At 40.3% G+C, this 132,095-nt stretch overlaps 4 protein-coding genes across 4 annotated transcripts; 3 read left to right on the top strand and 1 right to left on the bottom strand.

Annotated features, from left to right (window-relative positions):
• Nucleotides 1-14,089: 14,089 nt before the first annotated feature.
• On the top strand, nucleotides 14,090-27,636 carry CHGB (chromogranin B). The gene is made up of 5 exons (XM_021689095.1): nucleotides 14,090-14,153; nucleotides 19,218-19,264; nucleotides 19,780-19,873; nucleotides 24,960-26,701; nucleotides 27,553-27,636. The coding sequence occupies exons 1-5, from the start codon at nucleotides 14,105-14,107 to the stop codon at nucleotides 27,634-27,636; spliced, it is 2,016 nt and encodes a 671-aa protein (XP_021544770.1). The 5' UTR covers nucleotides 14,090-14,104.
• Nucleotides 27,637-37,919: 10,283 nt separating this feature from the next.
• Nucleotides 37,920-50,417, bottom strand: TRMT6 (tRNA methyltransferase 6 non-catalytic subunit). The gene is made up of 11 exons (XM_021689072.1): nucleotides 50,142-50,417; nucleotides 45,949-46,076; nucleotides 44,634-44,743; nucleotides 43,995-44,086; nucleotides 43,783-43,866; nucleotides 43,399-43,523; nucleotides 42,306-42,664; nucleotides 41,835-41,920; nucleotides 40,913-41,015; nucleotides 40,723-40,809; nucleotides 37,920-39,384 (listed from the first exon to the last, which is right to left on the bottom strand). The coding sequence occupies exons 1-11, from the start codon at nucleotides 50,267-50,269 to the stop codon at nucleotides 39,193-39,195; spliced, it is 1,494 nt and encodes a 497-aa protein (XP_021544747.1). The 5' UTR covers nucleotides 50,270-50,417; the 3' UTR covers nucleotides 37,920-39,192.
• Nucleotides 50,418-50,872: 455 nt separating this feature from the next.
• On the top strand, nucleotides 50,873-89,915 carry MCM8 (minichromosome maintenance 8 homologous recombination repair factor). Its single transcript, XM_021688926.1, has 19 exons — nucleotides 50,873-50,893; nucleotides 53,273-53,425; nucleotides 53,743-53,826; nucleotides 56,018-56,100; nucleotides 56,503-56,652; nucleotides 58,336-58,439; nucleotides 59,424-59,622; nucleotides 63,729-63,814; nucleotides 70,861-71,012; nucleotides 71,253-71,448; nucleotides 74,124-74,154; nucleotides 74,693-74,833; nucleotides 78,371-78,512; nucleotides 80,967-81,162; nucleotides 83,247-83,466; nucleotides 83,758-83,967; nucleotides 84,790-84,866; nucleotides 88,420-88,609; nucleotides 89,704-89,915. The coding sequence occupies exons 2-19, from the start codon at nucleotides 53,278-53,280 to the stop codon at nucleotides 89,794-89,796; spliced, it is 2,502 nt and encodes an 833-aa protein (XP_021544601.1). The 5' UTR covers nucleotides 50,873-50,893; nucleotides 53,273-53,277; the 3' UTR covers nucleotides 89,797-89,915.
• A 13,967-nt stretch (nucleotides 89,916-103,882) lies between these two features.
• CRLS1 (cardiolipin synthase 1) lies at nucleotides 103,883-128,569 on the top strand. The gene is made up of 7 exons (XM_021689024.1): nucleotides 103,883-104,353; nucleotides 106,994-107,131; nucleotides 112,242-112,371; nucleotides 123,182-123,267; nucleotides 124,155-124,223; nucleotides 125,759-125,850; nucleotides 127,587-128,569. The coding sequence occupies exons 1-7, from the start codon at nucleotides 104,048-104,050 to the stop codon at nucleotides 127,672-127,674; spliced, it is 909 nt and encodes a 302-aa protein (XP_021544699.1). The 5' UTR covers nucleotides 103,883-104,047; the 3' UTR covers nucleotides 127,675-128,569.
• Nucleotides 128,570-132,095: the final 3,526 nt, after the last annotated feature.

Here is a 132,095-nt window from a genome sequence, read left to right as displayed (position 1 = left end):
GAAACCTGTGCTTCCTGGAGACCATTAGTTTTCCTCCAGGAACAAGATGGGCCCTAGGCAAAATTTCAAAACAGACTCTCATTACCCTTTTAAATCCTCATTCATTGTAGTGTTTCTAAATTCTCAAGAACATATTAATCTTTGGGACTTGGAAGTAAAAAATCAGAAATTCTTTATTATGGAATTCTTTTTTTAAAGATTTATTTATTTATTTAATTTATTTATTTAAAGATTTTATTTATTTATTTGACAGAGAGAGACAGCAAGAGAGGGAACACAAGCAGGGGGATTGGGAGAGGGAGAAGCAGGCTTCCTGCTGAGCAGGGAGCCCGATGCGGGGCTCGATCCCAGGATCCCGGGATCATGACCTGAGCCGAAGGCAGATGCCTAACGACTGAGCCACCCAGGCGCCCCTTTATTTATTTATTTTAGAGAGAGAAAGAGAGAGAGAGCGCGCATGTGCACATGCACGAGTGGGGAAGGGGCAGAGGGAGAGGGAGAGAGAATCTCAAGCAGATTTCATGCTGAGCACAAAGCTCTTCCTGGTCTTTTAGTGGATCCCCTCAATGGATCCCTTCAGACCAGTGGTATCTCTCTGCTCATGGTTAAGCTTTAATTCTCACAGGAGAATTGTAATACCTTCTCCTATTTTCCCAATTTCTCAATTTGTCTCAGAATTTGATATCTGGAAAGTATATAAATTGTCTAAGAAACGCTGGGAAGGAATTCCCTCTTGGAAACAGTCCTCAGCAGCTCCTCAATAATAATTTTTTTAAAAACCAAGTAAGCAAAGGGCAGCTGGGTGGCTCAGTCAGTTAAGTGTCCGACTCTTGATTTTGGCTCAGGTCGTGATCTCAGGGTTGTGGGACTGAGCCTTGCATTGGACTCTGGGCTGAGTGTGGAGCCTGCTTAAGATTCTCTCTCTCCCTCTGCTCCCCCCCACCCTCCCACATGTGCTCTGTCTCTCTCTCTAAAAAATAAAAACCAAGTAGGCAAAATGACAGTATTTTTAATGTTAGACTTTTAATAAATTGAGTAATCATATGAGAAAATTATACCTCGTATGAAGACTGTGCTTTTGTACACAAGGTAACGTATAGAACTCATTATATTCCCCGCCACTCCATTATTGCACTTATGTTAGGAATGTTCTCTTTTATTAGATAATTGGTTGGGGGCGCCTGGGTGGCTCAGTCGGTTGAGCGTCTGCCTTCGGCTCGGGTCATGGTCCCGGGATCCTGGGATCGAGCCCCGTGTCGGGAAGCCTGCTTCTCCCTCTCCCACTCCCCCTGCTTGTGTTCCCTCTCGCTGTGTCTCTCTCTGTCAAATAAATAAATAAAATCTTAAAAAAAAAAAAAGATAATTGGTTGACTATCCTTATCAATATGCAAATTCAAACACAATCCTCATATTATATAACTCAGAACATTTTTACATGAATCTACTAGAGGTAGGGGGAGGGGGACTCATTGGCAGTATAACCACAGTTGTTCGATGTGATCTTCCCTTATAACTCTGGTGGATTTATTTTTATTTATTTTATTATTTTTTTAAAATTATTTTTATTTTTAAATGAAAGCTTCTCTAAAGTGTACAAATGTGTGGAATGTTGTGTGACTATTGCCTGCTATTCTAGTAGCTAGATCTTTATTCTTTCAACTTCAGACCAGGGTGCCAAATAAAAGGCATGATTTGGGGGGGAAAAAAAGAGATTCTAACCAACATAAATGTCAGCTGCTTGGATCTCTTTTGATTGTGATGGTGGTTTCCTCCCACATAAATGGTCTCAGTTCTCTTATAGCATTTTTCTTAGCATGTCTGTGGGTATTTAAAATTCTATTTTTTAATGACATCTGAATCTTTCTACCAGATTGAGGTGATCTTGGCAGGGCAAAAGGTGTTGAACTCTGCTTGGATCCTAATGTCTCCTAGCCCTGCTTCCTTGATGTTAAATATTGACTTTAACATCACTGTCTCTATCATTTGAGATGTTGAGATGGTTCTTTTTTTAAAATTTTTTTATTTTTACATTTTTAAAGATTTTATTTATTTATTTGATGGAGAGACACAGCAAGAGAGGGAACATAAGCAGGGGGAGTGGGAGAGGGAGAAGCAGGTTTCCCGCGGAGCAGGGAGCCCGAGAGATGGTTATTTTTTTTTTTAAAGATTTTATTTATTTGTCAGAGAGAGAGAGAGAGAGCACAAGCAGGGGGAGCGGCAGGCAGAGGGAGAAGCAGGCTCCTTGCTGAGCAAGGAGCCAGATGTGTGACTCGATCCCAGGATCATGGGATCTGGGATCATGACCCGAGACAAAGGCAGATGCTTAACCAACTGAGCCACCCCAGGGTCCTGAGATGTTGGGATGGTTCTTGCCCACTTGGAAGAGAACATCAAAGTGGTAGAGTGTCACAGGGGAAGGAAGGTGAGCGTTAAAAGCCAGACACACTTGTTTTTTAAGACATTAATAAGCTGTGTGTTCTTGAGCAAGTCACTTAACTTCTCTGAACTTTGATGTTCTTATTTTCAAAATGAGGTTAATGAACCAAAGGCAGGAGGAAGGATAGGGAAGGCTGCAACAGGGGACGGAGAAGGACAGAAATTATGCTGACTGCACAGTCAGCACACCACAGGAATGGAGGAGGTATAGAAAGGCCCTCAATAAATGAATGACAACAGTTCTTATTTTTCCACTCCTTCAGTCATCTCGTACACATCCCCGCTCATTCTCTTTGTTCATGTAGTTCTGCATTAATTTCCCAATATGGTAACCTGGTTCCTAATATGGTAACAAATTAGGTGGCTTAAAACCACAGACATTCATAGTCTCGCAGTTCTGGATCTAGAAGTTCAAAATCAAGAGGTCAGTTGGGCCATACTACCTCCGAATCCTACAGGGAAGAATCTTTCCTTGCCCCTTGCTACTTTCCAGTGGTTGACAGCAGTCCTTGTCATTCCTTGGCTTGTGTCTGCACCACTTCAGTTTCTGTGTCTCTTGTCCCATGCCTTCTTCCCGGATCTCCTCTGTCTCCGTATCCAAATCTCCCTCTCCTTCCTCTGATAAACCAGTCACGGGACTTAGGGCTCACCTTAATCCAGTCTGATCTCACCTCAACTCTACTAATGACACCTGCAAAAACCCTATTTCCAAAATAAGGTTACATTCTGAGGTTCCACGTGGAAATGAATTGGCGGGGGGACATTATTTCACCCAGTACATTCACTTTGGCAAATCCAAGTCTCACCCACTGGGAAGGCCTAGCTCATTTACTATCGCCTAAGTGTATTGTTTTTGACTGTGACATCTACTATGACCATCCATTCATGTGAACCATGGGATCGTGTCTGTTCTTTACCTGGTGGTGTGTTCATGAGTGTTTAGCAACCAGCTCTTTTGGGCAGGGGAAGACCTGCTATATAGGGAGAGGGAGAGAGAGACCATATATATACATATAGACCATATATACATATGGTTTCTGTGCTGTCATATTCCCACGATGGCTGAGTTCAAGCTGCCAATGTGATGTCAGCCAACTCTTCTTGAAATTCCTGCAAATGAAACAGTCAACTCTCATGAACTAGCACAAGCCAGCTCCAGCATGAGTGGCACACTGCCTTTAACTGCTGTTTTGTCTTTAATGTTATTCATCATCCTAGGAAATAACAAGCTTCTCTGGCATATGTTTACTTAAAAGCCAGCTCAAAATCAGCTCCAGTGGAAGGCTTGGGGCCTTCCTGACAACCTTTGGAATTCTTTACTGCATCTACTAAGGAAGCACTCAGAACCCTGGATTATAATTATTTATTTGCACCTCTGAACTCCTGATAGGCTCGTGGAACACAGTTATGATATGTACTAACAGTCCTTGAGTCCCAACAACTCACACAATGTCAGACTCAGCAGGTGCTCAGTTGTCAAATTGAGGGAAGAGGTCAGGACCTCTATCTTGTTTTGTCTTTCTCAGTGCCATGCTTACAGCAGGCACTCAGTATATTCTTCCTAAAATTAAACAATGTTGTAGTTTTAATATCCCCCAAAGCAGACCACCTACCTTTCTGTTGGTTGAACGTCTTCCCTAACAATGGTTCCCACATCTGGTTGTGCATCATTCATTCATTCAACAATATGCACTGAGCAGTCACTATGTGCCAGGACTGTTGTAGGCACTAGGAACAGAGTATAGAATGAAACGGGCAAAGAAGCCCTGCCCTCATGGAGCTTGCACTCTAGTAGAAGACGTAGGCGGCATACAAATAAGGAAAAATACGTATGTTGTTTTACTAGTGGCGATAAGTGCCTTGGAGAACAATAAGGCAGAAGGAAGGGTAGGGAATACCTGCAACAGGGGAGGGAGAAGATTTGGGAAGCCCTCACTGAAAAGGTGACATTGAAGCAAAGCTCTCAAGGAGGGAAGGAACATGTGGATCTCTGGCTCTGTATGTGGACACAGTAAATGCAAAGGACCTGAGGCAGAAGAATGCTTACCATGTTTTAGGAACTGTACAGAAACTAGCATGGCTGGAGCACAGTGCACAGGGGAGCATGGCAGGAGAAGTAAGAGAGGGCTGGCCAAATCATAAAGGGCTGGTGGTCAGTGTAAGGATTCTGGTTTTGTGCACGAGATGGGAAACACTGGAGCATTTTGAACCAAGCGATGGCATGAGTTGAATAGACATTTTAGTGTGCTCCATCTGGCTGCAGTATGGAGGATGGACTAATAAGAGACAAGGAGAGAAGCAGGGAGACCAGTGAGGAGGCCATTCGTTTATCTAGCTGAGGGAAGATGGTGACTTGCAGCAGTGGTGGCATGAGTTAGAGTTGGAAATCAGCAGTTAGATTCTGGACATATTTTAAAGTTTGAGTCTTCAGGATTTGTCAAAAGACCAACTATTGGATGTGAGAGAATAGAGGAGTTAAGGGTGACTCTAAGGTTTGTGGCTGAGCACCTGAAAGTATGGAGACATCCTTTACTAGGATGAGGTCCAAAACTCTTACCACGCATCATATAACCGTGGGCTGTAGTAGAGGTGGCTCAGGAAGATCAGCGATGAATCAGAAACAAGACCAGTCACAAGAAGTCAGATTCCAGATTGGGCCTGACCAATAAGAAATATGGCCTGATGTTGAACTCTGTGTATCTCTCTTAGCAGAGGCTAAGGGAGGTCCAAGGACTCAGGTAAGGCTGAGCCCACAGACACAGAGTAAAACATGTGAGTTACGCTCAAGGTTGAGCACAAGGTAAAGTATGTGAGTTGTGGACAGAAAACAACAGAGGCAGTCAAAAGGCATTTCAAGATCAACACCTCCTCACCCCTGGTAAGGTTGGGCTAGATGCTGTCAGGGTACAGAGATTTAAAAAAAAAAAGACTTGCACCCCCTTGGGAAGTTCTGGAAGGTCTTCCAAAGCACCACTCACTCTGCAATGTTCACATAAATGTCCACTTCAGCAGCAGCCCCCAATCCCAAGAATGTTATCATGGGAGTTACTGTTTTCATGTGCACCAAGAGCACAGTTGGTCTACTGAGTGGGCCATGGCTCACAGGTAATGTATGAACTGAGGGACCCTGAGAAGGTTCGTAACTGAAGTGGGTTTCTGGGGAAACTGCACTGTGCTGAAATTCCACTCATGGACTCCCTCCCCTCAGATATCTTTAGGGACAAGTTATTCTGAAATGGTTCCAGGAGTAATACCGGTTTGGAGTCTTCCAGCATTCATTAGCACTTTGTAATAGCATATTTTGTACAAATTACACTCTTCACTTTTAGATCTGGTATGGTGGGATGTTAATCATACTGGAAAGACAGGCAGGTGATGGAAGCTATCTGGATGCTTACTCTAGAGCAGAATGACAAGAAGACAGAGCATGGTGCCTTACCTCCCAAAGTTCTTTTGGATTCTCTTTCATCTGGAGAGACAAGGAGAAATGGAAAAGGGTATGGGAAGGAGAGGACTGGGGGCCGTTGACTGACTTGGCATTTTGATGCCTGCTCTGAGGCTTGCATTACCTCCTATGTGCCCTTTTCCTCCAAATCAAGAAGGAGCAGCATCCAAGAATACCACCGTGTGGGCTTACCTAGAGAGCAGAGTAGGACTTGTGTGTATGATACTCTGCCTCTTATATACTCTTCCTGGGTTGTTTTTTTTTTTTTCCCTCCACATCCCCACTTTCAAAACAGTGTCCCGAGTAGCATAATAAAACACTGAATTACTATGCAAACAAACCATTGCTCCAGATTTTGAAGAATGTTGTCTAACCATTTCATGGAGTCCTTGGGTAAATTCAGGAATTGAGGAATTCAGGTTCACTTTTCAGTGACTAAACCATCTCCCTTGAGACAACTCCTGTGCTGCTCTGACCTATCTTCAACATTTCCTTAGGCTATATAGATTCAGTGAGGTCTTCTGGATGCCCTTTTGCTTCCCCTGGACAAGAAACTGGCCTATGTTCCAGTAGATTGAGTCCCAATGAACCCTGAGCTTCTGCCTTTAGTCTGCAGGACCTAGGGTACCACTTTGTCCCTTGGGTCATATTCCAGCAAAGGTTCTTTCTCTCTTCCTAAGTTAGCTATGAAGTCTGCCTCCACTACACTTTTAGGGGGAAAGGACCAAATCCGGTAAGTGTTCCAATGTTTATTTTCATACCTGATAGGATCATATGCCTTCTGAAAGACAAAAAGGTTGAGTTGTGAGTGGCTCATCCATTGGTTACTGTATAGTTTCAGGGAGTACCATGTTTATATGGCAATATAATATTATTTGGTGATCTTTTCTCAGCCTTGTGAGTGAGTACAAAAGAGAGAAAAGGCAGCTAGGGGAGAGTGAGGAGAGGGAGAGCAATCCTTCAATAAAACTTATGAGAAGCGGCCCACCATACATATATATCTTTGTTACCCAGAACAAAAATATGGGCAATTACATCTTGGGAGGTTTGGGACTGTATATATTTACTTAATAGTAATGGCTCCTCAAGGACCATTATGAATGATTGGGAAATAGAATATTCATAGGTGTAAAACCGAAATTAGCCTACATGGAGTTTTCCCAGAGTTCACATCCACAGAATACATTTTTGTAGAGAAGAGGCCTGCCTAGGAGTTGATGTGCTCTAATAGTCACCATAAATAATTAAAAATTCAGCATCAGCAGAAGAATGCCTCCTCCTAGAGCAAAGAGGATTTTATTAAGTCTGCCAGTTCTCTCAGAATCACAGAGGCAGAACCAACTTACATTTCCTGACTCCTAAGGATGAGTGCGGAGAGAAGGGTCAGAGGAATTCAGCAGACAGCCCAAAAGGGAGACCTGAGAACACCCTGCACAGGACTGGTCCAGTAACAGCCATGCTGGCCTGAAGCTGGTGTGACTTCAAGGTTCTGAGCACCATTTCTGGCTTGGTGCTGGAAATACCACAAATTGAAATACATATTTGGGAATGAGACCAAATTTCAAAAATTCCTATGAAGAGTGCCATAAAGAGAAGGCTTTTTAATGGGAAGAGGACAAAGAGGCTGTGGGCATCAAGGAAATCAGAGGTATAGGGAAGTTGCTACAAGAGAAGGGAAGAACCCAACAGAACAGGATGCAGGTCCTACCATCTCTGCTACCAGGGGCTTGGCACAAGTGCTGGAGGAAGGGAGGGCCATACAACCCAAGTGCTTCTACCAGGTACCCATTCACACCCCTCAGCGGTGACCCACAGATTCCCTCCTGCTTCTGGTCTTGGAGGAACTCCAAAACTCATCTGATCTTTTGCCTTAGTTCTCTCTTAGGTGCTGTGATTTTCTCCTTCACTCTGAACCCATCTGCTTCTATCTTTTGGGGATTCCTCATGGTTTCTGGTCCAGTTGGAACATTCCCTCTTACAGCACTCATATCTGTAAACAATGTGGAAGCATTTTTCAATCTTATATTACATGTATATCATTTTGAACACGCTGAACTTGGAAGGTACACTCAGGAAACAGCTTCAACCTTCTTTCACAACTGCCTTCAAGCATGCTCTGTCAAATCTCCTTTCCTGATCCTTGAACACACTCTCAGGCAGGAACGACCGCTTTTCATTAACTCTGGACTGTTACAACAGTCCAGACTTCTATTTTTCACCAACTTCAAAGCTTCTCCGGCGTCCAGCTGCTGCCTGACTCAGAACCAATCATGGAAAAGAGGAAAAGGTGGCTCATTCTTTTGTTCTCCTTTTTCTTTCTTTCCTATCATAACCACCCCCTCTCCCCCCCCCCCTCCACCCAGCTCCTTCTGGTTTGGAACAAGGTGGAAGATCAAAGAAGACTGAGAAGGGGTCAGAGGTCACCAGTGTCCTCTGTGGTTCTCCAGGGTACCTCCGGATGCTCGCTGGTCCTTTCACAAGAGACCTTTCTCGATTCTTTAGAGTCCTCCACGGTAACCTCCTCACTCCACCAATCCCTGACAGACGTGATGCTCCCTGTCTGACCTTTCACAACATCCCTCAGCTACCATCATCAGTACATCCCTGGGTTCCTTTGCTCCATCAAGCAGGGGCTTTTTTTTTTTTTTTTTTTTTGGTAAATCTTTGCATTATTTTTCTTTTTTTTTATTATGTTATGTTAATCACCATACATTACATCATTAGTTTTTGATGTAGTGTTCCATGATCCATTATTTGTGTATAACACCCAGTGCTCCATGAAGAACATGCCCTCTTTAATACCCATCACCAGGCTAACCCATCCTCCCACCCCCCTCCCCTCTAGAACCCTCAGTTTGTTTTTCAGAGTCCATCGTCTCTCATGGTTCATCTCCTCCTCTGATTTCCCCCCCCCCTTCATTCTTCCCCTCCAAGCAGGGGCCTTTTTTTGGTGACTCAAGACCAGTAACACTCCATGCAGTCCACTTGGCCCAGGGCAGATCTCTAGATACACAGATGCTCCAGCCACTGTCCTTCTCCCCAGTTTGCAAGCTCCTTCAGCCGACTTCCCACTGCCTCAATCTTCATTTAACTCTTGAACTCTCAAATAAAATTGCCCTATGGTCTCCTTCCCACTCTCCTCTAGCAGCATTATAGGAAGTCTTTGGGTGTTTGCAGCTCAGCAAGCATCCAGCCAGGAAATGAGATGTCAGTCTCCCATCCTGCAAACAAACCCACTTTTTGTGAACTGTTCTCAAGGGGTCTCTCACTTGGCTGAGGTAGGAAGCACCATCATGAAACAGTGCAGGGCTCCCTATCAAATAGATTCTTTTTCCAACCAGTCCCCTTTACATTTCTAGTTCTGACAGCCCCTGTGCCAATTCACTGTGCCTGGGTTAGTGAGTCTTGGAGAGATGTGCCTGACTCCTCTCTTTGGAACGTGTGGGCACTTAAAACCCATGTTCTCTAGTTCTGAGGCTTCAGCCAAAAGTCGGACATATGAAAATTTCTACTTAACAGCCTGTAATAGGTTTGTGAATATATGTGTCATCATTCAATTTCCTCCAGAAGCCGACCCTGAGACAAAAAATCTGACTGGAAATAATTTATTTTGGAGATAATTGTAAGAAACAGAGACAAGGAGTGGAGAAGTAAAACAGGGAAGGAAAGGCAGCCCCAAAGAGCTTGCTATCAGGAACGTTCCATTGTGGATCACTAAAGCTTAGTCCCACTGGGAAACTCTCAGAGCCTCTGTGGAACACACACCTCAGAGGGATCTGGGAATCTGGGGGGGAAATCTCAGCATTCTGTAGATTTTGCAGGGCAGCAGTTTCCATGGTATTGCCATTTTCCTGACATGCCCTGTTTTCTCACCCTCCTCTGCAGACCTGGAGTCTACCCCACGCCACTCCCACCTTCCCTTCCTGGCTGGCTGATGAACTCTGCTAGAGTAGATGGAGTATATTTCCTTTCGCCATTGATGTTGGGATTGACCATGTAATCTGTTGTAGGCAAATATGCATGTACCACAGTGCTTGACACGTAGTAAGCATTTATATATGCAAATGAAATTAATTAATGAGTTTTGAGAGAAAACCTCAATTCAGTACCTGTATTGCTAGGTGGGTTAGTTTGACCTATATGCCATTTGTATGTTTGTTTGCTTTCTGGTTCTTTGCTCTGTTCTGTATCATTGGAGGGACTGTTCCTTGCAAACCATATTGCTCAGTCTTCCCTGTCAGTATACCCAGGTATGTTCAGCCAATAAGAGGCACAGGCACTGAAAGAAAAGAGAAGCCAAGGGGCGCCTGCGTGGCTCAGTCGTTGGGTGTCTGCCTTCGGCTCAGGTCATGATCCCAGAGTCCTGGGATCGAGCCCCGCATCGGGCTCCCTGCTTGGCGGGAAGCTGCTTCTCCCTCTCCCACTCCCCCTGCTTGTGTTCCCTCTCTCGCTGTGTCTCTCTCTGACAAATAAATAAAAAAATCTTTAAAAAAAAAAAAAGAGAAGCCAAGAGAGTTCTCCCCCTTTATCTCCTTGGGAAGAGGATGCTGCATTGGCAGCAGTGGCTGCTTCTCTTCTGTGTTTCCGGCTCTTACCAGACAACCCCTCCTCCATGGCCCCAAATTCCACCTTCCTAGCCTGCGGAATTTCCCACTCTTACCAAGTGGCTCAAGCTTCTGGGCTCCAGTGAGGACACAACATTTCTTTATCCTTCCATTCCCTTAGGGGTGTAGCAGCTGCCTGCATTTACTAATCTCTGCCCTTCCTCTTGTTCCCCTATTTGCTCTTTCAGGTTTTCTAATACCTGTGTATTATTTCCTTTATTAAATTCCTTATAGTGGTTTCATTTTCCTGGCTGGACCCTCATGGATAATCTATTTCAGGAGCCATGTACAAAACCATGCTTTTTTCTGGACCCTGCTTCCTAAAGGAGATTTGTTTTCCTCCTTAATTTTTCTTTGAGAGCATTCCTGACAAATGCTCTTCCCCATGGCTTCTTTTCCTAGGGTAATAGTATTTTATACTACTTGAGATAAGATTACATCCAAAACATTATCAGTAATTAAAAAGCTAAATCTGCCCAATATTGTAAAGATGTCAGCTGCTCCCAAATGGATCCATAGATTTAATGCAACTCTTCTCAAAATCCTAACAGATTTGTCACATGGCAATTGGCAACTGATTCTAAAATTTATATGAAAATGCAAAGGCCGGGATGCCTGGGTGGCTCAGTTGGTTGAGCGGCTGCCTTCGGCCCGGGTCATGATCCCAGGGTCCTGGGATCGAGTCCCGCATCGGACTCCTTGCTTGGCAGGGAGCCTGCTTCTCCCTCTCTCTCCTTCTGCCTGTGCTCTCTCTGTCAAATAAAATCTTAAAAAAAAAAAAAAAAAAAAAAAAAAAAAATTTTTTTAAAAAATATAAATAAAAAAAAAAGAAAATGCAAAGGCCAAGAATAACCAATGCCCTCCAGAAGAAAAACAGGATGGGAAGACCTTCTTCACCAGATATCAAGACTTATTAAAAAGCTGTGGTGTAGAGAAAGTGTGGTACTGCTCCAAGGATAAACAAATAGACCAATGAGACAGAATAGATCAGTATTCTGGAAGAGTCTAGAAACATACCTATGCACATATGAACTCTAGGGTTGTTGTTGTTTTTTTTTTTTTCAGTGACACTACACAGTAGGCGAGAAAGGATGGTCACTTCCATAAAAAATTCTCAGGACAACGAAGTGGCAATGTGGTAAAAAGTGTGACTGTACCCTTAACTCATGCCAGGTTTATTCTAAGCTCCGGTTCCTAAGGAAAATATTGGTTTTCCTCTGTCATCCTGCTTTGAAATAATTCCTTGGAAATGCTCCTTCCAAAAGCTTTTATTTTTTTCCCCCTGGTACATGGAGATCTAAATATGAGAGGCAAAATAATAAAAAGTTTGTAAAATAATGAGAACGAAGAAAGGTCAGTCTGAATATAGGAACTGGCTGTGGGTCAATTCACAATAATGAAAAGACTTTTCTTGATGAGTAATAAACTCAGCCCAAGTCCTATCTGAGAAGCCACAAGATGACATTAACATTTTTAACCCTGTGCTTTACAACAGAGCAAGACAAAAGGGAAATTGCTGAAACACTGGGATGTAGATGCTCTTGGAAGGTGCCAATTTCTAAGTACTATTGGCAATCAGTGTATTTTAAACAGCAGTTGGAACCCTTATATAATTTCAAAAATAGCTAAGGAATTTCCCCCAGATCAGCACCCAAGGAAGGGCCGGCCTTCCCTTAACATCTTCTTTGTCTGTACCCAGTTCTTTCCAGAGGTTTTATACAGACTCTCTTGTGCCAAGAACATTCTTTTCTGTTTGTTTTAAAATAATATCAGATTTCAGAAAAATCCAAAATGGTATTAAAAATTCCCATATACCTTTCACCCCAGTTTCCCAAATGTTGCCCTGTTTGCTTTAATATTCCCTCTTTTCCTCTCTCTAACTCTATCTCTGTTTTTTTCTAAAACATTTGGGGGTAAGTTGTACATATGACACCTTTTATCTCTAGCTACTTCAACATGCATTTCCTAAAAACAAAGATATTTTCTTACATAATCACAGTACAATTCTCAAGATTGGGAAATTAACATGGATACAATATTTATTATGTAATCTACAGATCTTGTTCAAATTTTACCAATTGTCCCACTGATATCCTTTTCAACACTATTCTTCTAAATATTCTGTGGCCATGGTCTTGGTGAAATAATTCCCAGCCTCTTTAAAAAGATGTAATGCATGCTTAAAGGATTTGAGCCTCATTGATTTTCAGGAAAAAGACACTGAAACTTCCGTTTAGCTGTGCATGAAGACATCTGCCTTTTTCCTAAAAAAGACCCCAAATGAAGTTTCACTCTATTCCCCAAAGCCTATGTTATCAGAGAAGATTCTGGATGGTTTCTCTTTGGTGTAGGGACTTGCATGCTTTTTTTTTCCTGATTCCTCATTAGACTGAGAGGACTCACGTTAAAAATATCCTGGAAGATGTTTTCACCTTCCTCTCACACATAACGAAATATCTTCCTATTTCAATTTTAAAGCAAGACAGGATGCACAGTGCTTATGGGATGTACTAGATTCTACAAGCAGGTTATTCCATTACCTGACACTAGGGCTCTGTTATAAAGGAGTAATTAAAGGCCAAAGGGTAACAACCTAAATAAATGCCTATCACAAAGCGGACTGGTTAAATAAATTCTAGTTAATACAGTCAATGTAATAATAGAGCAGCCATTCAAAAGAAGATGCAGCTATGTATGTTTCAAGATAAATTAAGCCTAAACAACAGAAAGTGGTTAAGTAGTATAGACTCTGCAGAGGGTAATTAGAGAACTTGAGGAAATAGAAGTAGAAGGCAGACATTTATAGTAAACCCTTTTGTACCATCTGACTTAAAAATTGTTTACCACATGTATATGTTGTGTTCAGAGAAAGAAAGAGAGAAAATCACGAATAGTACGTAGGTAGGTAGGTAGACGGATTTAAGACTAAAAATTTGAAGCAACAGCAGGCTCCATATTCTCCAGCTGCACCTTTTATTTTGAAAGCCATCACTCCTTTTTCCATGTCCCCCCACCGTTTAGTCCTCTTTAGTTAGCAGGAGTCTTATTCTCGGCTAGGTGGTGAAGACACAAACCAGCCTTAGTCCTAGATACACTTTCAACAAAACCGCACACCATACACAGCCTCAAACACACGTTTTCAGGTTTGGAGGTGGGGTGGAGTGAGATGAGGAACAAGCCTGGGCAATCTAAGAGGGGCCTCCGTCTCTCCCCTTGCATTAGATTTGCATTACCTCCCCTCACCCCTTCATTCCTACGTGCGCCTTACTGCCCACCCCCGCTCCAGACCCCAGGCACCCAGGAGACTGGACTCGCTTAAATTTCCTCCTACCTGCGCCGCGGCCCGGGGGTGGGGGTGGGGGTGGGGGGGTGAGGGGTGGGGGAGCTCGTGACGTCAGGGCTTAGCGAGGGGGCGCCGCCTCCTGGGTTCCCACCCCTCCTGGCCCTGCGGCCCGGCTTGCCCTTTAAAAGAGCGGGGCCTGCGCCAACCGTACCACACCGCGGGGACCTGGACACACAGCTGCTTTCCCGGAGCATCTTTATCTCGCCTTCTGCCCGCATCTCACTCACCGGTCCAGCCGCCATCCTCTTCTCCGTGCAGATTCGGCCGAGCGGAGCCATGCAGCCGGCGGTGTTTCTCGGCCTCCTGGGAGCCGCTGTGGTGGCCGGTGAGTGGGCTCGGCCGGCTGTTCAGCACCGCGGACAGCGCTAGCCTCGGTCTTCCGGCCGCTGGGGAACCAGCTTGTAGAGATACTGGGGGAAGAGGAAGGGTTGAGTGGAAGGTTTCTCCTTCTTGCTTGAGATTCTTAATTTCTGAAACTCCCTGCTTCATCGTCTGACTTGGAAAAAGCCAGAGGGCTTCCTAGCCCAACCAGAAGAGTCTCAGTCTTTTCATATCTGAGTTTTCCTGTAGATAGAGAAAAACGTGCCTGCGCCTCCAAGGAAACCCCACATTTTGTGCTCACTTCTAAAATGTCATGCTCTCTCTACCTGGCTAGAGAGATGCTGCTAAAATCTTAATATGTAACTGGAATTAAGTATTTGTTTGGTTTTTTAAAGCCAGAGAACTATGGAGACACAAGAGTACATGTACTATGATATTAGTTGGCACCTGCATAATTTCCTTTATTATCATTATTATTTAAACATGATGAGATGAAAATAAGTCTCATATGTATATAAGATATCATATCTTTTTCTTAACATGTTCCTCTATATGTGTGTCTTTATGTATATGTATGTACAAGTTTAACGTAATTTTTTTTTGTATTTTATAGTTCCATTTCTGGGGAGAGGTAATTTCATACCCAAATTCATCCATTTTTAAGTATGAATGGAATCTGCAGTAGATATTTTGACTTTGTACTCCAGGAAAATAACAATTATAAAACAACCACAAAGATATCCTTGAAGAAGTAAAAACAAAACTAAACAAACAAAAAAACCAAAACATCATTTTAGTCAATTCGGGAGGATGTAATTTTAAGTAGTAGATATTTGACAGTGTCTCTTTATGTGTGGAAGACTGTAGGGTTAATCTTTCAAACTACTATGCATCTTGAAGAAATGATCTCTGGAGATTTGGAAAAGTGTGTGTGCGTGTGCATGTGTGTGTGTGTGTGTGTTGAAGTAAAATCACTAGACCATTTACCAGGGAAGTAAATATGCTACCACCAGATTAAACTGGAGGTTTTCTGTTACTGTTTTAATAACCTCATAGGATATTGTTCTTATCTGAGATTGAGATTCCTAACTGGAATTGAGGTATTGCCAACCATGAATATGAAGTTTCCAATGACAGCAATTGCTGGATCCCAAATATAAAGACACAAAAAGAAAACCAGTGGTAATTTATTTTATTGCAAGCTACACACATTCAGAATTTTCTAACATTTTTTTTAAAGATGTATTTATTTATTTGACAGAGAGAGACACAGCGGGAGAGGGAACACAAGCAGAGGGAGTGGGAGAGGGAGAAGCAGGCCTCCCACTGAGCAGGGAGCCGGACGCCAGGCCTGATCCCAGGACCGTGGGATCATGACCTGAGCTGAAGGCAGACGCTTAACGACTGAGCCACCCAGGCGCTCCCAGAATTTTCTAACGTTCTTGTCACTCTTATAAATTGCCTATAAATGTTCTTAATTTAAAGAAAACTAAATGAATATTTAGAGTCTTTTCCAGTCAAAAATATTTTCAAAAAGAAACTGCTTAAAATGCTATAGCTATGCTATACATTGTGCTTTAGACTACAAAACAGTGTCATTTGTGAGACTTATTTTACTATAGTGGTAAAATATTTATAGCTCCTTTATGCAAGAGAATATTTTAAGAAGGGTTCATATTTTAATATTGGCTAAATTAGAGACATTATTTTTTGAGACATTATATTCTTTAAAAAAATTATCAAGCTATAATTCACACACCATAAAATGTACACTTTTAAAGTGCATAATTTAGTATAGTCACAGATTCTGTAATCATTATCAAATGTCAGAAGTTTTCCATTACCCCAGAAAGAAACCCCTATGCCCGTTAGCAGTCATTTCCCATTCCCACCTTCCACAAATGCCTGGAAATGAAACATGGTAACCTTCAAGCAAAGTTTGCTATTTAGCAAAATCACAGGGCTGAAGAAAACCTCAGGAGACCATCTGGTTCATTTCCTACCCTTAAGAGCTTCTGAAGGGAGATCCATACCTTTCTACAGTAGCTACTGGGCACTCTAAAAAATTAATATGAGTGAAGTAGCTCTGTGATATCCATATTTTACTAGGTAAAATAGTTTCTGCATTCAGATGAGGTTGCTTAACTTTTTAAACTATAGCTGCATTTTTATTCTGGAATCAAACCTTAGTTTGATAGTCTTGTGATATATAATACTCTGGAAGTTATTCTCAGGTTTATCATACACTATAATTTGAAGATTTTCTACCATCTGACTACTTCACTTTTATCATAATCTTTGGGTTTTCTTTGGTGCCTCCTGAATCTTAATTTATACAAAAATAAGTTAAGCTACTTTAGGGGAATCAACATGTCTTTGGTTATTACTTTGCTGTCACAGATTCTATTGGAAGAAATACAGTGGAACTTAGGTGTCTCACCAAGATGCATAATGCACTTTTATAAGGAGACCTCAGCTCCTTTCCATCAAAAACAGGCCTGAAGAGCCTCAGAGAAACAGGACTGTCCTGCAATAACAAACATGAGCTATAAATTGTTTAGAGTGATAAAGAAAATATATCTCGGAACACCTGGGTGGCTCAGTCGGTTAAGCATCTGCCTTCTGCTCAGGTCATGACCCCAGAATCCTGGGATGGAGTCCCACATCGGGCTCCTCGCTTGCGCCTCTGCCTGTTGCTTCCCCTGCTTGTGCTTGTGCGCGCTCTCTCTTTCTGACAAATAAATTTAAAAACCTTTAAAAATTAAAAAAAAAGAAAAATATTTATCTCCGCCCAAATCTGATGACTGTTAATAGTTAGGCAATGTCAGTAGTTAATAAAAGTACCTACTTTACATTTGTGGGGTGGGGGGAAGTTATTAGCAAGAAACTGCATTACAAAGAAGGTTTAGTAAAGCTAGATTTTAAAAAGGCACCTTCTAGCTTATTAGAGGAGTAATTCTCTCAGTTATTTCTTTCCACAGAATTTTACAGATTCAGGTGCAAAGAATAAGTGCCAGAGTGGGAATGTTCCCAAATAATAGCCATTTGGGGGATAAAATAATGGCCCAGCATACTGGACCCTGGGTGCCAAAGGCAGGCCATCTGGATCTTGTTTGAACTAAATTTCAGGAAGATCGTGGGGTCTTCTTACCTTGTTAACCACTTCTCAAACAGTTTACACCTGATTTTAACATGCTGGATAGCTTTGGGCTTCTTGAAACAATTGAAGTAGATCCCCGGCCATGCTTTAAAAAGGAAAATTCAGTAAGATGAGTACATGGAATAGGTGTTTTATTTCGAGATTGAGCTCTATGATCTGTAATTGATTAGAGGCAGGCAGTTAAGAAGGCTTGGAGAGCAAATATTTTGTGAGGAGAGGTCAGGCTGCTGGTTAAAAATAAATTGCATTTGAGTAGCTTTCATCTCTGATGTCTGAGAGTATTGCTCTTGCTCCAGCTAGTTCTTCTCTTGCTCAGGGATCTAGAAGAATTTTCTGCACTGAGCTTCTTCAGCTATAATAGCAATTGTCTACTCCAGGGAATGCCAGGAGAACTGTGGAGATGGGCCTACATGTAAATGCTTTAGCTTCTCCAATGGAAAGGGCTTAGACAGAACAAAGTCAGAGTGAAAGATGAAAGAATCAAAGCAGCTTTGAAAGAAAAAAATGGCTTTGGAAAATTAAAAGCACCTGAAACATCTCCTAAGAAGACAAAGGCATTTGAATCACTGGTTTAAAACAAGCAGAGTCTCAAAAAAATAAAATAAAATAAAATAAAAAATAAAACAAGCAGAGTCTCATGAAGTTTAATTTGAATAAATTAAAATTTATTCTTCTGTTTTTAAAGATTTTATTTATTTACTTGACAGAGAGAGAGAGAGTAGCAGAGGGAGAGGGAGCGGCAGACTCCCTGCCGAGCAGAGAGCCCGATGCGGGGCTCGATCCCAGGACCCTGAGATCATGACCTGAGCCGAAGGCAGACGCCTAACCGACTGAGCCACCCAGGCGCCCCTAAAACTTGTTCTTTTAAAATATCCTCATTAGCCAGCTGTTAAACACCTTATTTGTACATGATATTACAGAATTGATGCTGTACTAGAAGAATGAGATCACTCCCCTGCTCTTTACTCATGGCTGCAGACAACGTGGGGAAAGGGAAATGCAACACTGATAGAGATGCGTAAGCAACCTTGTTCAGACAAAGGACTGGGGGTAAAAATGAAGTAATTAGTGATATAAGATAATCACAATCACGTCTTCAAAAATAAAGTGAGTTTTGGGAGGGATATTTTCTTGGGGGCAGGAATAGGTAGAGGGAATCACAAATCTTTACCCATTTTGGGTAGGCAGAAGAGTTGAGGAGGGTACCCTGGTTTCATTTAAACTAGGTTTTAAACTTTTTATTTACATTTAGAAAACTGCACAGATCATAGTATACAGCTTAATGAATTTTTCACTCATTGAGCACATCTGTGTAATCAGTACCCTGATCAAGAAACAGATCGTTGCCAGGGCACCTGGGTGGATCAGTTGGTTGAGGGTCCAACTCTTGGTTTTGGCTCAGGTCATGATCTCAGGGTCGTAGGATCGAGCCACGCTTCGGGCTCCATGCTCAGCGGGGAGTCTGCTTGAGATTCTCTCCCTCTCCTTCTGCCCCTCCCCCACTTGTTCCCTCTCTCACTCTCAAATAAATGAATCTTAAAAAAAAAAAAGAAAGAAAGAAACCGAACATTGTCAGTATCTCAGAAGCTCTCTTTGTCTGTGATGTGGATTTGAATTATACTGCATATTAGACAGTATTCATTTCCAAATCATGTTTAAGACATTGCTAGGGAAAACAGCTGTGTGTGTGTGTGTGTGTGTGAGAGAGAGAGAGAGAGAGAGAGAGAGCGCACTGGGGCAATTATGGCTCCTGGACCGATCTTCTTCAACTATCTCCATTCTGCTCAGCTGTGACTCTGCCCCTCTCTCCATATAATGTGCAGAGGGTGGAGGTGATTTTGTGAGTTTGGGGTCACACAGCTTCCAAAAATCAACTAAAGTCTTCCCATTTATTTTTCTCCTTCAAAGCAGTCAGTTCTGTGCCAGTGGATAACAGGAACCACAATGAAGAAATGGTAAGTTGAATTGGAAGTCCAGAATCTAGACTTTTATCTAGACGCTAGATTCTCCCACTCCTTATCATATCAAACCAAACCAAACAAAAAAAAACAAAAACAAATGACAGCAACAGGAAACCCCCAACAGAGTCTTACAAAGCTAGGTTTTCATCCCTAAGGGGACGGGGGCAGAGAATGTCCCCCCTGCCCTGGGCTCTCATTTCCTTCCTGGATGTCTTTAGTGTCCCGGAGGATAGCTGTCATCACCATTTTCCTTCCAACCTGCAAGAAATGGGTGTTTATTTCTCATCTCTTATGTAATCTTGGCCCAATGCTGTTTTGCACTGTTCTGTGGAGAAGCTTCTGAGATTTCACTATGGTCCTGTAAATCTACATTTCTGCCCCAAGGATCCCACACCAGTACAGGCCACAGAGCCAGGCCTCTTGCCACAGCTGCTCTGGGTTGAGTTAGTCTCTCATCCCAGTGACACCAGCTTTTGCCAACGTGCTCTTGGGTTTCCCCCCACCCCCAGGTGACTCGCTGCATCATCGAGGTCCTCTCAAATGCCTTGTCGAAGTCCAGCGCTCCACCCATCACCCCAGAGTGTCGCCAAGTCCTGAGAAAGAGTAAGTGTCCTACGCTGCAGGAGATCTTTGTCCCTCAAGTGGTCCTTTCTCCCACTCCCTCCACTACACCTTCCACTTTACCTCCAAATGAAAGGGCGCAGGGGAGGGCATAATGAATTGGGAAGAGTGCGGATTAGACTAGGATCTGGGGAGATAGAAGATAATGGCTTCTAGTCCCACTCTGCCACTTCGTAGCTGTGTGGCCACGGGGAAGGACCTCTTGCCTTTCTGGGCTTATTTTCTCAAAGTAAAATGAGGGAGTTGAACTCAATGACAGCCTTTGAGATAGCTATCAGTTCTTAAATTCCTTAGTTCCAGAGTTTGGATTTTTAGAACAGGCTTTCACTTGGATGGAGGGAAGTGTGGGGAGTGCTCATTTGTGATTAGGTCGCAGGAGTTAAGTGTTCTGGGAATGCTGGAAGATGAAAGGATAGAAGGAGATCTTAAAATTATTCTTTGCCTTCTGCTCTTCTGACAGTGAGAAGTTAGAAGCTTGAAGGATGACTTGGAAACTTCTGGCCTCTTTACATGACAGATTGTTCAGGCCATTGTATTTATTTATTTATTAAAGATTTTATTTATTTACTTGACAGAGAGAGACAGAGAGAGAGCAGGAACACAAGCAGGGGGAGTGGGAGAGGGAGAAGCAGGCTTCCCGCCAAGCAGGGAGACCAATGCGGGGGCTCAATTCCCAGGACCCTGGGATCATGACCTGAGCCGAAGGCAGACGCTTAATGACGGAGCCACCCAGGCGCCCCTGTTCAGGCCATTTTAATTTAGAGCTGATTAGAATGGGAGGTACTGGGCGCCTGGGTGGCTCCGTCGTTAAGCGTCTGCCTTTGGCTCAGGTCATGATCCCGGGGTCCTGGGATGAGTCCCGCATCGGGCTCCCTGCTGGGCGGGGAGCCTGCTTCTCCCTCTGCCTCTGCCTCTCTCTCTCTCTCTCTCTCTCTGACTCTCATGAATAAATAAATAAAACATTTAAAAAAAAAAAAAGAATGGGAGGTACTACCAAATGGTGGAGAACTGGAAGGGGGAGGCTACAAGAGGAGCAGCCGGTGAGTCAGAGCAGTGACCTTCTGAATCTAGAGTGGGATGCATTCTCTATACAATCAACTTCTGTTGAAGATAAAATTTGAACAGAAATGCAAGCGGTATCTGGGAGTTGACAATGAAAGATCAGTTTTTCAAAAACTATGCCATCTATCCTATGCATGAAGTCAACCTGATTCAGTCAAATCCAAAACACTGTTCTCTTCAACACCTTCTCTGCTTTTAAATTTTTAGTTAGGCTGGGAATAGTGGATTTGTTTTTCCTGTCACCTCCAAAATCTCCCATTGCAAGATAATACTCTCTTGCTATTGCTGCACATGAGCCCTCATGCATAAAATGGTAAAAACAAGTATTGGCAATTGACCAAAAGAGTAACCTGGCAGGACTCAATCCACCATTGGGGGCTTCAGGGTAATCACAGATGTGGGGACCTGAGCCTCTATAGACCCCATGAATAGTGAGAGGAAGCTTCCCTACCAATCCCAGCATACATATCTTTCTGAATTTCTCCCCAAACTTCTTTTCCAGCCATTACAGGGAATAAATACAGACAGAATGAGTCTTCAGGCAGAGACTAAAGGCAGCTCCTCTGGGCAAACCTGTCTCACTATCTCCCTTCCCCTTCCCTCGTTTACCAGATGGATGCAGAAGTGTGGGGTCTGCCATAGTAGGTCATCAAAGAACTGTGATTGCTTAGGAAGAGCTGTTGAATGTAGGGCTCTGCTTGTCTGCCAAGATCAGACTCAGCCTTTAGGTTGTGGTCATAGTGATTCTAGCCTCTGCTTAACACAGACTGTACCTTGGGGTCTTTAGATGTCTGTTGAGAGAGACCCAGGGAAACTGATTAAAATCAAATGACTCATGTCTCTCAGAAAGGACCCTGGTGACACTCTACCCAGAGAACTATACAATGCTGAGATTGGGAGGGTTTAAGAGATCCTCCTGGTTGCAGACTCAGCAGCCAAGGCCAGACAGACAGCACAGGGTATAAGGCAGGATAAGAAGTGACTCACAAACTAGAGGATACACGTCCCTTTGCAGGGGGGCGGGGGGCAGATATTTCTCACTTCCAACCCTACTGGTGGAGAAATACAGCTTTGTTATCAGATTTGGATTTTTCAAAAGAAGTTAAAATTTGGATTTGTAAGCAATATCTCCTGGTATTTAAGTATTGCCTTTGAATTTGAAATGACTAAAAATGCTATTTAGGCCAACCAGAACTCACCTCTGAGTTACCACTTTGTGGCTTCTGCCCAATTCTAGTTTTTTCTCCTGCTGATGTGTCTTAAACTGATCAGAAGACTGGTGGAGCTTTTCAGCCAGCTGGATGGATGAAATCTCCCTCCTGCCCCTAGCCCCTCTCATCTCCACTCCCCATTCTGTCCAGAGTGTCTGTGGAGCAAGCACATACTTGTTGAGTGAATGAGCACTTAGGGGAATAGAGGAGAATCATTGTTTTACAGCTTGAAGAGACCTTAGGGAATACATAGCCCAATTTCTTAATAGGTAAAAGAATCTGTTTGTCCAGGTTAATCTGGTCATCCTTGCAACAGAGACTTAAGGATAGAAGGTACATTTCCCCCTTTTTTACCGGAAAGTAAGGATAAGCTTCACACCTTGGTTTATCAGATTGACAATGACTATGTGCTGCTAATTACAGTCCTCCTCTGATCTCACCTGCGGGGACTTAAAGCTAAATTTAGGAGGAAGTTCTAAGACTAAGGCACAAGCTGCTACAGGGAGCACAGATTTAACTGGGAAAAAATAAAAATACTCTGTTCCTGACCAGTAGGCAGTAGGAAAGGGGTGACACAGCCCCCACCCTGGAAAGCTGAGATCTTGTCTGATTAGGGCTATGTCAACTGACTCTCAGAATGATGTCAGTATCTGCCCAAAGCCTCCTTGCTCACCTGTGTCGACCTGGACGGCCCCACCTGCTTCAATGCTGCACTGGCTCTTAAAAGACAAAATCACTGGGGAGGGACCAGCTCTCAGGTGTCTGGGTATGAAAGGTCAGAGACATTTCAGTTGATTCACAAAACATGAGGATGTTATCATGCCAGGCTATGCTTTAAGGAGAGAGGTACTGACCATCCACTATTTTTTGGACATTTTTACAATGACCAATTTTTTCCATTTTGCAAATGTTCAGTTCAAAATGACTCATCAGTGCCATTCAGTAGAAATATATTGTGAACCACAAATATAACTTCAAATTTCTTAGTGGCTGCATTAAAAAAGTAAAAAGAGACAGGAGAAATTAATTTTAATAATATATTTTATTTTTATCCAGTGTATTTTATTCAATATATACTATTTACACATCCAATAGATTTATTTATGTATTTATTTATAAAGGTTATCTTTTTTTTTTTTTTAGTAATCTCTACACCCAATGTGGGGCTTGAACTCACAACCCCAAGATCAACAGTCGCATGCTTTTCTGACTGAGCCAGCCACGTGCCCCCACACCCAAAATATTTATAATATATATTATCCATTACATCCAAAATATTTCAATATATAATCAATATGAAAAATTGAGATATTTTGCATTTTTTTTTCACACAAAGTCTTCAAAATCTGGTGGGTATCTTAGACTTATAGCTCATCTCAGTTTGGACCAGCCACATTTCAAGTACTCAAAGGGCTGGCAGCTCCCACAACAGACAGTGCAGATCTGGACCCAGAGCTACGAGAGGCCTTGGCTTCAGGAATTCTATCTGAACTCAGTGATGTAAGTTGAAATCCAAGCACTTGGAGCTAACAATCAGACAATGCTAGCTGCATATCACCTTTCATGAAATGCCCTTGAATTAAGGAGGATTTAGTAAAGGAGCTATTGACTTTTGGAAAAGATAGGAGAGGACACATTCAATTAAAATATCAGTTATACCATTTACTGTTGACTAATGAAACACAAAGATAACTCAGTATACTGGTCTTCATCTTCAACATCTGAGAATATGTTGGGCAGATGGGACCTGAGTGATGGAAGAAATGGTTCTTTCTACTGCTGGGCAGTTTTCTCAGGGAAGAAATATACACCCTTCTTATCACCAGTTATGAAGTTATATTGTCACTTATTGCTACAGTGAGTCTACACAGTTGATTGGATTAAAAAGGCTGATAAACTAATTATTTAAAATTTTGAATCCTCCTTTGAATCCAGATACTTCCCATTTTGGCTATTTAACTTTATTTAGCTGGATTCTAGCTACAGCTATTTACATAATGCTAATTTTTTAACCCTTACTTAGAGCAAATACGGAAAGAAGGGTCCCTAATTGTACCTCTCTGAGTCTCAATGTCTTTGCAAAAAGGGGAGATTGAATTAGATGAATTCTAAGGTTTCTTCTGGTTCTAAATTCTAGCATTTCACAAATCACTATTTGGATTTTAATTTGATCATTAATAGTACCAATGAGAGGGGCATCTGGGTGGCTCAGTCGGTTAAGCATCTGCCTTCAGCTCAGGTCATGATCCCAGGGTCCTGGGATCGGGTCCCACATCAGGCTCCTTGATCAGCGGGGAGCCTGCTTCTCCCTCTGCCTGCATCTCTCCCTGCTTGTGCTCTGTCCCTCTCTCTGACAAATAAAATAAAAATAGAATCTTTAAAAAAAAAAAAAAGCATCTGCTTTTGGCTCAGCTCATGATCCCAGGGTCCTGATATCAAGCCCCACTTCAGGCTCCATGCTCAGCAGGGAGTCTGCTTCTCCCTCTCCCTTTGCCCCTCCCCCCTGCTTGTGCGCTCTCTCATATAAATAAAATCTTTAAAAGAAAATAGTACCCATGAGAAAGGCTGGCTGGGTGTTATGAAAAAAGTAAAAATAGAGTTTATTATTAAACACAGCCAAGGAGCTTTCATACCATTTTCTTTTAAAAGGAATCTGAGTATACTTTTTATTAACTTAAAAAATTATCCAAGTAATTTTTCAGGTCCTTTGGTTTTGTAGTATCATTGAGGCTGGTGCTTGTTGAACCACAAGCAATTATGGAAGTTACACTTACGCTTCTTTATTTTCATTATAGGTAGAAAAGAGGTCAAAGATGAAGAGAAAAGTGAAAATGAAAACACACAGTTTGAAGTAAGATTGTTAAGAGACGAAGCTGATGCCTCAGAAGCCCACAGGCCTTCTGGTAGGGAGGAAGTCCCAGGAGAGGAGGACACCCAAGGTCCGACAGTGGCAGACACAGAGGGAGGGGGGCACAGCCGAGGAGCAAGAGAACCCCAAGGAGACCTCTACTCCTCTGACAGCCAAGTCTCCAAAGAAGCAAAGACACGCCATTTTGAGAAAACCGAGGAAGAGGACAGGAAGGAAGAGGAGGGGGAGAAATATCAGAAAAGGGAGCATGGGAGAGACAGCAATGAAGAGAAAAACCTGGAAGAGCTAGAAGAGACACAAAATGCCTTTCTCAACAAAAGAAACCAGGCTACAGCTAAGAAAAAAGAGGAGTTTAAGGCCAGATATGGTCTACACTCTGCTGGGCCCCCTGAGGAGAAGACACACAGCCGGGAGAGAAGCAGCCAGGAGAGTGGAGAGGATATAAGAAGCCAGGAGAAACACCCTCAAGAGTCTAAAAGCCAAATTGGGAGTCAGGAAGAATCTGAGGAAAGTGAGGAAGATGCTGACCCTGAGGTGGACAAACGACATTGGAAGCCAAGACACCACCATGGGAGGACCAGGCCTGACAGGTCCTCTCAAGAAGGGAAACCTCCCTCCGAGGAAAGGGGACACCTCCGTGAGGAATCTGAGGAGTCAAACATGGGCATGGTTGGATTGGGGGACAAGAGGGACCACCACCCAGCCCACTATAGGGCTTCAGAGGAAGAACCCGAATATGGGGAAGAAATGAGGAGTTACCAGGCTGTCCAGGCTCCCAAGGACCTGGAGCAGGGACGATATGGGGGCAGAGGAAGTGAGGAGTACAGGGCTCCAAGACCTCCCAGTGAGGAGAGCTGGGAGGAGGACAAGAGAAATCGCCCCAGCTCAGAGCTTGACAACACAGCACAGGGATATAATGAAGAAAGTGAGGAAGAGAGGGGCCATGAGGGGGGATACCACCACAGAGCCAGGGGAGGGAAACGAGGTGCATATGCCATTCTAGACAACAAAGAAGAAAAACAGTTCTTGGGTGAAGGACACCACCGTGTCCAAGAAAGCCAGATGGACAAGGCAAGGAGGCACTCACAAAGTGAGTGGAAAGAGGAGGACAGAAATTACCTCAACTATGGCAAGGAAAGGGGTGAGGAAGAAGCCCAAGGGAAGTGGCAGCAGCAGGAGGACCTGGAAGATGCTACGGAGAGCAGGGAGGAAGCTAGGCTTCAAGGCAAACAGTATGCTCCCCATTACACCACTGACAAGAGGAAGAGATTAGGGGAGCTGCTCAACCCATACTATGACCCTTCCCAGTGGAAGAGCAGCCATTTTGAGAGAAAAGACAACATGGATGACAATTTTCTTGAGGGTGAAGAGGAAAATGGGCTGACCTTGAATGGGAAGAATTTCTTCCCAGAATATAACTATGACTTGTGGGAGAAAAAGCCCCTCGAAGAGGATGTGAACTGGGGATATGAGAAGAGAAATCTCTCCCCCAAACTGGATCTGAAAAGGCAGTATGACCGAGTGGCTGAACTAGACCAGCTCCTTCACTACAGGAAGAAGTCAGCCGAATTTCCAGACTTCTATGACTCTGAGGAGCAGATGAGCCCACGCCATGCAGCAGAGAATGAAAAGGACAGGGCTGGCCAGGGAGTTCTGACAGAGGAAGAGGTAGAGTGTGGGGCTTTTGTTTAAAATTATGATGGTTAATGTTAATATCTTCAAGACTATCTGAAAGTAATGTGGAGAAATTGGTGGGAATTAATTACCATGAGGATGTACCCCCAGTAAGAGCGTGGCGACAACCTCTGGGTTTAAGTTCTGTTGTCCATATCCTTGCCCACTTACCCTACTGCAGTGCTTCTCAACCTTGGCTGTATGTTGGAATCACCCGGAGGGCTTGAGTAATTACTGACGTTTGGGATCCACCCCCAGGGATTCTGTCTATTTGGTACTGGGTGCTACTTGGGCATCAGGATTTTTCCAAGCTTCCATGCGGTTTCAGTGTTCAGCCAAGGTTGACAACCCCTCTTTTGGCATCTTCTTGGTCATTTAACTTTTCATCACTATTTCCCAGGGTAAGAAGGAACAGATGATTTAGAAATTAGTTGCTTTAGTCTATCCTTATCAGCTACTGGACTATAAAAATTAGTTTACATCTCAGATAGTTAACATTATCAGAACCGTACCTGCCTAAACAATGATTTTTTCCCTAATATTGAATTATGCTGGTTGGCGTTTCTCAAACTGGAATGTGCATCAGAATCTCAAGAGATTCCTAGCCTTCAGAGTTTCTGATTGAGTACGTCCTGGGTGGGGCCCAAGAATCTGCATTTCGGGTAAGTTCCTTGGTGATGCTGATGCTGATGCTTCTGGTCAGGGGACCACTTTGAGAACCGCTGATGCAGGGTGTCTCATATGGCTCTAACATATCAAAAATTCCCTCCTGTTCATACTCCCTCAAACCACAATAAAATTAATCGATCTGGAACCTCATGCCTCCACTTTTCTGTATTTTCTAGGAAAAGGAACTTGAGAACCTAGCTGCGATGGATCTGGAACTACAGAAAATAGCTGAGAAGTTCAGTGGTAACCAAAGGGGCTGATGGCCGTTGGAGCAAAGGGCAGTTTTAAGGAGCAGCCCTCACATTATCTATTTTCCACCGCTTCACTGAAAGACACCATTTAGTTACCCAAAGCAGAAAGTAGAAGTTACTGTTCATTCAATGTTTGACACAATTGGAAATGCTTTAATTTTTGCCAGAATGCTATTGAAAATACGAATAGCATGACTTGTAGCATATCCTTTCTCGCAAAATAGACATATTAACATGCTTGTGACAATGACTGTGCTGTCATCCTTGAAAAAAAAATACATTTGTCTTAGTTTGAAATAATAAAAGATTCACCTGAGGCCAAAGTTTCTTGTTTTTAGCTTCCTTTGGGCTAACAGGGAGGAGTGTGATTTTCAAATCTATTCTTTAAAGTAAAATTTAAAAGATAGCACTAGGATTTGTTGGTCTTTGGATGCAGAAGAGGGAAAAAAAAGCAAAACTTGGAAGTAAAAGAACATCCACGATATAAAGTGAAAGAGTACGGGAAAAGACATCTGTTCCCTCAGGGTAAAGAAAGATTATTAAATAGGCTTGAAGAAAAGATTTCAAAAATGACCATAAGACATTTACTTTTTAAATCCTGTTATCTGGAAAGCTCTGGGAATAGCCAGCCATGGGTCATTTTTCAGGGCTTAAGGAGGAGAGAGCCTGGATAATGGGGAGAACTCTGGACTGGGAATCGGAACATGTGGGCTAGTCCAGACAGATTCTGAGCCCTCGGGGCCTGATTTCTACTGTGTAAGAAGACAGGGCTCTGACTCTCTTACTAAGTAGCTGTATGACTTTGGACAGGTTGTTTTCCCTCTCTGGACCTCAGGTTCATCAGTAAAATAAGGATACCTGCCTTACTAGGTTGTTACGAGGATGACTGGAGTATGCAAAACAGTTAGAATAGTGCCTGGCATATGGCATGGTGTAGGAAATTTTGGCTGCTACCATTATTAACCCCGCAGCTAGCTTCCTACGGCATGACCGGTGGAAAATGTCCTCTTCTCCTTTCTTTGGCCTGTCATCTCATTCCTCACCAATGGTGCCTCCGAAGGGATTGAGCCCCAGGTGCCACAGCAGTGAGCCGCTTGGTAATATACCCTTTCTAGGCTGTCTTTATCTCCCTGTCCCACTTCCTACTGGTAACCTCAACTGATGTTTCCTGGAATCACCTCCCAAATAAACTGCTTGTCCTCAACTTATTTCAGGGTCGGCTTCTGGGCGACCACAACCTAAGAAACCATCCAAAGCTAAGCTTGTATTATGGCAAATATATTTAAGGTACTGCCATTATAACCCTTTGTGTTACCGCATCTTGATACAAGTTACTAAGAAATGCTTAACACATTGCAGTAGACACATCTCTCCTTTTTCTCTATTGCAGCTCAGCAGAGAACAAAATCACCTCCTAATAAAGAGGATTCAAGGGCCCAAGACAAATAAGGATTTACTCACTGGATAAGGGAAGGCAAAACATGGCAATGCACCAAATGCTAGCCTGGCAGGTCACACACACACACACACACACACACACGGCACTGCTCATGAGAAGCTGCCGGCTGCTGGCAGGTGGAGCATAGCCTTGCATGGTCCTGGCTTCCTGTTGATGTCCTGTGCACTGGCCCATCCTTTCCGTTTAGTTTGCAAACACCTCAGGGCGGGGCAATGTGTAGGCACAGATGACCTATCAAGGATACAGGAGACATTCAAGAAATCCCACCTGATCCATGGTGCCAGCAGAGGGCAGTTAGGATCTCTGGGGATGCCATGCCACCTTTTCTTTAAGATGAACTCAAGGACTACCCAGGCCACTGTTTTCTCCTCTTTTGATCAAAGTAATATATGTTGATGGCAAGACATCAAGTAGTCCTGAAAAGCATATAGTGGGTTGAACTCTGTCCTCCAAAATGTTATGTTGAAGACTTAACCCCTGGCACCTGTGAGTGTGACCTTATTTGAAGATAGTCTCTGCAGATGCAATCAAGTTATGATGAAGTCATTAGAGTAGGCCCATATCCAGTATGACCAGTGTTCTTATAAGAGGAGGAAAATGTGGATAGACACAGAGGAGAATGTCATGTGAAGACATAAAGATGGTGGCAGAGACTGAAGCTGGGCTGCCACCAGCCAAGAAACATCTGGGGTCACCAGACGCTGGAAGAGCAAAGATTCTCCCTTAGAACTTTCAGGGGGAGGATGGCCCTGCAGACACCTTGATTTGGAACTTCTGTGAGACAACACATTTATGTTGTTTTAAGTCACTCAGTTTTTGATTCTTTGTTAGGGCGGCCCTAGGTATCTAATACTATCAGAAACAATGGCCTGTAACCCTCTCCTCCCAAATCCTTCCACAGATGTAACCATCTGTATTTTAGAGTTCTTCTCCTATTTGAATATTTTAACTGTCATGGTTTCTAATATTTTATCAAGGAGGAGTTAAGGCATAGTGATGGAACAGGAGGAGAGAAAGGGTTCTAGCATTACAAAATGAAAATACACAACATATCACTGTAAAATATAGTATAATTGGGAGATCTCAGGTGCTAAAATAATTGACTAACTACAATAATTACTACTCTGTAGCCCAGAAACCAGCCACTTGGGTACATAGCAGTCCTCACTGAGAAAGTAAAACACCTAAAGAAAGTGAGGGTGTAAGCCATGTGGACCCCTTGGGGAAGGACACTTCAGGCAGAGAGCAGTAAGTGCAAAGGCCCCGAGACAGTAACATGGTTGGTATGTTCGAAGATGAGCAGGGAGGCCCATGTGGAGGACATAGGAAGTGAAGTGGCATCGGCTAGATCACACAGGGCTCTGTAGGCCCTTGGTAAGGCCTTCTGTTTTCCCAATTGGAGAGATCTCAGTAGAGGACTGACAATATTTGCTTTACGTGATAACAACACTCCAGCTCCTGGGCACAAACACAAAAACCAGTAAGGAGACCACTGCAATAATCCTGGTGGGTCACCGTGATGTCTTGGACCAGGGTGTGGCACTGGGGGTAAAGAGAAGTCATCAAACTATGGATCTATTTTGGAGACAGAGGACAGGTAGGGCTGAAGGATTTGGTGTGGCATAAGTGAAAGAGAGGTGTCAAGGATGAAAGCTTTAGGCCTGAGCAACGGGGAACAGCAGAGGTAGGGAGAACTGTAGGAGGGACTGGCTTGGGAAGGAAGATACGGGGAATTCACGTTGGGTTATGTTAAGTCTAAGATGTGACCAGACACCCAAGTGGAGGTGTTGAGTCAGGTATATGGGCCTGGAGCTCAAGGGGCAGGGGGAGGATCTGTTCTAAAGACATCATGTGGGAGTCATCATCATAGAGATGGCATTTAAAACCGGAAAACCAATAAATGAAGCCCAAAGTTAGTAGAAGGAAGGAAATAACAAAGATCAGGGTGGAAATAAATGAAATAAAGACTAAAAAGATAATAGAAAAGTTCAGTGAAACAAAGAGCTACTTCTTTAAAAAGATCAACAAAATTGACATGCTTATAGCTAGACCTACCAAGAAAAAAAGAGACGGCTCAAATAAATAAAATCAGAAATGCAAGAGGAGCTGTTACAACAGACACCACAAAGGATCGTAAGATACTACTATGAATAATTATATGCCAACAAATTGCACAACCTAGAAGATATGGATACATTCCTAAAAACATACAACCTTCCAAGACTGAATCATGAAGAATTAGAAAGTCTGAACAGACCAATTACTAGTAAGTAGGTTGAATTAGTCATCAAAAACCTACCAACAAACAAAAGTCCAGGACCAGACGGCTTCACTGGTGAATTCTACCAAACATTCAAAGAGGAATTAATACCAATTCATCTGAAAATGTTCCAAAAAATTGAAGAGGAGGAAATCCTTCCAAATTCATTTTTATGAGGCCAGCATTACTCTAATACCAAAACCAGACAAGGACACAAGAAAATTACAGGCCAATATCCCTGATGAACATAGATACAAAAATCCTCAGCAAACTGAATTCAACAATACATTAAAAGGATCATACACCATGATCAAATGGGATTTATTCCAGAGATATAAGGATGGTTCAACATCTGTAAATCCATTAACATGACACACATTAACCAAATAAAAGACAAAAATCATCTGATTATCTCAATAGATGTAGAAAAAGCATTTGACAAAATTTAACATTTATTTATGATAAAAGCTGTCAACAAAGTAGGTATAGGTATATAGGTATAGGTATTACCTCAATGTAATAAAAACCATATATGACAAGCCCATAGCTAACATCCCACTTAATGGTGAAAAACTAAAAGCTTTTCCTCTAAGATCAGGAATAAAATAAGGATGCCCACTCTTGCCACTTTTATTCAACATAGCATTGGAAGTCCTAGGCACAGCAATTAGGTAAGAAAAGAATTGGAATCCAAATTGGATTGGCATCCAAATTGGAAAGAAAGAAGTAAAACTGTCAGGATTTGCAGATGACATGATTTTACATACAGAAAACCTTAAAAACTCCACCAGGAAAAACCCATTATAATAAATGAATTCAGTAAAGTTACAGGATACAAAATCAGTATACAAAAATCTGTTGTGTTTCTATACACTAACAATGAACTATCAGAAAGAAAAATTCAGAAAAAAATCCCATTTACAATTTCATCAAAAAGAATAAAATATCTAGAACTAAATTTTTTTTTCAAAGATTTTATTTATTTGAGAGAGAGAGCACGAGAGGGGGGAAAGGCAGAGAGAGGGAGAAGCAGACTCCCCAAGCAGGGCTTGATCCCAGTACCCCAGGATCATGACCTGAGCTGAAGGCAGACGCTTAACTGACTGAGCCACCCAGGCGCCCCTGTGCAGAAGCTTTGTAGTTTGATGTAGTTCCACTTGTTGATTTTTGCTTTTATTTCATTTGCTTTTGGTGTCAAATCCAAAAAATCGTGACCAAGCTTGATGTTAAGGAGCTTACCGTGTGTGTGTGTTTGTGTGTGTGTGTGTGTGTGTGTGTTTAGGAGTTTTATGGTTTTAGGTCTTACATTCACATCTTCTTTTAAATAGAGCCCAAATAAGCAAACTTTTAGACATTTAGGGTCCATCTGCTTTTCATACCTTCAGCATATACTCGGCATCTGCTGACCATTGATCGAAAGGGCCTAGTGGTTATCAGATGCCAAGCCTTTTAAGTTCTAAGACTCCTGTCCTTCAGAGCTATCAGACCCAGAGACTCCACCTAAACACGAAAGGGCCCTCTTTAATTCCCCATTCTCTGGGGGTTCCCTGCCCTCCTCTTCTTCTGAGAAGTAACCCCATGGTGTGGCTTCTAGACAGATTCCTGCAGTGAAAAACACCCCCTCCCTTGTTAACCTGTCGGAGCAGGGCCACCACTCAGTAAAGCATGTGGGTGCTACTGCCACCTCATGGTCATATCTTTTTCTTCGCTCAGACCCCAAATCCTTCCACCACCCTACACCTAGCAGTGTGTAGACAAAAAAGGGCAACTGTGCAACTGCTAAGCCCTGGGGCATGTCAACAGGGTTCTGAACATTCATTTCAGAGATGAAGAGGAACCAGAAACAGAGATGGAGGAAGAATAGCCAGAAAGGGAGGGGGGAAACCAAACGAGTTGTGTCCTAGAAGCCAGGTGAGAAAGCTGTTGCAAGGAAAGGGGTCGCCCATGTCAAATTCTGCCCGGAGGTCTAGAGGACCTTGAAGCTCTGGATTTCACTTTACATCTTTTGTCGCGGCTTGCTCCAAACCGGCTCCCTGATGTGGTTGCTCCAAAGTGCTGCTCTCCTGCTCTCTTCACCACACACTCCCTCTCACTTCACTTACATCCACCGTCAGCACATCTCTTAGTCGGCCACCTAGCACATATTTTAGGCTTTTTTTTATTATTATGTTAGTCATCATACATTACATCATTAGTTTCTGATGTAGTGTTCCATGATTCACTGTTTGCATACAACACCCAGTGCTCCATGCAATACGTGCCCTCCTTAATACCCATCACCGGGCTAACCCATCCCCCCACCCTCCCCCCCATATTTTTGGCTTTTAGGGCCACATGGTCTCTGCCACAAAAAATTAAACCCCGGGTTTTTAATGGAAAAATGTAAGAGGCCAAAAAAAAAAAAAAAAAAAGGGAGGAGGGGAGAATGGGAGGTGGGAAGAGAGTACATATTAATTTCCTATACTTCAAAGATTTGATTCTTCTCCATAAAGGATCAAAAAGCAGAGGGTGTCTAGTAAATGTTGATGGGAGTAGTTAATAGCTTATCAGTTACTCTTTCAGTAGCTATTCAGGGACTCACATTTCTTGCCATTTGACCTGTGCTACTTAAGTTCAAGAAAAACCTGTAATCTATTACAAAAATTAACACTAGCCTAGAGGCAACAATATATTTCAAATAAAGATATTAGATACACCACCTGGCTGCTAATCAGCCTGCTTCTAGGTGCTGACAATAATTCTCCCCTTTGGGGTATTTGCAGGTCTTGGCACACCCTCAATTACTGGGATCACTAAGAACAAAGATGGTGGTTTAGATGATCGCAAAGGTTTTTTCTTGGGGGGGGGAGGGGCAGAGGGAGAGAGAGAATCTTAAGTAGGCTCCATGCCCAGTGCAGAGCCCGATGCAAGGCTCTATCTTACAACCCTGAGATAATGACCTGAGCTGAAATCAAGAGTTGGATGCTTAACCAACTGAGCCACCCAAGCGCCCCAACAATCACAAAGGTTTGACAAACAGGAGCTCAAACTGAGCTGACTGGCGAGGCTTATCTCCTACACAAGACCAATTTGTCAAGATTGGAAGAGATTGCTGTCATATCTAATATGTAAGCACCAACATAGAGAGTAAAGAAAAAATAAAGAAACAGAGGAATGTGTTCCAAACAAAAGAACAAATGTCCAGAAACAGATCTTAAAGAAAGAGAGATAAGTGATTTATCTTACAGAGAATTCAAAATGATGGTCATAAAAATGCTCACCATGGTCAGGTCATGAACAAAGTGAGAATTTCAAAAGACAGAAAATATAAGTAAGTACCACAAAGAAATCATAGAGCTAAATAATACAATAAGTGAACTAAAATATTCAATATAGGGGTTTAACAGCAGATAGATCAAAGAGAAGAAAGGATCAATGAACTCAAAGACTGGGCAGTGGAATTCATCCAATCAGAGGTGCAAAACATTTAAAAAACGAAAAAGAGTGAAGATGAAGGGACTTATGAGACCATTAAGTGGACAAACATATGCATTATCTGGGTCCCAGAAGGAAAGAAAAAGTGGCAGAAAAGTTATTTAAAGAAATAATGGCTAAAAACTTCCTTAACCTGGAGAAAGAAACAGACATCCAGATCCAAGAAACCCAAAGAGTACCAAATAAGATGAAGCTACACCGAGACACATTATAATTAAATTGTTAAAAATTAAGGATAAGGAGACTCTTAAAAGGAGCCAGAGAAAAGCAACTTGTTACCTACAAAGGAACCCCTATAAGACTACTAGTGAATTTTTTAGCAGAAATTCTCCTTGTCAGAAGGAAATGGGATGATATATTCAAAGTGCTGAAAAAAGCCAAAAAAACTGCTAATCAAGAATACTCTACTCAAGAATACTCTATGTTGGGTATTATGCTAAACGAAGTAAGTCAATCAGAGAAAGACAATTATCATATGAACTCACTGATACATGGAATTTGAGAAACAAGACAGATGATCATAGGGGAAGGGAGGGGAAAATGAAACAAGATGAAACCAGAGAGGGAGACAAACCATAAGAGACTTTTTTTCTTTTAAAGATTTTATTTATTTATTTGAGAGAGAGAGAATGAGAGAGAGCACATGAGAGTGGGGAGGGTCAGAGGGAGAAGCAGACTCCCTGCCGAGCAGGGAGCCCGATGCGGGACTCGATCCAGGGACTCCAGGATCATGACCTGAGCCGAAGGCTGTCGCTTAACCAACTGAGCCACCCAGGCACCCCCATAAGAGACTCTTAATCTCAGGAAACAAACAGGGCTGCTGGAGTGGAGGGGGTGGGAGGGATGGGGTGGCTGGGTGATGGACACTGGGGAGGGTATGTGCTAGGGTGAGTGCTGTGAATTGTGTAAGACTGATGAATTACAGACCTGTACCCTGGAAACAAATATTATATGTTAATAAATAATAATAATAATAAATTAAAAAAAGAATACTCTAAGTTGTCCTTCAGAAATGGAGAGTTTTCCAGACAAAAAGCTGAAGTTCATCACCACTAGACTAGCTTGACTTGAAATGTTAAAGGGAGTTCATTAAGCTAAAATGGAAGCTACTAATCAGCTAATTGAAAACAGTATAAAACTCACTGATATATAAATTCAGAATATTGTAATGGTGGTGGGTTAATCACTTACAATTCCAGTACAAAAGTTAAAAGACAAAAAGATTAAAAATAACTGTAAATACAATAATTTGTTAATGGATACACAGTATGAAAAAATAAATTGTGCAATCAAAATCATAAAACACAAGAAGGGAGTGTAAGCATATAGACCTTTTGTATATGGATATATATCTGAAGGAAACAAAATCAGTATCTCGAAGAGGTATCTGTACGCCCATGTTCACTGTAGCATTATTCACAATCGGCAAGATAGGGAAACAACCTAATTGTCAATGAATGAATGGATAAAGATGTGGTATCTATACACAATGGAACATTATTCAGCCATGAGAAGGAAATCCTGCCATTTGTGACAACTTGGATACCTTGAGGGCATTGTGCTATGTGAAATAAGCCAGACAGAGAAAGACAAATAATATATGTTACTTGAATGTGGAATCTAAAAAACCAAACTCGTAAAAATAGAGTAAAATGGTGGTTGCCAGAGGCTGGGGGTGGGGGGTGGGGGGCTACTGAGGAGATTTGATCAAAGGGTATAAACTTCCAGTTATAAGATGAGTAAGTTCTGGAGATCTAATATACAGCATAGTGACTATAGTTAACAATAGTGCATTATATACTGAAAGTTGCTAGTACAGATCTTAAACATTCTCAGCACAAACAAATGGTAATTATGTGATGGGATGGAGGTGTTAGCTAAGGCTATGGTGGTAATCACTTTGCAATATTTAAGTGTATCAAATAAGTTATATGCCTTAAACTTACACAATATATATATTTTTAAGATTTATTTTAGAGAGGGAGAGAGAGAGAGAGCACACATGAGCGGGGGTGGGGACAGGGGCAGAGGGAGAAGGAGAGAATCTCAAGCAGACTCCCAGCTGAGCACAGAGCCTGACGTAGGGCTCGATCTCAGGACCTGAGCCAAAACCAAGAGTCAGATGCTCAACCAACTGAGCCACCCAGGTGCTCCAATTTACACAATGTTACATGTCAATTATAATTCAGTAAAGCTGGAGCGGGGGGATATGCTTCACACAATTTTAGTGTGCCTCTAAGCTAAAAAATCATCTAATTGGCACCACGGTGTATTTCCAAGTACCCTAATCCAGTGAAGAAATACGGTGGACATCACAAAATGACTTTTGTCTTTTTGATTACTACTCATTAAAGTGTTACTTCACATAACTCTCCTGGTGGCTAGATGTCCAGAAGTCATAGAATTGTCCACTTTACAAACAAGACAAAAGCATCATGTATTTTGCTGCGCTCTTGATGTGGGTGCACACACAGGAGTGTTTCTCAAGCAGTGGTCCCTGGGCCAGCAGTATCACCTGGAAACTTCCTAGAAATGCAAATCTTCTGTCTCACCCCAGACCCACTGAATCAGAAACTTTGAGGTGTTAAACAATCTGGGCTTAATAAGCCCTCCAGGGAATTCTGGCACACACTAAGTTCTCAAGTTATTGAATTAAACATCAGCCCTTAAAGATGAAGTAAATTATATGCAAGAGGAAAAATAGCACAGGTTAAGGTTAACTTCTGCTGCTGGTACATGAGATGAGGTCACAAGTCAAGTCCAGGGTCGGCTACATGGGCACACGATGCTTTGGTAGTGCAGACTTCCAGAATGAATGAAATGAGGTGGGCCTTGAAAACTGGATGAATCCCAAGGAGGAGAGTATTCAAACAATAGCAACCAGTGGAGACGAGCCACTACTGAATCCAGTCTGTGCAGTTCTCCTTGACAAAACGTGACTGGTTGTATGTGGGTGACGACTGTTTGCAAGGACATGTCCAGTGAGGTGTCAATTTGGGCCCATTGCCTTATACAGATCACGTGTCGCAATCAGCTGAAAGCCAGTGAATGTGGCGTCACTGACCCCATCATTAATGTAAATCAGACAAATAATAGGAAACACTTTTATTCTTTAAAAGCAACTGTTTTAAGAAAAAGGAATCAAAACTGTACTTGTTGGTAATCACACTGATCATTATCAGGATAGTACATGCTATTAGGAAAATGTAATTTCTTTTTTTCTGAGATGCTCCCTGCTGGATGATCAGCATCTACGCTATAACGATGTGAACAATACACACTATGAGCATGTTTACTGAGCAAGACAAGAGCCATGGCTTACTCTAAATACTTTCCTTGGCTGCAGTAGATGACCAAATTTGATTATATGTTTTCAGAGCTTAGGAAGGCTAACCACCTAATCATGCCAGAGCTCAACAAACAGCATTAATAATCACCAAAAAAGGCACTTTAAAATACATTTGACAAGGAGTGACACTAATGCAATGAGAACTGGTCTAAGCCCTGCACTAAACTTTGTCATAGATCATATAAATAGTGCATTCTCTTTGTTTCCATACGTATATATAAATATATATATGTGTGTATATACCAACAACCATAAACCTGTATGTGTGTTTATCTCCATAAGTCTCTGGGTAGGGGAAAAAAAAACCTTTGCTGTTTCCTTTAATTTAATAGAACACAAAAATTCTAGTCACTTCACACCTGCAACAAAGAATGAGGAGACGGGCAAATTAACGCAAAAAAGTACCCTACTACACCTTTGTGAATTGACCAAAAAAGCAGTACAATAAATACTCAGAACTTTCCTAAGTTGTCAACTATTGAAATAAAAAAATCTAGTGTTTTAACAAAGTTTATTAGACTAGAGGGAACAAGGAGGATATTTTTGGTACTGTAAATCTCATACCCTCACACATCCATATTGCTTAGGTTGAAGAGAGTGGAATGAACACAAGAAATTTCTTCCACAAATTCTTTCTTTCCGTACCCAAGTTTTAGGTAAGTTGCGTTATTCCACTTAGCTTAACATATAAACAAAGTCTTGTATAAATATATTTTCAGGATGTCTAAATTCTCAAGATATTTTCACAGAGTACTAAAAGTACTTAAAGGATTTTTGTGAAATAAACAGAATTGGCCATATATACCAGTCCACTGCATACACCCAGGCTTGGGTATTTTGGCTCGATGTTCTGAGAGACCAAATATATCCGTGCCAGAGGTGGACAAAAGGCTGACTCGTCCTTCCCAGGAACAAGTGTACAGACTTACTTTTAGATGAGAAAACAATTAGTAATGGCATTTAAAGTTTAATTACTAAACTGTGTAACGCCTGAGGACAAAAATCAGAGCAATTTTTGAAAGGTTAAGAGTCAGACTCTGGGCATTTCCGTTTTTTAGCTGCTGGTTCTTCAGTCGTGTGTGATTCTAAAGTGCCTGCGTTGGATTTGAGACTGGGGTCTGCTTTAAGGTTATCCATGGCAACAGTGAAGCCTGAGAGAAGGTACCCCCCACCTCCGCTCATCAGTAGTTTGGGATGACTTCGATCTGGCAAAACCTAATCAAGACAAAAAGACATTCATGTTTTCCTAAGCAGATAAAGCACATGATAACAATACACATGCCAGAAATGAGAATTTAAATGACAGAGATTCTCTTGAAGATTTAATCGGACCAATTCCTAAAAAGCTCCTTCCTTCATGTGATAGTGTAGATAAAAGTGTAGAATGGTTTAAATGATTTTGTGAAAAATAAAACTGAAGCTGCTGCTCTCAAACCTGAGGCAAGTTCCTGGTGGCAAACGAGCCAATGTCTGTGTAGTACTCTGGGCCTACGCATAGCTTCCTTCCTATTGGCTCCAGGAAGCTTCATGGCCAACAATGGAGCTTGGGTCCACGGAGAAGTAGCTACTAGACATATATCCAGAGCTTCCCTTCCCTGATACCTTGTTAACTGTGACACAATCTCTTCTCTGCTGTTACCATAGCTCAAGAAGATGACTGCCATGAAGGGCAGGGTCCATTCAGGGCTTTGAGTATCCTGGATTAAAGTAGTACGAGGTCCAAGCAGCAGGGGAGGGCCTGTGGCGGACAGGGAGGTGCTGCCTCAGATCTCCCTTCAAGAGGGAACTGGCTGTGAGGAGTTCAGGCAGCAGAAAGCCTGTAGCTGAGGCTCCTTTGGGATCCTCTGCAGCATTCACACCCAGGGAGGCCATGGGCTGCTCCAAGTCGATTACTGAGCATGGGTACCCAGGACCGCAACATTTCTGCCCAATACAGGGCTCCTTTAACAGGCAATCTTTGCTCTGGGGTTTCCCATCATCCTGGCTGAGACATTCTGAAGGCCTCGCTGCAGGCTCTTCCTCCCCATCTTCCTTTCTCTCCCTTCTTTTGCAGAAATCACACCTCCACCACCATCTGAGGGCTTTCCCATCTGATCCTGCTCCCTCTCTCCCTCATCTTTCAGAGGCATCTTCCCCCATAAATCCCTTTCACTTCTAATTCACAGGACCTGAACTGACATGGGGCCCACCAGTAAATCCTGAAAACCTGCTGCAAAGACATCCCAGCAGAGAGGGGAGAGTCACTTTCTTGTCGGCCTAGGGATTTTGCTATTAGCAGTTATTCCCTCCACAATGATCTCGAGGCCTTGGAGAAACATGAACCACAACTGTTTGCATTTTAAGTGTCTCTGGACTGGAATTACAGAGTAATAGACCCTGACGTGAAAGGAGGAAAAGGGTCCAGGAAAAGCCAGGGCACTTTTGAGTTACAGGCAGATTCTTTCATCCCTGTAGACGGAAATAGGGGCATCTATTTAACAACTTCTGGCACTACTGCAGAGAGCCAGTGACTAGGGAGAGCAGCTCCCTGGAAACGACTGGAAGAACACGTACCTGGTAATTCCTGAGCCAGGTTTCAGACAGCCTGAGGTTGATGACCCCTCCTCTTTCCCGCAGTTTTGTGTAGCATTCCAACAGAGGCTAAAGGTATAAACAGAATTTAGTTAAGAATGCCTTTGAGGGCTGCGATTTGAGTATTAACACGCAGATGCAAGAACTCCCGGCCCTTCCATTCCAGCATTACCTCTTTATACTGACAGTAGACCACAAACGGCCTTGAAGGGGCCACGAAGTCCAGCAAAGACAGCAGGAGTGGAGTGGGATGGAAACGACTAGCTACAATTAAACTACAAGGAAAACGTTAAGACAAATTCTCTACTCAGCAAAGCAGAGCATAAATTTTAAAATGCACTTAAAATGATCATCTACTGGGGCGCTTGGTTGGCTCAGCTGCTTCAGCGTCTGCCTTTGGCTCAGGTCATGATCCTCCGATCCTGGGACTAATTCCCACTTTGGGCTCCCTGCTCTGCAGGGAGTCTGCTTCTCCTCTCCCTCTGCCACTCCCCCTGCTTGTAATCTAATAAATAAATAAAATCTTAAAAAAAATGATCATCTATTCATTTGCCATGACTCACACGAGGAAGAGCTTTAAAGACAACATTCTACAAATTCCCAAAAAACCATAAAATCATGAGATATTACTTTCTAAGAAACACAAAATGAATTAAAAGCTCTCTTGGTGCTTGGCAACTCTAAGTAGCATTTAATGACATTCTTGATTAAAAAAAAATTGGAAATAAATCCAACACTGTAATTCTGGCTTTCCAGTTACCAGAATCTACATCTCCTGTCAGGTTTTCCTTAGCCTTTACCATTAGCCAGCATCACATCAATTTGAATGCCCTACCACCTGCATGTAGCAGGACCACACAGACTCATCTGATACACTGTCACTGGAGACATTTCAAATTTATTCTAAAACTCTGAAACCAGCACAATCAATTTCCCACCTCCACCAGATGCAGCCTTCTTTCTTTAAAAACCCAAGATAGAATCACCATCTCTGCTCCCACTATAATCAAAGCAGACACACAGACAGAGAATTCTAATCTGTTTGAAGCACAGCCCATGAGCACCCAGATATCTGCATTCCTTCATCAACGCACCCATCTGAGTTTCTTTCACTCAGCAGAGCAGCAGCCTCTAAATGTCTTTTCCTTTGCTCTTCTTGTCTCCTCTGCTTTTCCTGAATCTTCAAGAAGAAAAAGAAGAAACTAATGTACTGAGGTCGTTCAGTCAGGTTCATGGATATGCTGGTCAGAACATTTCCACAGTATTTATCAACTTGGACTAGAGCAACAGAAGGTCATTCATGAGGAAGTTGAAAACACACAAACCCGTTTGTTATAGAACAATCAGTAAGCTACCTATACAATGCTTCTGGATCCTGAAGCTCCATCCCAAAGAATACATCACACACGTGCGTACACCCACACACACATTTTCTCCATCTATTTTGGTATTTATTATCTTGGGCACTGATGTTCCAAAGCCAAACCAAATCTCAGTGCTTCGATGAAGTTAACTCAAACCCTGAGGGGAATATTATGAAGGTTAGGGGGACTCTTAACACTTACGTAATCCTTTTTGCTTCCTCTCTCTTTAGGCTCCTTATATTCTGGATCTTGAGAGACGATTTCCATTGTTTCCTGTTCTGGTGGATGATGGCTCTCTTGGGCTTCTGCCACGCTGTCTTCATTCTCCTGTTCCGAAGTCTGTTTTTCCTCCAGGGTGCCATTACTTTCTTCAACTGAAGCACTGTCTTTAGGCTCTGAAGATAACATCTCCGCAGAAAATGTTCCATTTAGGAGACTGTCCACTTTGTTGAGTGGGAAATCATAAAGACCACTGAGGAAAGATTTGGGAAATCCAAAACATGCTGTTGCTGCCCGAACAGGTCCACCTCCAGGGTACAGCTGAATAATGGAACCAAAACCTGAAGAGATTAAAAAATTAACAGCTGCTCGATGGAGGTGATTCTAGACTCAGCAAACCCTCAGGGTCCTCCACAGTATGAAGACTGAAGGCTCCACTCTTCAGGGGCTGCAGGATGATGCAGCTCCCTGGGTGGTCTGTTCAGCCACTCAATATTCCCAATGAAGGAAATATAATTCCAAAACACATGAACCTCCACGTGACACTATGGTAAAACCCTGTGATCGTGCAAATTTGGGTGTCACATGATTGGTAATTGGCTCTCAGCTTTCCCCCAGTCCAATCCTCAATCAGGGCAGTCAGAAGCTCTTATCCGCCACAGGATTAGAGAGAGGGTAGGCAAACCAGGCTGTGTTGTGTTCCTCCAGGACAAAATATACCCCTCGTAGTCTTCTCATCCAATCCCCTCAACTCAGGCCAATAAAATGAGAACCAGCTATTCAAGAATTTACTGAAATCACTGTCCTGGAGGTCCAAGCCAGCCAAAGGCTTCTTAAACATCCCCACTGATACTGAAGTTGGGGCAAGGGCAATTGCCATCCAGGGGCACCGACACAGCACTGGCTGGGAGATGTGGACTCTGCAGGAAGGTCCTAGGGACTGGGGTGGTGCGGGCCTACCCAAGCCATTTTGTGAATCTTGCAGTAATTCAGCCTTTCTGTGCACTTGAGTTTTCAGGCCCTTCCACTCACGTCAGGGTAGTGCTTTAATGAACCTAAAAATGCTAAATCTTACCTCCCATCCGTTCCATCATTGCACCCAGCACCAAGCCTGCACAGGTTTCCATTACGATCATTTTATTGCCAGCACGGACATTTCCCAACGTCAACATCTGGGCTAGTGTATCATATCTCATGTGGCTAAGGAAAAAAGAATGATTCGTTTATTTTAGCTAAGCAGGGCCAGCTATTTTAATCATTTTTTAAAGTTTTATTTCGTAAAAATTATGTTGGTAAGATTATAGACTGCTTTGGAGGCAACAGTAAAAAGAACTTACAATTCATGAGGTAGGAGGACACTTTATGCAGGTGAGCAAGTTTTTCATTTTACTTAAAATCATGACTTTTCTTAAAGATATATTTTCCCCCAATTATACTTTTGAAAGGAAACAAAGCGTACTTAATTTTTCCAGGTTCTCTTGCATAATACATAATTGAAAGAATGCGGGTGGATGGCTTCACAACAGTAACGATGGCTTCATACCTGGGGAAGAAAAAAGAGGACATCTGTTTTTAAAAACTGGCTGAAAAGTATTTTATTTTTAATAATACACATTTTATAAATCCTTAAAGATTTAATGCTTTCATCCTTTTTGAACAAAATCCACTTACTTCTTTTTCTTCTTTTTTATATATTTATCTTGAGCAAATTCTGTCTTGTCCCGGAATGTTGTACTATTTTCAATTAGCTGCTGAACTATTTCCTATAAGAAAAGGAGCAAGCAGATTTCCTGAAACTTTATTTCCACTGAAATGATAACTTCAAAGGTTTCTTACCCTGGAATGTATCCAAAGGTCTGATTTTCCAGTCCCTTTTCCACAGAAGTCCAAATGAATAAACTGCATTTTTTACTCTATCTAGAACTTGTATTAAAACACAAGTACCTTTAACTGCACTTAAAACAGGGTAAAAAAACTCAGAGCTACATAATAAAGGGAGAAAGGATGTAAAGGAAACTGTCCTTCCTGAAGACACTGGCTGAAAACATTACTGAAAATGAACCAAGTTAAGCTCTGATATGCACTAAGCTATTAAATTCTCTTTTGCTAATAATATCAGTAATTCACTCACTTACATTCCTGCATATAAGAAATGAAATCTTTGATCTACTGAATGGCATGTACATGTCAAGCTACTTCTAAGAGAAAAACAGTATTTTTACATTTCACCTTAAGTAAATCCTGCTTTAAAATCCAAGCAATTTCCTCAATACCAAACAAAAGCAAAACACAACATCCTTCGAATATTACCTCTCCTTTAATGCCTTTGTCCTTTAAAGCTTTTATGTCATCTTGAGTAAGTTTCTGAGATTTCCCATCATCAATTATATTTCGATTATCAGTGCCTGCTTCTTTGGTCTCTAAGGAAGGAAATTGCTTAATGACATTTATGATCTGAAGTTACGTAAAATCTTTCTTCTTCTAAGTTCATGTCCACATCCAGCCCATCCTGTATATGCTCTGGCCCCTGACGACCTTTTCTGACCTCATTTCTTAACCCCACTGCTTCAGCCACAATACCCTTCTATTCCTTAGACACACCAAGCCCAGGCTCACTACAGGGCTTTGGCACCCGCTGCTCCCTCCACTTGGGAGTGCCTTCATGACAGAGCTCTAGGTCCTTCCCATCCCTCTGGGCTGAGCTCATTGTCTCAGCCACGTCTCACCCAATCAGTCTCCAGTACACCTCCCTGCTTTACCATCTTCACAGCACACATCACCATCTGCAAGTGTGTTGTCTGCCTGTCTACTTATTCTTGGTGTTCCCCACTGCTTGGTACACTTTATGAGATGATTTAGACAGTGCCTAATCATGCCTGGCACATATTTGGTGCTCAATAAAACTATGGAGGTTAGTTTAAAAGTATTTAATTAACTGGTTTGAACCAAAACTTCAATAGTATTTTAGTTACTTGATTTTAAAAACGAACTATTTTTATTTTATTAAGAAAATATTTTACGTACATTTATTTAAACAAATATTGAAATATTTAATTTTAATTAACAATAACAACTAAAATTATGGGGCCTTTGCTACAGGTAAGGCACTGTTAAGAACTTCCTATGTGTTATGTGACTGAACACTGGCTACAGCCTAGGCATTACATGTATTTATGGCTCCATTTTACAGATGCAGACACAAGACCTAGAGAAACCAAGTAACCTGCCTAAGGTTACAAGGCAAGTGACGAAACTGGAACTTAAACCTAGTCAGTTAAATTTGAAGCCAGACTCTTAACTCTACCTGACATGCTAATAACTGCCTGCAGGTGTTATCTAACTTCGGGGCACTGAAAGGACTCTACCTGCTCTTACACTGAAGTAGCAAGGATTCTTCTAGGATTAAAAACTTGGCCCAAAAGTCAGAAAGCCAGTTAATCATGGGCTGGAGCCAGAATTCCAAAGCCAAAGGCAGACCTTGCTTCATTCTACCAAGCTACAGTTCTTAGATTATAGGTTTAAATTTCCTTGGGGATAGCCTGGGTTAGCATTTTAGAATTGGGATTGACAGGTTTCAGACTAGCCAGCTCAAGAGCACCTATTTCATATACCCAAAGTAGTGCACCTGAAGTAGGCTCTTCCTTCTTCTTCTTAGGCTGAAGACTTCCTCCATTGGTCACTTCAAATGTGGTCCCATAACTATGGCCAATGACGTTATCCAGATAGAACCACTGTTTTTCAAAAGTTACTTTTCTAGGGAAGAAAATGCAATTAGCTGAATCTCATTTGCATTCAGTATAGAAAAGATAGGCTCAATCAAGTTTATTTCAAAACTGGTCTCCATAAAGAATGATCAGCAGCATGATCTCTGAACATAAACTGACAAAGGAACCAGAGAGAACTGGGTTGGGGCAGAGACATAAAATTAGTAAGAACCTACAAAAACACTGAATTTGAAAGGAGAAAAAGGACAGAAGACCTTCCTCTTCTGAGGCCCTGGTCTGACTCCAATTTGCAGTGACAGGATGTCCAGACTCACAGCTTTGTGGATTTCCTGTATAGCATAAAGAGTCACCAAGACTGCCAGCCCACTGGACACACATTGTCATACCCCTTGCAACTTTTTTTTTTTTTTTTTTAAAGATTTTATTTATTTATTTGAGAGAGAATGAGAAAGAGAGAGCATGAGAGGGGGGAGGGTCAGAGGGAGAAGCAGACTCCCTGCTGAGCAGGGAGCCCGATGCTGGGACTCCAGGATCATGAACTGAGCCGAAGGCAGTTGCTTAACCAACTGAGCCACCCAGATGCCCCCACCCCTTGCAACTCTAACTAGAAACTCTCAAAATTGAACTATCATTGAGATGACAGGGATTTAACAAATTACCTGGTCTAACTGGCTATTTTCTTTCAAAATTATCTAGTAAAAACAGAGTTGCCTAGCTGGCTCAGTCAGTAGAGAATGAGACTCTTGATCTCAGGGTCGTGAGTTCAAGCCTCACACTGGGTGTGGAACCTACTTAATAAACAAACAAACAAAATTATCTAGTAAAGGCAAATTATATTTACAGATAAACATTATTGACAATCTATACATTTGGAAATGGTGCTTAACACTGACAGTGCTCTACTGAGGATCAGCTTTCCCCATTACCTGGATTTTTATCTTATTATCATTTAAAATGAAAATCCCACAAAAACAAAACAAAAAAAATTTTTTTTTTCCAAAAAAAGAAAACTAATATCCCCTGAGTATTGACCAGTGGCTAGGCAGTATGTGCCAGTGTTTAATATTTTATTTAATTCTCACAGTAATCCTAGGACACAGCTCCTTCCAGAAAAGCAACCTGAGGCTTAGGGAAAAAGTATTTTGTCCAAGATTCAGTTAAAAAGTGGAAGCTGGGATTAAAATCGAGGTCAGCCTGACCCCAAAGCCTGGTTCCTTCCATTATATCACACAGTCTGCTCCAGAAGAGACCAGTGGATCTCAGGAAGCCCCGCCTAGTTTTACGACATGGCCCATGTCCACAGAACTCCGAATCCTGGAAGACACGTACTGGTTAATTTTGTTTGTGCCCCACCCATACCTTCTTTTCCTTTCTCTGTGCCCCAGGAGTCTACGACAAATGCATAGACCACATCACCCAGACTCCCTCGCCAAAAGTTTCCCACTACTGCTAGACCCTGGGTGCATCACCATTCTCTGTTGGTTCTCTAAACCTTGCCACACCACTGTATGTGTATGTGTCACATCTTCATTAAATCTCCTCACTGAATCATCTGAGTGAACTCCCGTGAGATCCTAAGTGATCCAGATAGGGTCAATTTTTATTCTTTGCTAGGTGCCCAGTTTCTATAACATAACAGAACATAATAGACTCTCAAAATATTTGCTGACATAAATTCAGTCAATCCAGTTGAAACTCAGTTTAGCCCAGATGTGCACCCCATACTCTCATCCCTTGAACACCCTTGTGCTAATGAAACACTGAGTCTGAGCCGGGTTGGGTTTACCATCTGGCAGCTGGTCCGATATGCAAAGAAGGGTGGGTCGCTCAAACTGATGCATGACAAGAGGTCACAGCCCCAGTCAGGAAAGTGGGGCCCAGTCAGAAGAATGTGGTGCCATGTCTTCACTGAGAAGGAGTGGGATTTGCAGAGTCTCCTTCTCAATGAGTCATATTGCTTCTGCCCAACCAGATGTGTACAGACCCAAAGAAGAGTGAAGTGAGAGTCTGCCCTGGAATGTAGATGAGTTCAGAAGGTCATTTACTAAATAAAATGGAAATTAATGCACTGGCTTCTACCAAGAAAAGTAGTGGAAAGTATTTCCAAATAAATATGTCTAGCGTGCTTACAGACTACTTTTTAGAAATGAAGATGTTACTATCTGCCTTGTTGGTAATGAAAAAGCTCTTGTCTAAAAGAGCACATTAACAATCACACTCAAACAACCACATTTTAAAATTAAGTAACTTAGGGGTGCCTGGGTGGCTCAGTCGGTTAAGCGTCTGCCTTCGGGTCAGGTCATGATACCAGGGTCCTGGGATAGAGTCCCGCATCGGGCTCCCTGCTCAGCAGAGAGCCTGCTTCTCACTCTGCCTACTTGTACTCTCTATCTCTCTGCCAAATAAATAAACAAAACAAAACAAAACAAAACCCTTTAAAATTAAGCAACTTAAAAGTATGAGAAAGAAAAACCAAAATTTCACCTGTATGGTCATTATAAAGCTGTGTAAACTTTGGTATCATTCATCAAACTTACAAGGACTTTGCTGCACTGCTATACTTCAATTAAAAAGTTTAAATAACTAGTATTGGCTCTTTCCAACAATTATATACTTGAAGGCTGACCCATATTTCTAACCAGAATTTCTGATTAGAAGAGAAAATGATGCAGATATATTTCTGGACTAAAGGGAACACCCACCCCCCAACCCTGTATTTCCTTGCCTTTACTAAATTGATTCTTGTGCAATAAAACTTGGTTGTCACCAGCAAGGTGCTTTGGGGACTGTTAACCTATTTTCTAATGACACCTGTTTCACTTTTTTTTTAAGATTTTATTTATTTATTTGAGAGAGAGAGAGAGAAAGAGAGAGCAGGGGCAGAGAGAGAGGGACAAGCAGACTTTCCACTAAGCAGGGAGCATGACGCGAGGTTCAATCCCAGGACCCCAAGATCATGACCTGAGCCGAAAGCAGACACTTAAGGGACTGGGCCACCGTGGTGCCCCACACCTGTTTCACTTTAAATACCAGTCAACAGTTTGATTCACACAGGAGTAAAATAATTCATCTCATGTGCGCACTTAAAACTCCAAATCTACCACTTCCTAGCCTATGGTCTGCAGAAAGCTGTTCTCCTGACACTGAACTCAACTTATTTCATTGTCAAAAGTACTATAATAACCTAACTCAAAAGAAAGCTTGGTTGTATTTTTCAGATAATTAACTGAAACATCTCAATTCTTTTTCAGCATTAATGAGCTTTTGGGGTTTAACAACCTCACCACCCCTGCCAAGAAGCTACCAAAAATTCCCACTTCTCTACTATTAAAATAGAGTTGTAACTAATCAGCAGGTTCACAAATCAAGCCTAATTTCAAGTTTTGAGACCCTGAGCAAACTGTTTTTGGGGAATTTAACTTTCCTAGACCTGGCATCCCTTCCTGTAAAGTGAGGGAACCCTAGAGTGATCCTACGTGCTATGAGAAGTTGCTCTCCAACGTTATTACGCGTAAAGTTATTCCAGTTTGGATAGAGAGAAGAGCCCGAGGGACAGAAAAGATCGGAGAGGTTTCATTTTTTGTGGGATTGATCCTGCTGAGGGAATAGGGAGAAAGGATGGTCTATGGGGAAAAGGCAGGGGAGGGGAGGACCCTGAGAGGCAAGAATATCAGAGGATGATTGATGGGTTCTGTGAGATAACAGGAGTAGAACATATCACGGACCTAGAAGAACCGCAGGACAGAAGGAAAGGTAAGCGTGCGGAGGGGGGGAGGGTATCTGAGCATCCGAGGGGCAAGAATGGAAATGGGACCCTGTGGAAAGATCGAGAGGGATGTTGAAGGCAGAAAGTCAGGTTTGAAACCATGGAAGGAGCACTCTGCAGGAAGACAGGAGTGACAGGTGAGACCCCGAGGGCCGAGAATGGGACGTTGGGGGGAAAGGCCTCTGTAGGAAGACCAAAAGGAAATAACGAAAGAGGAGATTGGGGATCCACAGAATCAAGAACGGGACCCTGGTGGGAGGGGCTCTGGGGGGAAGGGGTAACGAGAAAATGGGGACGGAGACACCTAAGGCCAACAACCTGACTTACTTTCTCCGCTGGACTTGCACTGCTTTAAACACATCTTCCCGTTTCAGCACCACGAAGTCGCCGTCGCGGATGCGGTGGTCCCCAAGATGCGGTGGCTGTGGGCCCGGCAACTCTCCTGAGCCCTCCATGAAGCTCAGCCGGTCTCCCCGCTCTGCAGCGTCTCTCCTGCCCCCCGCACCCCGCCCCTCGTGCTCCGCTTTCGCCGCGGCCAGCTTCACTGCCACAAGCCGAGGGGACGCAGAACCCTCCGACCGGCACCGCCCCCACGTGCTGCGAGCCGCTTCCGCTTTCCGGTCGGAACCTCGGGACAGCTTCCGGCAACCTCACGGCTTCCGTCTGGCCGAATTCTTTGATTGGCTGCACTCTGTTCCGCCCCTCTTGTCTCGCGGTTCCTTGGACGGAAGTTGCGTCACAGACGCGCCAAAAAGGAATTTGGAATTTGACGAGTTCAGCTTGAGTGGGTAAAGGCTTTCCCGCGAGGCTGCGAGGTGTCCGGGAGGGGGAGGGGGGGTGGGGAAACTGAGGCACCCGGGCTGCTCCAACAGATGAGACTCGGCCCCCGCGCGAGGACGTCAGGAGGACTGCAACTGAAGGGACTTGGGCGGGAGTCACCTGAGGAGCTCAGACCTCAGTTTCTTCTTGGCCCCACCTCTCTCCGGGAGGAGGGGAGAGCCCGGCGGGGCGTACCTGCTGCCACTAGGAACCTGCCCAGCTGAGAACCGAGAGAGCTTTGGGACCTCTATTTTTTGCAAGTAAGAACAGCTTGAGGAGCCCTAAATGAAGTAGGGTATTTAACGAAGCACAGCAGACCCCCCCCCCCCCCGGGTGGCTCCTTTACTCAGTTCTGCAGTCCTATTTCTTGCGTTTGTGTTGGAATTTTTACTAGTTATTCTCACTCTGTTATCTCATTTGGGAAATATATGGCAGGTAGCGTTCTCGAAGGAGCGCTTCATCTTGGGAGTCTGAAGACGGAGTTTGGAGCTCAGTATTGCCACCAAACAACTTGAATCTTGATCAGTTTCTCAGGGCTTCATTTTCCTGACTTGCGATGTGGTCTGGACGATTATCAGTTTTGTCTTGTCCTAACATCGTGAACTTGTTTGGGTATTAACTTATTTATTAATTAAATCCCTTCAGACAGATTTGGATATGGTGTTTTGTGAAGAATTGCACTACAGTGTACGGATATATTCTTTATTTCTTTTTATCCTTAGGATATGAACTATTTTTAAAAATAGACTTTATTTTTTAGAACAGTTTTAGGTTTTAGAAAAATGGCACAGAAAGTGCAGAGAGTTCCCTTGTATTTTCTCTTCCCTCCCCTCAGACCGGTTCCCCTTGTTAACACCCTGCAGTAGTGTGCTACATTTGTTGCAATTAATGGACCAATATTGATGCGTTATTACTAGCTAAAGTCCAGAGTTTATGTTAGGGTTCACTTTTTCTGTAGTACAATTCCATGGGCTTTGACAAATGCATAATGTCATATATCCACCACTATAATATCATACAGAATCATTTCACTGCCCTAAAAATGTCCTGTGCTCCACCCATATGAGTTTTTTTAAAACCCATTTTAAGGGTCACTTATATTTTGAATCTTTGGTACTTAGCCAGAACTATCTTTGAGTTTAAAAAAAATGAGTATCTTGCTATGTACAAAACAAAAAATGTGAAGAGAGAACTAGCAAAAAAAAAAAGGATTATAATATATTAACAAATATATTAACAAATAACAAATATCAAAAAAAATGATTGCATTCCAATGAATTCATCTAAAAACTAAATTTATCTAATCAGTATTGACCTGGAAATGATCTTTCTTTTATTGTCTTTTTAAGAAGTTGTTAATTCCGGAAACTTAACTTCTTTCTCATTTAACCCTACAGAGAAGAAAGATTGAAACGTGTATGTACCATGTCCCACTCCTATGCTTCCCCAGAAAGGTCTACATTAGCTGCCTATGTAAGAATATCCTTGTATCTCTGATAAAAGTGGATATGACATGCAAGATTGACTGTATATAAGGGGCTATGATGATGTATTCCTAGTGTCACAGGTCAGGATTATGTTCAGCCAGTGCTGCTCTTTTATATGTGCATTTATAAGTCTAAAACACTACAAACAGGTCATCTCAGAGTTAATTACTTGTCTTATTTTCATTGCTATAGGAGGAGCTCCTTGCAAACAGGTGCAGTACTTTATTTTTATCCCATGAACATTCAGTATACTTGGTGAAACACCATGGGTATACCTTAAAAAGAGATGGGACCATTTGCAATGACATGGATAGAGCTAGAGAGTTTAATGCTAAGGAAAATAGGTCAGTCAGAGAAAGACAAATACATGATTTCACTCATGGAATTTAAGAAACAAATGAGCAGGGCGCCTGGGTGGCTCAGTCGTTAAGCGTCTGCCTTCGGCTCAGGTCATGATCCCAGGGTCCTGGGATCGAGTCCCACATCGGGCTCCCTGCTCAGCGGGAAGCCTGCTTCCCCCCCTCCCCCCCCCCCTTCTTGTTTCCCCCCTCCCTGTCTCTCTCTCTCTGTTTAAAAAAAAAAAAAAACTTTAAAAAAAAAAAAAAAAAAAGAAACAAATGAGCAAAAGGGGGATAAAGAAAGAGACAAACCCAGAAACAGACTCATACTAACTATAGAGAACAAACTGATGGTTACTAGAAGGAGGTGGGTGGGGTGGGTGGGTGAAATAGGTGATGATGGGGATTAAGGATGCACTTGTTGTGGTGAGCACCAGGGTTGTATGGAAATATTGGATCACTGTGTGGTACATCTGAAACATATTACACTGCATGTTAACTAACTGGAATTTAAATAAAAACTTAGAGAGAGAGATGGGAATTAGAAGGGTAACTGTGGAGTGTTTGAGGCTACATCTCCTATTACCATAGTGTACACTGTTGCAGGCCTGTTTGCTAATCTCAAACTAGAATACATTAATTTTCTCTTATTAACTATGTTAATACATTCTTTTTTTTCCCCACATATGTAACTTTTATTATTTTTTTCTTTTTAACAGCTTTATTGAGTTATAACTTGTTTTTTTAAAGATTATGTTAATACATTCTTATCACTATTTTCACTGTAATCTTGATGAAGATCTTGGTCTTTCAGAAAATATGAATGGAGACTATAGAGGCAGAGGATTTGGACGAGGAAGATTTCAAAGCTGGAAAAGAGGAAGAGGTGGTGGGAGCTTCACAGGAAAATGGAGAGAGAGAGAACGCAGACCTGACCTGAATAAAACCATGAGAAAACATACTTCTGGTAGGGGAGGACAAGGATTGTTCAATATTTTTTTCCTCCACAAAGGAAACTATGCCTGTCCTACAAAGCAGTTTAACTTAAATTTCAGTCTTATTTGATGTTACTCCTTAAAGTAATATTCAAACATTAAGATCCAAAATTTTTACTGAAACCTCTAACTTAACCTGTAACTACTAATATCATGTCAGCTTCTTAATCCTGGAAGGAGAAGCAAGTTGGAAAAAAAATGTTCTATTTCTCCTGACCTAGTGCTTGCTTTGATAGCACATATACTATTTCTGCTGACCTAGTATTCTGTTGTTTTGTTTTGTTTTCAGAACAAACCTCACAGACTTTGCTACTACAATCAACATTGGATCAGTTAATACCATATAAAGGCTGGAAGCTTTATTTCTCTGAAGGTAGAGTTGAAAGTACCATAAATTCTATTTTCTTAACTTGTCTTTGGATGTTACATCTCATATTACTATCATTTGGCTTACTGATAGATGCCACCTTCTTCAGTTTTAGTTCACCCAAACAATTAAATCATGTTTGTTTCAAGAATATTTTAGGTTTTATATCAGGAAAGGAGAAACCTCATTAGGTATTTCAAAAAGGGGATTTAATGCAGGGAATTAAAATATACAGATGGAAGTCTAAAGAGCAAAAGGGAAACATTGAGGTAAGCCCCCAGATAATAATAACTTCTGGAAGCAGCAACCATCCTTATGGCTGAGGGTACAAAAGGTAAGAAGTTCTGAAGTGGCCAAGACCTAGGAATTCAAAGGAAGGGCTGTTGCTTCAGCCACTGAGGGGTAACCTACAAAGCTGTGCTTGGACCTCTGAAGGGTGCCCTTCACACCTGTGCTCAGACCACTGCAGTGAATGAAGCTGCTTGTTGGTGATAACTCTGGTGGGACGATTACACAGTTGATGCTCAGAGCTGGAGGCTGGAACTATAGCTACTTTCTCTAGCTGAAGAGATGCTGAAAAGAATTAGAAACAAAAAATCTTCCTTTCTTGCCACCTTCCAGTCTTATTTGATGTTTGAAGTGCCTGCAATTGGCAGAACCTAGAGGGAGTCTGGGAAATGCACTGTGCAGATCTCGATCATAGCATCACAGAGCAGAAAATGGAGGGGTGGGCTTGGAACCGAGAGACCACCAACACAGGTTTGTGTAGAAACACACTTAAGGAATCTCCCCTTTTATAATCAAGAACATCAGCTAGCATCATATACTTGTCTTTATAGGTTTGGAGACTAGTCTTTTCGGCATTCTTTTTTTTTTTTTTAAGATTTTATTTATTTATTTGACAGAGAGAGACACAGCAAGAGAGGGAACACAAACAGGGGGAGTGGGAGAGGGAGAAGCAGGCTCCCCGCTGAGCCAGGAGCCGGATGCAGGGCTCGATCCCAGGACCCTGGGATCATGACCTGAGCTGAAGGCAGACGCTTAACGATTGAGCCACTCAGGTGCCCCTCTTTTCTGCATCTTAACAGTTTCTATGATATGTCTTTTATTAGTTATGGGTTATATGTGCATATATATCTGTGGGTTATTTTCCCACTAGATTGTGTACTTCTTTAAGAGGGCAAAGACCTTGCCCCATACAAGGCACTCAGTATTCATTTGGTGAATGAATAAAGTGCTTTACAAATGTTTTCTGTATTGCGAGTCTGTATTTTTCTATTATATACACAGATGTGTTTCATAACTGATGTGTCTTTTGCTGCTTTAGGATGCATTAGCTAGCTGTTAGCCCAGAACACTAGAAGTGATCTTTAGACTGGTCCTAAAGATGGAGTTCAGGAGATACCTTAGGTTTATATCATCTGTACTTCCAAACTACTTCACGGTATTTTTTCTCTGTGGGAGACCAATTTGAAAATGTTACAGAACTTCCAGTATAAAGGTTTTAGGACCAGAGTGAAGTAGTGGTCTGTCTCCTCTCATTTCAGGATGTGGCAATATGGACTAGTAGAATTTACTTTGCAAAGACTGATTGTCTTTAGCTCTGTTTCTGAATAATTTATTTAGTTCATATGTCTAGTTTTGGCTTTATTATAATTTTCATTTTAAACTTTATTATATAAGCTATTTGAACTACTAGGTCCTATTAAGTGTCAAAGGCTCAGTACTAAGATTCCCAGATATTGGTGCTTTTAGAGAGAGTCACTTCCTGGGGTGTCTGGGTGGCTCAGATGGTTAAGCATATGCCTTCGGCTCGGGTCATGATCCCAGGGTCCTGGGATCGAGCCCCACATCCGGCTCCTGGCTCAGTGGGGAGCCTGCTTCTCCCTCTGCCTCACCCCCTGCTTGTGCTCTCTCTGTGTCTGTCTCTCTCTCTCTCTCTCTCTGTGTCTCGAATGAATAAAATCTTTAAAAAAAAAAAAGTCACTTCCTATTTGCATTTAAGATTATGCAGACCTAAACTTGTCTTAGAATCTTAACTATTCACTCAGTACTTACCTATATACTTATGTAAATGTGATCAGAATGCAAAGTAATTGGAAAAAGTCATCTACCATGTATACAGTGTTTCTTCCGTCTCATGAAAATTATGTCTCTACACGTGATTATTAGTGCTAATGCCATTTTGTTGGATTAGTTTACAGCAATAGCTCTCCTTTCATTCAGAAGATTCAAGCATTTGAAAATTTTTTCACAAGGCGTATTGAGTTATATGATAAGGTAAGATTCCTGTACAACAAAGTTACTAATCCACCTTTATGTGTTGTCTTCTAGAACAGTATATTTGAGGTGCTAGTGATCAGTAGATGGTGCAGCCAGACAGCCTGGATCCAGATCCCACCTTTGCCACTTAGCTGCAGTATGGACTTCAGTGTATTACTTAAGTTCTTTGAACCTTGGTTTTCTCATGTATAAGTTGGGCATAATAGTATTAATACCACTGAGGGTTGTTAAGAGGCATAAATAATATATTTTAAATACTTTAAGTGGTACAAAACTTACTGTACTTACTCATTTTTATCACCATATAAATATGTTTTTTCAAAGTGTGTAATTGAATGTTTAGTTATGATAGTTAACTCCAAAAAAGCCATCATGTTTTCATGCCTTGATATTTTATAGGATGAAATAGAAAGGAAGGGAAGTATTTTGGTGGATTTTAAAGAACTGACAGAAGACGATGAAATGGCTGACTTGATACCAAATATAGCAAATGAGTTGAGGGATACACCTGAGAAAACCTTGGCTTGCATGGGTCTGGCAATACATCAGGTAAAGACTTCTCTTGTGCAGACTCTGTCAAAATTTTAAAGGAAGATTTTACAATAACAGTACCTTCTCAAAAAGATACTTAGTTTTTAACCAACAGACATTGGCTAGAACTGAAAGGTTGCAATCCTGTCCTAAAAAATACCATTCATTCTGTATACAACAGCTTATCTAAATATGACATTTATTTTAATTTATTTGAATTAGTCTATTGAAGATAATACAGAAATTAAAGAGCTCCTTGGAAACAATCTCATAGGGAAGATAAGACAAGGATCATGTTATCAGTTACGAACTTGGAAAGCAACCTCAGATTTAGGTTCTTTGACATGAGGCAAGTCATTTACTCTCCCTGAGTGTCCCCATATGTAAGCTGAAAATAATAATATGTGCTGTGCCTGCCTGACTTTTTCTCAGGGTCAGTTGACAAAACGTATGTGAAAGTATTTAGGCTGGCAAAGGGATAAATGCTTCAAGGTAAAGAGTAATACATCTCAGAACAGGCACGATAAAGTACTGACTGCATTCAGAGATAAAGATAAGACCCTCAGCGACTGGGGAGGAATGGGGAAAGCTCAGAGGAAGCCTTTGTAGAGATGGTACATAGAGCAGAGGAGATAATGGTAGCCAGGCGCAAGGAATTGTTCATTACAAAGATGTGTACGCTGCTGGTACCGGAGACTGGAAACCTTGGTGTTGTCTTCAGACTCCTCTCATTAGTTCTTCGTATCCAAGTCACCACATTCTTTCATTTCTATTTCTAAAATATCTCTTAAATCCACCTCTTTTCACCCTTACTGCATCAGTCTTAAACCTTCATTATGTTCCCAAAATTGTCGCTACTGGTGCTATACATGGTAAAACATGATCTGTCTTTGGAAACTGCAGCAAAGTGAAATCTAAATCCTTTCTGTGGCTTTGAAGGCCTTCCATGATCTGGTTCACCTTCCTCCCCCACTTTCATGCACTACCATTCAGCTAAGCTGAGCTCTCCCCAGGATTCTTTCAATAGTCTGGTCTCTTGCACATGCTATTCCTTAACCATGGAATGCCCCTTGCATTGCATATCCAAATTTGGGGGGGGCCTGACACTATTATCTCTCCATGAAACCTTTCTCATGACCTTTTTTCAAAACTTGCATAGTATTTTGTCTCTAAATCTTTATGGTCTTTATAACAATTATAGCTATATATGTGGATATTATTTTCACTCTTAGGTTGTCAGCATACTGCTTTGTGTACAAGAGGTTATTAAATATTTATTTAATGTCAAATGCCAAGGGAGCGGGTATTGGGTATTTCAAAAGTCATTTTTATTTTCTCTATTTTAATAAATCACTGAATATGGAGAAGTAGAAAATATGTTTTCACCAGAGCCTGTTTAGGAGGTAATAGTTTTGAGGATTACTGTAAGGACTTTTACTATTAAGCTTATTTTGGACAGAAAGTAGTAGATAGGGATGCTGGAGTTTTCCAGTCCAGGGATCACAAAATCTCAGGTAAAACAATCCACTATAAAATAAGTAATCACAATTAAATATCAGAATTTTAAAGGGCTGTTAGAGTTCTGTTAATATTCTGCTTTGAACTATTTATATTCATAAACTTCATATTTTCTATGAAAGAGTTCTGCTTCAAGAGGATGTTTTGTTTTCCAGCTTTTAAGTAAATACCTGTCCTGTTTAGGTATTAACTAGGGACCTTGAAAGGCATGCAGCTGAATTACAAGCCCAAGAAGGATTGTCTAGGGATGGGGAAACAATGGTAAATGTACCACACATTCATGCAAGGTGAGGATTTGCTGGTATTAAAGTATTATTTAGAATCTGGCATTTAAGACTGTTTAATAATGAGAACATCGGGGTGCCTGGGTGGCTCAGTCATTAAGCATCTGCCTTTGGCTCAGGTCATGATCCCAGGGTCCTGGAAATGAGCCCCGCATTGGGCTCCCTGCTCGGCGGGAAGCCTGCTTCTCCCTCTGCCACTCCTCCTGCTTATGTTCCCTCTCTCGCTGTGTCTCTGTCAGATAAATAAAATGTTAAAAAAAAAAAAATGAGAACCTTATTTTATAAAGCCAAAGAAATCAGTAAAAAAGGGTATGCGTTCTTTGCCATCTCATTGGTTATAACACCCAAGTGAACCCACTGAGAAATCTTCAAAGAGATCATGACAAAAATAAACTTCTCCTGCCTAAATAAGGTGATTTCCCAACCTTCACATTTTTGTAAACATTGATTTTGGGTGTATACTTACCAAGTCCCTGCTATTTAAATTGATACTTTATGTAATATACTAAGTGGTATGATTATACTTTGTTGAAATTACTAGGTTTCTATTAGATATAGAACAAATGGAATTTTGTTTTTCTTTAATTCATCTTTAAGATTTTAAATTTTCATTAGAAGAGATGAATAAGGTAATCTTCAGGGTTTTGTTTTTCTTTTCCAGAATTTATGGAAGACATTGTGTAATAGTTCTTGAAAAAGAAGTTAGAAACTGAAAAGTCACGTTTTTGTTGCCAAAGTTTTTCTGTTGGCATTATTTTTTTTCCTTTTCTCTTTTAGAGAGTAGCCTAATGAAATAAGAAAAGGGAAGGTTTAGCATTTTTTAATTTTTAGGAATGATTTAATTCTTGTGAATTTTCTGATGTATAGGGATGATGTGGTTGGAGAACTCCAGTTGCTCCTAAAAGGAAGTTGTGAAAATACAGATAATGTCCGCTGTTGGTTCACTTGTAAATTCATAGATAAATACATTCTTGCTTTTGTTTTTAGGGTCTATAACTATGAGCCGTTGACACAGCTCAAGAATGTCCGGGCAAATTACTATGGAAAATACATCGCTCTGAGAGGGACAGTGGTTCGTGTCAGTAATATAAAGCCTCTTTGCACCAAGATGGCTTTTCTTTGTGCTGCATGTGGAGAAGTTCAAGGTTTTTCTCTTCCAGATGGAAAATATAATCTTCCCACAAAGGTAATGTGTTCTTTAACTAAATTATTTATCTTGGCAAAGAAGGCAAATCAGTTTACAGAAAACATTTCCCAGTGTTTCTGAACACAGAGCTTATTTTTATTTTTAATTTTCAGTTTTTAAATTATGAAATACTTCAGGGTATAGAAAATAAAGAAATAAAACATTTCTCTAATCACCACCCAGAATTTACATTTTGCCAGTTCCAGATACATTTTTAAAGATATAAAATATTACTGATGTGATTAGTGTTTCTTTTGTACCCCCTTGCTTGTACCATTCCCAGAGATAATCATTATCCTGAAGTTAATGTGTATTCTTTTTATTCATATTTTTATATTTTGACTTAATAGGTATACACACCAAGTTATGTTTCCTTTATTCTGCTGTTTGAAAGTGATGTGTTCCTTTTTTCTTTATTAACTTTTTTTAGACTATAGATCTTAAAGCCATAGAAAAGTGGAGAGAATATTTGTTTACCCACCATTATGGTTGACAAATATTAATATTTTGTGATTTTACCTTAATTTTTTAGACATAAGATACTAAGTATTAGAATTAAAGTTGAAGTCTCTTTGTTGCCTTCCCTGGTTCCACTCACTTTTTTCCTTCCTCAGAGGCAGCCACTCTTCTGAAATTGGCATGTATTCTTCCATTCTGCATTCTCAAACCTGACTATATGTGTAGGGTTTGTTTTGTTGTATGTTTTTACATAAATGGTATACCAAATGTAACATTCTGCAAATTTTTTTTTTCACTTGGTTATTTTGCACTTTACCTATCTTAATACATATCTAATTCTTTCACCTTTACCATTATAGAATACTCCATTGAATGCATAGTCACTATTTATCCATTCTCTTGGTGGACATATATGTTGTTTCCAGTTTTTTACAGTTATATGATGCTGTAGAGAACATTCTTGCATGTGTCTCCTTAGCAGAGGAATTTCTCAGTTGTGGGATATACTTATTGTTAAGTATTAGATGTTGTAAAACGACTTGCCAGAGTGTTGGTCCCAGCTCACACCTCTGTTGGTAGTGTTAAACAATGACCGTTTCCCTGTAGTCTCATTTACATTTGGTATCGTAAGACTTTTTAAATTTTGCCAGTCTGATTGGTATAAATGGTATTTATACCAATTTCTGTTGTAGTTGAACATCTTTTCACATCTTTATTGACCATTCAATTTCCTTTATTGAATTTTCTGTTTAAATCTTATTTTTCTGTTTATGCTATTGATAGGAGTTCTTTATGAATTCTAAATACTAATCATTGATTATATATATTACAGATATCTTCTCCCAGTATTTGCTTTATCTTTTAACTTTGTGGTATATTTTTTGTTCTCTAGTTTTACATTTTGACATGGTTAAATTGATCAGTTTTTTTCCCTTGTGACTTTTATGTTTTATGCCCTGCTTAAAAAGCCTTCTTCACTGGGGCACCTGGGTGGCTCAGACGGTTAAGCATCTGCCTTCGGCTCAGGTCATGATCCCAGAGTCCTGGGATCGAGTCCCGCATTGGGCTCCTTGCTCAGCAGAAAGCCTGCTTCTCCCTCTGCCTGCCACTTCCCCCTGCTTGTGCTCTCTCTCTCTCTCACAAATAAATAAATAAAACCTTAAAAAAAAAAAAAAAAGCCTTCTTCATTTGAGCATTATAAACATATCTCTTACATTTTCTTTTAATACTCTTAAGTTTCATTTTTATATTTAGATTTTTATCATCAGGAATTTAATCTTGGGAATGGCCTAAAGCTAAGGATTTAATTTTGTTCTTTTAAGTGAAAAGCCAGTTGTCACCATTTATTAATTAAGCCCTGTATTCCTACTGACGTGTATTGTTTCCTCTATGGTACACTGTCCTGTAGACATGTGAGTCCATTTCATTTCACTGGACTTATACCAGCTCTATACAATTCTATTTACATTGATCTCATTAAAATTTTTGATAAGGCAGGGAGACTTACCATATCTGTTCTTTTCCAGAGTTGCCTTTATCATCCTTAGACTTTAATAAATTTTACACTTACTACATTTTTACACAAATTGAAATTTGTAAGGTTCCCTTCTCTTACAAGAAGAATAGGGTGTGTGAGTTCGGCTATTGGTTCTGAATAATCAGTGGTGTTGGTAAACGAGTGTCATCTACTCTTTGTCTGGGTTAGGGTTCAGGCTCTGCCTTTAGTTCAGAGGCCAGAATTTCGATCCTGACTTACTGGATATTTTCTTTAAACTGTATTTGGTCAAGGTATTTCCATGCCTTCCAATATAGTGGGTAGTAATGCTGACTGGTAAGATGAGCACTAGTGTGAAGAGGTTCTGCTTGTGTCTGAACTTCCATGAATTGACCAAAAAGTTGTTCAGGAGATCCGTGTTTTAGTCATTACTGTATAACAAATCACCTTAAAACTTAGTGGCTCAAAATAACAACAGTCATTTAATTGTTTCTCATGGTTTCTGTTAGTCTGAAGTTTGGAAGAACTGCTTGGCCAGGTAGTTCTTTTTTTTTTTTAATTTTTTCATTGTTATGTTAATCACCATACATTACATCATTCGTTTTTGATGTAGTGTTCCATGATTCATTGTTTGCATATAACACCCAGTGCTCCATTCAATACATGCCCTCTTTAATACCCATCACCAGGCTAACCCATCCTCCCACCCCCCTCCCCTCTAGAACCCTCAGTTTGTTTTTCAGAGTCCATCGTCTCTCATGGTTCGTCTCCCCCTCCGATTTCCCCCCCTTCATTCTTCCCCTCCTGCTATCTTCTTCTTTTTTTTTTTCTTAACATATATTGCATTATTTGTTTCAGAGGTACAGATCTGTGATTCAACAGTCTTGCATAATTCACAGTGCTCACCATAGCACATACCCTCCCCAATGTCTATCACCCAGCCACCCCATCCCTCCCACCCCACCCCCACTCCAGCAACCCTTTGTTTCCTGAGATTAAGAATTCCTCATATCAATGAGGTCATATGATACATGTCTTTCTCTGATTGACTTATTTCGCTCAGCATAACGCCCTCCAGTTCCATCCATGTCGTTGCAGATGGCAAGATCTCATTCCTTTTGATGGCTGCATAATATTCCATTGTATATATATACCACATCTTCTTTATCCATTCATCTGTTGATGGACATCTTTGGCCAGGTAGTTCTGCATGTAGGTCTCTTATGGAGTTGTAGTCAAGTGGTGGATAGAGCTGAACAGCAAGAGGCTGGAGTGGTTGGGGGCTGGCTGGGCATCTCTCCTCCTGTCTCTCTGGGCTGGTTTTGGCTTCTTGTACACAGTATGGCAGCTCAGGATACTCAGTCTGCTCACATGGCTGCTGAGAGCTTCAAGAAACAGGTCCAGCTCTCAGGAAAAAATGGCTTTGCCTCTTTTGAGCTAGCCTCAGAAATCAGGTATCATCACTTCTGTTGGTTATAAAGTGAATCATAAGCCTGTCCAGATCCCAGGAGAGGGAAATTAGACTCCATCTCTTGATGACAAAGTGGGAAGGTTCTAGAAAGGGTCATGGGGAGATACTGTTGCAACCATATTTGGAAAATATAGTCGGCCACAATCTCTGAATTTATAAATGCATCTTGAGGTCCAAATAGGAAACTATTAAGGGACTTTTAAATACTTGAACACAACTCACTTGCTTGTTGAGGATTGTCTCTGTGGTACAAAACAGTGCAAAAGGAAGTGAGATAGGAGAGCTGAGGATTAAAGGAGACCCAGGAAGACTTTGGAAAAGGGGAGATTTGGGGCTGGATATGTGGGATTGGATGCAAGAGGGCATGCAAGGATCAGGAGACTGTGCACAAAGGAAGGAATATGTGCTCAGTGTGAGAGGCTTGTAAGGAGCCTTGCACACCCACAGCTGAAAGAATAAGAGCAGTAATCAAGAGGGACCAGCTGAAAAAGTGCTTCAAAAGCTTGTAATACAGAATTGATGCAGATGGAAATAGAAATTCATTAAGCTCATAGTGCATTTTACTACAACACCATTCTGGGACCAACTTAAAACAGTATTAAATGAAGCATTTTAACTTGCATTTTCCTGAGATGTGATTGTAGTTTATCTAAATCTGGATATGAATTAATCTTGTTTCAGTGTCCTGTGCCCACATGTCGAGGGAGGTCATTCACTGCTCTCCGTAGTTCTCCTCTCACAGTTACGATGGACTGGCAGTCAATCAAGTAAGCAATCAGACTATAAATAAAACACAGGTTTTACATCTCTCATACTGCCAAGCAAATCTATAATATTCCTTTATTATACTGTGAGTCTTTTCTGTAGACAGTGATAAATTATAGAATAAAGGGTTTATTTGATTAAGAGTTTATATGTGAAATGATAATTGTCTTTATTTAAAATTTGTTCTGTATCAGATTCCAGAAAGGATTTTAAGTACAAGTGTCATGTTCTTTTGCTACTGAGGAATAGTTCATTTTATTTCTCACTTATGTGATTCATTGAACTGGATGTAGACCAAGAAAGCTGTATGATTTTCTTTCCATAAGCTGTGATAGAAATGTTGTTTAGAAGTTTTAAAATAAAGAATCCCTTAGAAATGGGCATGTTTCATTTCATGTTCTCACTATCTATGAGGCATTTTACTGTAGGTTTCTTTTTTTAAAAGCTGTTTTTTGCAGGTCATATGGGTCTGTGTGTGTGTGTGTATGTGTTTAACCCAACAATTTATTCCATTTTATCTGGCTGTAGTCCCATAACTCATCCCTGACTATAAAATAATGGGTAGTTTTAAAGTCAGAGTGCTACCCAAGAAATCTGGCTAAAACAGGAGATGGTCTTTAAAAAACTAAGAACCTAGAGAAAAAGTGAGATGGATTGCTACCAAGCCCTGTCCTAGCTTGACCTCCTTTTGTTCTGTAAAGACTAAGACCAACATATATAATAATTGTACACTATGCTGAGATCTTTTCAAACTCTCCATTTTATAAAAGAAGAAATGTTTGAGACTTTTTTTTACATTTTATTTTTTTTAATTTTAATTCCAGCAAAGATAACATAAAGTGTTATGTTAGTTTCAGATGTACAATATAGTGATTGCTCAGTGCTCCTCACAATAAGTGTACTCTTAATCCCCTTCACCTGTTTCACCCATATCCCACCCACGTCCCACCTGGTAATCAACAGTTTGTTCTGTATAGGTAAGAGTGTGTTTCATGGTTTGTTTCTCTCTCTCTTTTTTTTTTTTCCTTTGGTCATTTGTTTTGTTTCTTAAATTCCACATATGAGTGAAAAATCATACAGTATTTGTCTTTCTCTGATTGGCTTATGTCATTTAGCATTATACCATATAACCCCATGTTGTTGCAAATGGCAAGATTTCATTCTTTTTTAGGGTTGTGATAAGATTCTTGAGCATGATCTTGTGCCCTTTTAGTGCACAAGAGTGTGCAAAGAAGGTCTGTAGGACTTTCACCACTGAAGAGAGTGGTGAGGGCCTCAGGAGCTGTACAGTTCACAATAGGATGGGTGCAACAGAAGGTCCAGGGTAATTCATTTATTTGTACAAAATCTCTTTGTTTTCTGGTAAAAATAGCAGACAAGAAAACAGGCTTTAATATTTTAATTGGATTTGAATGATGATCTCTTGATATTAGGAGATCAAGCAGAAAGGGAGGCCATTTAGGTGCACCTGGGTGGTGCAGTTGATTAAGCGTCTGACTCTTGGTTTTGGCTCAGGTCATGATCTCGGTTGTGAGAATGAGCCTCAAGTCAGGCTCCATATTCAGCAGGGAGTCTGCTTGAGATTCTCTCCCTCGTCCCCTCCCCACCCTCTAAAATAATAAATAAATCTTAAAAAATAAAAAATAAATCTTAAAAAAAAAAAGGAGGCCATTTAAATCCTTTTCTTGACTCTTTAAAAGTAAGGTATTGCTAAAGCTCATTTTGAATAAGTTATCGTAAAACTTTGTTAGTACAGTATTAGCTTACATTATTGTTTTATTCTACCAATGTGTAGATATATAAAATGACTATCTGCCCTAGGTGAAAGTTCTTCCTGCCATTTAAAGTAAATCAGTTTCATTTTTTTCCTGAGGCTTAGCTTGGAATGACCACAAAGAATTAAATTATTGTTTCTCAGCTAGTGCATTGAAATACTTGAATGCATCAAAGTGAAAACTTTACAATATATATCAAAGGCCTTGCAATTGAAGCAGTCCTAGTTCTAAGGGTTTATGTGATGAAAACAGTCACAATATGAAAAGAAATAGCTTGCTGAAAGTATGTTTTCACGTTGTGTGTGGTTTTTTTTCATGGGGAACAGCCTAAACAGCTGAAGAAAATAGTGTAAGTAGGATGGTACAACGGATTATTGTGTAGCCATCAAATATGATGTTGCAGGAGAATATTTTGAAATGACATTAAAAAAACATGTTGAGAATATACTCTGGGAAATGAGATCGGAGTAATTGTTATTTTCTTCTTTCTGTTTATCTGTTTTAATAAGAAAAGTCTAAGTATCTAATTTTTTTTCATTACAACACTAGATATCTAAGCCAAGCAGAGATGAAGAACTCAATAACTGAAATTAAAAATACACTAGAGGGAATGAATAGTAGACTAGAAGAACAGGTCAGAGACCTGGAGGGCAGATTATGAAAAGCTGAACAGGAGAGAGAAAAAATAATAAAAAATGAAAAGAGACTTTGGGAACTCAGTAACACCATCAAGCATAATAACATTTATAGAGATCCCAGAAGAAGAGAGAGAAAGGGGGCCAAAAATTTACTTGAAGAAATAGTAACCAAAAACTTACCAAATCTGGGGAAGGAAACAGACATAGGAAGCACAGAAGGCACCTGACAAAATCAACCCAAGGAGGTCCACCAGGATACATAGTAATTAAAATGGTAAAAAAAAAAAAAAATCGTGATAAAGAGGACATTTTAAAAGCAGTGAGAGAAAAGAAAACATTTACATACAAAGGAAACCCCATAAGGCTATCAGCTAACATTGTTCAACAGAAACTTTCCAGATATATCTTTTGGGAGCCACAGTTCAACTCCCATTGTGAAATAAGTTTGAGAAGTTAAAATAATTGGTGGCAGGGGCGCCTGGGTGGCTCAGTTGGTTAGGCGACTGCCTTCGGCTCAGGTCATGATCCTGGAGTCCCAGGATCGAGTCCCGCATCGGGCTCTCTGCTCGGCGGGGAGTCTGCTTCTCCCTCTGACCCTCCCCCCTCTCATGCTCTATGTCATTCTCTCTCTCAAATAAATAAATAAATAATCTTTAAAAAAATGTTTAAAAAAAATAAAAAAATAATTGGTGGCAGCCTGGGTCCATTGATAGATGAATGGATAAAGAAGATGTGGTGTCTGTATATATTTATATGTAAATATAACGGAATGTTACTCAGCCATAAAAATGAATGAGATTTTGCCATTTGCAACAACATAGAGGATCTAGAGAGTATAGGGGCGCCTGGGTGGCTCAGTTGGTTACGCGACTGCCTTCAGCTCGGGTCATGATCCTGGAGTCCTGGGATCGAGTCCCACATCGGGCTCCCGGCTCATCAGGGAGCCTGCTTCTCCCTCTGACCCTCTCCCCTCTCATGCTCTTTCTCACGCTCTCCCTCTCAAATAAATAAATAAAATCTTAAAAAAAAATTATCTAGAGTGTATAATGCTAAGTGAAATAAGCCAGAGAAGGACAAATATCATACGATTTCACACGTATGTGGATTTAAGAAACAAAACAAATGATCAAAGAGAAAAAGAGACAAACGAAAAAAACAGATTCTTAACTATCTTAACTATAGGGAACAGATGGTTACCAGAGGGGAGGTGAATGGGGGGATGGGTGAAATAGGGGCTCATCCTGATGAGCACTGAGTTATGTATAGAATTGTTGCATCACTATATTGTACACCTGAAACTAATATAACAGTGTATGTTATCATCCTGGAATTAAAATTACAAAAAAAAGCCAGGAACAGATCACACATGCCAGCCCGGTAACTGTGGGATTTTCAAAGCCATGGTTGGTTTAAAGCCTTGGTTCCCATCATATGCCAACAAAAATCCTATTGACCCAGAAGATTTTATAAAGTCACTGTGGAAGCCATCTGGATGGCTCTGTGGAATGAGAAAATACATGTGCCACTGGCTTCATCAGATGGGCTCCAGGTGGCCACCCCCAGGCACTGGGGAGCCAAGCAGCACTTGCAGGGGGAGATATTAATTCAGTTGGTGAAAAGAAGACGGATGAGAGGCCCTAAGCATCTGACCTCATGCTGTATAATTGCTATATAATTAAACTGGAATATCAGTGTGGCAAAAAAAAAAAAAAAAGTTTTAAAGTAATGCATGTAAATGTTTTTAAAAATCAGTGTAGTAGGCCACAGTTCCCACAACTTCTTATCTTATATATAACTTTAGGTAACATCCTTTCATGTCTTCCCTCTCTTTATTCACCCACTCTCTGTGAACCAAGGACGTTAGAAACGATGCACTTACTTTTACTTCTCCCCCTTCTACTGCTAGACTTCTTTAAGCTATGATGTTAATTTTACATTGTCAAGGTTTACTTCTCTCTTCCAGTCATAATTGTCTTCCTTGTTTAATCTATAGGTCATATCTAACAAAAACAAGGGCATTTATATTTTTATGATCATATTTGTTTAACAAAGAAACAAGGAAGATGGTCAAATGCCAAGAAAAGGAAATGTAATTTATGTCACTGTGTTGTTTTGTTTTCTGTTGTTTTCAAAGAAATGACCCATGTGTCAAAATCAAAATGAATTCTCTTTTCTTCTACTCCCTTGCATTGTCCCCTATTTTAATGGCTTCATATTTGGACTGTAACTTTGTTGTTTAGCACTTTCCCCACTTTTTGAAATCTTTTTGTCTATGGTGTTCTGAAGTAGTAGGAGTACATCTAAATGTGTCTTCATCCTGCTTGACAATGATCAGTCCTTTTCTGGGGTTGTCTTGGACTCTAGAATATCTTGTTTTCTGTCTTCAGCTTCCTATCAGATACATCCATTGGACTGTTCATCTGTCTTTTAACCTTTTTTCACCCTTTGCTTTCTTTGTGCCATTTTCTAGATTTCTTTGGCTTTTTTTTGTTTTCTTCCTATAAATATTTGATTTTTAAAAAATTTTATTTTATTATGTTAATCACCATACATTACATCATTCGTTTTTGATGTAGTGTTCCATGATTCATTGTTTGCGTATAACACCCATTCAATACGTGCCCTCTTTTATATATCATCACCAGGCTAACCCATCTCCCCACCCCCTCCCCTCTAGAATCCTCAGTTTGTTTCTCAGAGTCCATAGTCTCTCATGGTTCATCTCCCCCTCCGATTTCCCCCCCTTCATTTTTCCCTTTCTACTATCTTCTTCTTTTTTTTAACGTATAATGTATTATTTGTTTCAGAGGTACAGGTCTGTGATTCATCAGTCTTACACAGTTCACATCGCTCACCATAGCACATACCCTCCCCAATGTCTATCACCCAGCCACCCCATCCCTCCCACCCACCACTCCAGCAGCCCTCAGTTTGTTTCCTGAGGTTAAGAATTCCTCATATCAGTGAGATCATTTGATACATGTCTTTCTCTGATTGGCTTATTTCTCTTAGCATAATACTCTCTAGTTCATCCACGTCGTTGCAAATGGCAAGATTTTGATTTTTATATACATATTTTTAATTTTCCTGATCTCACATTTGTTTTCCCATAGTTCCCTTTTTATAGCCGCTTATTCTTGTTTTATGATGGTAAGATCTCTCAAAAACTCTTAGCTTTTTGTTTGTTTCTAATGCTCTTCTCTTTCCTGAATTATTGCCATTTCATCCTGAAATATCTGATGAGCAATGAGAAATTATTTGGTCTAGGTAGGATAGGTTTCCTTTGCTATATTGTAAGTAGGAATTTTTTCCTCATAAGGCCTGTCCCCTGGTAAGAAGGTAGGGGTTTTGACTATCAAATTTTGCTATATGAATATGTTTTGAGTTGGAGTTGGGCTCCTCGGATGCCAGAATGAGGCTTTATTTTGGAGCTCCGATACCCTCATTAGATGCTGTAGCTCCCCTCACAGTGGATGGATCAATTTCTCTAGAACAGTGCTCTGGTTTTTGTTAAACATTAAAGCCTGGTTTGCTGGAATGTTCTCATTTTTTGCCTACCCGCCTATCCACCCACCTACTAAAGAATTCTAAACAGCTATTCTGTGACTTGTCTTTCAGTTGATTATCCTGTTTCCTTTTAGCCATCTACTGAAAGGAGGAAAAGTTTCACCTATGTAAGAAAGAAGGAATTCCCGGGGCGCCTGGGTGGCTCAGTCGGTTAAGCGGCTGCCTTCGGCTCAGGTCATGATCCCAGGGTCCTGGGATCGAGCGCTGCGTCAGGCTCCCTGCTCAGTGGAGAGTCTGCTTCTCCCTCTCCCTCTGCCTGCCTCTCTACTTGTGCTCTCTCTCTCTCGCTCTGTCAAATAAATAAATAAAATCTTAAAAAAAAAAAAAAAGAAACAAGGAATTCCCTACTTTTCATTCTTGCCAACTCCAACCTAGAAGGCTCCCACTTCTCTTAGATCCTTGTAACTTTTTCCTGTGTGTATTTTGGACTTTATTTTGTTTTATTCATCAATACTTTCCCACTTCCCTTAGTTCCTTGTAACTTTTCCCTGTGTGTATTTTGGACTTTATTTTGTTTTATTCATCTGTACTTTCCCACTTGCTGTTTTCTAAAATTCCAAGAGCTCTTGTTTATCAATAACACCTCTGCACACCCTAAAACTTCTCTTTACTTATTTAGTGACTACCATTTTGGTGGACATTTTGGAGAGGGGCAGGCAAGTGTATATGCTCATCCTGCCATTCTTTTTTTTTCTTTTTTTAAGATTTTATTTATTTATTTGAGAGAGAGAGACACAGTGAGAGAAGGAACAAATGCAGGCAGAGTGGGAGGGGGAGAAGCAGGCTTCCCGCTGAGCAGGGAGCCCGATGCGAGGCTCAATCCCAGGACTCTGGGATCATGACCCGAGCCAAAGGCAGACGCTTAACGACTGAGCCACCCAGGCAACCCTCATCCTGCCATTCTTAATGGCAAACTGCTGAAGTAATATTAAATACACCATTGAACTTTTTTTTTTTACACTAATCTGTCCTTTGTCTAGCTCAGTACCTTGTGGATCCTGAATAGTTGACATGTTGAAGAAATTAAAGTCAGTATATATACTGATTGAAAATTGTTTAACTTTTTAGAATCCAGGAACTAATGTCTGATGATCAGCGAGAAGCAGGTCGGATTCCACGAACGATAGAGTGTGAACTTGTTCACGATCTTGTGGATAGCTGTGTCCCAGGAGACACAGTGACTATTACTGGAGTTGTCAAAGTCTCAAATGCTGAAGAAGGTATTATATAACTCTTTTCTCATTTTGATTTTTTCTCAATTTGTCAGCATTCATCTTTTTTCAAGGTTCTTTTGAAACTCCACTAATAAGGGAATTCCTTGTTTCTTACATGGGTGACACTTTTCCTTTAAAATAAAGGTTTATTTGTAGCTTATTGTGCCTTTCTTTTTCATTCCAATCAAATCTTTGTAGAGAAAATGAAAATACCAATTATTGTATTTCATATTTTGAAATTTACAGGTTCTCGCAATAAGAATGACAAATGCATGTTCCTTTTGTACATTGAAGCAAATTCTGTTAGTAATAGCAAAGGACAGAAAACAAAGACTTCTGAGGATGGGTGTAAGCATGGAGCATTGATGGAGTTCTCACTTAAAGACCTTTATGCCATCCAAGAGATTCAAGCTGAAGAAAATCTGTTTAAACTCATTGTCAAGTATGTATGAGATTATCTGAAGTTTTACTATGTATATGCAGTGCTCTTGGCTACAAGTAACAAAAACTAGTCAATATGGTTGCAAATTACAGTTCACAGGTCAAATCCAACTAACTGCCCATTTTTATATGGCCCATAAGCTAAGAATGGTTTTTATATTTTTTAATGGCTGAAAAAAAAGACTATTAAATGACACACAGAATTACATAAAATTTAAATTTCACTTCTTGTAAATAAACTTACTGGAACACAGCCATAATCATTCATTTATATAGTGCTTGTTCCTTTCCAGCTGTAGTGGTAGAACTGAGTAGTTGCAACAGGGAATGGCTCACAGATATTTACTGTCTGTACCTCTGTGGAAAAGTTTGTTGATCTCTAGTTTAATCCATAAAGAAAATTTACTGTCTCACAATTGAAGTTGGTTACTCAGCAGAAGTAGTGACAGGACTGTGAATTCCAGTCATTTCAATTGGTTGTTTATAGGGGGTTGTTTACTTTTATAGAGCAAGAAAGAGAGGGATGCCTGGGTGGCTCAGTCGGTTAAGCGTCTGCCTTCAGCTCAGGTTATGATCCCAGGGTCCGGGGATGAGTTCCACATCGGGCTCCTTGCTCAGTGGGGAGCCTGCTTCTCCCTCTGCCTGCCACTCCCCCTGCTTGTGCTCTTTCTCTTTCTCTCTGTCAAATAAATAAATAAAATATTAAAAAAGAGAGCAAGAGATTCACATGGAAGTCAGTATTTCATAATACTCTTTTATTTCCACATTATTGTCATGCAGTAGAGAAGAAGCAAAGTAGAGGCAATTTTTGCTTTAGTGGTTAAGAGCTGTTTTTTTTAAATTTTTGTTTTTAATTTTCAATAAATCTAAGTTAGAATCCCACTTCAAGCACTTCCAGTGTGGTTGGAAGCATGTTACTTATTACCTCCTTCATTTTTCTCATCTTAAAATAGAAATAATTCCTGCCTCAGAAGATTATTCCAAGCATTACATGAAATTTTATAATGTATTTAACATAATTAACACAGCATGCTGTTATTTTTAAAACTTTTAAACAACTTTTTGGGTAATTTTGAAGAAATAGAGGAAAACAAGAGAGACTGAAAAATAGATGGACCTAACAGTAGTAAAGACTGAGGTTTTGAAATGTGTTGTATTAGAACACTTAACCTGGGGACGCCTGGGTGGCTCAGTCGGTTAAGCGTCTGCCTTTGGCTCAGGTCATGATCCGGGGGTCCTGGGATCGGGTCCTGCATCGGGCTCCCTGCTCAGCGGGGGGCCTGCTTCTCCCTCTGCCTGCTGCTCCCCCTGCTTGTACTCTGTCTCTGACAAAGAAATAAAATCTTAAAAAAAAAAAAAAAAAAACAGTTAACCATGTTGTGTTTTCCTTAGTTAGGCTTAGGGCACTAACAGAATTTGACTCATTCTCCCTTTAATATGTTAGAGTCAGCTGAGAAAAGTATAGAGTTCCTCAGGGGGTCTTTGTCCTTAAACCCTCAGAGACTTCTGAATAGATAGCCATCCAGACCTACCCTGGGAGAAGGGGTACTCTGAGCTAGAGTGAGGGTGTAATCTGTGGATCAGGGACAGTGTGGTGAGTGGGCTGTGAGCAGGTGGGGAGGAGTCACCTGGTTGAAGATCAAAACACCTCTGATTGGTTCCTCTTACCCATTTTGAATAAGAACGAACCTTTGCAGTGGTCCTTCTGCCATACTAGAAAGGTTTTCTTCTCACAGGTTGCTTTTACCCTTTAGTTCTGTATTTGTGATTTCAACATTAAAACTAGAATTTTTCATGGTTGTCCATTTGTTAATCTTGCAGGGGTTGGCAAATTAGGCTGCCTGGTTTTGTAAACAAAATTTTATTTGGACACAGTGCCATCCATTCATCACATAATTGCTTTCACACAAGTTGAGTAGTTGTGACCCAGACAGTAAAAACTGAAAAGATTTATGTTCTGGCCTTTTAAGAAAAAGTTTGTTCACCTTTGCTAGAATAACAAGTGGAGGACCATGAAAGGCGAATGGAGAAGACAGTGGAAGGTTATGTTTTAGTTTAGGTTTCTTCAGAAGCAACGATTTGGGTAAGCATTTATTTGGGAGGTGATCCCCCGAAATACTGGTAAGGGAATGGGGGAGTGAGAAGGGGTGGTAGTCAGTGTATGGTGCCTAAAGTAGAAGACCATGATTATGAGATCACCAGCTGGTGATACATCAACAGTATATTTAGTTACTTAAAATGCTTTGCAAAGGGGCACCTGGGTAGCTCAATCAGGTAAGCATCCAACTCTTGATTTTGGCTCAGATCATAATCTCAGGGTCCTGAGATCGAGCCCACGTTGGGTGTGGAGACTGCTTGCGATTCTCTCTCCCTCTTCTCTGCCCCTCCCTGCCCCAGCTCACTCACTCTCTCTTTCAAAAAAATAAATAAAATGCTTTACAAGTTTTGTCTCCCTTACACAGACACAATTTTTAAAGCATTCTTCCCTTTATGAATTGACCAAGAATTTTGAGAAACTTACTGTTTGAATAAAATGTTTTGAGTTGTTTGAGGGATGTAAATTTTATGTTTGCCTTTTTCTTGATGCTAAAGCAAGTTAAGCAAGTTGTAAAGTAGATCTTCTAATAGATTGATGAAGCATAAATAAGAATTTATAAGTTGTATTCTGTTTTTCAGCTCACTTTGCCCTGTCATTTTTGGTCATGAAGTAAGTACTTTACTTCATCTTTACCCAAAAATATATAAAGTTGGCAAAAAATAGCTTATTTTTGTTAGCCATTTATTTGTATTTTAATATGTCATTGTTCTCCATAAATGAATGATGTGAAAGGCAAACTACAGCTCCTTGTATGAACAAGATGCTTACTAATTTGAGCTAATGGGAATGAGGTACCTTTAAAGTGGCTTTGGGCACTAAGTGTTAAAGTGGAAACTAGCAAGTATTCCCCAGTTTTGTGGAGTAGATTCATGCCTTGCAAGGTATAGGTCTTTACTCAGTGACTTTAAAGATACTTCTTTGATTTTCTGTGCTTCCTAGTTTTTGCTTTTTAATCATTTACGTTACAGAAGTTTATATTTTAAGTTAATTTCCTTAGGGGGAAAAAAGTAAAGTTGAACCATGCTTTTAAAAAAATTCTCAAGTAAATGTAAATATAAAAGGAGAAGCATCCCTTTTTTGCTAGTCATCTTTGTGTCTTTCTCAGTTTTGAGGTTTTTCTCCCCCTCCCTCTTCTTTCACATTTGAGCTTGTTAAAGCAGGCTTGGCATTAGCACTCTTCGGAGGAAGCCAAAAATATGCAGATGACAAAAACAGAATTCCGATTCGAGGAGATCCACATGTCCTTGTTGTTGGAGATCCAGGCTTGGGAAAGAGTCAGATGCTACAGGTAGGAAATCAATCATCTAGTATTTGATGTAATCCTGATGAAACGTGTGACTGATTCACAAGTGAATTTTCTCAAAGCATGTAGTATTTGTGTGCCAGAGGATATAGTTGGTCTGGTGGTAAAAGTGAATTGGGGTTTATGTGAGTAATACATCACTTCTGTCTGGCCATCCTTTCAAATAGATTACACAGGCTGTGCAGACATGGTGGTCTGTTGAGATGTCAGCTATTGTGAAATGTCAGCCATTTCTCTTCCTCTTTTTTTTTTTTGGTATCAGCTTTGCTAGCCTTTTTTGTTGTGACTTCACCTATGACCAGAATATTTTGAGAAAGTAAAGAGCAGGGAAGCAGAGTCATGCATTCTCTCTTCACACAACTATATAAACAGTGTATTGAGCTTTAGGAATAGTCTGATAAAGGTAAGAGATCAGTCTGTGTGCATCTCCACTGCTTCTCTCTAAAGCAAGGCAACTTCTGTGGCTAACTTCTTATTGGTGCCCAAGAAGATTCTGCCTCTGCCAGTCAGAGCCTAGTGGTTCTCCCCATCAGGGCTTATGATGGCTCTAGAAGGTTCTGCTTGTTGGAATACTTGTGGTTGCCTGGGAGTGACACCTGGTAAGCCAGTCATAATGTCCTTTCTGAGAATGCCCATGTGTCCCATTCCTTCCCACCACCCCCAGTGTGGAAAAATGTGACCAGACCAGGGTTCTCTTGGTAAGTTGTAGTCCTGTGGCTACTGAGTCTTTGTTCAGGGGTTGAAACTCTGGCTGCATATCAGCATCATCTTTGGAACTCTGAAAATCCTGGGGCCTGCCCTAGTCCAACTGAATTAAGAGCCTCTGGATTAGGGTTCTAGTGTCTGTGTGTGTACAACCTTCCACAGGGGATTGTGCTGTGCAGCCAGGATTGAGAACCGCTTTGACCTCATCGTTGCATTATAAACCCACTATCCTTCATGTCAGAGTCATTATTTATCCCCTATGCTTGATTGTTACACCAGTCATCATTTTAATTCCTAATCTGACATTTCATCTATGTTTCCGTGTTCCTTTGAACCAATGGGGTCCACTTTAAAAAAAAAAAAATTCTGTTCTGAGCCCTTACTACAAGCCTGACAACTGAGCCGTAGAGTACCCAGTTGTAGCGGAAACAATTGATTATAAAAATGAAAGCAGGATACTTAGCTGGACTGCGCATGTAGACGGTACATGTGGGGACCTGAATTGTTACCACTTCCTTTTCTGTCTTTTATATCGGTGTATATGTGTGTGACTTTTGAATTAGTGTATTTATAGGTAGAAGCCTGGTTTAACCTCCACAGTGTCTGATTATCTATACAAATCTTATAATTTATACATTTTGCTTATGGTACATAAAACTTCCATTTCTCTCTCTTTTTTTTTTTTTTAAGATTTATTTATTTAGGAGTGCCTGGGTGGCTCAGTCAGTTAAGTGTCTGCCTTCAGCTCAGGTCATGATCTCAGGGTCTGGGGATCAAGCCCCACATCAGGCTCCCTGCTCAGCGGGGAGTCTGCTTCTCCTTCTACCTCTGCCCCTACCCCTGCTCATGCTCTCTCTTGCTCACTGTCTCAAATAAATAAATGAGATTTAAAAAAGAAAAGTTTAAAAAAAAAGACTTGAGAGAGGAGAGTGCACCCATGTACCTGCTAGCACAGGGGGGAGGGGCAGAGGGAGAGGGAGAAAGAGAATCCCAAGCAGACTCCCCTCCAAGTGCAGTGCCTGACATGGGGCTTGATCCCATGACCCCCGAGATATGACCCGGGCCAAAATCAAGAGTCGGACGCCCAGCCGACTGAGCCACCCAGATACCCCTCTCTTACTCCTTTTTAATTTAAGAAATAGGTCTTGGCAGATAATGGTTTCAAAATACATTTAATGGTACTGAAAAAAATTTAATACCAAGAAATGACACTGGCAATTTTTCATGTTTTTTAGACCTGGAATAATGCCATTTAAACTAATTTAAAAATAGAAACTGTAATATTAGAAATTAAATACTGTAAACAGTGGAGTATATTTTATGTAAGTCTTCCAGCCCTGCTAAACCAAAGTTTTTAAAAATTAGGTTAACACTAATGGTTATGAATTGTTTACTTTACGTTTTTTTTTAAAAATTTTATTTATCTGTTTGAGAGAATGAGAGACAGCATGAGAGGGAGGAGGGTCAGAGGGAGAAGCAGACCCCCTGCTGAGCAGGGAGCCCGATGTGGGACTCGATCCCAGGACTCCAGGATCATGACCTGAGCTGAAGGCAGTCGCCTAACCAACTGAGCCACCCAGCTGACCCTACATTTTCTTTTTAAAGATTTTATTTATTTTTTGCTAGAGAGACAGCGAGAGAGGAAACACAAGCAGGGGGAGTGGGAGAGGGAGAAACAGACTTCCCGCCAAGCAGGGAGCCCGACTCGGGGCTCGATCCCAAGACCCTGGGATCATGACCTGAGCCACCCAGGCACCCCACTTTACATTTTTAATTCTATTTTCCTCTGACCATTTTAGTAAGCCATCATCCTCCTCCTAGACGAATAAGGAATTACCATAACAAAAATAATGATAGCTACTGTTTATAGGTGCCAACACCATAGGGTCACTTGGGCACTGCACATGTCCAGTGTGCATTATCGACATAGCGTGAGGACGGTCTCCTGTGGTTGTGCAGTGCACAGCATACACAGTGGCCTTGCATTGGGTATGTGTGCCAGGTACCAGATTAAGTGCCTTACACGCATGATCTCTCTTGTTCCTCAGGGATATAAGTGATAAAACATAAGGAAGCTGAGGCTCAGAGAGATCTGAGAGCAGCGGAGCAAGATTTAAACAGGTCTGCCTGCCATGCTTTTAATTCTTGTGCTATTTAACCACTTTTCTGACCTGCTGTAGCTTGTTTACTCACAAGGTGAGCATTATTGAGCCGTTTTATTACCTGCTGTATAAAGAAGTATTGAAGCCTTTGAAATTAAAATTGGCCTTCATGTTTTTTCTGTTTGAACTTGAAAATTAAGCACAAAATGAAACTGTGTAGTGTTCACATGACCATAGACATCAGAGGCAGGCTGCCTGGGTTTAACTGAATCCTCACTTCACATCTTCACAGCAATGTGAGTTACTCTCTGCAGGCCTTGGTTTTCTGTGTCACAAAGTGGGGGTGTAATAATACCTTTCTATTAACTGTGGTAGTAAAGATTGTACAGTAAAGCTATTAGAAGAATACTTGGCATATAGCTGATATTTGTGAGCAGTCACTATTAGCTATTTTTTCCCTTTTACTTTATCTGATTTTTTTTTTTAAATTTTTAAAAGATTTATTTATTTGAGAGAGAGAGAGCAAGCGGTGGGTGAGGGCCAAAGGGAGACGGAGAGAGAAGCCCAACCAGACTCCATGCCCAGCGTGCAGCCCGACGCAGGGCCTGATCTCACGACCCTGAGATCACCGTCTGAGCTGAAACCAAGAGTCCGACGCTCAACTGCACCACCCAAACACCCCTGGCTGATTCTTTTAAACCTTTTGTTTCCTTAGGCAGTATGCAACGTTGCTCCACGTGGTGTATATGTTTGTGGTAATACCACAACCGCCTCTGGTTTGACTGTAACTCTTTCAAAAGATAGTTCCTCTGGAGATTTTGCTTTGGAAGCCGGTGCTCTTGTACTTGGCGATCAAGGTAAGAGACCAAACTCTCCACTGTTTACAACATTTAATTTCCCTAATATTACAGCTTCTATTTTTCAATTGAGCCAAGGGTTTTAAAGGCATTATTCTAGGTCTACTGGAGCTTTGGGGATTTTTTTTAAGCCTTTTCCTTTCCAGTTAATTTCTTTACATTCTGTTCAAGAGGCATTTGGACTGCACTATATCAACCAGTGAGTTGAGAATGAGTGCCAGAAAAATTAACTGGAAATACAGTTTATACTGCAGAACTGAAACTGGTACTTACTGTCATTCATTTTCAGACTCTTGCAGCAGACACGATTATATATAAAAATCAATCCAGTCAAATAGGTATACATTGCTCCTTGCACTTCCCATTTCATAACAACCATCACATTTGTGATCATTTGTTTAAAGCCTGTTTTAAAACTTCACGTTAAGCGGGAGGATTTGGTCATCCTGTTAACTGCCATATTTACATTGCCCAATACATAGGTGCACAGTAAATACTTGCTGAATGCATTACTATTACTTCGCCCAGAATAGATCTAGATGCCTTGGAACTGAAAATAAGGTGAATGTTATCCTTTTACTCTGAGGACTTAAAATAAGAATTTAGAGCTATTACTTTATAATTAGAAGTTTTCCTGTATTTTAACCCATCTTATTGGATGTTTTTCAGGATTTGACTGATAGTTTATAAGAAATCCAGTTGGAGAGCTCAGCAAGAAGGGATCTCTAATTAAGCTTTGCTACCTAAGTTTCTCATGGTGATGCTTTAACCCTATTGAAAAACATGTTCCTATGCATGTGTCAAGCAGTGCCCAGATTCCAGTCAAGGTCATTCATTCCTTTGTTTCCCAGTGACCTCCATATTTCTGAATCCAGATCCTCTCAGTATCCCCACCTGCCCCCCCTCTTCCTTGATACTTTACCTGATTGGTTTCTAGGACATTACACTCTTCTGGTTTTCTTCTTATTTTATTATTGACTGTTCCTTCTCAGTCTTGTTCTTTATCTCCCCAACCTTAACTGGTTGGCACCTCCAGATGCTTCGTTAATGTACCTTTTTTTCCTTAGTCTATGCTTACCTTCTTGATGATCTTACCTAGTCTCATGGCTTTGCCTACCCTATTTGCTGAAAATTTCCAAATTTATATCTCTTCTTCATACTCTAGGCACATATTTCTTATTGCCTATTATTGCAGCATTTCCATAACTTCTTCAAACTTACTATGTCCTAAGCTGAAATCCTGATGTTCCCCTTCAAACCTATTACAGTCTTTCCCATCTCAGTCAGTGATAATTCCATTCTTCTGTTTGCTCAAATCAGAAAATGTGCAGTCATCCTTGACTTTTCCTCATACCCCATATCCAGTCTATCAACAAATATTGTGGGCTCTACCTTCCATATATATCCAGCATCCAGCCTCTTTTCCAGTGCTGCTGTCATCTCTTAACATGGATTAGTAGTGTGATCTCATAGTTGGAATGCATGTGACTACCCTTGCCCTTCCTGTTGTTCTTAACAAGGCAGAGCAATCCTGTTAAAACTCAGATCAAGTTATTCTCCTCAGAACCCTCCAGTGGCTCCCTATCTCACTCAGAGTGAAAGCTCAAGGCTTGACAGTGGTCCAGGGCTATTCACATTCTGGCCTTTTCATCACCTCTTTTGCCTCATTATCTACTATTCCCCTCTTATTCTCCAGCTACAGTGGCCTTCTTGCTATACCTGGGATGCCGCCAACACTCCAGGCATGTCACATTCCTGCAGTAGGCTTTTGTACTCGTGCTTCCCTTACCCCAGACGGGTCTCAAGGCTTGTTCCCTTTCCACCTTGAAGTTTTTGCTCAAATGTCCTCTCCTTACCCAGAAAACTGATCTTAGGTAATTATGCCTATCTCTTGTAGTTGCTGAAATACACTATCTTTTGAATATGTATATATCTTAATCTCACCTGTTTGAATGTAAGTCTTTGAGCTTTTTGAGGGTCACTCCCATATCTTCATTTTTATAGCCCTCACAATATAGTGCCTTGCCTATAGAAAACGCTGAATGAGAAAATACTACATAAAAGTTAAGTGTTTTATTTGCTGTAAAACAAGCACACATTCTCAACCATATGACATTTTATAATTTTAACTGCTGGAAACAATTACAAATAATTTTTTTTTTTTTTAAGATTTTATTTATTTATTTGACAGAGAGAGAGAGCGAGAACAGGAATACAAGCAGGGGGAGTGGGAGAGGGAGAAGCAGGCTTCCCCTGAGCAGGGAGCCCGATGCGGGACTCGATCCCAGGAACCTGGGATCATGACCTGAGCCGAAGGCAGACGCTTAACAGTCGACTGAGCCACCCAGGCACCCCGAATTACAAATAATTCTTTACGGTGAAACAGTTTCCATCCTGTAAGTTTGGAACTTGACCAAAGAAAGCTTTTTCTGTATTATTTTACTATGATTGTAGGTATTTGTGGAATAGATGAATTTGATAAGATGGGGAATCAACATCAAGCCTTGTTAGAAGCTATGGAACAGCAAAGTATTAGTCTTGCTAAGGCTGGCATGGTTTGTAGCCTCCCTGCTAGAACATCCATCATTGCTGCTGCAAATCCAGTTGGAGGACACTACAATAAAGCCAAAACAGTTTCTGAGAATTTAAAGTAAGTCTCTTTAGATATTTATACCTTTAATATATTGAATCCTTATAAATCAATAAGAAAAAAGATAACTGAGGACATAATGGTTCACAGAAATGATAAGTTCCAGTAAATGTACAAAAACATCTTTGAGCACTACAAATTAAAACAATGAAGTATCATTGATAGCTATTAGGTTGGCAAATATTTTAGATATTAATAATCATTATTGGCAGAGGGTTGGGAAATGGGTTCTCACATATTCAAGTTAGCATCCTGAAGGACAACTGGCATATTTTTCACAATTTTTTTTGAGAGAGCAAGCACGAGCAAGTGGTGGGGGGGTTGCAGAGGGAGGAGGAGGGAGAGAGATCTCAAGCAGACTCCACACTGGGCGTGTGGTGAGAGCCTCAAGCAGGCTCTCCTCCTCCCTCTGACTCAGCTCGATTTCACAACCCTGAGATCATGACCTGAGCCAAAATCAAGAGTCGGATACTTAACCGAATGAGCCACCTAGGTGCCCCTGTTTACCAGTATTTTAAATGTACATTCGTTTTAGCCAGTTCTACTTTTAGGAATCATACCCACAGAAATAGTCACACAAGTGCACAGAGATATATTTACAGGTTGGGTATGATGGCATTATTTATCACAACCAAAAATTGGAAACAACTTAAAATGCCCTTTGATATGCATAGTGGTTAACTATGGCAAGCTGTACAGTGGAAAGTAACAATTATAAAAATGGAAGTAGCTCTGTATGTGCTGATAGCTCTGTGCTTTGCTGTTAAAAGAGCACTTATATTATAAATGGGGTATGATCCCACTTCCAAAAACACAGTTTGTATTTGTATGTGTGTATGCTTTTTCTTCTAATTTGTTCTGTATAGGTTGGACAAAAGGTATAAGGGGGAAATAGATTGAAATGATGCAGAAGTGAGAAAAAGACAAAAGAATGCCTCATGTGAAAAATTGGAAGCTTAAATTCTAGAGGAAAAAAAACAAATTTCCTAATGTTTGATGATAATGTGTACCTTTACTATAAAAATGATACTTAGCAAAATATACAATTGTACTTGGAGATGCTATGCCACCACCACCAAAAAAGTCAATCTATTAGTTTTTCTTAGTAAAATGAAAAAGTGCTTTATTGGGAAAATCAGAAAGATCCTATTGAACAAGGACTTGGATTCTGGTTTTTAAAGGTACCCAAACCTGCTTTGGGGCCTTGGCCAAATTCTTTAATCACTCTGGATTTTAGTTTTCTTGTCTCAGAAGGACTATCTGGTAGGATTAGGGAAGATGACTAAGTAGAACACAGCATTTTTATTATAATGATTATAATGACTTTTTTTTTTTTTTTTTTTTTTTTGAGAAGGGGCAGGGAAAAGGGAGAGAGAATATTAAGCAAGTTCCATGCCCAGCATGGAGCCTGACACGGGGCTTGATCTCACAACCTGAAATCATGACCTGAGCTGAAATCAAGGTGGATGCTTGACTGAACCACCCAGGCACCCCGATTATAATGACTTTTAAGAAAAAGTGGGCTTTTTTTCTAAGTGATCATAGATGCATTTAGAGACTCTGTTTTGGTGAGAGAAAACAAAAAAATTAAAACCACCCAACTAGATAACCTCTGGTGAATCACATAGCATGTGTTTTAAAATTCATTCATTGCGAAGCTGACCATCAGGTAGGGTTAAGCGTCTGCCTTCGGCTCAGGTCATGATCCTGGGGTCCTGGGATTGAGTCCCGCATTGGGCTCCTGGCTCAGCGGGGAGCCTGCTTCTCCCTCTGCCGGCAGCTTCCCCTGTTTGTGCTCTCTCCTGTCTCTTTCTGATAAAAAAAAAAAAAAAAAAGATTGTGTGAGAAGGGGCCTTATCCTCAGCCTACCAAAGGTAGGTACATATATGGCTTGTTTACGTGTTGAAGGGTGTCTCTCCATAATTGGTGCATGTATCAAATCCAAAAGTTATTGCTTGTTTCTTTAACTTAAACTTAATTTTTTTAAAGTTCTACATGGAACTTGAATAGTAAACAAGTGAGTAAATGGTTTTCTATTTGTTTTGATTCCAATCATTGTTTCTTCTTTCTTTTATGCCTCTTAGAATGGGGAGCGCCCTGCTGTCCCGATTTGATTTGGTCTTTATCCTGTTAGATACCCCAAATGAAGATCATGATCACTTACTCTCTGAACATGTGATTGCAATAAGAGCGGGAAAGCAGAGAACCGTTAGCAGTGCCACCGTAGCTCGCATAAATAGTCAGGATTCAAATACTTCTGTACTTGAAGTGGTGTCTGATAAACCATTATCAGAAAGATTAAAGGTAGGCGTCTCTTTCTTAAGCATTCATTTCCGTTCTGTTTGAATGTCCGAGTTCAGTATGTTGCTTATTGTAGAGCAGTAGTACATCACTTTCATGCCAAAACCTTTTATATTACAACAGTAGTAAACTTCATTTGAAATAATCTAAGCCAACTATACTCAGAGCTAGAACTACAGTGTTTGGCTTATTTGGAAAGTCTTTTAGAATTTTTTATGTATCTCAACAAGTTATTTTAACAGAAAGATTTTATTTGCTATCCTTATAATCTTGGGCCTTTTTATCATGCTTTAGGTAGTTCCTGGAGAAACAATAGATCTAATTCCCCACCAGCTATTGAGAAAGTACATTGGTTATGCTCGGCAGTATGTCTATCCGAGGCTATCCACAGAAGCTGCTCAGATTCTTCAAGATTTTTACCTTGAGCTTCGGAAACAGAGCCAGCGGTTAAATAGCTCACCCATCACCACTAGACAGCTGGAATCTCTGATTCGCCTAACAGAGGTTTATTTTAAGTTCATGCTTTTTTGACTTAAAAATGGGGGCAAGAGGTGATACGATTTCTCTCAATTTCCTGCATAATTAACTTGATTTTTCTTCCAACTAAGAGACATTATAAATGGATGTATAAAATTTTTAAAAATGTTTGGTCATATCTGTATCATAACCAGTCAAAGTATAGCCACTTCTTTCTAGGCACAGGACCAGTTACATACCATGCAACTTTTTTTCCCCCCCTTTTATTGACATTTAAGACTCCTGGAGTGTGGCAAGTGGTTAGGTTAATTAAGGATTCTAAGATTCTAAGTTGAATATATGGAAACATAGAATGTGTCAGTATTTGATTTGATACATGACAGGTCCATAACGATAGTACCTATTTTCCTAACAGCAGTAACATTTATTCATGGGTTTGGAATGCTAAGAGAACTCTGGCAGTTAAAATTAGCTGGAGTTTGGGCTTTTTGCATTTAAAATCAGATTATCCTTCTATGTTGTTTTAACAAATTGGTTAGGCATGATTTCCTGAAAGTAAAAGGCAAAGAAAAACCAAGTGTATTTCATAATCAAATTTTCTGAAATGAACACTCAGAAAGAGATATGTTAGTAGATACAAATAGGTTTTCATCCATATTTTAAATGAGTGTTTTCATACTCAAGTTTTCAGATAATTTCATTCTGACTTCTCATATTAGTCTCCCTCCCCCCAAAATCAGTTTTTGTGTAAAATGAATAAATGAAATAAGCTTCAACATACTATATCCTGCTCAAACTATGTAAATATACTTACTTTTGTTATCTGAAAATGCTTGTTTTCTTTCAAAGGCCCGAGCAAGGTTGGAATTAAGAGAGGAAGCAACCAAAGAAGATGCTGACGATATAGTTGAAGTTATGAAATATAGGTAAGATTAAATTTTAAATGCTGTTTTAAATGAAATACCAGTCATCTTTTCATCTCAAATTATATATTTAATTAGGCCAAGCAAAATTATTTTTACCTTGCCCATTTGATTCTCTGAACAAACTATACTTTCTTGGTTTAAAATATTTGTGTAGGGGTGCCTGGGTGGCTCATTTGTTAGGTGTCTGCCTTCGGCTCAGGTCATGATCCCGGGGTCCTGGGATCGAGCCCCATGTCGGGCTCCGTGCTCAGTGGGAAGCCTGCTTCTCCCTCTCCCACTCCCCCTGTTTGTGTTCCCTCTCTCACTGTCTCTCTCTGTCAAATAAATAAAATCTTTAAAAAAATAAAAAATAAAATATTTGTGTAAATAATATTAAAAATGTTTTTTTGAATGGGTAATACATTCACAGAGTTCTAAAATCAATTCAAAAATACATATTTTGGGGTGCCTGGGTGGCTCAGTCATTAAGTGTCTGCCTTCGGCTCAGGTCATGATCTCAGGGTCCTGGGATCCAGCCCTGCATCAGGCTCCCTGCTCCACGGGAAGCCTGCATCTCCCTCTCCCACTCGCCCTGCTCGTGTTCCCTCTCTCACTGTCTCTCTCTCTGTCAAATAAATAAAATCTTAAAAAAACAAAACATATTTTGAGAACGCGCAAAAGCAACAACTTCATAATGGGTAAAATCATGAGTACTTACTGACTAGTAACCCTTTTCGACCAATTCCTAACATATTATCTTTTGTCTGTTGTATTGGTTTAATATTACACAGTGCTTGGACTGTTCTTTTCTCTTTTACATGATTCAGTACTGGGTTTGAGGGGTCTTGTAGATGAAATTTTTACCAAGCTGGCTTCATTCCCTCTCCAATTGACTTCATTATATTGGGGACTCTCCAATTGCCATTTGTAAGCAACCAGATAGTCTAGGAATTACTAGACTGTCTCCTACAACATGCTGCCAGAGGTTCAGTGTACTAGCACGTGACATAGAGGAATGGCCACAAATACCAGTTGTCTGCCTGACTTCTGGTAGACCAGACCAGTAAGAAACCTAGAGCTTGCCCTAACAGAGATCCTTTTTTCACTAGAAAACTAAGTCAGTGAATCTAACCAAAATTCCAGAAAATCTGGGTTCTAACTTTTTTTCCCAATTAAAAACAAGGGCCAACAGTAGGGACTTCTCGTTTAATGACAAAAAGTTGCCTCTTTGTTTACAGTCTTTCTGAACATCTTGCTCTAAAACTCTCCACCTGTGGGGGTGGAGCTAACATTTCCTTTTCCATTTAATGATCTCTCACCCTTTGGGCCTTCTGGTGCCTGGCTCTACTGAACAGTGTCGTGTGCTTCTACTTCATAGACTTTTGGCTATCGAGCAAATCAAGGATCAAATTACCTTGTCACCCTGTCTTACCTGTAACATTGTTTTTGAGGCTTTACCCTTACTTAGTTTCCATAGGCCTCAGACCCCAGACATTGCCTCAAGCAGCTATCTGGTATTTCTCCACAATAAGTCCACTGGTCTGATTTGTTCTCATATCTGAGCATTACACTTAAGATAAATTACTCTTTAAACCTTTTCAATAAAAATGGTGTATTGCTCATTTATAATTGGTTCTGCATGTCTGAATCTTCAGGTCAGACAGTGTTTACATATACTTTTCCATCCAAGAGGAGCTCTTTAGCATTTCTTGTAGAACTTTGTATTTGTTTCTGCTGCTTCTCAAAATTGCCTTGCTGGTAACTCTGAATTAGCTTTCAGCTGTCAGTTTACTTCTGGGCTTCTGAAAAAACATATCTCGTTGTTAACTATAAACAGTACCTATGTGAGATTACCAGTTTGTTTCCGTGAATTGAATGTTCTTTACTGGCTTTCATAAAAATTTTCAGATAACGAGAATAAGCTGATTCCTAGTGATTGGAATTACCTGCTGTTATTTCCATGGTATATTTCAAGACCCAGTTAAACACATTGAGACTAGATTGTGAATTATCTGTTTTTGTTATACTCACCATGCTTTCTGACCTTAGTCTATACTCTGTAAGAGCAGGGACCTTATCTTTCGTATTTACCAGTGTACTTCCAGGATCCAGGATCATACCTAGCACACAGTATGCCCTCAGTAAATGTACTGCCTTGATAGTAAAGTTGACTGTAGTAATCATTTTCCATTCACTAACTCTTCCATTTCAGTTTCCCTCTCTTGAGTTTTTGAATAAACTAAATGTTATGGGGAAAAGTTCACATAAGTTTTCTTTAAAAATATACTAGAAGTACAGGAGAATAGAACCACCTTCAAAGATAAAAGATAATTGAGTTTTTTCTCTTTTTGGCTCAGACATTTATAAATCTTCACATCTGAAGCCATATAGCTCACATCAGATTCCAGATTTGCCACTCATTGGCTGTGTAACTTTTGGCAAGTCACTTACCTTACTAGACTTTGCTTCTTCATCTGTAAAATGGGAATAATAGTCCCTAAATCAGAGATTGTTGGACTAAATGGGATAGCATATGGTGATTAAATATAATTAAGGTGAACATAAGTTGTTAATAATTAACATAGTAGCTTAAAGCATTTTTGAAAAGTATCTTATGAGAAAATAAGCTCTCGTTCATTATATTTATTTACATTAATTATATTACGTTTATTTATTACAGTCTTATTTGGATGACTCATTCCTATTTGTAGAGCTTTCTCTTTCATGTAGGCTCTTACTAGTCAGGGAACAAAATGAAGCTATGTTTTAGTAACCCTGTAAACTCATTGCTATAAGCTCCTTAAGGGCAGGAATTACATCTGTTTTATTCACCACTACAAGTCTGCTGCCTAGCAGGTGACCAATTTATATTTGATTAACCAATTCCTGATTTAAATAACATTTTGCCTGTAAGCCTTGCTGTGAGATTATATCTGTTCCATTGTACAGGCAGGGAATCAGCCATAGAGCTGGATTACAGATGATGGCTAATTATATCTCTGGTGTTTTCAGACTTCTGGCCAAAATCTACTATAAAGTACATATGTCTTTCTTTGATGATACTGTGAAAATAAGAGGCAGCAGCAGAGAACTGGAAATAATAGGTGGATCCTTTCATATCTAACCATCATTACTGCAAATCAGCAGAACCCTTCTAGTTCATTTCCACAGTATTTTTAAACATCTTTCATTTGTCAGATGCTTTACTAGGAGCTGGGAACATATCTTTTTCCTCTAAAGCCTAAATTTAGTATGTTTAGGATTTCTTTTTTTCATGAATCAAAAAGAATGTTCCAGGTATTTATATCATAGTTTATCAACTTTGTATTCTTATGCTTTTCTCTTCTCAAATGTGTAAGTTTCTTAAAAGTGGTAACTGTGTCCACAAATGTTTTTATCTCCACATAGTTCATACCATAGTGAATTTCATGGTGGCCATTCAATCAGTACATGTTTAAATCTTTGCTACATGAGCCTCATGGTTGGTTACACATTTTTCTTCTTATAACCTGGGACAGAAATTTTATAGCCATGCCACATTGGGTAACTTTGTTTTTTTTCTTCTCTCATTAAGCATGCTAGGAACTTATTCTGATGAATTTGGAAACCTAGATTTTGAGCGATCCCAGCATGGTTCTGGAATGAGCAACAGGTCAACAGCAAAAAGATTTATTTCTGCTCTCAACAACATTGCTGAAAGAACTTACAATAATTTATTTCAATTTCAACAACTTCGGCAGATTGCCAAAGAGCTAAACATTCAGGTATGATAAACCAAATACTTAATAAATCTTTTAATGACAATCTCATGAGGTCTTTATTAAGTATAGAACTCTTAAATATCAGAAGATTTGGATGACTGTGGAAAATAGTACAAAAGTTCCTCAAAAAATTAAAAATAGAATTACCCAATGATCCAGCAATCACACTACTGTGCACTTACCCAAAGAATACAAAAACACTAATTCCAAAGTAATATATGCACCCGTGTTTATCGCAGCATTATTTACAATAGCCAAATTATGGAAGCAACCTAAGTGTCCATCAATAGATGAATGGATAAAGATGCAGTACACACACATACACATACACACACAGACACGCACACACACACACACTGAGAATATTACTCAGCCATAAAAAAGAATACCTACCTCTTTTTTAGTATCTTGACAGTTGGGAGAAACCTAGCAAGACTCACTTTCCATGTTTCTCTGACAATCCCTTGTGGGCAAGTCATCTTAACATCTTTGAATCTCAGTTTCCTCATTTGTTAAATAGACATGATTCCACCTGCTCCACCTACTTAAAAGTTTTAGTGAAATCGGATGTAATACAACTTTAAGCACATAGTTTATATGGAAAACTGCCCACTTCATTTCAGATTTGAAGCTAGTCTAATTTTTGTTTTGAAGCTAATCTAAAACAAATATAAAATACTCTGGGGGCGCCTGGGTGGTTCAGTCAGTTAAGCATCTGCCTTTGGCTCAGGTCATGATCCCGGGGTCCTGGGATTGAGCCCCATATCAGGCTCCCTGCTCAGCGGGGAGCCTGCTTCCCCCTCTCCCTCTGCCTCTCCCCCAGCTTGTGCTCTCTCTTGCTCACTCTCTCTAATAAATAAATCTTTTAAAGAAAATATTGTAGATACTGCAGTTTTTATTTTTTATTAGCTCAGCTAATCGAATAGAATCTCATAATAGAATTGAAAGCTCATATGTTAGCAGTTTTCTCTATGAGGAAATACAAATAAATTTGCCCAAGAAACTTGAGAATTGTATATTTCTGTTTGAGAGATTCATTTTATAAATAATATTTTTGCATATTACTTAATGGGCTGTTTTTTGATATTTTATTCCAGGTTGCTGATTTTGAAAATTTTATTGGATCATTAAATGACCAAGGTTACCTCTTAAAAAAAGGCCCAAAGGTTTACCAGCTTCAAACTATGTAAAAGGACTACCAAACCAGCACCTCCGGTTAAAACCATCTTGGTAATAAAGAATACGTTTTTTTAAAAAAAAGAATACTGTTCTCTAGGAAATGACGTCCTAAAAGTAATGTAATAGGAAAAGAGTGGTAATTTAAGAAGTGATAAAATCACATGCTTTATATTTACAGCTTTTCTGAAAGATTAAAAATAAATTGTTTAGATTTTTAAATGATATTTTTTTTTCATAGTTTTATTTTTGACCTCTTTTATTCTTATAAAAACTTCATAGTTTTTTTATAAATGTCCATCTGGGTATTTGCCAAGTTACATCTTAATGTTTAAATAGTTCTGACATACAAATACTAAGTATCTTTCAGAAATAAATTGAAACCAACTTTGAATTCCAAAAAAAAATTGGATATATTTTATATTGACATATTTAACTTAACATCTTAGCTACTGAAAAAAAATTTAAAATATTATGTTCCATTACCGAAGTTAAATATGTACCTGTTTTAAGTCAATAGCTGTGCAAGGCTTATATTAAAACCAAGCAGCCTCATTAACTTACTACACAGAAGGTGAGAGGTGAGAATGCTCTTCTCCTAAACCTTTCTGCATGCCTATACACACACACACATACACACTTTCCCGTTTTGTTCCAATTTAGTTATATGTCATGATTTTATGTTAAATTCAGTTATATGTCATGATCTTATGTTAAATCTATAGCTTCAACATTATTATGACTATTGAATATTACTCATCTCCTTTCTTGTACTGGACTTTTTGTTTTACTTAGAGTTAATAATTAGTTTTTCAACTACTTAGCTTTCTCTGTATGTACCACTAATATGGCCCAAAGGCTCCACTGCAAGTCTATGTCTCCTCTCAGAACATGCAAACAAGTCAAATAGTCTATTTTAATTTCTTGGAGACCTCTCTCCTGGTTTTCTCTAGCGTTTTCCAGTCTGAACGACACAGCTGTCACTTTGGGACTTCTCATTTTCTGTCCCATTTCCTGACTTTTATGTCTTCCTCTTTCTTGTTCCCTGCCTCCTTTTGGTAGAACCCATCTTCGAGTAGCTTCCTGAGAAAGAGTTCATAAGGCAAATTCTACCCTTACCCCTGGATTGATAGTTTGGACATGGAATTTTAGTTTGTAAAACTAAAAATAGATGTTGCTCTATTGTTTTTAGTTTTCGGTGTTTCTGTTTAGAAATTCAAGGCCCTTATGATTTTTATTCTTGGCACATGATCTTTTTTTTCTTCTTGAGAAGGTACTTGGATCTTCCCTTTTCCCAGGTATTTTGAAATTTTATAATGTTTAATAACTATCCTGGTGATTTCTCATGCCAAAAATATTGGTGTTATCTTTACCTCTTTTTTCCCCTCTTATCCTCATATTAGTCCATCAACAAATTCACTCAGCACTTTTAATTACTTCCAGTTCCACTATTCTGGACCAAGCCACATCTCTTGTATCATTTTGTAAGGACAAAGACTTCGCTTTATTCTGCTGCTGCTGCCCCAACAGGTAAAACAGGTTCTGACACATACCCCTATGAAGTCGATACACATACAGTGGGTGATTATAGCCCTTATAAATGATGACACAGAACTTAACCAAAGTAGGTAAGCAACTTGATTTAAGAATATGAAAAATTTCAAGAGAATAAAAAAGTTTCCTAGCAACAGATGGAGGCATTCTGCCCTTTCTCTCCTGTGAAATTGCCCAAAACCAATAAGGAAACCGAAAAATAAAAATATATAGTCCATTTTCTGTGAACTAGAAGACAACTGAATTCCCAAACCCCAACACACTAGGAAAAGCTGCCAAAAGCTATCAGGATGACTCAGGCAGCCTTACAAGAGGGAAGAGGCTGAGATGATGCCTGGTGGTGAATATTGTAGAAGAAACCAACAAACGTATTTCTTAATTAAAATATACCTTACACATCTTTTGGGGCAAAAAGTAAAACCCTGTTTGCAATAGTGTGGCTGTGGCATACAGGTTGGCAGCAGCAGCTTCTCAGGATCTTGCTGGAGTACAGGAATTAGGCGAAGAGAGGCTGAATGAGAAGTCACACAGATAAGCCACCTTGAAGGAGAAAAAAAAATCTGGCTGTTCTCAAATTTCTCCAAAGCAATATTCATCAGTAAAACAGTGGAGCAATGCCTACAAGATTTTTTTTTTTTAAGTGGTTTTTTTTTTTTTTTTTTTTTATTCATTTGAGACAGAGAGATACAGAGAGAGAGAGCATGAGCAGGGGGAGGTGCAGAGGGAGAGGGAGAAACAGGCTCTCCGCTGAGCAGGGAGCCAGATGTGGGACTCGATCCCAGGACCCTGGGATCACGACCTGAGCCGAAGGCAGAGGCTTAACCATCTGAGCCACCCAGGCACCCATGCCTACAAGATTTTTAAGAAAGAACTTTATACCCAGATGTTTCAGTCAAGTTTCTTTTTTTTTTTTTTTAATTTTATTTATTTATTTGACAGAGAGAGACACAGTGAGAGAGGGAACACAAGCAGGGGGAGTGGAAGAAGGAGAAGCAGGCTTCCTGCAGAGCAGGGAGCCCGATATGGGGCTCGATCCCAGAACCCTGGGATCATGACCTGAGCCGAAGGCAGACGCTTAACGACTGAGCCAGCCAGGCGCCCCCCAGTCAGGTTTCTTAATTGCAAACCAAGAGTCACACTTTTTCTGTAAAGGGCCAGAGAGTGAAAATTTTAGGCTTTCTGGGCTATATGGTCTCTGTCACAAATACTCTGTCATTTTAGCTGTAAAGCAGCTATAGATAATAAATAAATGGGTGTGGTTGTGTTCCAGTACAATTTTATTCATGAATACTGAAATCTGAATTTCATAAAAATTTCATGTTAAGAATACTAAATATTCTTAATTTTTAAAAACCATTTAATAGTAGGTAATGGGTCAGATATGGCCCATTTGGTTATGGTTTGCAGCATCTTGGTTGCAAACAATAGAAACTGACTGACTTGATTAAGTAGGAAAATGAGAGGTTTTTGGTTTTTTTTTTAAAGAATTTTGGTTAGCTCACAGAATTGTTGGAAGACTGGTGAACCAAAAGGCTAAGCTTCGAGGAGCACTTTCTAAAATCATGCCTTAGAACTGACCTAAAGAGAACAGGGTGCCTGGGTGGCTCAGTTGGTTAATCATCTGCCTTCTGCTCAGGTCATGATCCCAGGGTCCTGGGATGGAGCCCCGCATCGGGCTCCCTGCTCCGCGGGAAGCCTGCTTCTCCCTCTCCCACTCCCCCTGCTTGTGTTCCCTCTCTCACTGTGTCTCTCTGTCAAATAAATAAATAAAATCTTTTTTAAAAAAAAGAACTGATCTGAAGAGGAAGCCATTATCACCATACTGCCGCACAAGGCACTAGAGGAAAGTGCTGGGCCTCCATGGCCCATTGATGTCACTTCTGTACCAAGGACACTAGGAAATGACTGCCCCTGGGGAAAGGCGGAAACAATGTCACCACCCACACCAAAAGAACAACAAAGAGTTCTTCATGGGGTCTCCTTAAGTTGCTGCATCTGGAACAGAAATCTCAGAAACATCTGATTGAAGAAAGCTAGGTTATATGCCCTTCCATAGAAAGCTAGGGAAGTTTTTGGGTTTTGCTTTAGTGAGGCAAGACCAATAAAGCCAAACCTTCTCATTTGTTATGAGAGTGTTCAAATGGTACTGGACTGCCAGACAAATACCATCGTGTATAAAGGCAACAAACACTTCCTAACATACAAGAAGAACTCAGAAAGTGAGCCATTCTTGTAGAATCTACTAAAAGACCGCTTACAGCAAACTAGATGAACAGGAGGAAAAACTGGCAATGTACATTGAATGTTTAACTGTAAGATAAAAACTAAGATAAGTGTGAGGATAATTGCCATAGAATAGAATGTAAATATTAAGTCCTGACTTTGAAAAAGAGGAAGGAGGGAGAAGGTAAATAGTGTAAATATGATCTCTTCATCTTTAAAGGCTGGGGTGGAGGCATAAAAGGTACATAGAGCTGATAAATCTATTAATAGAATTAAAATCATATTTCACAAAAAACTCAGATAACATCAAACAAAATAAAGTGGCAGATGAGAGAACAAGGATATGTACTATATAAATAGTATGTTCATACACCGTATTTATATTTATACTACGAATATAGTATACTATATATATGCTATATACATGCTAATATATATACTATATTCATATAGTATAAATATTCATATGCTGTATTCACATAGTACATAGTATATAGTAGTATATATGTACTATATAGTAGAATAGTATATATATTCATATAGTATAAATATATTGTGTTCAAAGAAGAAAATAATAAATACTGTTTAAAAGTCAGACGTTATAACTTATATAAAGTTATAGGGAAAAAGATAATTATCAGAGGAATCTCTTCTGGTTTTCTTCCATATTGTGTTGTCCATTTGGTCTCCATTAATCACAAGGCCGAACTAGCAGCCAAAATTGTTTACATCTCCTCTGTGATCCTAGCTTTTGCAACTAGCAAAGCCTCCAACCACAATCCCCAGCATTTGTGTTTCACTTCCTCTCCAATAGGGCACATCCCCACCTAAAAACTTCCCACAACTATAGCAATAAAGGCCTAGGGTTCCCCTCACTCTTGCCTCCTGACCAACCTGGGTGCTTCCCCATGTGGCCCTTTGTGGCATGGTATGTCCCCTTCTCTTAGTAAATGTAATTAATGCTTTCCAAAAGCAGTTGTCTTGTGTCTGTCAGCTTACCATACCTGATTAAAACAAATCCCAGTACAAGTTTTAGAACAGAAACAACAGAGCCAGAAAACATTACATCATGAAAAGTTTTTAAAATAAGAGCCTAACATTCATGACAACCTAAATATGTCACATTAATAAATGCAAATGGACTCAACTCACCTATTAAAACAAAGATTTTCAGAAGGGTTCACAAACTGTAGTATGCAAGATACACCTAAAATAAATGTCATATATTATCTGCAAGCTAACACTAAACCCAGGAAACTCAGAATACCACTGTAGATTAGAGCAGGGTGGATGGGGGCGGTGGAGCTATGGGGAGCAGCTACTGAACAGAACAATGCCTTTCACGTCTTGCCCCATGTTCACACTCTCAATTCCCGTGCTCTCAATGTTCCTCACTCAGTCTGCTTCAGCCATGCTGGTCTCTGCTGGTTCTAGAACATTCCAGGCATATTTCCTATCTGAGGGCCTTTGCACATGCTGTTTCTGCCATCCGATATGCTTTTCCACCAGAGTCACATGGCTCATCCTCCCAACTCCTTTGGGTCATTACTCAACTGTCACCTTCTTAGTGCCATCTTTCCTAGACACTTTAAAACTGCACTCCCCCCAACCCTATTGTCCTTCCTTTTTTTGTTTCTCTGTAGCAGTCAATACAATCTAATATACTATGTAGTTTATTCATCTTTTTTATGCCTGTTTCCTTAGTCCGGCTAGAATGTAACCTCCATAGGGATAGGAATTTTTTACTCTCATCCTCACTGTTAAGTCCCCTGTTCCTATAGCAGTACCTGACACGTGAGAGGCATGTAGTAAAATATTTGCTGAATGAAAGTCATTCTGGGGAAGAGGCATGTGAATGAGTGTCTCAGAATGTGCTCTGAGTATGAGAATATCTGTGTCCAAAGATACTCTCACTAAAGGAGCTTCACAATTAAATGGATGTCACCTATTCCATGAATGCCAGCTAGTCTCTTTCTCTAGCCACCCCAGTCCTTGCTCAATGAATTCATGAACACAGTTTCCATGAGGCCAAGGTTGGCAGCCAGGCTTGCACTCACCAAGCCTAAACCTCCCCTCACCAAGGGTGACATAGACTATCACCATTGCTGAGTATCTGATTTGCCAGCAGAGCGACCTACCCTGAAATAATACAGTACCATGCTTCAAGGGAACGCTTGCCACTTGGTGGCTGATCACTGGGCCTCCAGGGGGCAGCAGTTTGTTTTCACTGAGGGTGGGAAGGGAGCTTATTTCAGATGTCTGCCCCTCCTGCCTGGCTTCTTTTAGCAATGCCGTATGTGAATTCACCATCATGCTATCCCACATAATATTCCTCCTGACAAAGTCCTTTAATGCCTGAAGAAGTAAGGCAATGGGTTGAAGTTCATATGCTACTGTCTTTACTATGTACTCCATTACCCCAAAGCATCTGGCCTTAGGGGACATTGGAAAGGACAGTGAAGATTCAGTGATGGTGCCAGCTAGGTGACGATACCTTGCAAGTCTGGGGTGCCGTTCTACATGAACTTCTCCAAGCTAGTGACCACTTCTTGGTTCTGTTTCTCCCACAGCCAGAATACACAGGCCTAGGAAACAAGGTACAAATTTTAGAACAGTTTCACTGTTGCTTCTAATGACCATAAAGTTTTTGTTTTGCATCCCCATAAAATTGGGCTTTACCCGCTAGAGGTCTTACTATCTAAAGGGGCAATAACGTCTGTCAGAGGACACAGCAATGGCTCCATTGAACTGGAAGTTGAGACTGGCACCTAAACATACTGGGTTCTTACGCCTATGATGTAGAAAAAAAAAGAGGATTCATGGTTTGTACCTGAGAATGAGGGGGAAACTGAGTCACTCCTATAAATGGGGGCATGGAGGACATTTCTGAATCTCAGAGAATCTTCTGGGGCAGCTCCTACTATATTCACATCCACCAGTAAGGGGTGATGGAAGGCTACAAGCAGGATCTCCAAAGGCTCAGACTCCTCGGGAACAAAGCTTTGAGTCGCTACCAGGTAAAGAATCCAGAGCAGCTGAGATGCTGACTGAGCAAAAAGGGAGTAAGGAATGGGAATGGAGGAAGATAGTTCTAAACATTAACGACAACCTCATGACCCTCGTGACCAGCTGGGGAGGGGTCTGCACTGTACATTAACCAATTTGCCTTCCCTCCCTCTTACTTTCCTCTAGTGTTTTAAGTGGATTGGTGATAATTAACTTGATAATTTAGTCCTTAGGATAGAGGTTATCAAGGTGAGAATGTAGCTGAAATAGAAGAGGAATACGCACCACATAGTCAGTGATGGGCCTGTATAAATAACTCTCATTTTATAAAGGAGGGAAATATGGTTCTTGCATTAACATGTTGTAGTTGCTATTGTTATACAGAAGGTTACAAATGGGTAGAATTTTAATATGCATATTGCCTAGCCAAAGAGGTGAAGGTCGTCAATAGGGTGATTTGATACCCAACCTTCATTCCTACCTCTTAGTGTGCCTTCCTATCATGCAGAGACTAGGAAGCAAAGAGACATTTCCCAAAATCCTTTTGCAGCCAGCGTTCTGAGTGTGAGTTGGATTGCACCGACTAGATGTCCTGTGTGAGATTTGGAAGGTGGAAGTGAAGAGAGAGCCATCTTCCTCCTGCTTGTTTTCTGGTGGCATGTGTAGTTGAGACATTTAATTTCTCTGCAGCCAGCTTCCAGCAGTCACTGAGAAGCAGCTGTGGTGTGATGGCAGCAAACCCCATTCTCCACCTTTCTCACTGTTGTGGGGGTAGCAGCTCCTGCAGCAAGCCAGACCTGCAACCTTTTCCTGGGAGTCAGTTCTGGAGACCCATCATGGAGCACCCACTCCTCCAGCCCTTCCAACAATATTACAAGCACCCAATTCCATTTTGCAATCCTTCTTTTTACTGTGGCTACAGTGGTTTGTGTTTCCTGCAACTAAGCCCTCACGGATACATCCTTATCCAAAGCATTCCACCCAGATTATATACAATACTTACGGTCATGAGGCAATATTAATTCAGAAAAACTGCATACGGCTTTATTTAAAGTTATGGAGGTAGCCATCAGAAGAACTAAAAACAGACAAGCTGTATTAGGTTTGCTCTGGGGAGTGGGTCTGGGGATGGAAAGGTAGAGTGTACCTACTGATTTCCATCATCAGCTTTTCTCCACGGTGGAATTAGTTACCATGTGTATGTACAGCTTCCTTCATTCCCAGGTTCTAGTGCCCAGAACCTGTGACTATGTTAGGTTACATGGCAAAGGAAAATGAAGGTTGCTAGTCAGCTGACCCTAGAATTGGGAGGCAGGCCTGATATAATCAGGAGGAACTTTAAAAGTGACAGAGGGAGGCAGAAGGACAGCGTCAGTGAGAGGAAGATGTGACTGCAGGAAAAAGGCACAACAGACCCAACACCGTTGGCTTTTCCGATGGAGGAGGGAGGCATCAGACAAGGAATGTGGGTGGGCCCCAGAATCTGGAAAAGCAAGAAAACAACAGCTCTGCCAGTGCGTTGACGTTTAAAGGCCAGGGAGACCCGCGTCAGACTCTGACCCACAGAGCTGTAAGGTCATAAATTTGTGTGAAGGCACTCAGTTTGCGGCAATGTGTTGCAAGAGCAACAGGAAACTAATACAACATCTTACACACGGTGTTCCAACAGTAGGAGCTGATATGTAGTCATGACACTGAAAACCAGCTTGGGGGAAAAAAAAAAGGTAAGTCATGTCATTCTGTGGTCTCCTGCTCTCTGAATTTTGGAGAATCGCTCAGTGAAAAAAACCTCGCAGCTAAAATTTCAGTTGTGGAAGTTTTTAACATTTTGTTATTGGCACCTCCCCTATGAGACTATAAGATGCCCCTTCTCCCCGCCCCCCCCCCCCCCCCCCACTTTGGCTGTAGTTCTGTACCATCAGAGGTTACCTAAACAGCAGCTAGACTAGAGGTTTTTGGTAAGGGACCAGATGCCTCTCTGGCCGTTCTCAGAGAAAGGTCACATACCTTCACCAAGGCCAAGAATAAAAAGGGAGGCACCAGAATTTCTGGGTTGCTAAGTTAATACCCCTAAAGAAAAGTTGAGGTGATATCCCTGTGTTTTCTCCACCTAATAAATGAGATTAGGGGCTGTAGAGAACAAGCACAAGACCTGACTCTTGGGAACATGGCAAAGGGCTCATAAGACCACCTGAACTCTGAACACAGGGTTGAGTGAGCACTGCCTAGTGGTTCTTTCTTTGGGGTTAGTGAGTGGGTCTCTTGGTGACAGGATTCCTTTAAATTTTACACAAAATTTGTGTTGCATATGTTTTATAGCTTTTACCAGATTCTACAGGAGGTCTGGAAAACATTCCTTGGAAGACATTTTTTTATCTTTTAGGGGCTGGAGTCCAGATAGTGGGCAATCATGTAAGTTCTCTGAAAATAGGGGTGCCTGGGTGGCTCAGTCGTTAAGCGTCTGCCTTCAGCTCAGGTCATGATCTCAGGGTCCTGGAATCAAGCCCCACATCGGGCTCTCTGTTCAGTGGGGAGCCTGCTTCTCCCTCTCCCACTCCCCTGCTTGTGTTCCCTCTACCGCTGTGTCTCTCTCTGTCAAATAAATAAAATCTTCAAAAAAAAAAAGTTCTCTGAGAATAGAGACATGTGCAGATTGCCTAGAATCTAGGACATGACTGGTACACAACAATTTTCTAAGTGTTTGTAGAAAAAAAGAATACTTTTAGGCTAATTTGCCTCCTGGGAAATGGGCTTGGAATTGATAAGAACAGAAGACAGAGGGTGGCTTTAGTACCAGAAAATCCGTCCCAAACTCTGGCTGACGTCTACACAAGTTGATCTTACTTTGGTAACATCTAGTTTTACTGGGTAAAATCTCAGTTTTAATGAGAAAACAGTGAAAAATATTTCAGAAGGGATCCAGCCCTGTACTTTGCTCATAATGTCAGAAGGGACCTATTCTAACTCCAATTTTGCCAGAAACACAACTGTTTTTAATGCGATCAGTACTGAGCTGCCCAGCTCTGTACCGTCTTACCCTATGTATCAGCATGTGCACCAGAAATAAGGTTATTAAATAACCTGATTCAACTGGAAAAAAATTAATGCTGAGCTGTAGGGAGACATGGTTTATAAAAATATGAACAGCAACAACTGTTCCGTGGAGGAAAAAAAATTACCTTGTGCTCATATTTGAAGGTTTCTCTCAGAAGTAAATCACTGCCGGAGTCCACAGCATTGGTTTAATTTTTTTCTGGTGGGGAATGAAGGTGATTTCTCACGTTCCAAAATTCAGTCACTTGTCCTGAAACAGAAAGGATAGATAATAACATTAAAATAGGGCACCATAAGCCACAAAAAGGAAAACAAGATTCTTAAATTTTTGACAGGAAGGAGGAATAGAATGGAAAATAAAGCAAGTCATACACTAAATAATGTTAAAAAAATCCCTTTGTTACTTTTAAAATATTACAAAGGGAAGAGGGTAAATATATTGAAACCAACCTTTTGACTTCCTCATTTGTAGGTAATGGCTGCCTCTGTGAGCATTTTTATTTCCTTTAAAGGTTCCTACAAGAATGGACTGCCTAAAACTCTTAGGTAGAGACTTGATAGTTCTAGTACCAGCAGTACTTTTGTGGGAAGGAATTATGAAAAGTTAGCACTAGAAGTTGACAAAAAAAAAAAATAGTTTAGATCTCTTAGTAATTTAATCTCAGTAAATTAAAGAGTTATTTTGTTAGAGTTAAGAGTTACAGAGTTTAGGTGGAGCTAATCTCTGCGAGTCCTGAGGAGTTTGGGCCTACAACTAATTCCCTCTCTTGTGTTTTGAATCTAAATCCAATCATTTTATTCCTTCCTATTTAAGGCTGTTGGTGTGTTTATTACAATGATTTAAACCTGCGCCTTATTTGAGTTACTAGTTACTAGATACTGGCTTTAGTGTCAATAATTAGGGTTCACTCCTACAAGATTTAACTTGATTCCTAGAGAAACAATTTCAATTTTCTGGTTTGCTTTAACTTCCAACCATTATTATTTATATAAGATCCATTTGCAAAGCTACTTCTTTGCATTATCATTATTTTCTTCTGGTCCCCAAGGAACAGAAAGTGGCTCAAGTTTAGTATGTCCCAGACTAAAAAACTTATTATAAATAACAAACATATGCCTCATTGTATATCTGATATAAGGGGAGGGCAAATATATTTCTAGTTTGTCAATTTATCAATAGACAGAAAATATTAACAGATTTGGGATAGAGTTTTTTTTTTTCCAAAAAACTTACGCTTCAAATAGAAGTGACAAGTGAGAAAGAATGATTGGGTTACAGAATTTTCAAAAGCCTAAGATGTATTTAGCACAGTCAGACCTTCAGTGCTTTGCAGCTTACCAAGGAAAACATCAAAGTGGCAAGATACTACTACTCTCTAATGGCAGGATTTTTATTTTTACAACTTCCTCAGCAAAGGATCAATTAAAGGATAAGGAGCCAAATACAGTATAGCTGTGATTGCACAATAGATATTAGTGGCTGTTAATAGCATTTATGTTTTCAAAGAACTAAAGTACACTGTCAACTGGCTAATTATCCAAAGTTAATTATTTACAATCCTTTTTCTTTTTTCTTTTTTTTTTTTTAAAGATTTTATTTATTTATTTGACAGAGAGAGAGACAGCAAGAGCAGGAACACAAGCAGGGGGAATGGGAGAGGGAGAAGCAGGCTTCTTGCCGAGCAGGGAGCCCGATGTGGGACCCGATCCCAGGACGCTGGGATCATGACCTGAGCGGAAGGCAGACGCTTAACAACTGAGCCACCCAGGCGCCCTACAATCCTTTTTCTTTTCATATTCTTTTCTTATCTTAATGTTAGCACTTACATGATTGACTAGGGAAGTTGGGATAAGATACTTGACTAGTATATTTTGCTTTTTAAAAAAATAATTCTAATAAAAAGGGTAGAGAGAGAAAAATTTGAAATTAATTTCAAGCATGAAACTTAGGGTTTACATATAGATTTTTAAAAAGAATTTTATTTATTTGAGAGAGAGTACGCGCAGGGAGCAGGGGGAAAGGCAGAGGGAGAAGCAGACACTCTGCTGAGCAGGGAGCCTGCCGACTATGCAGGTCTTGATCCCAGGACCCTGAGATCATGACCCGAGTGGAAGGCAGACACTTAACCGACTGAGCCACCCAGGTGCCCTACATATGGATTTTTATTTGGATTTTTGTTACAGACTTACTTTTCTAATTATTTTTTTCCCAACTTGAGGAAAAAGTTCAGTGACAGAGATTCCCAATCCCCTCAGACATGTGAGCTGCCCACCTATTTAATTAATCTTACTGGATAGAAATTAACAATCATAGTATTTATAAAAGGGAAAATGAACTTATAAAACAAATACTAACTGTAGAATTTTTAGGTTTCCTCTGCCTTCCTCCAAACTATGTTAGGAAATATGTTACACTTTTATTTACTGTATGCACCTACTATCTTATATCTGGAATTGTTTTCCGGGGTTTCTGCATTTTTCTCCATCCTTCATCCCAGATTAACGTGTTCATTTATTGACACCTGTCATGTTCTAGAAAATGAAATCAGAGACTAATACTTGGATCTTCTTCTGTCTTAAAATGTTAGGGAAATGCATTGCTAGAAGCACTGTTACTCATTTTTTCTTTTTTTTTTTTTTTAAAGATTTTTAAGTAATCTCTACACCCAATATGGGGCTCAAACTCACAACCCCAAAATCAAGAGTCGCATGCTCCACTGACTAAGCCAGCCAAGCACCCCTAGTTTTTAGTCCTATGTATTAAGCTGTCATTGTCCTTTAGGCCAAAATGCCAGACACCTTACTGTCCTACTTTATACTTAGCAGTACTATCAGTAGTCCATAGTAAAGTTGGCTTTCTTTAAAAAAAAAAAAAATATATATATATATATAAACTAGTTTACTGTATTTTATTAAAATTTTTTCCAGCTTTATTTGATCTATAATCGACATACATCATTGTGTACATTTAACATGATGATTTGAAACAAGTATATACTGGGAAATGATTACCACAATAAGAGAAAAGACCACATAGCGCCAACTATTACAGGCAGACACAGCAGGAACACTTGTGGAGCAGAGAGAAGAAAAATCCCAAAAAAACAGTGAGAAACTGTCTTAAATTAGGAAGAAGTGGAAAGCATGAATAAAGGCAATTCAGTGAGTGAAAAGCACAGGAGAGGCTGAAATACTGCCCATTCTCACTTGAGAGGATTATCTAATGTCTGTCTATGAGAACTGCAGGTATTTGATTCCAATGATTATTTTTTAAAAAATTATTCTTTTTACATTCCTAGTGCAGAAAGTTTAGCTTTTCTCTCAATGTCAGTATTTCAATAAGTGCATAAGAAATTAAAGATTTCTTTTGATAAATACTCAGATCTACAATGATTTTCAAATTCAGTTGGTCTTTTCCTTTCCTAACTACCTGAAACAAGAGTTCAAGATCAACTTTAAGGTGGGTCTGTCATCACAGACAAGGGCGGGGGGGATAGTGCCGAGGCAGCAAGAACCATTCAAATCCAATTTGACACAGAACTCAAGAAAACAGTTCTGCAACACTGCAATATTAATGCATAGTATCAGTAATTAATATAATAATCGCAATATTAATAATGCATAATATTAATCAATGACGAACTCATTCTTAATTATTTTGGATATTCCTCTAATAAGCAAATTTCTTAACCTCTTTAAGCCTAAATTCCCTTATCTGTAAAAGTAAAGGTAATAATGGAACCTATTTTGGAGTTGCTGGGAGGATTAAATGCACTAGAACCAAGCTGTAGTAAACACTTTCCTGGTAAACAATTAGTAATTGCTACTATTGTCATTTTCTAATACCCATATTTTTGGCTTATGAAACGCTCATAAGAGGGAAAAGGGCAGGGAGCTTGTATTAATGACTTCTGTACCAGACGCTTCACTCATATTTAAACCTGCCACGAGTACCCCCGGAGCGCTGCACACACCTCGGAGGGGGCCCTTCTGCAGGCCACGGGCCTCGGAGGGTTTCAGGCCGGCTCCTGCGCTCTCCGGTCACATCGGTCGCGCCATCACCCAGCCCGGCTAGTTCCTGTCCTCCCCTCCCCGCGGACCTCAGCTCCCGACCGTGGGCGCAGAAAAGCCGGCAACCACAGCCTGCGGCTCCCCGAAAGCCCAAGGGGCCTAACGGCACGCTCCTCCTGCTACCGCCGGGGGCGCTGGGAAGCCCAGCGCCGCCGGTGTCGCAAAAGCGTCGCGAAAGTGTCCGTCCTTGGCGGCTCCCGGCCACCTGTATAAGCGAAGCGTGCTGGGGTTTGAAAACTGCAATGGAGGCGGCCGAGTTTTTCGGACGTTGCGGGGACTCTATGGAGAGGTGGCTCGCCGGTGCCCCAGGCTGCTGAGCTCTCGCCGCCTGTCTCCTCGCGGCGCGGCGGCAGGGCCATGCTGGCTTCGCGCGTGGCGCGCGGCTCGTGGGGGTTCCTTCGCGGCGCGGCATGGGCGCCAGGGGTGCGGCCAGGCAAGGGGCGCGCCCGCGGGGCTCTGCTGCGCTCGGTGCCCGGCTGCCTAGGCTGCCTGGTGGAGCGCTGGTGGCTGCGCCCGGCCGCGCTCGGCCTGTGGCTGCCTGGTGCCGGCCCACGGGGCCACTGCTCCGGCGCGGGGAAGGCGGCCCCCGACCCCGCAGCTGGAGGGGACGCCGCGGCGGAGCCCGGGAGCGGCCGATGGGGTCAGGCGAGCGCCGCCAGCCTGGTACGTACCGAGGAGGAGGCGGAGGGGCAGCCCTGGGTCGGGGTCGCGGGCCTTCACGGGGATCGGACTTGGACGTGAATAACGTGCTCTCACTGGCCCAAGTCAGACGTTTCTGTTCAGAACTTGTAAACGGTTCACTGAAGAGGAGTAACGGGCAGGTCATTCAGTTGGGATGAATTTCAGGGGTGCTAACCGAGTCCATCTTCAGTCTCGGCGGTCAAGTTAGAATCTCTCCTTTCCTACCCCCCCCTTTCTGTCCGCACCTTTAACGGGGTCGGCCTCAGGATATTGCATTGGTAAAAATAGCCTTCACTTGTCTTATTAAGTCTATTTTTAATTCTCTGAAGCCATTCCCCAATGTTTAGGGCAAGTTAGTAGGAATCTTTAGAAAAGTATACAAGCCTATTGGCTTGTGTAGGTTTGGTTCACTATCATCTGACTTTTGGTAACCTTATATATTATAAGATGAAAGATAAATAAGGCGTAATTAAAGGATTCTTTAATCTCTAATTGTAGAAAAAGATTACAACTCTCTTTTTGAGGTAATGGAACGAGATATTTGTCCACTTACCTTCTGAAATACTGCCCAAGCAAAGACACCAGAGCATGAATGTGGGAGAGCTTTTGATGTCATGTTAGCAAGACTCATGCAATTATTACATCTTCAATTGTTATGTCTTCAGTGGGCCCTTGTACTGCTTTCATCAGTTGTACAGCATGGGTTGAGGTGGCCACTTCCTGGCCGGGGTCTCAGCTCCACTAATAGCTAAAGTATGTCGGGGTTTGAATGCTGGATGCTTTGAGGTTGCCATATGGTGGCTGAAGTCCTTCCCAGAACGGCAGTAGTTGGTCGAGTATGCCACAGGTTATCTGGTTGGGTAATCTCAGATTAGCTCTCTTAATTTTAATTTAGAAACTTTTGCAAATGTAATGATTAGAAATTAGTGAGGTACTTTAAAATGTTTTATGTGGAGCTAAAAAGAACTCTCACTGTTCCAGTTACAGTTCTGTTGATCAATTCACCAAATGAAATGATCAGGCTATTTGCAACTTTGTCTTTAATTTTGCCCTCTGGATATTTCTGACATTAATTTTGGGACTCTGTTTTGACCTTTTGCTTTGTGATTCCTTTTTCTCAATCATGAACTATGTTGTTTTTTTTTCTTCCCCCTCTGAGTTGCTGTAACATTGGATAAGTGTTTGACTTATTCTGTACCACATTATGGTAAACAGCCTTATCTTTTTTCCTCTGGATTATGAAACACTCTGACCTTTGAACTTAAATTTGGAGTATGTTCCCAGAATTTTCCCACTTAATTACATAATGTGGTCTACTTTCAATTAAGGGTCCTTGAGTAGAGGTTTGTACTGCTTCTTGTTTCGTGATTGTTTCCTGGAGAATTTGAAGTTTTTCTGTAGCTTTCAATGGCAGTATTCTGCCGTAACAACCCCATTATCCCTCCAAACTAAGGTGAACATTTCTTACCAGTTTGTTCATAAACACAAATTTAGTATCTTTAGAGAACTGCTTTTTCTTATGGAATGGTTCATGGAATTTTAAAAGATTTCTTTAGAAATGGAAACTCACTTTTTTAAAAAATCAAAGTTAAGGTTCAGATTAATTGGTTACTGATTAAAAGTAGGGTTAGTTTGTGAGTAGATAGTCCCGTGGGGTAGAGTTGGCATCCTTCACCGGTGGAGAAAAAGTCCAGGCTTTAGGGAGACGTTTTCTTGGTATTATTTCTGTATCCTGTTGGGCAGGGTATCTTAGCTCCACTAGGGCGAGGCTTTTAAAGTTGAAATATTCTCATGAAACAGATTTTGTTTGGCAAGGAAGTAATGTTCTTCACAGTAGCTGAAAAAGAGCCCTTTTGTTAGTGCCAACTTCAAACAGCTTGGCTCCAAATGAAGTTTCAAGGAATCCTAAAGCCCTCAGATTCTAGGTGGGAATCTTAACATTTCATTTTCATGGGTATTTTGAACAGATTTACAAAATTTCTCTTTATTTCCTAAGGATCTCAATCCCTATTTCCAGCTCCATTTTCTTCCAGCAATTATCCATTTAGTGATGAGATCATGGAGTTAAATTTTCTTTCCTTTTCATCGTATGTCCATACACTGTATAGCTTTTAGCCTTCTTTTGATGGGTATGTGCAGAGGGCTTAAACATTTTAAGCCAAAATGCCTGGGGTTGATAATTTGGCTTTTTTTTTTTTCTGACACTTCATCTAGACTGTTTATTTGAAGTATAAGATCTTCTTGAGGTTATACTTTTAAAAGCAGAGTGTTGTAAGGTTTGAATTCTAATCATAAAGTCCTATATTAAAGCCTTGACCTATATGGTAAATAATACATGATTGTTCTTTTCTCTTTTAGGAAGTATGTGTGTATACATACACACACTCTATATATAGCAGATACTTTATGGGCATATGACATATCTTCATCTTCTGTATTCTGGACAGTTTTAGAGCTATGGTCTGTAAACAACAGAATGGATTTTAAAATTCAGAGTACTAAATTTAAAGTTTATATAGCTTCTGATTCTAAAGTTGGTGTAATATTTGGTGTATTTTTCTAATATAGTTAAAGTATGAATTCATAGCATTTAATTTAAATTTTGATGTCTTTGTGTTTCAGTATGAAAACCCATGGACAATCCCAAATATGTTGTCAATGACAAGAATTGGCTTGGCCCCAGTTTTGGGCTATTTGATTATTGAAGAGGATTTTAATATTGCACTAGGAGTTTTTGCTTTAGCTGGGCTAACTGATTTGGTAAGTTGTAAATGCACTCCCTCTGTTTTGCTCCCCTTTTTAAATCCCAGTGTCTCTGGTACACTGAAATAACACAGACTTAGTCTGCTTTTCCCTGGAAGGAAATCCTCAAGATGAATTTGACCTAGTACTTTGTATAAGGACTTGTCTTTAGCATCTGTGTGGGACTTTTTATTTTTTAAGGGATTTAAGGAAGGAAGTGAAAGTTGTTGGGAGACATAGGAGCGGGTGCTTTTTACTCTTGGTTTTTAACTTTTCTGTAAAAGAAAAATCCTTAGAAATTCCAAAGGAGCCAAGTATATGCTTTAGGGATAGAAATAAAGGAGAGAAGTTGTGAGACTCTTCTTCTATTTATCGTGATAGAAATACTCTGATCTTTACAACAGTTGGTTTTACTGTGGAGGGGGAAACAGTGGGTCAGTTATTGTGACCAGGGAGCTTGGAGAGGTCAGAGCTCAACTCAGGTTTATGCTGGTGGGAGGATGTAGGCACCCACACAGATTTGGTTTCTGATCCCTGCTTTGCAACCCTCTGATTACCCAGCAGAAGATCCTGCCCTGGGCCAGGCATTAGGCATGCTTCCTTCTTCCACTCCGCCAGTAGATGGACAAATGAAAGAAGAGCCCCTTTACATCACTGTGTCAGTTTTGGGGGAGGGAAGGATTTATTCGGGTTATATCAAATTAGAACTTGGAAAATAATTTTATAACAGAAGGCAACATATGTGTAAAATAGGCTTTTGTGGACTGACCAGCCATCAGCATGTATGACATTACTTGTCTTTATCACCCACCTTGTTGCATAAGGGATTTGAAATGACTTTTAAAATTACATGTCCTACAAAAACCCAGTTGAGGAAAGTGGTAGAAAGATAGAGGAAAAATTTAAGATAAGGGCAGTTAGCATGTAGAAATAAAGACATTACATCCTTATATAAGGCTGGTCTGAGATCCATGTGAGCACCCAGACAAGGCAAGAATGATTTGATGCCTCTTCAGACTGATTTATGTTTGGAAAGTATTGCTTGATACTTATTTAGTGAGAATGAAGATAAACTAATTTTCTGTAAATAACAGTTGTGTAGTATCTGTAATGTCAGCTATTCGCTTTGAGGTTCACAGAAATAAAATTCCACCTGCCCGTTAGCATTGGTGAGCAATATAGAATTAAGTGAAGAATTTGCAGGGTAAACAAAGGAGGACATTGGCATTATTATATAGCATTTCCAAATATGCATCAAAAATAGTCTCTCAAAATGGTTCCCACTTTTTTTTTCCCCCCAGGTTTAGCTCCTGTTTGTCACTATTTCTCCCCATTCTCGCTGTCTCTCTTTTTTTTGTCCCTGCTTTTATCTCTGAAGCCTGAAGGTCTCCCACTCAGACACACTCCAGGTCTGTCAAAGGCCATTATATTGATAATGGATTTTTTTTTTTAAATGTAAGAGACAAGATCGTTTTTAGTTACTGGATTTGCTTTTCTTTTGCTTGTACCTTTTTTTTAGCTGCCACATGAGATTGCAATACTCACTGAACTCAAAGAGGCCTCATTTACATTTTTCTAAATATATATGACAGTGTATGTGAAAACTTGAGCTATTTGGTACCGTATTTCACATTTACTTTATGGAGGTTTTGATGCCTCTAGATTGGCCACTGGGCAGATGGCAGGAGTCATGGAGAGTTTAAGCAGGGGAATGACAAGGCCTGATTTATGTTGTGTATGGGAAATAGGTTGTAGGAAGGCAAGAATGGAAGCAGAGAGGCTGGTTAGGAGGCTTACAGTTACCTAGGGGAGTGGCAGTGGTAGTAGCTTGGACTGGGGTGGGAATTTGGAGAGAAGTGAATGAGTGTGGGATATGTTTTGAAGATAGAGTTGATATGTCAGTGGATTGCATATGTGCAGTGAGAGAAATATGTCTGATAGGCTGTCACTTTTTTGTTTTCAACAACTAGTGCATAAAGGTAACAATTTTGTTTTTGGGATGAGCAACACTCAGGGTAGGACAGAGTAGAAAAGTACCAAGAGTTGTGCCTGTCAACATAGAGGTATCAATTGGGTAGTAGTAGTTGGAAGTTAGAAAAAGTCAGGGTTAGAGATAAATTTGAGAGTTACCAGCATATGGATGGTCAAGTCTGGGTGATGTCATTTAGGCTGGGTTAAAGAGGAGAAGGGCTCAGAGAAATGAGCAGTATGTTTAAAGTTTATGTAGCTTCTGACTCTAAAGTTGGTGTAATTTTTGGTATATTTTTCTAATATAGTTAAAGTATGAATTCATAGCATTTAATTTAAATTTTGATGCCTTTGTGTTTCAGTATGAAAACCCATGGACAATCCCAAATATGTTGTCAGTGACAGGAATTGGCTTGGCCCCAGTTTTGGGCTATTTGATTATTGAAGAGGATTTTAATATTGCACTAGGAGTTTTTGCTGGGGAGAATCTCAAATCTAAAGAAGAGAAGGGGTCAGAGAAATGAGCAGTATGTGGAGCAATAGAAAAGGAGCCAGTAAAGGACACTGAGAAAGAACATTTGGTGAGAAAGGAAGAAAATTAGGCCATCAGGTGTCCCAGAAGTTAAGTGAAGACAGGGCTTCAATTGTGTTCAGGTCAAGTATGCTAAAAATGGAGAATTCATTGGTGATCTTTATGAGCACCATCTCTAGAGGAGTGGGGACAATCAGAGTGGATTGGCAACAAATGTGAGGTGTAATGACAATAGATGTGGCTTTGAGAAAGTTTTGCTTTGTAGGGGTATTGGGAAGTGGGTCGAAGAAGGGTCGTTTTTAAAGCTCTATATACTGGGGGAATTTTTGTTGTTAATTAACTGGTTAATTAAATGACCAGATAGAAAGGAGATTGATGATGCAGGAGAGATGGGGGAGAAGAGAGGCAAATCACAGAAGGTGAGAGGGCCTATGATCATGAATCAGAGAAAGCAGAGAATGTGTCTGGATGCAGTAAGTAGGTGGTGGATTTGTGGGTGGGAATATAAGGGAGTGCTAACAATCTGCTTCTGTTTTTCAAGGAAAGTATGGATATGATCATGAGTTAGAGTGAGAGGCTATGGGAGTGAAGGAGGAGTGGGCTTGAAGTGAGAACAGACAGTGTGAAAAGAAAGTAAACAGGCAGGTGTGGTGTTGGCAGGCAGTATTGAATGCCCATGGGAGATTTATGATCCCAAATTTGAAGTGAGATCAGTTAGCCCACTTATGTATTCTTGGGCAATGGTCAGCTGGTTAGGTGCAGGCCTGGAGTAAGTACATGGATAGTTGTGTGTAAGAAGGGTGGAGGGAGAGTGAAGTAAGGGAGTTACAGATGTTTGCAGAGGAGCAGTGAAGTTGATGACCTTGGAATCTAATGTAGGTAGAGGAACAGGGAGGACCAGATGGGAATGCTAGTGAAAAAGTGGAAGGTTAAGTTCCTTGAGATCAAAAACTGAACTGAAACCTGAATCTTCCAAGGCCCCAATGCCCAGTTCTAGGTACTTTCTGTTAGACATTGTTACATGTGGTATATTTTATAAGAAAATAGGTTCTTTCAGTTGTGTAGTAATAGCTAGAAACTGCCTTTTTTGCGGATTTACTGAATACTAAACAAGTATTAATTCCATTATGTGCTGAAGACAATCAGCCCTTTGAGGTAGCTTATACAGATGAGGAAAGAGAAGCTTAGGCCAAATAATTTCCCCAAGGTCACATAGTAAAGGGCTGACCCAGGACTTGAACCAGTTATGATCTGCCAAAGAGCAAGTTCTTAACCATTATGTTCTGCTGCCAAAGAGCAAGTTCTTAATGATAGGTCTGTTACTAACTTACTGGAATACTTGAGATAGAGAGGATTTATTTACCCTTTAAAATGTACATGTTAAATTATGTCTAAATTAATTTCTCCTTGGTTCTTTCTCCTTGGAAATAGGACTAGAAAATTAAAAAATTTGTTGAAGCTTGAAATTAAAGTGAGGAAAGCCAGGTAGAGACTTGGAAAGCCAGAAAATAACCTCCCTTATTTAATGGGAATAGGTGATAGATACTTGATTTCAATTCATCTTGTGGCTCCAGGGTGATCAGATCTTTCCATTTCTCAAGTGAAACTAGAGATCTGGATTTTTGTGGTAAGACTTTGAATATTTAAATGTTGGCAGCTAATTTACAGTTTTAAAAGCTCTGGGCATGTTAAGCCAAAAGCTGTTTGCAGGACCCATTTGGCCCATTGGTAACCATGTATGACCTCTGCTTTAAAATATAATTGGTTTCTAGGAATAGTGAATAAGTAATTTGCATATCAAGATTTTTAAGTAGGCCAGGTACAGAGGATTGATTTTTTTTGGTAAGATTTATTTATTTTAGAGGAGAGAGAGAAAGCACACACGTGCAGGTGAGGAGAGGGACAGAGGGGGAGAATCTCAAGCAGATTCCCCGCTGCATGTGGAGTTGAATGCGGAGCCTAATACAGGGCTCAATCTCACGACCCGTGAGAGCATGACCTGAGCCAAAACTAAGAGCTGGACACTTAACCGACTGAGTCACCCAGGCGCCCCTGAGGATTGACTTTCTTATTCAAGTACAGTCAGACATGGAATTAACAGTTGCACTAAACAAAAAAGAAAAATAGTAACAGTGAAAACTTAAGAGTGTTGGATCATATCATAGAAAAGTAGGTAGGAGTGAAAATCAAAGTCTTGCAGTTAAAAGGTAGTTCTTGTAAGCAAAAGCAGCTATTTTGGCTGTAGTGAAATAACCCAAGGCTCAAAGGAGGGGCCCCCAGTCCATGCTCTGTCAGCCATGCTTTCTCTGGATTTTTTGGGGGTCCTTTAAGTCTCTAAATTTGTGTTTGGATTCAACCCACAAAGGGGCCTTATGAAAATAAAAGAAATACTGGAAGGCCTTGAGAAAGAAAAGTACTGTAGAAAAGTGAGATTGTTTTTAGACCAGTTGGTAATTTGAAAGCTAAACATATACTGGTGAAAGAATGAGAAGGTTTGGGGGTAAGAAACAGAAGAGGTTTTATTAACATTTTATGAAAATATAGTTGTTATTCTGGTATCTATTAACCTTCAAGATATCTACTCTGTACCTATTATGACATTTATTTAAAAAAAACTTCTATTTTCAGTTGGATGGATTTATTGCTCGAAACTGGGCCAATCAAAAATCAGCTTTGGGAAGTGCTCTTGATCCACTTGCTGATAAAATACTTATCAGTATCTTATATGTTAGCTTGACCTATGCAGATCTTATTCCAGGTAAGAACGCCATCATGCGTACTTTTAAATAGCATAGGGAAGAATGACATTAGTCAGTTTAGGATTTCTCTTGACTGAGAGACAAATAATTTTTGTTCCAAAAGTGTATTTTTCAACTTTAAACTGTTTCCCTAATTCTAAACCATTGAACTGTTTTGCTTGTCAAGCTGTTATTTTACTTCAGAATTTATGTCTTTATTTTACTAGTAGAATCTGTTGTTTTCTTAGATTGTTTAAAGTTAAATTTAAGCAAATATTATTTCACATTGCCAATTCATATTAGTTTAGAATTTTTTGAAACAGTATTTTATATTCTTACTTAGTGCCTGGCTTTTTGAAAGCAATTTAAAGTTTTCTTAAGTCTATTACTTATTAAGTGCAGTTTAATCATAAAAAATGAGAGCTCTGAAATCCTGAAAATGTTTATAAAATTTCATATTACTAGTTTTACTTAGACATTGTTATGCAATTTCAAATTACATATGTATACACACACACACATATATATATATGTATATAGTTTGTACATTATCTGAATACTCTTTCTAACAAATTTTATGATCTTTTGCTTTTTATTTTGCATGCGCTTTTCTGGTTGTTCATTTTCTACTTAAGCTGTATTTCTCAGTTTTTCTCCCTTGGTTTAGATTAAACTTAATTTCCAAGTGTTAGAATCTGAGAATGAAGCAAACGCTGCCACATGGTCTTTCAATGGCATGTTATTATTGCCATTTGATAGGAAGAAGTGTAATGGCATTTCAGTCTAGTATAGTCTCCTCAATCTAGAGGATCTTTTTCTCTCTTACTTTTAGGCTTTTAAATTCCCATACCAAATTAAAAAATAAACTGGATTAATGTTTATATTTATGTGCTTCTTTGAAAGTCAGAATTTTGGTGTATATATGGTTGGGGGTGTTGAAAGGGCAGGGGTACTCTCATTCTAGTATTTGTGGGGGGGGGTGCGAAAGGAACCTAAGGAGCATTCTATTGACATTATTCAAGATCCAAATGATCTCGTTTTTTGTTGTTTTTTTTTTAAGATTTTTATTTATTGAGAGAATGATAGAGAGCATGAGTAGGGAAAAGGGTCAGAGGGAGAAGCAGACTCCCTGCCGAGCAGGGAGGCCGATGCGGCACTCGATCCCGGGACTCCAGGATCATGACCTGAGCCGAAGGCAGTCGCTCAACCAACTGAGCCACCCAGGCGCTCCGATCCAAATGATCTTGTATGTGTGTGCATGTGTCCACATACTTTCAGGCCTCCAATTTTTTAGAGTTATTTTGTATTTTGTTGTATTATTTTACAAAGGTTGATCAGATATTTCCCTTTTGAACAAAGAAATTGTATCCAGGTTTTAGCATAATAGATAATGTTGCTGTGAGATTTACCTAAATAATTGGTGTAGGTTGCTTTGCAAGCTGAGAATTCTTTTTTGCTATTCTGGGAATTTCTGTTGTCTCACTTCTGTGTTGGGTCTATTTTTCCAAGTTCCCGTGGCTTCCTTGTTGAGAGTTTCCTCTTGGTGGAGTGCAACCTCCTGTTGTTTCCTGTCTAAGGATGCAGTGTGGCAGCTAGAGTTTTAGAGGTCCACAATGGCTTTATTCTAAAGACATTGAAAATATTTTGTCTTTATTCCACCCTCCATACTTGATTGAGATTTGAATTGGGCATAATTTTCTTTTCTTTCTTTTTTTTTTTTTAAAGATTTTATTTATTTATTTGACAGAGAGAGAGCACAAGCAGGGGAGTGGCATGCAGAGGCAGAGGGAGAAGCAGGCTCCCCGCAGAGCAGGGGGAGCCTGATGTGGGACTCGATCCCAGGACCCTGGGATCATGACCTGAGCTGAAGGCAGTTGCTTAACCGACTGAGCCACCCAGGCACCCGGGCATAATTTTCAATTGCAGATGATTTTCACTCAGAATTTTGAAGACCCTATTCTGTAGACTTCCAGATTCCATCTTGCTGTTGAGAGGTCTCATGCTGTTCTGGTACCTTTTCCTTTATATGTGGTTATGTTTTGTATTGGAAAGTTTTTAGGATTTTTTTGTTTGTTTACATTTTTTTCTAGTTGATGTTTAGAAAAAATTCTCCTAAAAATTAATTTTCTAGCTATTTCTGTGGGTACCACATTATCCCAGCACTTTTTTTAAAAAAAAGATATTATTGGGGCGCCTGGGTGGCTCAGTCGTTAAGCGTCTGCCTTCGGCTCAGGTCATGATCCCAGGGTCCTGGGATTGAGCCCCGCATCGGGCTCCCTGCTCCACGGGAAGCCTGCTTCTCCCTCTCCCACTCCCCCTGCTTGTGTTCCCTCTCTCGCTGTGTCTCTCTCTGTCAAATAAATAAATAAAATCTTAAAAAAAATAAATAAATAAAATAAAATAAATAAAAAAGATATTTATTTATTTGAGAGAGAGACAGCAAGCAGGGGGAGGTGCAAAGAGAGAGGGACAAGGAGATTCTTATGTGCGGGAGCCCGACTTGGGGCTCGATCCCACAACTTGGAGAGTCAAAACCAAGAAACGGACACTTTAACTGACTAAGCCACCCAGGTGCCCCCATCCCTTTTTTTTTTTTGAAAAATCTGTACTTTCCAGGCTTACTGCAATGTCCATATATACATGGGTCCATTTCTGGGTTGTCTTAGTTGTTCCTTACTGATTTGTCTGTTACTGCACTAGTACCATCCTGAATTGTTACTGCTTTGCTAAAAGTCTTGATACCTGGTAGAGCAAGTCCTTCCACCTTTGATGTTCTTACCCCTTTCCATTTTGTGTGTAAATTTTATTTTTTTAATATATTTTAAGTTTATTTATTTAAGCAATCTCTACACCCAATATGGAGCTCAAACTCAGGACCCTGAGATCAGGAGCCCCACGTTCCACCAGCTGAGCCAGCCAAGCGCCCCTTGTGTGTAAATGTTAGAATCAGCTTTTCAAGTTCCCCAGAAAAGCCTGTTGGAATTTTAATTGGGATTGCATTTAGTTTATAGATCTATTTGAAAGAATTGATATCTTTACAATATTGATCTTCCAGTCCACAAGCAGGATATATTTACTCCATTTAGTCTTTTTAAAATGTCAGAATGTTAGTTTTCTTCAGAGAGGTAATAAACAGTTTTGTTATTAGATTTATTCCAAGTTGCTTGGTAATTTTGATGCTTTTCTAAATGGTAGCTTTTTACTATTTCATTTTGTAATAAGTGCCTATTGTTGATAGAATAAAAATCAATTCTATTTCTGATGTTGATTTTTGTGTCGAGCAAAACTTGTTAAACTCTTATTCTAGGGGCGCCTGGGTAGCTCAGTCAGTTAAGCGTCTGCCTTCAGTTCAGGTCATGATCCTGGGGTCCTGGGATCGAGCCCCACGTCTGGCCCCCTGCTCAGCGGGGCATCTGCTTCTCCTTCTCCCTCTGCCCCTCTCCCTCCACTCCTGCTCTCTATCAAATAAAATATTTTTTAAAACTCTTATTCTAATAATGTAAATTCTCTTGGATTTTCTACATTGTCAATTGTGTATTGTCTATAATTAATGATAGTGTACTTCTTCTTTTCCAATTCTTTTGCCTTTTCTTTAACATACTGCACAGTACAGTGTTGAATAGGAATGTTCCAGTTTCAAAAGGAAAGTTATCAACATTTCACTATTAAATAAAATGTATCCTTTTTTCAGGTTATGGAAGTTCACTTCTATTGGGAGTTTGCTAAGAGTTTTTATTACAATTAGATATTGAATTTTATCAAATTCTTTTTCTTCATGTATTATGAGAGTCATTTTTTTTTCCTTTTAAACTGTTAATGTGTTATGGATTACATTATTGTTTTTCTAATGTTAAACCAACCTGAAATTCTTGGTATAAATCCAATTTGGTCATGATAGATTATGAAAATATTGCTAAATTTAGTTTCTAATATTTTGTTGAAGATTTTGTATCAGTATTCACAAGATACTGATATATTAGGTTTTACTATCAAATTTATACTGATCTCATAATAAGAGTTAGGAAGTCTAGGTTTTTTTTCCCCATTCTTGGGAGATGTTTGTGTGAAATTGCAATATTTCTTCTTTAAATGTTTGGTTGAACTTATTGAAGCATTGAGGACTGGAGTTTAGGAAGGAGTTTTCAAATAGGTGATTCATTTTTTTTTGTTATAGGATGATTCAGATTTTCTGGTTCATCTTTTGTCTGTTTGGTAAGTTATGGTGTTTTTCTAAGAACTTGTCCATTACAACTACATTTATAAAGATTTACCATTAACTATTTATGGTATCCATGTTAACTTTTTGATGTCCTTAGGATATGCAGCAGTGCCCCCTTGCCCCCCTTTTCATCCTGATTTATTAGTTATTTGTCCCTTCTTTGTTTTTTTCCCTTGAATTGTCTTAACAGAGGTGTGTCAGTTTTATGAATCTTTTCAAAGAACCGACTTTGGGCTTTGTCTGATATGCTTACTACTTCATTAAATCTTGCTCTTTTACTTCTTTCTCCAGGTTTCCCTTGCTGTTCTTTTTCCAAATTCTTTAGATCGGTTCTGTTTAGTAGAAATATAACGGGAGCCATATATGTAATTTTAAAATTTTCTAGTAGCTATATTGAAAATCAAAGAGAACAGGTGAAAATAATTTTAATAACATTTAACCTACTAGATGATAAATATTATCATTTCAATGTGTAATCCATAAAAAATTAGTGAGTTTTTCTTCATACTATGCTCTCAAAAGCCAGTGTCTAGTTTTCATTTTACAGCACTTCTCATTCAGACCAGCCACATTTCAGGTGCTTTATTTTCCCACGTGACTAGTGGCTGTTGTATTGAACAGCACAGCTGTAGATGAATATTTAACTCATTTCTTTCATCTTTTCTTTTCTAAAGTTGGCATTTAGGGCTGTACATTTTGTCTTGAGTATCCCTTTCACCGCATCTCATATGTCGATAAAAGTATTTTGCCATTATTGAGTTCAGAATATTCTATTTCCATTATTTTCTTTGACTTAGGGGGTTAATAGAAATGTGTATTTCTTATTTGTGAGTTTCTCTGGATAGCTTTTTATTATTAATTTCAAGCATAATTACCTTATATCCAGAGAACATGCTCTGATTTTAGCCCCACAGGCCAGTATACAGTAAAAAAATTTTTTTAAAGATTTTATTTATTTATTTGACAGAGAGAGAGAGAGCACAAGTAGGCAGACAGGCAGGCAGAGGGAGAGGGAGAAGCAGGCTCCCTGCTGAGCAGGGAGCCTGATGCGGGGCTCGATCCCAGGACCCTGGGATCCTGACCTGAGCTGAAGGCAGACGCTCAACTGACCGAGCCACCCAGGCGCCCCTGCAGTCAAATTTTATAAACATTTATATGTGCTTCAAATGAGTATGTATTCTGTGGTAGTTGGGTGTGATGTTCTATATATAACGATTTGGTCAAATTTTAAATCCTGACATTTAAATGATTACTGACTTCTTTTTTCTGTTTGGTCTGCTTGTTTGTCAGTTATTAAGAGAGTAGGTTAGTTTCCTTTGTGTTTAGTTTTACATTATTTTTCTTTGTAGTCTGATTTTTGCTTTGTGTCTTTGAAGTCCTGCTGTTAAGTGCATATACATTAGATTTTTTTGTCTTCTTGGTAAATTGAATGTTTTATTATGAAGTGTGACCCCTCCATATCTTCAATAATGATCAGGTCAATGTTTGCCTGATAAATCACTTTCAATTTCTCTGTATCTTTATATTTTAGATATTTCTTATAAATAGCAGAAAGACAGATGGGTTTTCTTTATTTTTATCCAGTCTAAAAATATTTTATCTTTCAACTGGAACATTTAATCCATTAACATTTACTGTGATTACTATTATTTGTGTAGCAGTCTTCCATTTTATGTGTTTCATTTGGCTCATATGTGCTTTTCAACATCTGTAAAGATTTTTTATCATTATACTTGTTTTCCCTCTGTGCCAGTTTGGCTCTGTTATACTCTGTTTCCATGTAGTTATTTTCAGAATTATATCATTCATCCTTATCAAAGTTCAGTGTTAATGAATCTGCACTCGGCCCTGCTTGAGCTCCATTTACTGCTTTCTCAACTTTGGTTATTGTTTTTTTTTTTTTTTTTTAAAGATTTTATTTATTTATTTGACAGAGAGAGACAGGGAACATAAGCAGGGGGAGTGGGAGAGGGAGAAGCAGGCTTCCCGCGGAGCGGGGAGCCTGATGCGGGGCTTGAACCCAGGACCCTGGGATCATGACCTGAGCCGAAGGCAGCCGCTTAACGACTGAGCCACCCAGGCGCCCCTCAACTTTGGTTATTGTTGCCATACTTTAATTTTATTTACTTCTTAAACCCACATGATACTGTTTTTACAGTGTTCATTAAGATGTATCTTCATATTTACTTTTTTCTGGCTTACATTGTTTGATGTATCTCAGACCTTCCATCTTGGGATCATTTTCCTTTCATCTGAAGTGTATCTTTAGAAATTCTTTTAATATTGGTCAACTGGTGGTACATTCTTGCCTTTGTTTCTCTGAAAATATTTTTATTTTGCCTTTATTCTTTTGTATGTATGAGAACATTTTATTCTTTTGTATGTGTGAGGATATTAAGTTCCACTCTCCAAGCAGATTTCAATTAATACAATACAGTATAATCAACTGCAGTCACCATATTATACATTAGATCCTCAGACTTTATTCATCTTAAAAGTGGAAATTTGCACCCTTTTATCAACCTCCCTATTTCTCCCGTCCTCCAGCCTCTGGCAGACACTTTTTTCCTTGCTATTTCTATTTCAACTTTTATTTTATTTTATTTTTATTTATTTTTAATTCCACATGTAAGTGATACTGGGCAGTATTTGTCTTTCTCTGATTTTGCCTTTGTTCTTGAAGGATATTTTTATTGAGTGTAGAAGTCTGGGTTGGTAGTCATTTCAGCACATATAACATATTATACAATTTTCATTTCTGTTGTTGGTATAAAAGAAACTGCTAATCCATTCTTTTTTTGAAGTTAACTGTTTTTATTCTGGCTGCTTTTAAGATTTTCTCGTTTGTCTTTGGGGTTTTCCATAGTTTCATAGTAATATATCTTGGTATGAGTTACTTTTTTATTTATCTTGCTTGGGATTTGTTGGGCTTTTTATGATGCCTTTAATCAGTTTGAATTAAAATAATTCTTACTAACAAACGTAGAACTGAGAAATTTGTCTTCTCTCCTCATTCTCTTTGTGACTTTGTCTTTTTATTCCTTCACTGTCATTTTAGGCGTGTTTTAGGGGGAGAGCTGTATATATGTTATTTCGCATCTGCTTACTTTCATACTGCCTGCATTTTTGTAAAAGTTCCATCCACCTTCATCTGAATAGCTGTTTCCTCAAGAGTAAGAAATGTGCTTTCTTCCTCAGCTAGGATAATAAATAATTCTGCTTTTCTTCTTGCTTTTTCTATGGGAGGAGAGATTAGGATGAAAACAACTTGATTTGTTACATTTGTAGCAGTCCGGGATGTGAGTCTAAGTTAATTTCTACTTATGTGCATTTGTTATGCCACATTTACTAAATTACGATTCTTTTCCATATCTTGTATTATTTCTGGCTTGCTGTATAGCAAATTCTTATTGCTGGTTTGAATCAATTTCTGGAATAATTCTGTTATTTTTCAGTGCAATAACCTATGGTATTGATAATGAGCACTTGTGATATGTAAAAGTGACTTTGTTTTATTAATTTCTCTTGAATGCTAATAAAATTAGCCTCTAATGTACCTCTTTATTGCAGACATTACCTATTTCAGAAGGGTTAGCAAGTTAGGGAGGAAAACCTTGGAGCAATCCCTGACACGTTTTATACACTCTTATCCTGACTAACACACTATTATACTCTGATAGGCAAAATGAAAGCTGTTTTAGCCCTGGAAGAAAAGGGAAGGGAAGGCTGGAGAGAAAGGAGGAGCAGTTAGAAGATGCAAAAGCCAGGGAGAGGCCTTAGAGATCACCTGGTGAGGCAGGGTCCCAGCCTGGCTGTGCATGCGAATCCCCCAAGGAGCTTTCTTTTCTTTTTTTTTAAAAGATTTTATTTTTTTTATATTTTTTAAAGATTTTATTTATTTATTTGAGAGAGAATGAGATAGAGAGAGAGCATGAGAGGGGGGAGGGTCAGAGGGAGAAGCAGACTCCCCGCTGAGCAGGGAGCCCAATGCGGGACTTGATCCTGGGACTCCAGGATCATGACCTGAGCCGAAGGCAGATGCTTAATGACTGAGCGACCCAGGCACCCCTTTTTTAAGATTTTATTTATTCATTTGAGACACAGAGATACGGGGCGGGGAGAGAGAGAGCATGAGCAGGAGAGAGGCAGAGGGAGAGGGAGAAGCAGGCTTCCCGCAGAGCAGGGAGCCCGATGTGGGGCTGGATCCCAGGACCCTGGGATCATGACCTGAGCCGAAGGCAGACGCTTAACCCTCTGAACCACCCAGGCGCCCCTCCCCAAGGAGCTTTCATCTGTGTGTCTGTGAAGCTCTCCCAAGGTGATTCTGTGGTGGGCAGCCAGTTTGGAGAACACTTGATTTTTTGTTAACTTTCCTTTCTCCGCCAGGCTGTTACAGAAGGTAAGCTGAGTCCAGAGATGCTAATTGCAACTCACACGGCTGGGTTGGAGCCTCGTACACTGACCTGAGCATAGGCTGTGAATTCCATAGACCTAGGTTCCATTCCTAGGGCTCTGGCTGTACAGCTTCCTGTACTGTTTACTAGTGGTTACAGTACTAGTACTGGTTGTACTACTCACTAACGGGTGACCTTGGCCAGGTGATATAATTTGCCTAAGGCTTGTTTTCCTCATTTGTAAAATGGGGATAATGATGGTCCCTGTTTTGTGGAGTCGATACATAGATTAAATGAAAATATGTATGAAATGCTTAAAACAGTGCCAGATACTCAATGAATGGTAGTGTGGGTTGTTACTAGTTAGAACAAGAACCCGTCTTTGCAGCGTATTGAATTGCCTCATCTCTTTTGCAGAAACTTCTTATTTAGGATTAAGTCCTAGTCTCTTTTTCCCTGTGATGATGAAATAGACCAACAGGTGTTTACTCTCTTCTAAAGTTGTGTTTAGGAGGTTTACTCTATGTAATTTGCATGAGTTTGCTGTGTTTTAAAATCTGATGGTTAGATTTTGCCAGCTAATGATTGCTGTAGAAAAGTCTGTTTTACAGACACAAAAAATGCTCCTAAAAATCATGGCTTGCTTGTTTTGTTATTTGGCTCATACAGCTGTGTCTTCTGTGTGCTCCAAATGCCATGACTTGAGTGGTAGATAAGCATTTTCTCTTTCAAACAGTCTTATCATCCAGGACTAGGCCAACGATCTACACTTAACATCATAGTCGTAACCAACACAGATTAAATTGTAATCTGTAATTGAGATTTTGCTCAAGTTGCAGAACGAATAGAATGTCAGAACTGGAGAGGACCATAAATATCTCAAAAGTAATTCATAGGAGAGCTGTTTGGAAGTATTATGGAAGGGATACACATGACCCTGTTATTTTAGTTTGAAACAATTGTCAGGATTTTTTTCTTTTTTAAAAAAATATTTTTTCTAATAAAAGCAATATATGTTCATAGTTAAGACTTCCGATAGTGTAGAAGGATGTGAAAGGAAACAGGACCTCTGCCCTCCCATTGTTACTCAACAAGGGGGCAGGGGTTCTTTTGGGTATCAATCTAAAATATTTTGCTGGCTCTGGCTTTGGGGCCATGCTGTAGAATCTTTTAGAGGGGGTGAGGAGGAGCAGAGGGAGATGGGAGAGGATCTTTTTTTTTTTTTTTTTATGTTATGGTAATCACCATACATTACATCATTAGTTTTTGATGGGCATGAGAGGGGGGAGGGTCAGAGGGAGAAGCAGACTCCCTGCCAAGTAGGGAGCCCGATGCGGGACTTGATCCAGGGACTCCAGGATCATGACCTGAGCCGAAGGCAGTCGCTTAACCAACTGAGCCACCCAGGCGCCCTGGCAAGAGAGAATCTTAAGCAGTCTCCATGCTCAGCATGGAGCCTAACATGGGGCTCGATCTCATGACCTTGAGATCATGACCTGAACCTAAATCAAGAGCTGGACTCCTAACTGACTAGCCATCCAGGCACCCCCCATGCTGTAGAATCTTAAGAATAATGAGAAAAGTATCGACAGATTGAATTCTTTTTAAGTTAGAATTCATTGAATGAATGGGGCAGGAGAAGAAATAGCAATTACCTGGGTAGGAACTGACCAGACAAGAATGAAAGTATTTGGCTTTTCCACAAGTGTTACATACAGCAAATTTTACTGCTTATAAAATAGTCTAGAATGTAGAAGCCATCAGAGCTCCTGAGTCGGCATAGTATTTTGAGTCTTCCTGTATCTTTTCCAGGCTCTACCATCTCATTCATTCCATATATAAGTATAGTAAGCATGGTGATCATTTTTCCAAATTCACAAGGCTGAGAGGTCACAAAGGAGATAGTGGGGGCTGAGTACAGCCGACACTGACACTAATAACCTACAGCTTAAAAACGTGCAAGAGGGAGAAAAGGCAAGAGGACTGACATTCTGAGAGGCAGACATAGTCCTTCACTTGGTTTGAGGGTAGGTGGAAGAAGAATATAAAAATCAGTGGTTCACTATAAGGACCCTAAACCAAATCCATAAGTATTTATTTACAACATTTTTATTTCTGTGAAATACCAGTTCATAAGGCTGAATGAGGCTTTATTGTATGTGTAATATCAGTAAATTTCAAAATCCCAATCAAAATTATTTTATTTTTGATTTTCAGTTCCACTTACTTACATGATAATTTCGAGAGACGTAATGCTGATAGCTGCTGTTTTTTACGTCAGATACCGAACTCTTCCAACACCGGTGAGTCTGTTTAAAAAACATCCTTTTATTATTACTTACAACTTAAGGCAAAAAAAAAAACTCCAAAAACCCACTGCGTTGTATCCTGAGTTCCACTTTATGGGAGTAATTTATGGCCATTATTTTTTGATCCTTTTTTCAAGAATTTTTTAAAACCACACATAAGTGTGTCCTCTTGCTATTTGAATCACCCACAATGGTAGTTGTTCAGTGAAAACATGAATGATCAATTTTAAAAAGGCATGTATATGAGTCAAACCTTTTTAGTTGATAGCACATAAAACCCAGACCAACTCCGCCCTGTCTCTAGCAGCAAACTGTCAGGAGTGTTTGTGTAACCAAGCCCCTTTGCTGCTTGATTTAGCCCCTACCATGGATTGTCTGGAACTAGTTTTTAAAATCACAGTTGTATGAACACAGAATGGTTTGTTTGCATATTTATTCATTGCTGTATAGATACTTGAGCACATAGGCATAGCATAATAACCTTATCCTTTGGTTCTGGATCCACTGAAAATAGGACCTTACTCATTTCATTTTTTTAGCCTATGGAAAAAAATAACAATAAGGGAGATTTATTGAGTTTATTTAGAGAACAGATGTCGTCAGGCAGACTTTAGGATAGTTACTGTGTTAGAGTTTTCTAGGGATTGAGATCTATAAATTAAACAAAAATCTGCTTTCAGTAACCTGTGTATGATTTATAAGGAATATAGACACTGCTCATTTAGGGTAATAAAAGAAGATGCAGATAAAGGGCTTGTCTAGCATGGAGCCAGGCATATGATGTAAATATTCAGTAACTGTTACCTACATATAATAACAAAATGATTGTTTTAAACTTGAATGATAAATTGAATAAACTTTATCTTTTTGTCCTCTGCCAGCGAACCCTTTCTAAATATTTCAATCCTTGCTATGCCACTGCTAGGTTCAAACCAACCTTCATCAGCAAGGTAAGAGACACGCACATCCTTTCAAGTTATTCCCTGGTAAATGTTTATTATAATGAATATAAACCTCAGTCTACAGCCGCTGAAAATGAGACCTATTTCAGTGCACTGACTGTAGGAGATAGAGTGAGGTCATTAACCCAGTTCTTTTGTCCTTTGAGCTTTTTGGGTCTTTTGTATACGCATTGTGTTTTGCATTGGTGGTCTGAGCATTTAAGTCCCCGAATGAGGTGTTAGGGTCACCGTTTGGGAAGGGGAAGGGGGTAGAAATGTAATCGTGTCTTGGTTGAGCTACAGAGAAATTATGGAGGTTCCTTTGTAGTTTCATTACCCTCCTTTCTGTGGTGAAAACACCGTAAAATCGGGCCCTTCGTTTTCACCATTGATTATTACATGGAAAGGATAGGAAAAAGTTGTACTTACTAATAAACAGCTGCTACGCTTAGTTATTCGTCCTGTTTTCCTGAGCCGCTTGCAGCACAGTAACTGTGCCAGCCTTTGCAGACAGAGAACACACCATTAATGACTCTCAAGGCGTTTCTGTTTTCCTAGTAGCCTTGGTAAGTTCGTTCTAATCATCCTTTTGTCCTGTCCCTTGTGACAGAAGTTTAACAGGTTAGGGACACAGATCATCTTTGGGACAGAGGGGTTGTTACTGTTATACCTAAAACTCCCTGGGGTGGACTTTTACCTACATTTATGGGGTTTTGTTTTTTGTTTTTTTAGATTCAAGTGACTTACATTTGTATCAGGTACAGCAGTTAGAGTGTAGCACTGCTTAGAAAGGGACTCAGGTGCAAGAAGTTCTCCAGACAATTTTTTATTTAATTTTTTAAGATGAAGTGGAATCCTTGTCTGTTGGTTGCAGAATGGACGGTAGAACAGAGATGCTTCTTGCACATTTCCCACGGCTTCATCCTTCACACCCTCTTCCCCAGCACGCTTCTCAGGATGAGTAGGCAGTCTCCAGCGCATTTTTGGTTCTGTTTTCATCCTTCTCTCCTCCATGCTGTCTTGTAGGGTAGGGGAACATACTTATTTCCTCCAGAGCCTCTTCTCATGGAGATGAATGCATTTCAATTTTCTGACCTCCTAGGGTTTGACATTTGGGCAAATGAAGGAGAGCACTGGATGAAGTGCTGGGGAGTCTGGGATCTGGGTTCCATCCTGTAACCTGCTATGACTGCAGGCAAGTCACTTAGCTCATTACATTTTCACCGGTGAAGTGGTAGCTTTATTATTTCCATATCCACAGGGCTATTTTAACAGACAACTGAAAAAAGGCCAAGAACATTGCAACATTATTAAATTGCTCTGGAAATTCAAGGTAGTAGTATTTTCTGACAGATGCCCTTATCCTCACTGTAAAGGGCACCTGTGCAGACAGATGAATGCCAGCTTCTTTGGCTGGATATTACGACACCAAGCACGCCGAGGGTACGTCATGTTATAGCATGATGGGCTGTGCCTTTGTCTCTTGAGCTTGAAGCAGGATCTCCTTGGCACTGTTTATTCATGACTTTTTTTTTTTGTTTTAGGTAAACACAGCAGTCCAGTTAATCTTGGTGGCAGCTTCTTTGGCAGCTCCGGTTTTCAATTATGCTGACAGCATTTATCTTCAGATACTGTGGTAAGCTAAATGTAGAATTACTCTCTGAGAATGTCAACAAAATGGCTTATTGTGACAGTCTTAGAATTACTTCGTTCTTACCATGTTTATGGAGCACCAACCGAGTAAAGTTGGGGGCTATATTTTATGACTGATACTATTCTGAAGTTTACTATCATGCATGGGATATAGAAATTACAGGAGTTTTCATGCAAGTTAAAAGGGATGAGAGATATAGATAAAGTATTGGGGTTTTGGAGGAGGGAAGGATACTTGATTCCAGGAAGGGAGAAGAAGGAAAGCCTCAGGAAGGAAGTGGCATTTGAGCAAGAGGCCTAGTGGGTTTACACAGGGAGAGACTGGGGGAGGTTACTGGGGGTGAAGGACGGACTCTGAGCAAGGTCAGGTATAGGAGAGTGGGTAGGGGAAAGTGCATCCAGCCTAGTGGCGCAGGGGCATAGTGGGAGGGAAACTTGGAGAAAAGAGTTTTTTATTTTATTATCCTTACTTATAGCTTTGAAATGTATCACCGTGAAAATATGTCGAATACAATCTGTCAGAGTCCAGATGTGCCACACTGAACTTGAAGCACTGTATTTTAGTACACTTTAATTAAAGCCTTGCTTGATGCAGTCTGAGCCAGAGTCAGTTAAGCTAAAGAAGCTTTAAAGATGGTACACACGCTAAACCTTTTATTTTCTAAAATATATGTGTACATTTTGTCTGATTCATCCTACATCTTTTGATAGAGGACCGATGCCTTTTTTTTTTGAGTATCGGTCTGTGGGAGTTTTTCTTGACTAAACTACATCCGTAATACAACCTCTCTCTGATGTTTTTATTTTCTGTTTCTGTTTCTTTAAAGTGATATAGGAACTTAAGACATTTACATAGCAATCTAAGTATAGAAACTTTCTAGATTTTTACCGTTTTTCTCCAACCTTTCAACAGTCATATTGCCTACTTTGACAGTAGTTTTTAGCAACTCACCTTGTTATAAAGTATTTCCAAACTATCCCACTTAGTTCTCAAATATAGCAGCTCTTCCGGCATGTATGTTGCATTGGTTCACGTGTGAATTTAGATGATCAAACTGGCACAGACAGCTTTGGGATCAAACAAAAATAGAGTTTCCATGATCTCCTGCTCAGCTGGTGGAAGCAGACAGGCACGGTGCACTAAAAAGTAACCTGCTAGGCCATGAGCACTCAGCAAGCCATGCGCATCACTTATGGAACTTCGAAGAGAATCTGGTGAATCTGGCAGTTAACTTAAGGAAAAATCATTTAAAAAAAAACCAAACAAAAGCTGGATTTTATTTAAAATGACTCAGATATTCGAATTCTGCAGGAAATAAAAGCCCGATACCCTCAGCAGCAGGGAGCAGTGGAAAGAGCACAGGGGCTCTGGACGAGGCTCAGACGCGGTTCTGTGGCCCTGAGCAAAGTTCCCCGGGGCTTCATCTGCCTCTCTGTAAGAGAAGGTTGCTGTGAAAAGAAAACGGTGGCGTAAGACACCTAGAATAACGGCTGGGTAGAGGTGATAATGGCCAGTATTATTTTTTTCGGGCTCATTAACTAGATTCAGTTTGAGATTATCTTGAAAGCAGCAGCTTTAGATTCCTGGAGCTAAAAAAGAATTCCACGCATGGCCTTTTTGCTTTTTAAATAACTCTATTAAATGTATTCTTTGTGATTCTCATGGTTCCTGTGTCTTAGACTTGACAACTAAATCTTTCTTTCTTTCTTCCAAAAAAGGTGTTTCACAGCTTTCACCACAGCTGCATCAGCTTACAGTTACTATCATTACGGTCGAAAAACTGTTCAGGTGATAAAAGGCAGATGAAAGTCATCCATCGTCATTAGTGAGGAAGCGGTATACGTCGTCGGTGGCAGGGCGAGGGGAAAGCTACAGGAGCTTCCGTAGTTTGGGGTTCAGCTTGAAAAAGGACTTGTCAGAACAAACCATGTCATCAAAATTTAAGTAATGTGCTTTGAAAATAAGCTTGATCATGGGCATATGCAGAATTTCCAATGTATTTTTAAATACAAATAAAACTATAATTTAGAATTTTTTATCTTAGGTTTCTTGATTAATTTATAACATACCAATTATTCCAATTATCGTCAGTCACTTTTTAACGCATTTTTAAGAAACCTAGTCTAGAGCATGGAAACTGAAGTTGCCACTTCTGTTTAACAGAATTTAGATGGCTTACAAAGCACTAGGGGATTTACTGGGTTTAAGTATCTATCCGACACAACTTGGCTACACAGTCTTATGTTTGATTTTTAGAACTGTGTACACATAATAGTTTTTGTGGTTAATATTTGATCATTTAGGATAATGACAATAAAGGTAGCTTAGTTGTGGATGAAGTAAACTTGTAAAGATATTTAAAATGCAGTAAGTTTTGAAAATAACAAGATCACAACAGAAGGTATTGAAGTTCAAGTTCAGTAGTCTTCCAACCTCTCAGGTGCCTAGTAGTCTATGTATCAGGATAGCAAGTGACAAAGGTGGTTGAAATATGAAAGCATGTCCATTAGCTTACACCATCCAGGAGGCAGTGAGTTATAACATGCCTTCCGCTGTTTCTAACATAGCAATGTTTGTATGATGTTGGAACCTGTACTCACATGTTATGTAAATAATATGAAACTGTATATTTTTCAAAGGTTTTTTAAATTTGGGGGTATCTTTTGTTAAGATATTAAAGGAATAAAAGAGCTGGAAAAGTGCCTTCAGCTCAGTGGTGGTGTTCTGTTTAACATGCTATGATCCTCACTGTTGAAGTTTTCTGATTCCTCTGCTATCTGAAGTCCATTCAGATACATCACTTGCACTTACATTGTAAAAATAATTTGTTTGGGACCATCTGACTTAAAGTCCTTACTCCCACTACACCGTCATGTTTGGAAGAGTGGGAGGCACAGAGAGAGAGGGAAGAGGAAGACGATGGCTGTTGCTGGTTGCTTCCTCTTACCAGCGGAGGCCTGTTGCTGCCCACTGTCCTAAGTGTCCTGTGGAATTGTGCAGTGAGCTTATCCAAACAGAGCTTGTCGAGCTGTGTTAAGATGGGAAGTTAAAAGCAAAATTCATGCCTGTTGGCGGTGGCATCCTGGGATCAGTGTGCCCCTCTCTTGCCTTCGGTCCTGGCTTCCTTGTTCCCAGGTTAGCAGCTGAGTTGCCGTTGGCTTGAAACGCACTGAAGCCTGCAGCAGGGGACCGTGTCACTGAATCCGATGGAGGGTGGTGGGAGGGAAGAGGAGGATGGCCTGTGGCTGGCCGTTCTCCCCTTCCGGAATCCCCTGTGTAGTCTCCTAGCTTGGGAGGCCGGGGGGGGGGCTAGAGGTGGAATTCCCACCCAAGAGGCACATTGAACACATCTTGGCACTAGCAAAGTGGGAGCACAAAAATGTTTTAAAGTGAGAGAACTCGAGATAAATTATGGGAGAAATGAGGGTTTTGCACTTCGTTACATTTATTTCCTGGCTCAGTGTTGATGCTCTTTGGAGTTACTTATGTCTTGGGCCCATAGTCTCTTTAGTATGACGGTCTTAATCTGGCTCTGGTTAATAAACCTCAACCCTAAGAAAAATGGTGCAAGTTTCTTGAGGGTTTTAGATATTGGACTGTCATACAACATGAATTCTGCTAGTTTACAAAACACTGGAATTGTATTAGGCAGGTTTGTATATTCATACAGAGCCAAGCACGACAAATTCATTTTGGTGCTTCCATATAACTGATTCAATCCTGATAGTAAGCTAATAAAAAAGGCATTGAGATGATTAGGTGTCTGTAGTCCATGCTAGTCACATTTTTGGCTTTTGCTTTCCGATTTTTAATCAGGAGCTGGTAGATATCTTAAAAGATTGCTTAGTCCAATTCTCTTGGTTACATATCTGATGAAACTTGCTTGGGATCCACCTTAGAATTTTGGGAAGCCTTTTCTAAACTTCAAATACCTATTGAGGTCAAACTTGGGATATATTGAGTTTCTGCAGCATGGTTTTGGAAACGATACGTGGGAATCAAACTTTTGGGTTTTGTTTTTCTTAAAGATCTTATTTATTGGGGCACCTGGGTAGCTCAGTCGTTAAGCGTCTGCCTTCGGCTCAGGTCGTGATCCCGGGGTCCTGGGATCGAGCCCCACATCGGGCTCCCTGCTTGGTGGGAAGCCTGCTTCTCCCTCTCCCACTCGCCCTACTTGTGTTCCCTCTCTCGCTGTGTCTCTCTCTGTCAAATAAATAAAATCTTTAAAAAAAAAAAAAGATCTTATTTATTTGAGAGGGAACACAAGTGGGGGGAGGGGCAGAAGCAGACTCCCCACTGAGCAGGGGGCCTGACCCAGGGCTCCATCCCAGGACCCGGGGATCATGACCTGAGCCGAAGGCAGACGCTTAACCAACTGAGCCACCCAGGCGCCCAAACTTGATTTTTTTTTTTTTTTAAGATTTTATTTATTAAAGAGAGCATGAACCTGGGGGTGGGGAGGGACAGAGGGAGAGGGAGAAGCAGTCTCCCCGCTGAGCAGGGAACCTGACCTGGGGCTGGATGCCAGGACCCTGAGAGAAGACCTGAGCTGAAGGCAGACACTTTTTTTTTTTTTTAAAGGTTTTTTATTTATTTGACAGAGAGACAGCGAGAGAGGGAACAGAAGCAGGGGGAGTGGGAGAGGGAGAAGCAGGCTTCCCACCAAGCAGGGAGCCCGATGTGGGGCTCGATCCCAGGACCCTGGGATCATGACCTGAGCGGAAGGCGGACGCTTAACGACTGAGCCACCCAGGCACCCCTGAAGGCAGACACTTAACTGACTGAGCCACCCAGGCGCTCCTTGATTTTTTTTTTTTACAGAAATAAATGCTGTTTGGGGTTGAATTGTGTCTCCCGAAAAGATAATATTCAAGTTCTAAGCCCTGGTACCTGTGATTGTGACCTACTTAGAAATGGGATCATTGCAGATATAATCATATTAGGATGAAGTCCTACTGGATTTGCGTGGGCCTTAATCTAATGCTTAGTGTCCTTAAGAGGGAAGTTTGACTTCTGGGTATATACTGGAAGGAAATGAAATCATCTTGAAGAAGAGATCTGAACCCCATGTTCACTGCAGCATTCCTTTTTATTTATTTATTTATTTTTAAGATTTTATTTATTTATTTGAGAGAGAGAATGAGAGAGAGCACATGAGAGTGGGGAGGGTCAGAGGGAGAAGCAGACTCCCCGCCGAGCAGGGAGCCCGATGCGGGACTCGATCCAGGGACTCCAGGATCATGACTTGAGCCAAAGGCAGTCGCTTAACCAACTGAGCCACCCAGGCGCCCAACTGCAGCATTCTTTACAATAGCCAAGACATGGAAACAACCCAAGTGTCAATGGATGAGTGGATAAAATGTGGTATAAATATATAGAGACAGTAATATTATTCAACCATAAAATGGAAATCCTCCCATTTGCAACAATATGGATGGAACTTGAGGGCATTATACCAAGTGAGATAAGGCAGAGGACAAATTCTGTATGATTCCACTTATATGTAGAATCTAAAAACAAAAAACACCCAACTCCTAGAAATAGCAGTAGATTGGTGGTTCATAGGGGTGGGGGACAATGGGTGAATGTGGTCAAAGGGTACAAACTTCCAGTTATGAGTAAGTTCTAGAGCTCTAATGATCCCCAGAAGACAGCATGATGATTATAGTTAATGTATACTTGAAAGCTGCTTAGAAAGTAGGTCTCAGAAGTCCTTCATGTGAGGTGAAGGTAACCTTCATTTCCTAATATATATGTGTATCAGATCATTAGGTTGTATATTGTAAACTTACACAAAGTTATATGTCAATTATATCTCTGTAAACATGGGGGGAGAAACATTTTTTTTAAAGAGGGAAATTGGGCACACAGAATGCCATAAGACAATGGAGGCATCGATTGGTTTTATCTGCAAGCCAAGGAGCACCCAGGACTGCCAGCCACCAGGCCAGGCATGGAACAATTCTGAGAGTCTCCAGAAGAGACCACTCCTGCTGACACCTTGGTTGTGGTTTTCTGGCCTGAACTGTAAGAATAAATTTCTGTTGTTTTAAGCCACCCAGTTTGTGGTAACTGTTAGAGTAGTCACAGAGAAGTGAAATAAATACTAATGTAGAAAATTAAAATCTAGAAATAGGACCCACAGTGTAATTTTATAAAATCATTTTTTTAAAGTTGGTATACAAGTGAAAAGGGGTGTCGGAAGGCGTTGCCCACACTCAGATACA

This window comes from Neomonachus schauinslandi, chromosome 10 (genome assembly GCF_002201575.2).
Source record: "Neomonachus schauinslandi chromosome 10, ASM220157v2, whole genome shotgun sequence".
Classification (NCBI taxonomy): domain Eukaryota; kingdom Metazoa; phylum Chordata; class Mammalia; order Carnivora; family Phocidae; genus Neomonachus; species Neomonachus schauinslandi.
Note: the sequence above shows the minus strand (reverse complement) of the source record. Positions and strands in the feature narration are given on the sequence as shown.

Excerpts from the sequence above, each read along its gene's own strand:
- MCM8 (XM_021688926.1), top strand. The coding sequence starts at position 53,278 with ATGAATGGAGACTATAGAGGCAGAGGATTTGGACGAGGAAGATTTCAA. Across the intron at positions 59,623-63,728 it reads AATATAATCTTCCCACAAAG|TGTCCTGTGCCCACATGTCG; the intron begins GTAATGTGTTCT and ends ATCTTGTTTCAG. Across the intron at positions 83,467-83,757 it reads CATTATCAGAAAGATTAAAG|GTAGTTCCTGGAGAAACAAT; the intron begins GTAGGCGTCTCT and ends ATCATGCTTTAG.
- CHGB (XM_021689095.1), top strand. The coding sequence starts at position 14,105 with ATGCAGCCGGCGGTGTTTCTCGGCCTCCTGGGAGCCGCTGTGGTGGCC. Across the intron at positions 19,265-19,779 it reads GGAACCACAATGAAGAAATG|GTGACTCGCTGCATCATCGA; the intron begins GTAAGTTGAATT and ends CCCCACCCCCAG. Across the intron at positions 26,702-27,552 it reads GAGTTCTGACAGAGGAAGAG|GAAAAGGAACTTGAGAACCT; the intron begins GTAGAGTGTGGG and ends TGTATTTTCTAG.
- TRMT6 (XM_021689072.1), bottom strand. The coding sequence starts at position 50,269 with ATGGAGGGCTCAGGAGAGTTGCCGGGCCCACAGCCACCGCATCTTGGG. Across the intron at positions 43,524-43,782 it reads AGAGAACCTGGAAAAATTAA|CCACATGAGATATGATACAC; the intron begins GTACGCTTTGTT and ends TTTTTTCCTTAG. Across the intron at positions 41,016-41,834 it reads AGTGAAAGAAACTCAGATGG|TTTAATTGTAGCTAGTCGTT; the intron begins GTGCGTTGATGA and ends TTTTCCTTGTAG.
- CRLS1 (XM_021689024.1), top strand. The coding sequence starts at position 104,048 with ATGCTGGCTTCGCGCGTGGCGCGCGGCTCGTGGGGGTTCCTTCGCGGC. Across the intron at positions 107,132-112,241 it reads TAGCTGGGCTAACTGATTTG|TTGGATGGATTTATTGCTCG; the intron begins GTAAGTTGTAAA and ends TTCTATTTTCAG. Across the intron at positions 124,224-125,758 it reads AACCAACCTTCATCAGCAAG|GTAAACACAGCAGTCCAGTT; the intron begins GTAAGAGACACG and ends TTTTTGTTTTAG.